Genomic DNA, 111,380 nt, shown 5'->3' with positions numbered 1-111,380 from the left:
GGACCACTACTGACCTCCGCTCCTTCCGTGTCAAGCTCAAGACCCACCTTTTCCAAATAGCTGGCCTGGCTCAACCATAACTTCGTATCGCTCCTGATGGGTTTTTTAATTTAGTAATTTTATTTAAGGGGATTTTAAATTGTGTTTTTAATTGTCTTTCACTTATAAGTCAACTCTCCTCCATGCACATATGCATATGTCTCTGTTTTTTTTTTGTATATATGTTTGTCTTATGTGTATTTTTATCTGTTTTGATTGTACGCCGCCCCGAGTCCTTCGGGAGAGGGTTGCGGCTAATCAAATAAAAATTATTATTATTATTATTATTAAAACCCACCTATTCCAGCTAGCCGGCTTGGCCTAATTCCACCTATCCCACCTCAGTCCTATTTCTAAATTTTTTAAGATTGGTTTTAAGGTCTGTTTTTTTAATTTTTATAAATTGTACAGGGGTTGTTTAATCTGATTTTTATGTATGTGTATGATTGTTTGTATGTTTCAAATTTATTCCTGTACACCGCCCCGAGTCCCTCCGGGGAGAGGGGGCGGTCTAGAAATTTAATAAATTATTATTATTATTAATTATTAAATCATTCTCATCCCCCCACACAAAGAGCTCTTGTTTTACTCATCCAGATGGCCAATGCATGCTTACAAAGTGTGTCAGCTAAGTAATATCACAGCAGAGTACTTGATGTGGAAGTATTTTGAGCAGGCAAGCACTTAATAGAAAAAGTAGGTAATCTGTAGACTGTGCCTCTGACATTCCTCTGATCAAACAAGGCCATCTTTTTATTCTAAAATAAAGAATATGGTCAAAATGTTGTCATGACATACTTGTAGGTACTGTTTCTACTTTGCTCCTTGGTGGTTTGTCTTACCGTGAATTAACTATGCAAGCCAAAGAGGATTGTTTTGGGCTCTGGAACTAGGTGCCATTGATGTCTCCATTTGAACAGGACATGCATCCTTTCCATAGTTAATGTGTCATGCTTCAAACCAATGAGTCATTCTGACCCCAATGGAGATACTGCTGACTTTTAGGCCAAGGCTCTTTTTGGATGTAATTTTGAGTTCGTTATTTAGGTGATCTGATTCTAGTGCTAGTGATTGTATGGGAAAATGTTTGCCATAATGATGTCTCTTTAGTAAGGCAGTAAAATTAATAGTAATTCAATTCAACACTAAAATATACACAATCAATACTGCTTGTAATGCCTTGTTTATTTTATCACTGGAATACATGCAGACTTCCAAAAGAAATCAATCCAATGGCAATAAGAACCAGCTTCAGGTCAACACTGGAGTCCATTTATTAAATAGAAATCAGCATATGTTATTAGAATAGGAACACTGAAGTAAGGAAGAGATAATAATGCAACCAGGAGAAATGATTCAAAGCTGCTGCGATATGCCCCCCACCCCACCCCAAACCAATTCTTGTAATTTGGGAAAACTGGCAGCTAGCAAAGCCATCCATTTCTTTCATCTCTTATCGGACCAGATATTGATAAGTAAATAATGACAGTGTAAAACCTCCAGCCAGTGTGAAATAAACTGGAGGCCTTTGCAGTGAATTTGGTGTGAGAAATACTTTTTGCAGATGAAATTTCAGGATATCTTTCTTCGCAACAGTTCATTTTGTGCTCAAAGCAATGCTAAATCTCCTTTCAATGAACAAACTGCCCTTTCTTATGAGGCAGTCATCATTTCTACAAGGGCCTCTTCAGTTGTCCTTCACCATCATTAATCATTTGCTTGCCTATCACAGTGCCTTAGTGCACCCACCACCTTCTTGCTGTCTTCCAGATGAGCTGGACTAGAGTTCTCAGTTAACCCACCAGGAGGATACCAGACTGGGGAAAGATGATTGAATATCAGAATGCTCTGGGGCACATCCTTAATAGGTCAATTCCTATACCATCTTGTAGGCGAAGTTGCAGAAATCAATATTCTTGAACAAATATTGCTAGAAACTATTTCACTTCTGATTTTAGCTCAATAGGAAAGCAATCAGATACATGCTCATCACTGAATATGAATAGATGTAAGGCCTCCTTTGACCATTTCATTCTGCAGACTTTGCAAGATGCTACATGACTAACTGCTTTCTCTGACCCAAAAGTTCGTTCTTCATATACTCACATATTTCAGGTCATCATTTTAGGTGTCCGAGAGGTGAGATAACAAAGGCAGTAATCTCTGTTGTAAAAGAACCAATTCTAGAAATCTGGCTTATTCGTTCATCATGGTGCCGATGTCCTATGATGCACAGAAATCTTATAGCAGGAAAAGGGTGTGTTATTATTTGTTCTCCTGATCACATAATTTCAACAGCACATTTCCCAAATACATCCTTAAAGAGAAGAGTTCCTGACTGCTGTATCTTTAGCCCTCAAGTGGTACTATAAATGATTAGGATAGTAGCCAGGGGATAGTGAACAGCAAAGCAGTGTGGCATTTTCAGTTCCACTCCAACAACTAGGTCAAAAAAATACTGTTTATGCAACACTATCAAACACTCCCAAGTCAATAACTTTCAATAAAACCCCAAGGAGTGCTTGCTCTATTGCTCATAAACACACATTATTGAGGTCAACTTATTAATTTCAAGGCAAACTGAAGAAAACATTACTTCCCCAAGAATAGAAATGGTAGTGTCCAATTCAGAGATTACAGACAACTCTGTCAGATGTGGCTTCACATAGCATTCAGAACATAATCCCAACAATCCCGCCAATGATCAGTTGACAACCTCTAGCCACTGTGTCATGTTCTGGCTTCCTCCTCTTGTGATGGTAGAGTTGAAAATCTGGTAAAGTCCACACAGATCCAGGATGAGGGTGCAATCATAAGGAGACAAAAGAAGCCACAATATATGCAAAATTCTGCTGCCAACCAGTTATACATGCCCAATGGAACCAATGGAACAATCTCTCAGTAACACAAACTGAATTGATTGGCTAAAATTATCCAAGCAAGAGACTCTGGTTGTAGAGGCTTTGTGAATTCATGGATCATCAACAAAACCTGATTTTCATTGTCATTATTCATGAATGGAAGCAGAAATAGCAAGTGCCTTCTACAATGAGTAACCACCAACTAGACCACTTGGTCTGAAAGTAGGAGGCAATGGCTAACAAGGGAAATTATGTCTTCTAGGAAGCCTGCATCAGTTGTTTTCATCTCAGAAGTTTCAAAATATCATCCATAAGGAAAAGCTGTTTCCTTCTTTAACCAGAGGAAATAAGAGGCTTTTTCATTTTATTAACACCCAACAGGTCATCTAGATATTTGAATTTAAAAATTCAATATCAATTTAAGCATACCCTAGAATACAATAAAAAGAGGGAGGCCCCCATCAATACTGCAGCATCAAAACTGAAGTTTCACTAAATAAATCCAAATAGTCCCCACTTTTTAAAAATGACTTGCTAGAAAATTCAGTCTCTGAGGTCAATCTTTGGATGTGAGTAAAGCAGTGTGTGTGTGTTAAGTATAGAAAATACCTAGCCAGATGCAAGCCTCTAAATGAGAAGTAGGAGTACCGCAGAAATGTGGCCTAAGGAAGATCATAGCAATGGATCCGAGACTAGCATGTTGAATGCAACCAAGCACAGTTGAAGAAGCCTTGGGAGAAATGATTTCAGGTGGGAAGAGCTTGTTCTAGAACATCCGTGGCATAAAAAAAGAAGTCCATTATTTATGAGTGGCTATTCATTAGATCATTTCCCCATCCTTCCATCTTGACTGGGGTTTTGATCAGGAATGGCTTTAATACCAGCCTGCAGTGTGTGGCAAAGTGTCCGTGGATCCCTCAAAGGAAAACCTTGAGGTACAATCAGAAACAAAAGCAAAACTTTTCCCAGCTACCTCCTTCAAGCTCCTAAGAAATACTGGAGGGATCTGCACCTTGCAGCTCTCAAGGAAGGCTGTTTTCAACAGGTGCATGCCTTTGGAAAGCTGGAGCAGTAGTTTATCTATCTAGCCATTATGCAGCAATGACCAACAGCATTTAGCGTTCAGAGTGGCAAGCAGATAATGAGCCCAAGGTCCAGCCAAGGCCTCAGGAATATGTTTTTATATATTTATATATGTGCATATATAGAGTGGTTTTTAAGTAGAATATTATATACTGGCTGAGGAGGAATGCATAGAAAAAAAGGAAGGAGTTCCAACATGGCCTCATTCCAAAGTGCCAGAGTTCATATTCACTGCGTAAAAGATGCTCTCAAGAAACTGAGGTTGCCACTCAACAGGAAAACCCTGTGCTTCTTACATGTTCAATTAATATCGCGCCATCTTGAATATGAGCAGACATTCTGTCATCGATTTTCTGGGTGTCCACAGAATAACTGAAGGTAAAAATCATTCCCGATCATCACCTTCCATTTACATCTCGCTGGGATAGAAGCCCAGTTTAGCAATGGACATTTCCTTCCGAAGCCTCATGACTTCCCAATACATCAATTCCACTGTGGGTCAAAGGAAAAGAAAGATTAAACAGAGAAGCAAATGAGAAATTGTTGTAGCAGAAGCTAACTTTTGCTTGCTCTATGCTAGCTTCCCCAATGTAGTGTTCTCCTGAGTTCAACACTCATCAGCTCAGCCAGCATGGCCAAATGATCAGGAGTCACGAGAGTCATTTAAGAAACCTATCCCTCCCATTTGGAAAAGCCCCTTCATATGAAGGTAGAGGAATTGATGTGTAGCATCTCTATTCCACAAACACAAAAACAAGATCCTTGCCCTACAGTAATGGCTATTTCTCTATGGACCAGTGGTGCGTTGCTGCGGGTACAGCCCGGTACGGCTGTACTGGTAGTGGCCGGAAGCAGTTGAGAGCATACCGGTACAGTGGCTCATTTGGCCCATCCACCCATCCGCGCTCTGTAGGCTGCTTTTATGCCAAAAGGCACACTGTGCACAGGTGCACAGTGTGCGGTGCCTGCGCACCCCCCGACAAGCAGCGGGGAGTCGCAGGGGTGGTGGATTGCGCATGCATGCACCATGCATGTGCACAGCACACATTAGGTTCGTGCACGGACAGATCGCAATCAGTGTACTGGTGGCAACGGTAAAGTCCTTTGCTTAACAGTATGATATCTTCTTTTCCCACTACCATCAGCCCGCCACTTTCTCAAATTACATTTCTGCTCTGGATTCAGATTTCTTTTATCCAAGCATCTTAGTTGGGGCTCTTCCTTCTGTTCACAAGGTTATTCCTTCTACCCAGGACAACCACATATTTAGCTTCTCACTGAATGGAAGGCATTTGGATGTTGAAACCCTACCCACTTTTAATTAATATGCTATCCTGAAAATGGTCGAAATTCTGCAAAGTTCAAATCCCAACTTGGATCTTAACATCACTTGTACCTTCTTGAACGTATTTCTGGAGTTTGGGGTTTGATTTTATGCATATGAACTTTTCAATCCATTACACATTAGATTACCTAGATTAGTTCAGGTAATGTAGCTGAATGCATTAGTTCACCTAGTTTACCGTACTTTTCTATCTGCTTTGGGTAACATTTACAAGGGGGGGTTGGAATAATTCTCTCTTGAGTGTTGCTTTATGAAATGTCCAAAATGCTTGGAATGATTTGGTAGTCCCACTGATAATCACGTAGGTGGGTTTTGCATCTTGTGAATTAGCTACAAAGGAAGAGCCCAACTTCCACATCTCAAAGAGAGAAAAAGGGGGATTCTTACCATCTTGTCTCACCAGTCCCTGCTGGATGTACCGAATGTAAGTGAAGAAGTTGCATACAGCTGTAATCTGAAAGAGAGACCAAACATTAAAGGTGAAGTTTCCCCCGCACACGTGTGCTAGTTATTTCCGGCTCTAGGGGGCGGTGCTCATCTCCATTTCTAAGCCGAAGAGCCAGCGCTGTCTGAAGACGTCTCCGTGGTCATGTGGCTAGTATGACTAAATGCTGAAGGTGCACATAACACTGTTACCTTCCTACAAAAGGTGGTCCCTATTTTTCTACTTGCATTTTTACATGTTTTTGAACTGTTAGGTTGGCAAAAGGTGGGACAAGTAATGGGAGCTCACTCCATTACGCGGTGCTAGAGATTCGAACTGCTGTACTGCCAACCTTCTGATCGACAAGCTCATCGTCTTAGCCACTGAGCCACCGTGTCCCTATAACAAGCATTACACAAACATTATACCTTTTTATAAGCACATTTGGAAAGATTTACAGGAAACATATACTGTATTTTTTGCACTATAAGATGCTCCGGACCATAAGATGCACCTAGCTTTTGGGGAGGAAAACAAGAAAAAAATCTGCCTCTGCCTCCCAGCATCATCGGTATTCGTCTGACTAGCATCCTTGCAGCAAACAGCAAACAGCCTGGTCAGCTTCTCGCAGCCTGATTTAGCACGAGCAGCTGATTGGCAGTTGGATCAGCCTCCTAGAATACCACTGATCAGCTGTTCCAGGCTGCGGGGATCACAGCCGCCCATCTTTGTTTCTTGTCAGGCAGAGGTGACAGCCTTGAAGATGCTAGTTTGCAGCGGTGATTGGCAGCAGCGTTAGCGATTGGCAGTGGTAATTGGCGATGATAGGCAGCAGCAATCCCCGCCATCTGAAACGAGGCAAAAACAAAACATGCAGAGGCCAAAAATGGGGCACGCGGAGGCTGAAAATGGCCAAAGGGTGGGGGCCAGCAGGTGGCGAGGCTTCAGCAACATTCGCTCTATAAAACGCACAGACATTTCCACCCACTTTTTTTTTGGGGGGGGGGTCGTCTTATAGTGCAAAAAATACAGTATATGAATAGCACAGACAATTGTAAACTCTTCTTTCTTTAAGATGATAATTACTCTATTGGCGTCAGATGCAAGATATCTAAAAAAAGGCATGGAGCAAGGCAAAACAAATGCAAGCAAGTTGAACACAATTTTTCTATATGTATTTACACTCTGCTATTCCAGAAAAAGATTGTATTATTTTCTGCTAGGCACGTTACTAATAAGAACTTACCCTCGCCCTGCAGGAAGGGGAAATGTAGTAATAATTCCCAGAATCTCCCAGTTTGATGCGATGCTTGCAGGCTCGAGACAGGCCACTCAGAGCGCATTTCCTATAAAAAGGGAGGTGGGAGTAGAAAGAATCAAGCAGGATATCATCTAGAGGCCTTGATTAAAGGGAACAAAACATGATGCTGGACACCACAATTCAAACCCAAGAAAAGACCTTCATTTTTGCATCTTACAGGTATTAAAGGGTTTCACAATATATTAGTTATTTTTAGTTATTCTCTATACTAAGAATTTATCCTAAAAGATATTAAGGCTATAAAGCTAAGCATAATTATTAGCATAGAAGTTCAACTCAACTCAATTCAGTACCATTTGCACTTCTTAGAATGGATGGTAAATTTGTCGACGTCACATTCGGGATTGTTATATCCTGGCAGGAGATTTCCTATTCCGTCAGCTAAAACTGTGAACGTTCTAAACCAGTGTTTTTAACTCCCAGAATTCCCCAGCCTGCTTGTCTTCGTAGCAGCCATCCTGCTTCTTGTTTTTCATCTGGGGTGGGGAGGGGGGGAGGAGCTAATAAGTGCTTTTGTTGAATCAAACTTTCTTGATTCAAACCTTGCTATTTGTAGCCTGTTTGAAAAGTGCATTTGGGGCATTCAGTCTCAAAACATATTGCTGCTATAGAGATTGCAGAAAGTTTGGAATTTTGCCTTACTAGAAATAAAAATATTAAGAAATGGAAAAATCATAAAGATGCATTTACAAATATTCAGCCTCCATTCGATCACCTCTTCCTATTCCACAGTAAATGAACTCAATTGTCAATATCAAGATTAGCATTGTAGAATATTTGAATTTGTTACATCTTGTCTTTCTTCCTTCTGTAGATGTATAAGTAATTTAATTTAAAAAGAGAAAAGAAAAGAAACTATTACTATTAAGCCACCTGTAGGCAATTCAACATTTCTTGCATTAAAATTTGACATTTGAAAAAGTCTAGCCATAGGATTTGGGAGGTAACCACCAACACAGAAAACCAAGTGAAGTTAATATTACAGGAGAAAGTTGATAGTTAGTAGACAAAAATATTCATCTGAGGTTATATATCCAGCAGTGCAGGAATAAAGATGAACCATTCCAAAGACAGTTGTAATTGAAGATTACCTATATTGTACGCAGTCAGCATCCTGAGTGCTTAAAATGTATTGGATAGCACCAATTACAAAGCTGTTAGTAACAACTTGAGTTAGTAGCTTATTAATAATGGAGTAAATACCTTTTAACTGGCTTAAAAAAAATAACTTACGTTATAATTTGGGACCGGAACCCACTGTGAGAAGAAATAAGAAGTTGAAACTAGTATTAGGCTAGAAATGGCAACATTCATTCTTCTTGGACTAATGGCAGTGTGCCTGTAGAAAGCACAGCTCAAACTGAGAGAAGATTAACATCTAAATTATTTAGGCTACAATCCTATATGAGGGGTCTTTGGAGCTCTCTGAGCTTGCTTGTTTTCTTGCAGACATCTCATTACCTTAACTAGGTGACATCATCAGTGCACATCCTATACCCTGTTTCCCTGAAAATAAGACCTCCCCTGAAAATAAGCCCTTCCCGAAAATATTGCAACACAGCAGCAGCCATGAGGTGACCACGCTCGCTGCCTCCTGCACCTTCCTGAAAACAAGGCCAAGCACTTATTTTGGGGGTCAAAAGAAATAAGACCCTGTCTTATTTTCGGGAAAACACGGTACCTACCAAGAAACCAACAAGAACAAACTCAAGAGTAGCAGAATTCTGGACTGTAGTATTCCTAAAGTTTAAATGGGGCAGAGAAAATGCCTGTCTCAAAGACAAGTTATTCCGAGCCCAGCAGACTGATCCATACCACTTGGGTCTAAAAAGTAACCAAGTGCCCCTTCTTGTGGGCCACCTTGCACTGATGTCAATGGGGGGGGGGGGGGGATTGCATAGATGAACCACCTTAGCAGCCATGCAGTCTAATGGGAGAAAGCAATTGGGCAACTTCAGGCAGTTTAAATCCTTTGTCCAGAGTTGAGTACAAATATTAGCCATAGAGATCAAATCATTCTCATTCTCTCTCTCTCTCTCTCTCTCTCTCTCTCTCTCTCTCTCTCTCTCTCTCATTCTCCCTCCCTCCCTCTCCCTCTCCCACCCCTCTCTCTCAAAAAAATGGTGCCTGAGCATAACTATCGGCAATAATTAATCATATCTCTCAGGCTCCCTTAATGTCCAATTTCCATGCCTGGAAAATAAGCATCCCTTCAGTCAAGTTCTTACTTTGCACCAGCATGCAACAATTCTCACCAGTTTGTAGTTCCTTTCTAGCTACATTAAAGTCCATTAGAACTGCTAATTGTTGCTAATAATATTTATACTTTTGTACATTCGTGTAATCCGATTCTCCCTTTCCTCCTTTCCTTTCTCTTCTGTTTCTTGTGGGCCAAGCAGTAAAAATTGAAAGGAAGGATACACAACAGTGCAACAGAACAAATTCCATGAACAACCAAATAGAAGACCATGTTTCAGAAAGGGAATTGGCAATGTAGCATGTTAGAAACTAAAGCATCTGTGGAAGAAGAGGGGGAGTAAAAAAAAAGGCAGCTGGCCACCTGTTATGATCTTACTTTGGTCCGCCGCATTCAATGGCTGCCACCTTCACTACTGGCAATGCCTGGGTAGCCACTGGTTCAATGGTAAGGGTGTTCTGCTCCACAGCTGCCTGAACTAGCTCTGAAAGCTGCAACAAAGAAAACAAACACAAAGTTTTCATGTCAACAAGGAAGGAGCACCTTCATCTCTCAGAAAACTCTGAACAACTCATCTTTAAACTGACTTCATGCTTGGTGAAGTCCAGGCAAGGGCCTACATCTTCATGGTAAATCCTCTTGAGAAAAGGACATGATTTATCCAATGTTGGAGACTCCTTCCAAGCCTGGAATTCTGCAAACAAGATGGAATCCACCTGCAGTGACAGAAAACCACGAACAGAAGTCTATTGAAGAAAACTAGGAAGAGGAAAACATACACACACAGATAACAGGCACAAAGAAGGAAGTAGATATCCCCTTACAAAAACCAGAACGTTCCTCTAGCGTAGGTGCTATTCATTAGGTAGATGATGAGGCAAGGAAGCAGAATGTGACTTATGCTCCAGCAATAGGCAGCTCTGCCTCCTGCTCCGTGCAGAAAGGGTATGACAGAGAGAGCATCATCAGGAGACAATGTATCCTCCCTCAGTAGATTACAGTAGTAGTATCCCAATAAGGTAATCAAAGGGAACATCACTTATTAGTCTGTAAATATTTGAACATACAGGGGCTCACATGCCCTATTGGAGGTGAAGATCAGTTCCCTCTTCTTCTTGGGGAAGCAACCTCGCATGGTCTGTGATCTGCATTCATACTCAAGCAGTATGTCAATGACAGAGAGGGAGGGGCCTTAGCAAAATATCCTGCTTCTCTTTATGACAAATCAGTTGCTTCCAACAGGTCCAGAAGAAGGGCAAGAATACTTTAGACAGCTCGACTGGACATTGTCCTATAACTCTATTACTATCTACAACATGAAAGTTGAGCTCTTCTAAACAAGTGATATGTATTTTAAATCCCATATATTTGTTCCACTGAATAGGGAGATAACCGTGTGCATGGCTTTCCCATGGAAAGAAGTTTAATTGCCTCCACCAAAAAGGAATTCGCTTCTGATCCCAGCAAGCAAGCATCCCTTCCCCAGTTGAAATAAATGAGTCTTTTCCAAAACAATGATGGCTACTTGGTTGTGTTGAATAAGGGGCTGATTCCAAAAACAACTCAAAGGTGAAGCATTCTATGTTCTGAAGATTCTGACTGTTACAAACTAAGGCATGCTAGGCAGGTAGGAAAGGAGGGATGCAATGAGTCCTTTCTTCTAGCCATGTATGCATACGGCAGGTGGAAGACTCACAAGATCAGAGAGTCTTTTCAATTGCTTGAAAATTGATAGATTCAATTCAAATTTATCTATCAAGTAAGTAAGCCAAGATGTAAATAAATAAATATTTAATCAAGCAAGTAAAGACGATTGGGCAACCATGGTTTTACACTAGCAGGCAGGCAGGGCCAACAGAGGAAAAACATACCTGCTTGGTTTTTAGAGCTATCCCTTAAGAATAAAAAATATTTAAAACATTCTGTGATGAATCAAGTCTCGAATGCTGATTATTCCCAGAAAGGTTTACTGGCACCTTTGGGAAACCCAAGGCAAATAGGACTTGATTGCAGAGCCCTCTTCCATTTTTGCTTTTAGCAACTGCTAAACATTTGGGATTTCTGATTCCAAAACTGAACATAGTATACAGCAATCCTGACTGGTAACCATCCAGTCTTCCATAAATTTGTGAGTTCTCCTTTCCAAAGTTATTAGCTCATATATAATTTGTGGAAAAGATCTTGGCATTTTGGTTTCTCAACCTGGCCCACGGAACTGCCACAACTATAGACAAGACCTTTGTTTTAAATCAGGGGTGGGAACTACGGCCCTTTTATGACTTGTGGACTTCAACTCCCAGAATTCTGGCTCAGGAATTCTGGGAGTGGAAGTCCACAAGTCATAAAAGTGCCGTAGTTCCCCACTACTACTTTAAATACAGGCAATTCTTCAAAGGCAAAATCTTCAAACTTTGGTACCTCCAGGTTTCTTCTTTAAATAAAGGCAATCCTCAAAACCCGGGAGTACCTCCAGGTTTTCAGAAAGCCACCAACCTCACCCAGCATGTTCTCTTTCAAATGTTGGAGAGGGTTAGAAAGTTCCACAATAGAAGCCATGACCATGATAATCAGAAATAGCTGGAGATTCTCAGTCATCCAAATCATTGTTGTCCCAAAGGTGCTTTTTCAAAAGGCAAGTAGGCTTTCTGGTTTTTCTTTGAAGACATTTTGCTTCTCATCCAAGAAGCTCAGAGCTGAAGAAGCTTCTTGGATGAGGAGTGAAAAGTCCTCAAAGAAAAAACCGGAAAGTCCAGGTGCCTCTTGAAAAAGCATCTTTGGGACAGAAATAACTGATTTCCGACATCCCTCGCTGCAAAAAAAGAAAGCAGCTTATAAAAAGTTCCAATATTGGAATATTGTGGGGAAGATTTTTTCTTACTCTCCTGTCTATACATATTTTTAAGAAGCAGAACTATGAAACGAATGTAGCAGTGAATGCAGCTCTCCAGCCGGAAGGAAAAATCTCTACTGACAACGTAGAAGTATTGAGCTACAAGGACTGCTCACCTGAGACCAGGAAACCACCTCAGAGCACCCCTATGGGGAAGGTGAAAACATTTAGAGAGAGAGAAACACACATAAATGACTTGTTAGTGTTAAAGAAAAAACTGAACAGGGGAAAGGTATTAAAAGCACACCCAAAAAGTATTTCTTGTCCCCAGAACTGATCCCCTCCTCAAGATCAGTGAAATCAGTTTCCACTGCCAGACTGATTGGGATTGCAGCTATCAAGATTTTTTTTTGACAGCCTTGATGTTGCAGTCCCACCCTTTCTGGCAACAATTGCTATGGATAGTAAATCAGGAAAAGGAGGACATGGCTCTTTACTGTCTGTACAGAAGAAGAACAGCTTCCCTCAGACTTTATCACCACCTTCACCAGCAAATCTTGTTGGCGCTGTTGTGACCAAATATCTGAGCCTACCTTCTTAGTCGCAGAGCTATTCTACTTCATCCCACCCTAAGAGAGTTTACCTGCCGCGAGAGAGGAGAGGAGAAAGGAGAGTCTGCTGCCAGGAACCGCCAGCCTGGCTCATAGGTGATGTGGATTGCCTTCGCAGGGACGATACAGAGCAGCAGGGAGAGGAGAGTGGGTACCCCAGACTTTAAGGAATGGGAGAGCAAGACAGAGAGGTGACAAGGGCAGAGAAAAGGGGGAAAGAGGAGAAAGACAAGGAGAGAAAGGAAAATGGTGTGAGAGGGACAGAAGATTGGAAAGAAGACGATCTCAGTCACAAAAGAACTTGGGCACAAATACCCCACCCCAGAAGGTACATAAAAGTGGCCATCCTATCTAATCCAGATGTACTGAGAGTGCAACTCCCAGAATTCCCAAATTATCCTTCCCCAACAATATGGGGAACTCTGGTCCAAGATGGCTAGAACCAGAAGACTTCTCGTGTTTGATTCCAGTTATATTTAAGCTCAGTCATGCCTGGTCATACATGATAATTACTGCTTATTTCCTTGACTCTGATTTAGTACATCAAAACAACCCAACCAGAATCAAGGAATTAATCAAAATAGGTCAATGAAAGTATCCTCAACACTTCCTGCAATGAAGCAGGCTGTGTAAATGTAAGGTAAAACAGACGTTTCCACTAGATCCGTGGCCTTACTGCATTTCCCCATCACACACAAAACACAGCATGGCGGATAATATTTTGCTTCCTCCCGGGACCTCAAACTAGACGCGGATCAATCACATTTACCCACCTCTTTGAATTCGATGTTGACTGACTCCTGGGGCGCACTCTGGCCAGCAGCTGTGATTGCACCAGTGCTACTGGTGCTCTTGTTGCGTCCATGTCCCTTTCTGAAGGCTGTTTTGGTGGGGCTCTGAAGTTGTGGGTGCAATTCCCGATTTGGCGAGGAAGGAGTTGACGTTATAACTAACGTCTTCAAGGCTGTCACCTCTGCCTGCAGCATGTCAATCTGACAAGAAACAAAGAGCCATCAGCAATGATCAGCAAAGGACTTGGTCCCAGAATTATGCCATGTCCAGGGGAACATTTAATGACTCATGAAGCCAATCAGTCGTGGCTCTTCTTTAAAGCAAACAGGAAGTTGAGTTCAGGAGTTACTAGCTTTATATCCTCTAAATTACATGTTTTTATTCTTATTTCCTAGCACGATCCCCAAATGTTAAGTATATAAGCTTTATAAAGATTTTCCCCTGTACATCATAGCTACCAAATGCACTAAATAGGAAAGTGTGTTTACATATATTAGTTACCTACATATCTGGTTTTCTTGGTGCATAATTTGTATTTATACAAATACTGGCAAATATAAAAATATTTATACAAATATTGGTTCATGCTATACAGGTAATCCTCAATTTACAACTGTTTGCTTAGTGACTGTTCAAAGTTGCAACAGCACTAAAAAAATGATTTATGACCATTTTTCACACTTGCAACTATTGCAGCATCCCTATGGTCATGTGATCAAAATTCAGATGCCTGTAACTGGCATGTATAGATACCGGTTGCAGCATCCTGGGATCTTGTGATCACCTTTTGTGACCTTCCAACAAGCAAAGTCAATGGGGAAAGCAGATTCACTTAACAACCATGTCACTAACTTAACAACTATAGTGGTTCACTTAATCACTGTAGCAAGAAAGGTTGTAAAATGGTGCAAACTCACAATTGTCTTACTTAGCAACAGAAATTGTGGTTGTAGGTTGAGGGCTATCTGTATTTCTCATATTATGGTTGGGTAAAGCATCTAACACAGGGGTGTCCAAACTTGGGAACTTTAAGACTTGTGGACTTCAACTCCCAGAATTCCCCAGCCAGCCAACAAGTCTTAAAGTTCCCAAGTTTGGACACCCCTGATCTAACACAAAATCTTTCAGGTGATTTGCTTCAGCTCTGCCAACAGATGGCGCTATATTCGCATTATAATGGCAGCTTTTTTTCTGTATCTCAAAAATCCTTGACTGTGCCTCTTGAATTTTTCAATATACAAGAAGTTCGAGTTTAGCAAGTTCTTCTAAGGTTATCAAAAAAGGGATTGTGGAAGCTAAAGTATCAGTGATGTATCACTAATCTCTGGTGTCTCCTGAACAAACTGGTTGAACAAGACTCTTCAAATACCTGAAGGTTTCTCATGCTGGAAGCAAAGACGTTTTCTGCTCCTTCAGAGAATGGGATGAAAGCTAATTGGCTTGAGTTATTGTGGATAATTGGGGGATGAAGATTGGGATAAAAGTGTTGACATTAAGAGAAATCTCACAATGGATCCAACAACTGGGCTTTATCCAGTTCCTTGAGGCAATGTTATTTACTACATTATGTTACTTGATCCTTCTTTTTTTCTTTTTCTTTTTGGCATGGATTGCTTTTGAATGTACGTATATCGGTAGCCCTCAACTTACGGCTATAATTCACTGCAATTTCAATCACAAGTTATGACGGTTGTTAAACAAGTCATCGCGTGGTGGCATCTAACTTTTAAGACTTTTTGTAGCAGTCATTAAGTGAATGCTATAGTAGTTAAGCAAACCCATTGTTATGGGGTGGTTCCCCCCCCCCCCTTCAAACAGGAAATAAATACCAGTTTCCGGAAAAAATGTCATAATAATAATAATAATAATAATAATAATAATAATAATAATAATAATATGGCTGTAAATGTAAGCCAGTTGCTGAGCACCCAAAATACAGTCATGTGAAGGCAGACATTTTAACTTTGAATCTAGGTCACAAAGAGCTTTTTTGAGGGTCTGTAATGGAATGATTGCTAAGCAACCTGTTGTAAGTCGAGGGCTTCCTGTAGTTGCTAAATAGGTCTCCATTTCAGCAGACAGAACATATTTGACTTATCTTTTCTTTGCCTTCTGAATACTTTCTGAACTCTTTCTGTTATCAAGCCATAAGGGTACACCTATTTATGGCCTTGCTCATGCCTATTAAGGCTACAACCCTCTGCTCCCTCTTCCTTATAAGCAAACATCAGAAAACTCAGCAGGATTTGTTTCTTAACTGGAACTGCCAGAATTGCATGGAAAACATTTCCCAAAACATGTGAAATAACACGAGTTTTCAGACAGCTAGAGCCAAGTCTCCTGCTTCAGCAAAATTCAGGTCTTTGACTTCATAGAGGATTTCTCTTTTTGATTGCAGCCCATTTATGTTTAGCTGTTTGGTTTTCAGTTTTCTGAAGTTATTACAAACCCTACTGCATGCATTAGTGACGTGCAGTCAGGTGAGGCAAGTGAGGCACAGCCTCACCGCTCTCATCATGAAAAAAAAATAATGTAAAAGGAAAAAGCTGAGCTAGTTGCTGCCTTACTGTGGATGAGTCTGCTTAACTGTTTAAAAAAAGCCTCTAAAAAGCGCCCTCTACTATGAGGCAGGAGAACTGCATGCCTCCTCTAGTCTGACTTTAGGCGCTTTATGCTCACTCGAGCAGAGTTAAGCAAGGGTTAAAAGCCTAAAAATTCCTGACGTAGTTGAGGCAGCAGTTCTCCTGCCTCATAGTAGAGGGCGCTTTTTTAGAGGCTTTTTTTAACAGTTAAGCAGAGTCATCCACGGAAGCCAGGCAAAGAGCCATGCTGTAGCACACACACTTTCCCCCAGCCTCTTTCTTTTGGAAGGCTAGGATCGGCTCCCCTCCGGCTTCTCTGCCTCTCCTCTCACCTCAACATGCCAGCAGGAGGTGAGTGGGTGGGCTTTATTGTGTTCCAGGCATTTCCCACCCAAACAGCAGGCTGCATTTGCAATGGTGGAGGTGTTTGGGGAAGGCAGCAGGGGAATGGAGGGGATGGCAGAGGAGCTGCTTTCAAGCCACTGGAAAAGATATCCAATCCAACTTTTGTGTGTGTGTGTGTTTGTTTGAGAGTGAGTGAGAGAGGGAAGGGGGTAGGAGAGATAGTCCAATCCAGTGTGTGTGTGTGTGTGTGTGTGTGTGTGTGTGTTTGAGAGAGGGGGAGGAAGGGAGAGAGAAACAAATGCTGTTGTTTTAAATCAGAACTGAGAGCATGCCTGGCTGTGGAATTCTGGGAGTTGAAGTCCACAAGTCTAAAAATATTTGAAACCCACCACTATGTCAGTGCCTCACCAGCCATAAACTTCACCGCATGTCACTGCTGCATTCTTTTTATTGCTTTATCATCACATCCCCATGAGCATTCACTGAGAGAGCAAACGTGTCCCATCAGCTTGGGCTTTGTTACAGTTATCAGCATGGAGGCAACAGGCTAACAACACATTTGAAAAATATACCTCAGAAGCATTTTTGTATGGTTCAATTCCTGCTCTTGTGCAACAGCTTGATTTGGACTACTCTGCCACGTAAAAAGGCTTTTTTAACCTGTTGCCTCTAACCAGGAAGGAGAAAGGAGCTGCAATAGATATTCTACACCCATGTGGCTCCCACTATCTTTAATCGGAAAGAAAAATCTGCTCCAGAACTTCTGTATGCATACACACACTCTCCACACAGTTGGGAACAAGTACAAGCAGGTTTGCTATCCAGATCATGAGGGGAGCCCATATCTAAAAACGTCCCTTTCAATGTCAGGCTCATCGACTTTGGCATATGCTTAGTAGATATGGTCTTGTGGTCACCATGACTGTATGGATGAAGGCAATGTATGAAATGGATTACTTCACCTTCCCTTGAGCCTCCTTCAGCTGCTTCTCTGAGGCTGCTTGCTTGGTGTTTGCCTCCCGGACCATCTTGTGGGCTTCCTAAGGCAGATAAAACAAAACAAAAGGACACTTTTGTCCAAGGCAATCAGGTTCTCAAAAATGACAAGAACATTTTTAAAAGAACATGGAATAGAGGCCCAACTGTCTTTTCCCAAACTTTCACCCATAAGAACCAGCACAGACACTTGGTGCAAAGAGGCACATTAAAATAAGGAACATTTAATCACGTACAGCAGAAGCGCCCAGTTTCTTCTTGGCCTCAATGGTGACAGGTGTGATTTGCAGAATGCAGAACTCTTGCAGACTTTATGAGGAAAGAGTAATGTGGAAAATGAGTGCAGCCAACATGGAAGGTTGGAATACTGAGATTAAATCGTGATTAAAAAAAAAAACACTCCATCCAATTTCTTCTCCACAAGCTTATTTTTGGGGTTTCCTCTTCCATCTGCATATCTGCTACTTTTATGTACTACAAATTGATGGCAGTTGTGCAGGTGGTTTGCAATAGCATAAAAAAAGCAGTGAAAAGGGCGAATATGATGATAACCATACAACATTTTCCCTCTGCTAGAAACATGTACTGTATGTTCTAAGGCAGGGGTGTCCAAACTTGGGAATTTTAAGACTTGTGGACTTCAACTCCCAGAATTCCCCAGCCAGCATGGCTGGCTGGGGAATTCTGGGAGTTGAAGTCCACAAGTCTTAAAGTTCCCAAGTTTGGACACCCCTGTTCTAAGGTGACACTTCCTCTTCTCAGTGCCTTTTCCTTCTTGACAATTAAAATGCCACCAATACAGGTAGTCCTTAACTTACAACAGTTCATATAGTGACCGTTGAAAATTACAACAGCACTGAAAAAAGTGACTTATGACCATTTTTCACACATGACCGTTACAACATCCCCATGGTCATGTGATTGACATTTGGATGCTTGACAACTGGTTCATATTTATGCAGTGTCCCGGGGTCATGTGATCACCTTTTGCAATCTTCAAACAAGCAAAGACAATGGGAAAGCCAGATTCACTTAATAACCATGTTACTAATTTGACAATTTCAGTGATTCACTTAACAAACATAGCAAGAAAAATCGTAAAATGGGGCAAAACTCACAACAAATTTCTCACTTTAACAACATCAATTTTGGGCTCAATTGTGGTTGTAAGTTGAGGACTATCTGTATTTTAAACGTGAGATTTTTATTTAAAAAATACTGCACTGAGACATATCTTTTATTTATCAGATCTAAAAGGGGCTGCCATAGAATACTTTGGAGTTTTGAGAGGATAGGGCTGTTACAAATCCTCTTAGCTGAATCCTAATTCACCAATACAAAAAAATTAGATCCTCACATGATTCAGAGTGTGCAGGCCACAAAGAGCTTTATGTTTGACTGGAAATTTTAAACTACTTTTTATAATATGTGGGATTCCTCCTGCATGTTATACTTTTATTTTCGTAATTTTTCTTGTGAATGTGTTTGAAAGAGCACAACATAATGTTCTTAAGAGCAAAGTAAAAATAAACAAAGCATTCAGTATTCAATTTATATTTAATAGTAACCTGGAGCCATACAGGTGAATATTATTAACTTAACTTATCCTGGTGTATCTTCAGTCAATATGACCTTGCAAATGGATGAGAACAAGCCTCCCTCCACCACATACTTACATAGAAGCAATAGTCAGATATTGACTGCCCTAGTTAGCATTTGTTCACATTTATGACAGTACTGAAAAATAGGTTTGTCACTGGTCCTTAAACTTACAACAGTCACAATGTGCTATGAATATGTAGTTTCCATTTGCAACCTTCACGGTCAGTTTCTGACAAGCAAGAGCAATGGGGAAGCCAGCAGTAAGTTGCAAGATGCAGTCACATGACACTGTATTTAATAACCATAGGTCAGCGATGGGGAACCTTTTTTGGCTCGCGTGCCATAAGTGGGGGGAGTGCAGGAGGGTTGTGTGCGGGCATGCCGCACCCATAATGCAATGCGCGACACCCTCCCAGTGCGCAAGCGCGCACTACAGGTGCTCTCCCCCCCCCATTTTTACATGCTTTTTTCGCACTCCCCAGGCTCCAGAGGCTTTATAGGAGCCTGGGGAGGGCGAAAACAGTCTCCCCTGCCCCCCACCCCGGACGTCCTCCGGAGGCATCAGAGAAGCCTCCGGACGGTCCCTGAAGCCTTCGGAGCGCTCAAAACGACCCTTTGAGCAAACCGGAAGTCACTTCTGGTTTGCTCGGAGGGTCGTTTTAAGCGTTCCGAAGGCTTCAGGGAAGCCTCCGGATGGTCCCTGAAGCCTTCGGAGCGCTCAAAACGACCCTTCGAGCAAACCGGAAGTCACTTCTGGTTTGCTCGGAGGGTTGTTTGGAGCGCTCCGAAGGCGTCAGGGAAGCTCATGAAGCCTCCGGAGGGCCTCCGGGGGGAGGGCGGAGGAGGCTCTTTTCACCCTGCCCAGGCTCCTATAAAGCCTCTGGAGCCTGGGGAGGGTGAAAAATGGCATCATAAAAAGGGTGAACTCAGCTGGCCAGTGCACGCATGCGCGCTGGCCAGCTGACAGGGCAGCGCCTCGCGTGCCCTGACAAATGGCTCCGTGTGCCACCTGTGGCACACGTGCCATAGGTTCGCCATCACTGCCATAGGTGATTCACTTGATGTCCACAGTGGAGCCGATGTAAGTCAGATGATAGTTCACTTAAGTGTCACCTTGCTACGGAGTTACCTGTCCCAAATGCAGTTGTTAAAGAAGACTATCTGAATTAGATGTGGATTGCAGAACCCAACCTCTCTCAAATCTGTTCAAAATTAGGACACTTAGATTATATTCCATTTCTCCTTTTTCCAGCCTGAATGAGTTAGGCCTAGTTCTGTATCAGTTTGCAATTTTGATTTTTTTAAAAACATGCAAAAAAATCTGTATACATCTCCCCCCTTTTGTTTTATTCCAAAGTGCATCGTAAAATTCAGATTTCAGCATTTCAGTTTACATAAGAATTCAGAAAGATAAATTCCCTGAAATATAGGAACTGTGTAAATTTCTCACTCATCTCTAGATAATGTTCAATGGCAAGAGAATGACTGCACACCTCTCTGACCCAAGGCCATGGATGAATAGCCTCTTCCCCCAGAGAAAGGCTATGTGTCCATACAAAATGAGAAATTTCCATTCCTCTGAGGACTACAACACATCAGGGTAATGAGACAGAAAATGCACCAGCTCAGATTCTGCTGACTTTAGGGAAAAAGAAATGGTTGCTCTGCTAACTGAGGAGAGAGTGCTCTTATGCAAACACCCAGTTCCTGTTGGTGCTGGCCTACATAATCAAAGAAACAACACAGTGTGGCTTTTGCTGGATCTAACTTCTTCCAGTGGAAATTGAGCTTTACTGCTCCTACACAGTAAAGCTTTCCTGAACATATAAAATACAGCTCTAGGAAATCCCCTGGGTCAAAATGTTAATTAAAATGTCCATAATCTGAAATAATACAATCCAAAAAACTCCAACATAGAATTCTGTTCTTTCAGCAAGTATGGCTTTCAAAGTCTGTCAGAACATACTTTATGGATGAGAAGAGATGCATGGGTCCTAGTGTCCAAAGAGACGTTTTCAAAGATGTACACCAATTACTTAAGCTCAACTTTGGACTTGGTTTCTAAAGGATCCATACCATTACCTTCAGGATTTGGATGCCAAGTTCAAGTTTAGAAAGTGCAGTACCTCAAATAAGCTTGCTGTCAGCTCTTCCAGTTCCTGCTCCAGCTGCTCTCTGACTTTGGAAAGTCTCTCACATTCTTCATCCTTCAACTTTAATTCCTGCAGAGAGAAAACACAAGAGATAATGATAGTCATTCTACTTTACACAGACAGACAGACAGACAGACAGACAGACAGACAGACAGACAGACAGACAGACAGACATACATACATACATACATATACACGTACACCTACACAGATCAATCATACACTGAAACTTGTTGACAATTGTCTACCCCTATAAAACTGAAAGTAGTTTTGCAAACCTCAACCAAAACGTTTAGTGGGCCTGCTTTGCCAAAAAAATATATATATATTAACTGAAGGAGGCAATGGCAAAAGCTGGACTTGGACAGGGAGCTTAGAAAATGTGGAATTCACTTTCCTACCACTTCAACTGCAGATTGTCAAATATAAAGAAAAGCATAAAGAAAATAAACCCACTTAAATAGCATACCATAATTTAGGCTTTCCTATGGGCAACCAAAGGCAATATGAGACTCTCAGCTGACTATGCAAAGTCCTCAGCTGTGATCTAGAGCCAGATCATATGAGCAGGAAAGAGGGGAAAGAAAACCAGCTGTCAAACAGAGTCTGGAATCTAGAGAAGCAACAGACTGGAACTCTTGTTTGCCGAGCCAGCACAATGTGGGAAGTGTGTCATCCCAAATTCCAGTTCTTATCCAGTTTGTTATGGAAAACCCTGGTCTTGTAGCCAGTCTGTTCTGCAGTCCAAACTACATAGAAGCATTAAAATGTAATGATTCCTGCTTCAAAAGGAACATATCATCATTTATGAATAGGAAGTAGTAAGGATTCTGTAAAAGCATAAGATTTGTGAAACCAAGCTAAGAAATTTGATCCAAGTTCTATTTAGAAAATCCCCAAAATCAGTAATATGAAATGGGCTTAAATAATATATGTATGAACTTAAGAGAGTATCAGGGGAATCATATGTTCTACAGTAAAAACCTAGCCGGAAAAAAATTGGAATAACATAAATCATCTGGTTTTCTGTTTTAATTTCCTAATAGTATTCTAGCGTTTTACCTGCTCAGCAACTGTCTACTTCATGAATTGATATGAAATAGCTTTGGACAGAATGGAATCAATGTAGCTCACAAACACCTAAAGACAAGCAGAGCAGCAGGACAAAATGTCAATTTCCTAATGCAGATGGACAAAAACTCAATATTTCTTGGCAAGCAATTCAGATGAAGCTTTTGGACCCACTGAGAGGCAACATCTGAGCATATGTTTTAAGCTTGACAACAGGTGGGTTTAGGGCTAGTGGCCAAATTCTCCATCCCTTCTTAACCTCATGCTTACCTTCTGAGCTCTATGGAGCTCCTCCTTCAGGAATTCAGAACCCTTCTCACGGATTTCTACCGAGGAGCTGCGTAAGCGGGAGACGTTCAGTTGTGCCAACGACAGGGTCTCCTCCCCACCAGCCAGGCTCTTGACAGAAGGCTCTGGGAGCTGTAACTCTTGCCCTCTGTTAGTTGCTGAAAGAGGCTTCCACTGACCCACCACTAGCTGCTTTTGGAGCTGTGGCCTGGGCTCCTCAATATGGGTCTGGCTGTAAGAAAGAAATCAGTATGTTCAGGATTAAAAAGAGGGATACCCTGGGTCCATATGTCCTTTATTTCCCCTCATGTATATTCCTCTCAAGGATGTCCCACATGAGTTCTATTACATAGTTACTTACACAGAGGGGGGGAGGGGAGTGAAGATGGAGAGACACAGCAAATCAAGCAGGCTGTTTCCTCTTTTAAAACAAAGAGTTTGTTCTCTGCCAGTGAGTTTTGCAAATGGAATTGGCTATCACATGATAAGAAGGCCAGGTTAGAAATATTTCTCTAGGAAGCAATCTCTTCAATGTTTTTTTCCATCACTGAGAACATAAATGGGGCTATTGACAATTAGCTTTGGTGCACTTGTGCTCATCAAGGGAATATGAACTTGGTACAGCAGCATGCAGTAAGTATTTTCTCAGAACACAAAAGAAGGCAGCGTTTACGTGATATCACCCCTAGGCATGTATTATTTATTTTGGCATCAACCAGTGCAGAAGAAGAGTTATAACCCACTTTGCTCCATATACAACATGATTTTCAAGCAGGACCTGACACATCCAAATTATAAACCAGTTTGATTATGTAAATGAAATCACATTCAGAACTAAAGATGGCATCTTGTTGGAATCAACAGGCCTTCAAACCCAATGTTATTCTGCCTTGGTGAGTTTCTCCCTGTTCCTCCTCTTCCAGATCCAAGCAGCTTCCAGACACCTGGACAGCACTCTGACAGCATCTGGGGGAGAACGAGGGCAACACCATATTCCCCACTCAGAAGGATAAACAATCAGTGGTATCAAAAGCTGTTGAGAGATGAAGCAGAGTGCACTATCTCTAACCAGGTCCCTCCAAGTGCAAGCAGGAGCTGTCTCTGTACTCAATCCAGGCCTGAAACTGGATTGCAACAGTTCCAAATAATCTGTTTCATCCAAGGCTTTTTGAATTTTTTCCACCATTTTGTCTTTCTTCAGAAAGAATTTATTTTGTATTTCTGGTTCCTTAAGAAGGGGTACATCACTTTCTCCCTCAAAGAGGAAGGCAGTTCCTCTTCTCTCAAGGATTCATTCACCACCACTGAAACCCAGCTCTTTCTCACATCAACCAGGAAGGAGAAAAGTCCACATTACAGGGGCCGCGGTTGATGTGGAAGTTGCTGTAGATGCCACTGGAAGGAAGATACATTGTCCTAATATACAGGTCAAAAACCTTGCCCTTGCATAGTAATGCCTTTGAATCTATTTCCACATTTGTGGCAATAATTTTTTTAATTATACACAAACTTTTCCATGCACAAATAGATATACATAGAATCTTTGACTTCTACAATATAGCTGAACTTTAATTTCCATCAACCTCTCAAATTGCTTGGAGATTTTCTACTCCTGCTATATAACTAAGTTTTCAGAGGAAACACTTTTTTCTTCTTCCAGTTATTGCGTGTTATTGCGTATGTGTGTGTATATATATATATATATATATATATATATATATATGTGTGTGTGTGTGTGTGTGTGTGTGTGTGTGTGTGTGTGTGTATGTATGTATGTATGTATGTATGTATAAAAACACTTTCATAACTTAGTTATAACAGTCAAAATGGATTATATAAATGACTTCATAACAGTCAAAAATTGGATTATATCTCAATGTACTCTTCAGCTGATCATTAAAAAGATACAAGAGTAAGATCACAACAAAACTATCAACCAATCAGAGAACTTTTCACAGACTTTAGACTGACTTGGTAACATTACTAGGCATAGTTTTGTGTGCATTCCATGCATACTCTTGGTTCCTGTTGAAGTTGAATATCAGAGGGCATTTGACATTTTTTAAAAACTCTTTTATTTTATTTGAAGACATTCTGAAGGTCAACATCAACAGGATACAAGAGCATTCAGACAGCCAAGCAGACATACAAATAAACCACAGTGTAGAAATCAACCAAATCATTCACACAGATAACAATAATAGTCTTGATATATCCAACTTCAAAAGTTTCAGCCAGGCTTATTAATGAAACCAAGTGATGCATTCCCATGAACCACCCATCATAAACCACAAAACAAAACATCTGATACAGCACTCAAAACAACCCAGAACTTTCAAAACAATCCCGCTCTCAATGCCGAGCTTTTGTTCTGAAGATAGAAAGAAACAAAACTCTTGAAGAATTGGATTTTTCTGTCATAATCAGGGGTGGGTTCCTGCCAGTTCTAACCTCTTCTGTAGAAGAGGTTCCACAAATCTACAGTGGCAATTGGAACCGGTTCCAGCTCCCTCCCCCCGCCCATCCGCACATGAATCAAGATGAAGAAGGAGAGGAGGAATTCTGGGAGTCGAAGTCCACAAGTCTTAAAGTTTGAACAGCCCTGGGGTTTTTTTCTCTAAAGGGTTAGGGGTGCAAGGGTCTTGTAACTTGACAACTTTAAGACTTGCGTGCTTCAAATGCCAGAATTTCTGAGCCAACATTTTGGTTGATAAATAAGAGCGTTGTTAAGTGAGTTTCACCACATTTTACAAATTGGCCACGCCTACCCAGTCACATGGCTGGCAAGCCACTCTCACCGAGTCACATGACCAGCAAGCCACTCCCACAAAGCAGGCCACACCTACAGAAGAGGTTCTGAAAAAATTTGAAACCCACCACTGGTCATAATAATAATGTTTTGCATGCCGGAGGTCTGAGATTCAGTCCCTGGTTCCTTCAGATAGGACAAAGAGACACTTCTGCCTAAAATCTTAAGAGATATTTTCAGTATTTCTTATCAATGGCCTAATAAAGTATAGCATTAAGGCAGCTGCTTATGTTTTACATCTGTTCCACACACACAATCCCCAACACACAAACAGACATATCAATACAGGCAATGGGTGTTTCCTTTAGAGTTTCCAGTGGCAATTTTTCCAATTCTGAAAAATGTGTGCTTCTTGGATGAGATGCAAAATGTTTTCAAGCAAAAAAGCTAAGGAAGCCCAAATCCCATTGTAAAAGCACCTTTGGGACAGCCAGGATCTGGCTGATTGGGACTCTCCATAAACGTTTCCACACTATCCCAAGTTTTCTCAAAGGGGGAAGGGAGGAGCAGATAGAAATAGGAAGAGTAGTAACAGCAGTAGATAGCTGTTTCATTCACAAGTTATAATGAATGCAATGGTAAAGTAAATTGTGCCGGAGCTTGGAGCCCTGGGTATTACATTGGCAGGCTATATGAATAATGAATAACACCTAACTCTGTGTTTTATTTTTATGTTTTAGATTGATCGGTTTATGTATTTTATTTGTTTTATTATAAGCCGGCTAGAGTCACATAAATGTGAGATGAACAGCTATATGAATGAATGTATGAATAAATTACTAAAAGGAGTCCTGGTGGCGCAGTGGTTAGAATCAGTGACGTGCGGTGAGGTTTATGGCTGGTGAGGCTGGTGACGTCATCAGGAAGGCGGGGAGTGGGACGTGTGCAGGAGGCTGAGGCAACCTCAGCCTCCTGCACACGTGGTCCCATTCCCCAACTTCCTGAGTTAACATGAAGGGGATTGCGGAGCGCGAGCCGCGGGATCGCGGAGTGCGAGCCGCGGTCCCCTTCATGTTGACTCAGGAAGCGGGGAATGGGACCATGTGTGCCTTTTCCCTTTTCCCTTTTTTTTTCTTTTCATGATGAGAGCGGTGAGGCTCTGCTTCCCCTGCCTCCCCTGACCGCATGTCCCTGGTTAGAATGCAGTATTGGAGGCTAACTCTGTTCACAGCCTGGAATTCTATCCTGACTGGCTCAGGGTTGACTCAGACTTCAATCCTTCCAAGGTCAGTAAAATGAGGACCCAGGTTGTTGGGGGAAATATGCTGACATTTGTAAAATGCTCAGAGAGTGCTGTAAAGCACTATGGGATGGTATATACCTCTAAGTGCTATTGGTAAAAAATCTCAGAACCACTGAAAATCCCTGTGTTTGCTTTAAAAGGATAAAGATCCTAAGCATAATCATTTTTGGATTGGATTGGATTTATTGGATTTATATGCCGCCCTTCTCCCAAAGGACTCAGGGTGGCGTACAACATTAAAAAACACATATCACAAAAGTTAAAAGGAAATTAGATAAATATCCAAAAAACAAACCCAATTAATATAACAATAACATTTTAAAAATTAGATAAAATTAACAGGCTATGTCTTTTTACCTATAATTTATTTCAAAAACAATATATGCCACACACAAGAAGAAAAACCAATGTGGAAAAGATCCAAACAGGAAACTATAGAGGTGTAGCCATTATCCAGACACTCCTGTGAGTTAATCCTGGGAAAGAAATTGCTCAAGTTTAGCCAACATTAGCCTATGGCCAAGATTTGATTACATCAAGCTTGGAAAAGAAATCAGGAGTAAATGAGGTCTATGTATCAAGCAATGGCAATTAAATCAGATTGGTTCAACTTCATGTGAAGCAAGAAACAAATAAAGGATAGCTTTGCAAAAAAATTTTGCAAAATAAGAATAAGATGTTTGATTTGGCAGTTCTTGTCTTATACTTCGATTTTGATTCCAAGTAAAATAGCACACTAGGCAGCCAACAGCCTGACTAGGAGCCCAATGGAAGCCACCCAGATCACACCGAGACACTGAAGCTCAAAGTCCCTCAAAAGGACTAAGTGAAGAGATGGATATTGGTCCTAAACATAAGTAAATGGCATTTATTTAATTGGACCTGCCTTTTGGCTATGATTAAAGAGCCAGGAGCCTGTGTTTCCTCTCCCTGCCTTGAAGGCTGCTAAAGGGCGTATTAGCATCAATCCTAACCAAAGTTAAGAGATAGCATCAGCAGCTCTGCAATGGGGTATTAGTGAGTTTCTGCACATTGTTATTCCATGAAATCAGCTTGCCTGAATTTTGCACGTGCCCAAATGTCTATTTTTATTTCACAAAGCTATTGATATCAAATTCATTCCACCATGTGTAAAGTAGCTATTGGCTCATTTTTTTAGCCCCTAAAGCTCCTGCCAAGTGAAATTTGCAGGCAATTTTCCAATTTCCAGCAGAGCTGTTTGCCAACTTACTTTCTGAAAATGCTTTAAGCCTCCACTAGGCATAGCTTAGCCTCACGCTGGCTGATGATGATATAATTCCCATGCCTCCTCCAAGCTATTGCGAAAATATATAGTTCACAAAATATTCCCCACCCCTGCATTAACTGTATATCAGCTCTCTATTGTTAGATGTGAATTACCATTCCTGGAATCAAGGAAATTCCCCCTCAGCATCAAAAACAATGTGCAGCAAAAGCTGGGAAGCTACTGACACGTCCTGTACCTGACTTTACATTGTTCTTTGCTCAGTGATCTAGAAAAAAATGTAAAACAAAGTGTTCTATGAAATTCTGTGGTTGGGATGAAAGCCCTCAAGTTCTTTAGAGATTGGACTGCATATCTATTCCAGAACAGGTGGGTGTTGTTTTTTTTTAAATAAATCATTTTGAAAAGGTTTGCAGAGACAATCACTTCTGGAGGGAGAAAATGGGTCTTGCTAACGAAGTCTGTAAAAAAAACAATTTTTAAAAGGAAAGAAGTTAGAAGAAAATATAATAAGCCAGGTATTTCTTTGGTGCTCAGAAAAAAAAGTTCCTTATCAAAGCATAACTCTTAAAACCAACCAGACAGAACTGAAATGCAGACGGGTGAAGAATATAGAAATATGAAGGGAACAGTAATACAGGTTATCCTCAAGTTACAACTGAAAGAGAGTCTGCCCATCACAGTTATAACTCATGAAGGTAGTAAAGCAGGCTGCTCATATAACCAATCCGATTTTATGATATTTTGGCAGCAGTCATTAAGCAAACACAGTGATCATTAAGTGAGCCAATGATTTGTTATGGTGCGGTTTTGGTTTTCGATAAAATTGTTGCAAAATAAGTCAAAGGACTGCAAGATGCTGCAAACAGTTGTAAATCTTTTTAAAAAAATAATTTTTATTTATTTTTGAACAAGGCTAAACAAACATAAAAATAAAAATAATCCATCTTCCATTACAAATTGTAGAAAGTATTTCCCTGCCTCTCTTCCATAGTCATCACCTGTTTTTCATATCAAATCGCATATTTTAAATTCACCTATATTCATGTATATCACAATTATTATATCTCAACCTTAATTTGACTATAATTGTTTTTACGTCCTTTTATATATAATATTCGAAATCTAGAATGGGATTATATGATAACATTCCATTAAATCATCCTAAAATCATCCAATCACAATACATCTTTATAACATATTCTAGATAAAGCTTTTAAACCTCCTCTCATAATCTCCATATATTGTTTTAAAAAATTAATATTATCAAACTGATATATCTATATGTATTGTTATCATTATTAATCATTATTTAACTATAGCTATTGTTGTTTCATTTTATACATACTACTAGTAAACTAAATTTAGCTTAATTTTTATTATACATTTTCATTGCATCAACCTGTATCCCTCCAGCAATAGTACGGTCTTATAGCTCTTGACATTTGTAGCATTAACGTTCTAGTTACTTTCTTAATAAATCTTGTATAAACCTCCCTTGGCAACATGCTGTTCCTTTCGTATCGCACAAAAGCTTGAAACCCAATATCTGCTCTTTCCATCAGTTTATCTTTGGTTATCGCTAGTGCTTCTATCAAGATTTCTCTCCTTATCTCCGTCAATTTTTCTCTCTTTTCTTCTGTGCTTTGAAGTTTGGGGTAGAGTTCCAATCCATCCATCTCCCCTTTCCATATTCCGCTCTTGCCATTACCACCCAGGCTCAATTTGTTGTCAGTATCCACAATTTTCTTATCTCTTTGCTCATTTTTTACTTCCATCTTTTGAACTCTGTCCTCCACTTTCTTCATTTGGTAAACATCCTCAGTTTCTCCATCAGATTTTTCTGTTTTGTATTCCATATTCTCCAATCTCTTTTCAATTCTCTCTGTCACAACTAATAGATTTTGAATTTCAAACATAATCATTTGCAATGTTACAGTTTATTTTTCCTGCTGGGCCATTTTTTCAATTTTGCAGATACTGCCACTATAGGGTTCAAGGCTATTTTAATAAACTTCAAACAGGTTCATTTATTATCTTTCAAGTCAAAATGTTGTCTTTCCTCCAATAGCTAGTGATAGAACTTCCAAAAGGCACCTGTATAAACAACTTGCGCTCTTCCTACTATCACTGTAGAACTTCCAAAAGGCACCTGTATAAACAACTTGTGCTCTTCCTACTATCACTGTCAGTAAACAAGCTGAAAGAACCTTGAATCTCAAGTGATCAAAGACAAAGAAGAAAAAACAATGTATCCAGCCTCTAAATGCCAGTGTAACTGTTTTTCCTTCTGTTGTTACAACCCTGTTTATAATCCTTCTTATTTTCTTCTTTATATTCCAAGCTTAAGAAAGAAAGAAAAACCCTTAAATAGAGATCAAAAACAAGTCCAATCAATCAAATCAAGCATTATAAAAAAAGGATAATTTTAATCCATAGGTATAAGCAAAAGTGAAAAAAGAAGAAAGAATTAATCTGTTCAGTTTAAAAAATAGGGAGCTCCTGCAAAAGTTCCATCCGTGAAAAAAAAAAGAAATTAGAAACTGGATAACACACTAAGTTCAATGCAGATCAATCTCACCGCCTACAGTCTTTTGTCTTCAATCTTAACTTAACTTAATTTTTCTTCTTGGGTAGTCTCTTGCTCTAATAATAAAATTTCCTCATCAATTCGACACATTTTCTCTTTCCGCTTTCTTCCCGTTCCAGAGCTGTCTCAACTTCAGCCGCTTCATTAGCTACGTTTCTGTTACCGGAAAAAAAGGCTATTCCTGGATCTTTCAGGGACTTTGCGGTGTCCCTGAGATCAGCAGGAGGTGCCCTTCTCAATCACCGTCTCTGAGGGATGGTTTAGGTCCAAATGGGACCGTCCAGCGGCAGAAATTCGACTGTGATCTTGGAGCACCAAGATCGCATATCGTGCCGTCGCAATGTCAGCTCTCGGTAATCTTTGATAGTGAGATGGGTGGCATATAATTTTAATAAATAAAAAAAATGTGGCCCAATTGCTGAGTATTTATTTATTTATTTATTTTATTTTATTTATTTTATTAAACTTATTAGTCGCCCCCTCTCCCCACAGGGACTTGGGGCGACATACACAAGCAACAGTCAACACAGTGTCATACAGAGGAGGTAAAAATAAATAAATAAATAATTACAATACTGAAAAAGGTTAAAACCTTAATAACATTAATAGTTTAAAAACTAAAATTAACAATTAAAAATGACCTAGGGGTGGATAAGTTGTCGAGTTATGCCAGGCCGGCTAGCCAAAACAGGTGGGTCTTCAGTTTACTGCGGAAGGAGCGGAGATCAGTTGTTGTCTAATGTCTGGGGGGAGGTCGTTCCAAAGGGTAGGGCCCGCCACAGAGAAGGACCTACTCCTGGGCACCGCCCTCTGACAATCTCTAGAGGACGGCACCCGGAGGAGACCCTCTCTGTGTGAGCGAATGGGCCGCAGGGATGTATGTATGGGACACGATCCCGCAGGTAACTAGGCCCTATGCCATGGAGCGCTTTGAAGATGGTAACTAACACCTTGAAGCGCACCCGGTAGGCCACAGGAAGCCAGTGCAGCTCGCGCAGGAGCGGTGTTATATGGGAGAACCTCGATCTCCCCATAATTACCCGCGCGGCTGCATTCTGGACCAACTGCAGCCTCCGGGTGCATCTCAAGGGGAGCCCCATGTAGAGAGCATTACAGTAGTCCAGGCGAGACGTCACCAGCGCGTGAGTGACTGTGTGCAAGGCCTCCCGGTCCAAAAGGGGTCGCAGTTGGCGCACCAGGCGAACCAGGTGGAACGTCCCCCTCGCCACGGCTGCCACATGATCTTCCATAGCCAGCCGGGCATCAAGGAGGACGCCCAAATTGCGTGCCCGTTCCAACGGGGAGTGCCCAAAATGCACTCGTGTGACTTCAAGAAAGGGGGAAGCCATTGGAATTTTCAATTGGTATCTTAAGTAGGTCCATTGGGACTTTAAACAACCAACAAGCAATTGGTCATAAGTTGAGGACTAGCTGTACCATCTCTTTTAAACCCAATTTGAGATATTGAGTACAAAAATGCCAAAAGATCTTTACACGATCAAGAAAGATCTTCACCCCAAATCTTACACTTAATTTCCTGTTTGAATCTGGATCCCATTTTCTGGTTTGCATACTGATTTATAACCTGGAGGAATAATCGGAGGAAGTAGAACACTGGGCAGGCACATCCAAACCAATCCTTCTTTTAAGAAAGTGCCAGCACTGCAAAACAAAAAACAAAAAAACCCTGAACAGCACAACTTTTTTCCTGTAGCTTAAGTAGATCAGGGACTATTTAAAATATAGGTAGGAAAATAATTAAGCATGGTGGGAAAATTTGTTAATAAATGAACAAGTCTCCCAGGAAGACTTAAAAACTAATACCTCCGGAAAAAGCTAAGCCCAACCCAGACAGAAGTCACAGATTTGGAAAACATTTTGGGGTTAGGCAAAAAGAAAAGAAAAGAAAATCAGTGCAGGAGCCTTAGACAATCTTATTTTATGCTGTTGTGCAGACAGTTCCCTAATCCCCCATATCCCTGCAGAAAACTGTATATTAGTGAGAAAGGACACTAGATTTGCCTGAAATCTAGTTTTCTATATGCAGAGATCTTTTTAATACGAAGAATCAAATCCCACCTGCACTGTGACACAGTAGAGCAAATCAAGCTATTCACACTATTCACACTGTCCAGCTACCTTTTCTTTATTAACAAAGTAATGCTGTGATGATTCTATAAATATCTACTACAAGTATCCTTAACTAATCATCATCTGTTGGATAACAAACAAGATAACCTGTACAATGCTGCAGACTGCCAGCATTAAACATTTTCATATGTTTTTAGTTGCCTGAGGGAATTAACAGGGATAACAATATGCATTTGCTTTAATGAAAGGAGTTATTAAAATAATTATTATATGCAATTTCTGATTAATAGAAGTGTGCTAATAGGAAGATAGAAAATGGCTAAATACTTTTAGTGGCAGTAGAAGAAGACTCAGAATAAATTAGGTGATCATGAAAAAGACCGGAAAAGACTAATGAGATATTAGCAATCCCAAATTTTTTGCTGAGTTATGAAGCAGCCCAATTAGCACAGTTAAAAGCCTGATTTAATAGTGATCAATGAAACTCTTGGTTCAAAAATCAATTAAACAAGATATTAAGAATCCATTAGAAAACCTTTTAGTATTCAGTAAAGTGGAGGAAGGGGAGAATGTTGGACAAAATTATTCCATCTAACATAGTAGAAATATGGGATTTAACTGGAGACACTTTTATTCCATACTAGATTTTGCTTTGCATTTACAACAATGATCTTTTCTGAGTACAGTATAGACTTTATTGTCGGAATTAAAGTATTCATCAACCTGTAGAACCAAGACAAACTAACACTTAAAGAGTATTTGGATATTTTAATGGAAAGATTAACCTCACTTCGATGGGATTAGCCACTCCTACCCATTCTGGCAGAAGGGGCATGCTCCAAATCCTGCCAGCCAAGGAATTTCAGCTGGTGGGGTCCAAAAGAAGAGTCTTTTCTGCCATGACTCCCAGCCACTGGAACATCATGCCCCCCAGGTGAGATCTACTCCCAAGCTTTTGACTTCCAGAAAGGCCTTGAAGACACAGCTGCGCCAACTGGCCTGGGGCTCCAATGGGGGTGTGGCAGGATGGACCTGGATAATAGAGTAAATAATACCCCACCTGATCCTTGTGCACACTTTGCTCCCTCGTTCACTGCTTAATTTTATTGTAATTGAATTTTAAATTTAAGATCCTTATTTATTGTTTTAATGTTCTATAATGTGTTTTAATTGAATGTCTGTAAGCTGTCTAGAATCTTCTCTAGCAAGATGGAAGTGTACAACTTTAATAAATAAATAAAATAATAAGTGACAAAACAAAGTTTAACATAACTGAAACTTAGTACACTGGTGAGAAAATAATACTCTTATCCCGGGAAGATTTCTAAATGTTAAGGCTGCAGAATATGTGGCATGGGCAAAAGGGAGGATGGGGACAAAGACAGGCTGGAGAATAAGAATCAGCCACAAAAAATACTTGCGTCAGATTTTCAGAAACTCTTCTCTTCAATCTCCCTAAGTTATCACTGAGGGATCACCAATTCTCAAGAGAGGTTTTGGTTGTTGTTAGGAGGAGAGGTGAAAAATTGCTTTCTATCAGTACTTCTCTGGAACCAAACCAATAATCTCTTCCCATTGCAGCAGCCACAATGTGGGAACTGAATAAATAAATAAACTTAACCCCACAGGGTGATTGTTGTGGGAAAGGGAGGGAATGTTATGTACACTACCTTGAGGTCTTGGAGGAAAAACAGGATATAAATCTACAAATAACTGAAATAACACTTTTAAAAAACCTTCTGAAGATGAAGAATGGTAGGGATTTATTTTTTTGTTTGTAGCTGGGAGCTGGGAGTTGAATTTAACTGCTATGAGCCATCTAGCACACTCTGTAGCACAAACTGAATATATATGTCTAGAGCAGTGTTTCTCAAACTTGGCGACTTTAAGTCCTATGCTGGCTGGGGGATTCTGGGAGTTGAAGTCCACAGGACTTAAAGTCGCCAAGTTTGAGAAACACTGGTCTAGAGTAAAATAGATGATCTTTAAAACGAAGAATTGCATTATTTAAAAGAAGTAACTTAATAGAACTTCTTCAGGAAAAACAAGCATTACTTCCTTTTAAATTTATGGGACGTTTACTAGATCTTATCACTAGTGGTCAACAAGCTGTCTTTTTAAATAATTGTAGAATAAGCCTTCCATAATTTTTATGTTTTAGATGGGAGATTCTGCAAAGTAATATTTGTCCAAGAAATTTCATTACGATCAGTTTAATATGCTGCATTAAAAACGAATAGAAAATTGAGCAGAAAAGTACCAAATAACTTATGCCATTTATGCAACTGGCCCTGCATTCTAGCATGATTCCAGGCGACTCTGGCAGAGTCTGGTCTGCCCCTTAGAAACGTAGAAATGAATCAGCAATTCTTGGTTCCTGTGTGGCTGACAGATATCAAACATACTGAGTCAGCATTTACAGCACATTTGAAAACATCCTTAGGTAATTATTATTCTAGGGCTAGTTGGAACAGCAGAGGCCATAGTAGAACATAGAAAAACTCTCTCATTTAGCCCATGGCACAATTGGGAATCTATATCTTGGTTTCTCAAGTTCAAGAGATCCAAAATCTTTTTTAAACTTCTGATTTTCTATTTCTATCATCACATATTCTGTAAGATGGATATATCACTTGGTTGTTGTGCTTCCATATATAACAGCTAACCTTAATGCAGTGTGATGTGATGTGCAATGAAATTTCAGTTACTTTTGACATATACAGTTTACATGCAGAAGAAGGCAACCATTCATTCACAAAGAGAAACATCTAAACTTCTGCTTGCCTAGTTTAAAAGGAGCCTAGTCAGCAAGAGTTTCTTTAAAAACAACTGTCAGTTGAGCAAAATAGTTCAGGTCCTAAATCACTTCCTAGATCAGAGGAAGAAAGGGATGAATTATATTAAAAGTCTTTCATTCCCACAAATACTTCTTTTATTGCCAATTTCCTGGAAATGCTTATGAACTGCTACTTATCTACTCTATAGAAATTGTAACTATGCTCGCATGCTTTCATGAGGAAAACAAATCTTTCAAGGCTGGGTATTCTGTTAGAAAGAGTTGTTTAGTGACAACACAGCAAAGATAAAGGAGCAGCAATCAGAAAATTTCAAGTTTACTGAGCCTTAATAAAATGTAAACGTACGAACCTTTTTTTTTATTTAAGGCAGCAAACTGAACATTTCCTGTTTTGGGTAGCTTATTTATGAAAATTCTGGGAATGCAAAAAACTAATTTTCAGAAATCCTTGGAAGACAGGAGGAAGTAGGAAAATCTTTATGTGACAAAAAGTAATAAATTTAACAAGTGCTCCTAATAGTGCTTTTTCAAAAGGCAACTGGATTTGTTTTGCTTGAAGATGTTTCACTTCCCATCCAATAAGCTTCATCAGTTCTGACAGTTCAGTATGATGCGGGTGGGGGGAATGGAAGGATTAGTTCTGGCCCCAAACCCTAAGAATTAGTCAGAGCTAATCCTTCCATTCCCCACCACTACCACCATCCAGTCAGAACTGATACAGCTTCTTGAATGAGAATTGCATTTCTATAATGCCTATTTGCTGCAGCCAACAATACAACTGGTATTCTACAGGATGTAGCAGGGATGAATGAAGATGTCTATTAAATGCTCCCATCCTTAAATGCCCTTGTGTACTGAACTTCTTCGTGGCTTTCAAAACGCATTGTCTAGATACAGTTAAGCTATTGCAATAAACCTCATTCCCCAGCTAAAGCCCACTCACAAGAGCAATCCTGGGAAATCAAAGACAAGTCCCGAACAGGTAAATAATTATTATTGTAGATCTAGCATTAGTTAGTCGTGGCAAGGATCAGCTTCTCCAAAGTCTAGAATTCTAACCATCTATATTACTCATACATGCAACACTCATGGTTTAAAACTCATCTCCTACTTTAACAATGTAAAAAATTGGCCACAGCTCTTTTCTCTGGTCTTTGCTGTCTGTTGTCCATTTCTTGCAGTAGCTTATATAATAGTCCTTCCTGTTTCCTTCCTACTTTGCAGATGTCATTTCTGACCTGCATGGAGCTAAATAGGCTTTCAGCCATATCAATATCTAATAATAGTACACTGTCCAGTAATTTATTTTTTTTTGCTCAACTGCAGCACTTTATGTTTATTTGAATTATTTGGAAATTGGAAGCAATCACACTGAAGGTAAATTTCAGACCTATTAATCAGTGCAATTGCCACTGTTAGCCTGGATGAAAATTGCAATCTGGTCTTTATTTTCAAGAACTGTTGCTATTTAGTAATCCAATGTAGCTGCTCTTTTCCAGAAAAAGTTTTTTTTTTTTGTGAAGGAACTCCCCCACCCCAAATTTAAATGAAATTAACAAGGCAATATGATATAACAAAGTATTGGGATAAATGTCAATGAGTATCATGAGTCATTTTCTTAGCAGACTTTTAATTTGAAGCTGTGGAAGAGACAGTCCTCAACCCAGGCTTCAAGGTTACAGATGTTCTTCCCTGCAACACTGAGCACAAGCAAAAGGCTGCAACCCTCCGTTCCAATTTAGTGAGGAAGGCCAATATCTGCCACATAAAGTCTCTTCACAATGGGAAGTTGTTAGCAAGATCGTTTTAAAAAATCTAATTCTGCCGATACAGGAGGAGGGAGAGGGAAATGTGCCGGATCTGCACTTTTTAGCAAAAGGCCCAATGAGTTCCCTGCAGAGCTTGTCTGACAGAGCAATTTCCTCTATGAAATGCCTTTTGATGACTTTTGGTAGAATTCTGCAAGGAATATACCCAACAGAGAAACCTGCATGACTTCGCTCTTCAATGAAAGAAATCTCATCTGACACCAGAATAAAGAGATGGAATCTATGTTCCACATTGCAGTGATTTTTTTCCTCCTACATACATATACCTGGAGAGACATTATTAACTAGGAAACTACAAGACAACTTCATTGTTTTCCCCCCCAGTGCTTTCATATAGACTAGTTAAAGCTCTCTGAATACATAAACATATAACAGAAACAACACTGGCTATTAGCACAGAAATAACACTCATAAGGCTATTATGCTCCTGGCATTCTACTTTGCTTTAATGAGAGAATCAAGCCACTTCATGAAGTTCTCTTTGATTTCCATAATATTTCTCACGTTGCAATGCCAACCTGAATGGGAAATCCACTGACATCTTAACTAAAACTAGAAAGCTTTTTGGAACAAAATCTAAAGTTCTGGGCAGTATATATAAAAATGTTTATACACAATCACTTTAGTAGGATTTCTGGCATAGGAATTCTTAAAAATAACAGTACATATTCCTGGGCAACTGAGCCTACAATCACTGGCTGTCTCAAGATCTATACACACATCATTTCTGTTCTTAGGACTTCAAAGGCACAGCAACAATTGAACCAAGGTAAACATGGGATTCTGCATGTCCACTGCACATGCAAACACCAAAACGTTGTTACAAGGAAAAAGAGTACAATTGTGTACTACGTATCTTTCTGCATCACATCTGAGCTGGTCCTTTACCCTTTCAAAGATAATAAACAGGCAAAAATAGATGCCGAAGAGCCAAAAGTGCTAGATTTAGAATCAGTCTTCCTAGTCTTTACCACAAATAGTTTTGACCTGACTTTAATTCTTCTTTCACGGTCCAGAGCATGAAGATATGAATGTTTAATGTCAAGGATGTTTGTTTCTGGAAATTAGCAATAAAGCTCTGCCTCATAAAGATGCCAATATCAAAGCCAGGCTGGTGGTGTGTTTAAGGTGCTGGCCTAGAAATTAGGAGATGGGTGAGTTCTAGTCCTACCTTTGGCATGAAGGCTAGCTTAGTAATATGGGTCCAGTCACTCTCAGCCCAAACCACCCCCTATTATGCATCCAATGTTCTCAGCCCACCTTTGATCTCCCCTGTGGCTCTTTTTTTTTCAGTTCATGGGGCTAACCTTTAGCTAACAGGCTGGAAAGACGTGCTGTATACCCTTCTGCACAATGTGCAGAGCTGGATCTTTGGGGCAGAGTAATTTTGAGACTAAAGTTATAATTATCCATTCTAATGCACAGAAGCATCAGTAAGGCCAGATTCTGAGGTGTACTTCTGGGGCTCCACAAAAGAACATATGTCAACCAGTGGCTGAAACTACAGCCAAGCACTTTAAATTGTTGCACAACAATAGACGGCCGGCCAGCAGAGCACTTACTTTCCATGTTGTTTGTTGGGTGAGTGGCTAGTTGGTACAAGGAATAGGAAGCAATAGTGGCTGTGAGGACAAGGAAGAGGAAAAGGCAGAGGGAGTATGGCAGACAATCAGGTAGTCAGATGGGTTTGGAGGCTTTCCAAATGTTTTCTCTCAGTTTTCTCCAAACTTAGAAAGGCATCAACATTTCCATTCACATGCATGCACATGCATGCACGCACACACTCTCACACACACACACACACACACACACACACACGAACCCATCTCACTGTTGTCAGTCCTTGGACAGGTATTTCATACACCTGCACGTATATCTTTGGATATGTTTGCGGGGAATTTATGGAATTTCACTTCTGCCATTTTCAAACCTAGAGCTTTTCACTGGGACTGCATGCACCAGAACCTCCAGCTAGATCAATGGTTCTCAACCTTCCCAATGGCGCGACCCTTTAATACAGTCCCAAATGTTGTGATGACTCCCAACCATAAAATTGGTGTCTCAGTTCCTAAGACCATCGAAAATATGTGTTTTCCGATGGTCTTAGGCGACCCGTGTGAAAGGGTCGTTCGACCCCCCAAAGGAGTCCCGACCCACAGGTTGAGAACCACTGAGCTAGATGGAGTTCTGGGAGTTAAAGAGTCCAAACACCTCTGGAATTCAATATTCTGCTTTACGAAGTAAAATTGGATCATTCCAACCGTACCTCACACCAGTTCAAACCTAGACCCCTCGCTGATCACGGTGGACAATTATTCCAATGTACCTCTCGGCCGCAGAACTGCCTTAGAGGGACTACTCCCCGTAATCAGACTCACATAAGTTCTTATCCGTAAAATGCAAGCTAGCCAACAACGCATCCCCCTTCCCTTCTAGTCAGCTTCTCCCAGCCGGCGCTCGGGGACTCGGCTCTGGATCCCACCCCTGCCTCCGCACCGTTCAGCCGCAGCTCCCTGAACCTAGAAGCGGAGCCTCTTCTGCGGATGAGCTGCAAAAAACAGATTACGAGGATTCAATCCTGCCCGATGGGGAGAAAAAGACCGTCAGGACAAAAGGCACGTCAAGTGCCACTGTGATCGTCCTCGCCACCCCCGTCGGGAATTGACTGCAGACTCAGACTTCCTACCCAGTCCACATGCTGGCTTCGCGGCACTTCCAAAGGCGCCACCGCGCCGCGTGCCTCACAAGCAGGACAGGGTATACATCGACCCTTCAGAGGCTGTGCAAGGACCCGGTGATCGATCCGGAGCCGGCGGCCTGTCCCTTCCCCTTTCTTTTCTTCCCAGCTGCGCTGCGGCAGTCGCTGGACGGTGGTGGTGGAAGCCCTCCCAGCCAGCTGCTTGGCTGGCTCCGCAGCTGGGGGGGGGGGTGGAGGAGGAGGAGGAGAGCCGGGAAAGACACGTGACCCCTCCGAAGCCTCTCCTCCCTCCCTTTGCCCATCGCAAAGAATGCACGTGCACATCCCGGCGCGGCGGCGAGTCACATGACCCGCCTCCCATTCACTTCCATGCAGTTCCGCGGCTGAGCTTTCGATCCGGCGATTCTTCTTTTTGCCTTTGCTTGGCCGCTACCGCTAGTTTTCCTTTAGATCTGAGGATCGGGGGTTTACCTTCCGGCGAAGCCAACCTTGCTTACACCTGGTGGAAGATTTGCCAGAAGTTGTTGGTTTTTTTGGAGCCCGGCGGCACAAAAATAAAGTAACCAACAGCTCATGAGAAAAGAGGTCGGGCCACGTTGATGGTAAATCGGCCCGGATTGATACAATATTTATTTTTATAGCCGTGTTTTTCGGTGGAGCTCGGTTAAAAATTCTGGAAAGCCGCACCGTAGTTTCCTTACTGCTTAAATAAAATGGGGACGGGGGGGGGGAGTTGTATCTGGTGTATTTGAATATTGAAATAGTAGAGGGAAAGGAAAGGAAACTAAAATTCAGTGTTCCCTTAAGCCATATTTAGAAAAACTCACGTTAAAGTTAGTTGCAAACGCCACCACAAAATGAGGGGTGGCCTTTTCCTAATTGGGGCACTTTTAATTACAGCATAAACTGCTTTAAAATGCCTCTGACTTTTCCAGAACAACCAATTAATCAGCTGCACTTTACACAAGGTTGTTAAAGTAACTCTAAATCAGCCACTTTTCCATTGCATTTTAAGTCAGCATTAATTGGTTTAAATGTATGAATTCAGAGTTCAGGCCTGTGTTCTGAAGATTATCTCTCCATCCCTTCTTGGAAGTTGGGAGCAAACTTCCTATTTTATCAGAAGCATATAGGAGTTCCAGAGTCTGTTTGCAAGTTCTGATTTTAACTCTCCTATGCTTTCTATCCTTGATTCAAACTGGTTTGGGGAGGCAAGGGAAACTCGTGCATTTATCTTGTGTCATTGGCCCACATTGCTCTGTTATTGAGCCCTGGCAGTGCAAAATAAAATGAACAGGTCCCAGAGCTGACTGTTGTCTCCATTAAGTCCTATGACCAGCACCCAAGAAAAACAAAGTGCATAATTTGATGATTATTGCCCTCATAAATTCATGCCATAAATAAAAAGTGCCACAATTGTTCTTTAGTGATTGTCCTACTGCTGAAACCAGCTACAACTAGCAGTGTGATTATATTGCAAAAACACATCATACACTTTTGAATCATTTGAATTGCCAGATTATTTTCCTGTCCTTCCCAATAGTAACCAAGATCTCTTTATTTTTATGTAAAGTGTCATAGGCTCCAATTATACTCCAATATGCATCCTTACATATTGTGTATGGTATGCTGGCTTGACAGCCACGGACATAAAGGCATTACAGAGTCTGATGAGCACAGCACAAAAAATTATGGGCTGTCCCCTGACATCACTGGAAAAAATAGCCAGGACTCGCTGCCGCAACAGAGTGAGGAAAATCCTCAGGGATGATTTGCACACTGGTCAGCACTTTTTTACTCTCCGACCATCGGGCGTGAGCTATAGAAGCATAGCCAGCTGAATGAATAGGCTGAAAAATAGCTTTTATCCGTGGGCTGTCTGACTTCTGAATGCCACAATTAGGTTTAATATGGCAGACTTGCAGGGACAGCCCAATGTGCAACATGTTCATACCAATGTAATATAATGTTACATACATATAGGTATTTTGCAGTGACGTACGGTGAGGTTTACAGCTTGTGAGGCAGCAATTTTTTTAGACTTGTGGACTTCAACTCCCAGAATTCCACAGTCAGGCATGCTCAGTTGCGACCTGCCACCCTCCGCCCTGGGTTTCGGCCACGGCACCGCCTGCCAGAGCTGCGTGGAATCCGGGGCACGCTTATCGGGCAAGAGCAGCGCAGATGGGGAGCGGACGGAGTGGAGGAAGCCTCTCCCCCCCCCGCTTCCCACACCCGAAAGAACAAAGGGAACCTCTGCCGCCGCCCAGGCAACCTGGCCGGCCTCTCTCGCGGCGGCTCTCTGGTGCCGAGCTTGGGAGTCCTGCAAGCACCGCAGGCTGGACTGGAGCCTCGAGTCTAGGGCAGCGAGTCATTCGATAGGAAACTTGCCTCTTGGAAGGAATGACTCGGCTTGGCTCCTACTTTGCCTCTCCTGCCTCTTCGCTTCTCCGTTCGGTCGTTGGGCGGCAGATCGAAAGCGGGATCCAAGCTGGGTCATTCCTCCCAAAAGGCAAGTTTCCCATCGAATGACTCGCTGCCCTGATGATGAGAGGTTAGGCTGTGCCTCACTTGCCTCACCTGACTACACGTCATTGGTATATTGCAGTGGTGAAATCTAAATCCCCCCCCCTGGTTCTGTGGGCGTGGCTTGGTGGAGTGGTCATGTGATGGTGGGTGTGACCAACTTTTTTTCACTTTATAAAGCATTTTTTTCCTGCCGGTTGGGGCAAATATTTAAAAAGTGGGGGGGGGGAGCTTCCACCAATCACATGGCTCACAGCTAACCTGCACAATCGTGAGAAGCTCTTTTTTTTTTTTTTTTTGCTTTTTAAAGCATTTTTTTCTTGTCTCTTCACCCAAACTGGCAGGGGGAAAAATGCTTTAAAAAGCTGAAAAAAAGCTTAGCCAGCTGAGCCACACAATCCTTGGAAGCTTTTTTTTTACTACTGGTTCGCAGAACCAAGGACAATCATCGTTACTGGTTTGGCCAAACCGGGCAGAACCGAGAGGATTTCACCCCTGGTATATGGGAATGTGTGTTAGTTATTACTTATTTGGATTTAGGGATTCTATTTCTTTCATTTATTGAGTTATTGAGATGTATTTTATGTTTCTGGGGGGCTGCACCAAAGGAGGCTCATTCAATTTCATTGTACACATGTTCTGCATTGACAATAAAGGTTTGATTTGATTATGCTGCATTAATAATAATTAGATTGAAGATAATGCAGGATAATCTTTCTTTTGCCCTTGAATGTTATAATATGGGATAATAAACAGTCCTAAGCAGAAGAGAGATTTGAGCGTACATGCAAAGGCTTGGAGGACACTTATCAAGATGTCCTTGAAAGTCCTTTTGCCAGATGTCATTCCATGGAACACAAGCAAATAAAAATATTGGGCTGGCTATTCATGCAAAATGATCTTGCATTTCTTTGCACATTTATCATGGAATTAACAAAACTTCCATGTCACATTTATGAATCTGTCTTTTAAGAAATTTTAAACACAAGGTTTATTACCTCCTCAGTCCTAAACTCTGCTCTTAAAAACCAGATTCAGATTGCCTTTGAACAAACATTAAAGACATGGCAGTCAATTTGCTAATTGGTAAGGATTGAAATAAGAACCAAGGGTTCATAATTATATATCTGTTCTATTATTTTGATCTGAGAATTTACAGGGAAATGTGGACTGCCCCTTCCTTAGATTCCCTCTCTTCCTCACAAGTCGTTCTTACTTAGTTTAAAATGCATTCATATGGTCCCTAGACTAGAATCTCAACAGCTTTAGGATTTCCAGATTTTCTGTTTCAAACTTGGAAACTTCCTGAGCATCTTCAGTAAGCCATACTGAACTTAGTGGTATTTATTTCTTTTTAAATGTGCATATAAAATTGAAATAGCAATAGTTTTGTTTCTGATCCCCAGTGGGATTTAGAACAAAGTCCCATTGAGTACAATGCATTTCCCCCCTCCCCCATGTAACAAAGTATAGAATGAAAGTCTGTATATGTAATTTTTGGTCACATTTTGGGTGTGGGCAACCAGCCTGCATTTGGGGCCATGCCCCACAGTCACATGACTCAATTTATTATGTTTTTTTTCCAGAAACTAGTATTTGCTTCCAGTTTCCAAGAAAAAAAATGGCTGTAATGAAAGAATAATAGGTTTGCTTAACGACTGTGGTGTTCGCTGCAAAAAGGTTGTAAAATCAGGCCTGGCCACATGATGTCCTGCTTTATGACTGGTATGATTTATGACTACTTTTCAAGCTCAATTATGATCATAAGTTGAGGACTATCTGTATATGTTTCTCTATGTTTTAAATCACGATTGTACACTTCCCATTGTACACCACCCAGAGTCATTTCTGGTGAGATGGGCGGCCATATAAATATAATAAATGAATAACTAGATTTCAGCCAGATCTTTTATATTCACAGATAAATGTATGTGATCAGTGCATGTAACTATAAAGATGCTTTCATCTTTCCTTTCCAAACTGCTCTCACTGGAAGAATCTCTAAAATAAGAGAGAAAGAAAAACTGCTTGTTTGCAAATCTACTTTGCTCCTTTCTGTTTTTTTATTCCAGCAGCAGTGAACAAATGTTTCTTCTTTTTCTTTTGACATCATTATAAATATTTTGAAAGCTGTAAACTTACATCTCCTGGGATTTCTTCCAGCAAGCAAAACATGCAAAGTTTGCGCAAGTTCTGGTAATGTGATTTGCCTTGCAGATGTTTTATTATTCTTGTAGCTCTGCCCACACTCTTTTTTGATTTGTCAACTTCCCTCTTGAATTATTCCTGAAACTGGAATGATCAAATATTGTTCTGAATGGTCTCTGACTTTTCTCACAAACCTGGCCATGAGCGTCTCATGCTCAGAACTGGAGGGCATCATTACACTAATCATCTGTCCTAGGGCATAAGGCCATTCAGAAGTTCCCCGTACAAGTTCTCTTCTATGCATAGGAAAGACAGGGGTGACCCATGTCTGTAATGAAATACATGTTTAATCTAGGCATGATTTCAAAATGTGTATGTCAGACATGTTCTAGGGTGGGAAAAAGCCAAGCCACTGGGATGGTTGGAGAAAAACAGTAGAAAGAGGGAGGGGCAGAATTGGGTGCATTAGACTTGAATCCAAGGGTGGCAGCTATTGAGAGGCAAGGGGAAAGGAAGCACAGGGAAAAGTGAAGAATGGAGAGGTGAGCTGTTGGGTATGCCTTTGTTGAATTCAAGCATGGAAGGGGAAGGGAAAGAAGGCAGTGGAGAGATTGAATGTGGGCTGGCTCTCAGTGCTAAAGAGGAAGTAAGAGAGGAATAAGAGAAACAAGCCTTTCTCTGTTCTCCCCATAAAACAGAGAGAGAGAGAGATCTTATCTTAGCCAAAGGGGACCAAGTTTCATTTGCCTTAACCATGACTCTACTCATAATGGTTCCATCAACTTTCCAACACATTTTTGTTTCATTGCTGTTCCTACCCTAGATAGGAGATTTCTGTACACAGAAGCCAGAGGCTTCTTCCCCAAAGCACCAAATGTTTTGTGATATTGCACTTTCTGGAAGCAATATCTGAGCAAATCAGAGACAGACATAATAAGAAAATGAACATGAAGTTTAAGAAGTCCATAAAAAAAGTTAATCTCTGATGAGCAGCTGGTACTTACTGTAGTTAACTTGACAGCCTGAGAAAAGGAAAAGGTGTCACCTCTGTATTGGTGGATGGTGCTTTGAGAGATAGCAGTGGAGATGGATGAACATGACTTGCTATGCACATGACATGTTTTGGATGTTCTCTTGAAAATAAGTTAACATATATGTGTAGAAAGCCCAAGCTTGGGACAGGCTGGGAAGAAAAATCACAAAAACTGGAGCAGGAAGTAGCTTCAACTCACCAGACAGCATAGATCAGGGGTGTCCAAACTTGGGAACTTTAAGACTTGTGGACTTCAACTCCCAGAATTCCCCAGCCAACTCCCAGAATTCCCCACCCCAGGCTGGCTGGGGAATTCTGGGAGTTGAAGTCCACAAGTCTTAAAGTTCCCAAGTTTGGACACCCCTGGCATAGATACAATAAGGACACATTCAACAAGAACTGACAATGAAGCAGTTTCATTTCATAAAACAAATGAGTATTTGTTTAATGAGTAGATAAGAATGTCATCCAGAAACAACATAAAAGATACTGCACTACTGGAATTCAGAAACAGATGTAATAGGCTTCCAAAAGAAAAGGCCTCTTGGCTAAAAAAGATGTTGCCGAACAGGAAATGAAGGACCAAGCAGCATCTGGCAAGGAGACAAAATAGTTACAGTAATTGGTGATTCAGTACTATGAGGAATATAAATAAATATGCGTTAACCAGGCCTATCAGTTAAATATGCTGCCGGATAGGAGGATGGATCAGGAATGCATCACAATTTCAAGATTTATTATCATTATCAAAACATTAATTAAAAGGAGGATGGGAAAGTTTATATTCCAGATGATTAATAGAGATAATATTAAGAGGATTAGCTAAGATTCAAGAAGATAAGGTTCAAAACAATCTTGATAGATTGTAGGAATAGACTGAAAAGAATGAAACTGGGACAAAGTACAAAAAAATTCACTTAGAAAGAGAAATGAAATGCACAGCTAGAGGATGGAAAACAACTAATTTGGCAATATTACTAGTAAGAAAAATCTGGAAATAGTAATTGCAAAGTAAATTACGAGTCAGCTATTTGCTATGACAGCAAAGAACAATGCACCTAAAGAAGTTGTAAATCACTGGAAGTAATAATTTCACTTTATTCTGTGTTGACTAGCCCCCCTTTTTAAAGATTGGGTACAGTTCTGGTCACAATACTTTAAAAAGTATTCAGATGAATTGGAGAAAAATTAGGAAAAAAATGAAAAGTATTGGAGACAGAAATCCAAAATCTTATGAAGAGAACTTCTAATAGTTGAGGTGAAGCAATTTCACACAAAATAATACCAAGCATTGTTTGCATAAGGCAGAACATGAAATAATGATTTAAAGATAAGGACAGTCAGATTCCAGCCGAATGTTAGGGGAGGAATATCTAAGAGTAATAGGAGTTTGACAGTGCAAGTAGAAAAGATAGTATCCCTTTCAATGTATTTATGGCAGGATGGCCAATTGTTCTTTGCTTTGATCTAACTTCTGTATTGAGCAAAGATGGCCTAAATGGTGCCCTTCAACTCTAGGATTATATGATTCATTGGCTATTATTACTATTTGAAATATTTAAAAGCTGAAAAAATAGCTATATACTTCCAATATAGGCATATTTGTTGCTACTGCAATTGTGTGTACATAGAATTGACAGTTTTGAACAGCCCTCAATAGCATCCTGTTAAAATGGAGAATGGAGAACAGCAGTCACAGAGTAGTTCCAATAGAAATGCAAAGGGGAAGACCCATTCACAACACTAAAAAAAAAAGTAGAACTCTTCTTACTGTATTGTTTGTGAACGTGTAAATGAGTGGAATGGAACAGAACGGAACGGAACAGAATACAGTAGAATTTTTTTTCTCTTTTGGAGGAATAACAGGGGCAGAATGGACTATGCCTGGCCGTCCAATAGAAGAGTAAATGACAAAAAAACACGTAAGTCAGAGATATTGTTAATTTATGATAGAAAATTGTTTTATATTTGCTTTATAGACCCAGGAAATTTTTAAGATCTGGTAGAAATGTTCCAGAGAGATTTATTTTGCCCTCATTCAACAAACTACTGCAATAACAAGTAAACACTACAATGAAATACAACAGTGCAGAGTTAGAAATTGCAGCAGGAAATCCAATTCTGTGATATAGAAAAATAGCTGACAGAAAATATGCTGATAAAAGTATTTCAGATGGGTAGCAAAAAATGACAAAACAGTATTTGTGATCTTAAAGACATGTTTTGGTGACCTAAATTGCTTATATTGCTCTCCAGATCTGTTAGCCTACCAACTCCAAAATCCCCAGACATTGTTATCTAACATAACTGAAGAATAAAAAGCTGGGCCAGGCTAGCAATCTTCTTTTATAAACTTCACTTGTTTTTTAAAAGATATTTATTAAATTATCCAGAAAGAAATCCTTAGCAAACACCAGGAAGAAAAAGCAAAGGACTCTTTTTACTGAGGAAGCTGCTTTATAAAAATCTACTCCATAGCAGTTAAAACTGTACAGCTGGAGGAGCCCACCAACTGTAATAACATATGAGTGGAATTTAAATTGGTTCCAGGCACTGTAGTTCCTTCTCTCAAATACATCACCATCTGGAATGCAACAAGCCCTCAGACTGTATTGCTTCTCCAGCTTGGCTCAGAAGGAGAGACTGGAGTCTAGAGGAAGTCAGCAGAGCAACATCCAGGGACAGGGATGGGACTCTCCAAATGAGACAAGTTAGACTGCGTGTATTTGAGACTTTCTGGAGCTTGAAAGCCCATGGACACTAGGTTAAGGGTGGGAACAGATTGACTACGTGGATTGGATGGCCAGTCAAAACTTTCCCAATGTGCAGAAGACAATGATCCCAAACTTCCAAACTCTGCACTCACATGATAACTGCTGCTTTTCTGTGGTCACATTAAATAGCAATTGCTATAACAGCAAAAGCCATCAAATTCTTCTACCACTTCTAAAACTGAATAACAGTGCTACTTCATAAAAAAAGTTTCCATGAATATAGAGATGGAATTTCACTCAAATTTGTTTATTCCTCAAATTTCCTCTTATTCCTGGAGAATTCTATATTCCCTATTTCCCCTTATTCCTTATACATTCTATAAACATTTTTGTCTTTGGCTCATGATTCATTTTAGGCCATTTTTAGATTAGGTCAGATTAGATCTACCATTTGTAATTTATCGTAATTCCTGCATCTCTCCAAAGCAATTGAAGAACTATTTGGATGCCCAGCAAAAATCAACACGGCTATTTACTATGCTTTTTATTTGCCTTGAAGAACTGACAGCCCACAAGGTATGTCAACATACCTTTTGAGAAAAAAAATGACTGGGAGAAAAATGACCTCCCCAAATCCACATTTCATAGGAGCTGAATGACAAAAAACAAATAGAATAGGCTAAGTTTATTGCCTGATTGCAGCCTGATCGCAGTTGAGGAGATGCCTTAAATTTGAAAAGTATTGAAGATGTGTGGGAGTGTTTTAGGGGGAAAGAGCTTGACCGCTAGTATTTTGTTGAGTTAATGCTGGAGAGATGAGTTGTACAGTGGGGTCACATAATCAGGACCTGAGCTAGGAAATATTTATCTGATACAATTCGCACACAAAGTTATTTGAAAATAATAAGAGTATTTATCTCCCATAACCTTTCACAACCTTTTACTTCTCCACTTTTAGGTGTATGTGTATGGTACTACAATTATTACTTTGCATAACCCTCTTTTGCTCTGCTATCTATTGTTTGGCTTAATCCTCTTCTTTGAACACTCCCCAACATTTTCCAGGTTGATTATGATTTAAGGACATTTCCCAACTTGGTATTCACTAGATACATTAGGCTGTAGCTCTCAGAATTCCTTCCTGGCCAGGTAGGGGCCCTCCTGGCTGAACATTCTTGGAATTAGCTTCCAATATACCTGGAGGATATAGAACTGGGGAAGTCTTGCTTAAAGCAACAGTTTATTCTCAGGATAAAGATCAGGACTGTCAGTTCGTGGGGCTGAATAAGGTGACTAATCAAAAGATGCATTCAGGTTCTATGGGACTCGGGATCTTGGTGTAAATATTAATGCACCTTGATGTTTCCACATGCAATAAACCCATGCACTTTAGCCACATAGCTCCTCTGACCGATCAGAGCACATGACTCCAGTCTTTGCTTCCTTCAAGGACTAGTCAAAAAGATGGGGAATGAATCACCAGATAAATGAGATTCCTGTCATTTATTAGCCTGTATAATAATTAACTCCCCATCTTAAATTATCAGTGTACAACTTCCTAGATCTTTGGAGTCTAGCAAATTAAAAATTAGCAAACTAGGCTAGAAGCAGGAGTGTAAGGACATGTATAGGCAGGCCAGCTACTAAAATAAGTGCTAGCGACCATTATTTCTATGAAAGCATCTATAAAAGTGATTGTGAAAATTAAAACAGTTCATTGGGAATTTGGTCAGGCATCTACTGAAAAGAAGTTGTACTCATCATGTTGGATTTCTCAATAAAAGATTATGATACTGCCTGGCCAAGTCTTGTTAGCATATGATAATGTCATGGACGTTGTTATTTTTTGTTAGTTTTACTATTGTTTCAGTGTAAGTTTTATGGTCTCAGCATGATAGGATTTTGCCAACACTGACTTGCCTCTGATCCTTGTCCTGCTTCTGTTCCTCCTTCTGTTCCTGCCTCTTAATGTGCAGGGAGTAAAACAAAGTAAAAGAGTGGGAAATGCCCCTGTCTGTGTTTGCAAAACCACTTTGGCTCTCAAATAGCCCAGTTTTCTGGGTTTCCTACATTCCTATATTTTTATCATAGTTGGTCGCACAGTCGGCCAGATGTTTAGACTGGATTTGGCATTTTTTATCCACCTATTAAGTCCTTCCCAAGGATCTGAGATAGGCAAATGTTGTTTGATGGTGCTAAAGTATCTTCACAGGATGTAAGCTATTTCATCACTATAATTATTATTGGTCGCACATTCAGCCAGATGTTTAAACTGAATTTGGCATTTTCATCTCATCTATTGAATTCTTTTCAAGGACCTCAGATATATTATTGTTGTTGTTGTTGTTGTTGTTGTTGTTGTTATTATTATTTAAATTTAAATTTATATGCCACCCATCTCACTATCAAGTGACTCTAGGGAACTTACACTGGATTAGCCCAATAAACCAAGCCAAAACATGGCTAGCCAATTTAGGTTTATGTGCGTGAGAATTCAACTGCTAATAAATAAGATCTGGAAAGCAGATAAAAGCTGATAATTAGTGACAATGAGGAGACAAGTTGGAAGAGATGGAGAAATTCAGAAGCATGGATGCCCATTGAAATTGTTTTACCCAAACTATCAAATGGAAATGGAAATGGAAATGGCCTAGATCACTTGGCCTTAAATGAAACATGAGTAGCTCCATGGGATATAAGACTGGGATATTCCATCAGCGTTGGAGACAATGGTATAGAGTGAGTTAACTGCATTCATTATGTGGCAAAAGACAAAGGACATGATTCAAGGACAGAGTACCAGCCCTAAGCTCCTTGATGGACAACTGTGGTAACATTAAGCCAAAGTCTTTGAGTCATAGTGAATGTTGCTAACTAGAAGCAATGCTATATGTGCTTATTTTGAAATGTGTATTTGGGGGTTATTTTATATGTTTGTTTCCTATCTTTATAAATAAGTCAAAGTGGTGAATACACCTACAATTCCTTCTTCCTCCTATTTTCCCCACAACAACAATCCTGTGAGACAGTTGGGCTAAGAGAAAGTGACTGGCCCAAAGTCACCCAATTGACTTCCATAGCTAAGGTGGGATATTTTGCTCTTTGCTGTTTGGTGGGATTATTACAAGATATTTTCCTGCCATAGCACAGAAGAAGATGGCTCCTCCAAATTGCAAGAGGTGACCAAATCAGCTCTGAATGTTTCTTCAATTGTGATAAAGAGATGACATTCTCTACCATAATATAAACAGCTAGTTAATGGAGCACAGAGTAAATCAGATGTCATTCATAATCATTATCTTACAGCAGAAATGAAGCCATGCAAATCAAGAGGACCCTTGCACCTCCTAACTCTCTCTACCATCTCACACAGCTGACTCATTGGCCTTAAAAACTGAAATCCAAATGAAGGGAAGGGGTGGTTGTTACAAGAGAGAGACAGGGGACAAGAACATGTACTGCAGGGGTGGGTTTCAAAATTTGTTACTACCGGTTCGGTGGGCGTGGTTGGGTGTGACTGAGTGGGCATGGCCAACTTGCTGTCACTCACGCATATGCCCACTCAGTCACATGCCCCCTACCTAGCCAAGCCCACCAAACCAATGAAAAATTCTGTTTTGCCAGGCTGGCAAAGAAACCTTGCTTTCCCTGCCGCTGCGGCTACTTTTACCTCAGCGCCAAACGGTCCATGCCCTATGGACTGATGCCACAGGAGTGAAAGAAGCTGGTCTTAGGAGACCTTCCCTCCACCTCCAAAGAGCCTGTGCAGGGAGAGAGGAGTAGGGCTGGTTTGAATGCGGGGCAGGGTTGTGGCTGGCACCTCCTTCGCTTGTTGGGGCAGGAGCAGCAAAATGCATGTCATAGCTCCAGGCAGCTGGTGAAATGTGAGCGAGGATCCTCAGCATTTTTTCACGCCAGTGGAAAAAGTGCCAAGAGCTCACCCCTCGCTTGGAGCTCGTTGCCACCCATCACCTGGAGTTCCAAGCAGTGGGGAGGGGGGCAGTTGCACTGCCGGCAACTTTGTGAGATGCTGACTGGTGGGGGGGGGCTAGGCTAGCGCGAATGCTAATCTGTCTGTAGGCAAGAGGAGGCCGTTCTGTGGATCCATATGGCAAAGGCGAGGCAGGGCAAGCGTCCGAGCAGGCTGGTTCAGGGGTGTGGCCAGTTAGTCGTCATTACTGGTTCAGCGACCCATGCCAAATTACCATTACCGGTTCACCCGAACCGGTCTAAACTGGGAGCAACCCACCTCTGATGCACTGTACTTCATCTTTCCCCTGCAGGGAGAGTGCTACAATTGGTGATACTTTGAGTTTTAAGCTGCATAAATACATGGATTCAGAGAAGGGAGGTGGGGGAAACAGTTGGGAGGCTCACACATGTAGAAAAAAACAGTAGAGATGGAAATGGACAACACCCTTCACCAGTCTTTTCATGAGTTCTGCCCTCAAAATGCCCCCCTCCTACCTTCACCAAAGCAGAAACAGAGAAGAGGTCCAGGAACTGCCTCATAATATAGACTTCTGCTCTGGTTTTGTTCATACAGGCCAGGCAAAATAACAACTGATATAATCCAAAGCCTGCACCCTTTCTTAAACGTTTGTTTTTACTTCTCAGATTTACACATTCTACACATCACAAATCTGAAACCTTTGTTTATAAAATGCACATCAATTTTTCTAACATGGCCCGAGATGTACAGTTCCCCATATTTTGTTAGGGAAAAGGCAAGACACCCAAGTTCCTTCTTTTAATTGCAGCAGCATCAAAATCTATCAGCAGATTTGAGCCAGAACTTGACAACAGCAGTTGGGCTAAGGTCAGCAAGAATTTGGACTTTTCAAGCTCCTGCCCATTGCCCTCCTAAAGTGAAGCTATGGGAAACTCAGAATTCAGGAACATAGAATCTGAACTTCAAAGGTCGAGGATCCATGATTCTTTGATGAAAATATGAATAACAAGGGTATAGTTGTCAAGAGAAATGGAGGGAGGGATGGAGGGATAAAGTGAGAATAAAATAAAAACAAAGCCCTTGGAAATAGAAGCTCTTACTACCTCCACTTCTCCTGATCCAGTTCTGAACGTTTACCCAACTGGTTGGAAAGGTTTCATGAAGAATTCTCCCGAGATCCTTGAAACTAAGATCTCTTTTCAAAGAGAGGGTATGCAAGAAGAATCACAGCGTTATTTCCCAATCAGCATTAATTACAATACTCTCTTGACAAACTAAGATGCTGCAATAGAAAAAGGAGAGATGCTTAGATTTGAATTCTCAAATTGAATTCAGAATTCTCACTTCACCCATAAAGTGCATGAAAAGAACACAACCCACTCAATCATAGGCATCACAGTGCGATTAAAAGTTAACTGACAGATCATGAGGGATGGATCTGCACACTGTGGTTCCTGACTTTATATTGTTTGCAGTGCTCCCTGCTAGCCATATAAAAGTGATCACTTCCAGGAATCCAATTACAATGAGATCCCATGGAGTTAGCTTTGCAGAGAAATCTAGCTTTACTTTTTCTAGGTACTTTTATTCTTAAAATACTGAATATAAATGAAAGCAGACAAGAAACATCCAAGAGTTTCCATAGTCTTAACTTGGCCTATTTTTAATATTAGAGTCAGGGGGCATTTTTGAGATGAGAATAATCAGATAGTTCTTGGAGACATGCTCAGCAAAAGTTTCTAAACATGACCCTCCCAAATCTCTGTGTCTTGCATATGCAAAGGAAGAGGCAAGAATGCAAATCATAGTTCTTTCTCTCCCATTTTATCTTCATAACAACTCTTTGAAGCAAGCTGGCAAAGCATGGCTGACCAAGGTCCCCAAAATTAATGGGAATCATTTAAACATCAACCTTGTTCAAATCTTCTAATGCAGGGATGTCAAACTCAAGGCCCATGGGCCATGGCTGGCCTGCCAGCAGGGTGATTAAATCTGACCCATGGGGCCAGCCTGGAAATAGCAAAAGAATGGCCCGCAATGCCTCTGGCAGCCAAAATGGTGCGGGGAGAATTGTGCAGCCCCTCCTGCCCCGTTTTCAGCCTTGATGGCCTCCTGCAGCACTCTGCCAGACAAAATGGGACACAAGGGGCATGTGAGGCCCAGAGGTGGGTTGCTACTGGTTTGCACCGGTTTAGGAGAACCAGTAATGGAAATTGTGACTGGGTCGCTGAACCGGTAGGGATGGCAGGCTGGCCATGCCCCCAAACTGGTCCCCCAGTCACCCATTCTGTTGCCATCATGTTTTTTAGTCCTTGTTCAATGTTCTGCCCATGCATAGTGCCTGTAGTGTGCATCTAGTGAGAGAGAGCACGCAGCAAACCAGCAGTAACACCAGCAGCAACCCACCCCCTGATGCGGCCCCCTGCACCGCATTTTCAGCCTGGATGGCCTTCTGCAGCATTTTGCTGGCTAAAACAGAGCATGGGAGATAGGATGGACAACTCCTTCAGCAACCTGCTGGCCAAAATGAGGTGCAGAGGGGCTGCACGTGGGCCCCCTGCACCCCATTTTGGCTGACAAAGTGCTGCAGGAGGTCATCTGGGTCAAAAATGGGGCATGGGGGGCCACGGGGGGCCCCTCTGCACCTTTTTGCTGCAGGAGTTATTTGTCCCATCTTCTCCCCCCCCCCACCCGGATGACCCATGGAGAACTACAATGCTGATCTGTCTCTCGAAGAAATCCAGTTTGATACCCCTGTTCTAATGCACTTCATTGCACTGGTTTAGACAACCAAAGAAGGAAAGGAAGAGTAAGGAAAAGTTGCATGGAAGCTACCAGTGGGGTGAGATTAGTTTCATGTTTGAACAAGAACTGATTATATGAAATCTCATCAGCCCAGTTCTTGCCTTCTAGTCCTGGCTGCATCCTTATGGAGGCAGAAGTTGGACTTCCTCTCAAGAAATCCATGAAACTTAATAATACTGCAAAACCCTGCTTTGTTCTACATGTGAGTTGAATGATAATTCCCAAGTCTCACACCAAGTCTTTCTAATACCACTCCAGATGTCAGGTGAGGAATCCCATGCTGACATAGACACAAGTGGAAACCTAACATGTATGAGAAAATAATTATCCCATAACAATACAAAAAGTAATGGCTTTTCTTCCAATGAGAAAAGTGGTTTGTATTTGTTAAGAATTGGTTGAGAATCATATCCTGCCTTTTATCCAGAACTTCAAAACAACTTAGACTAGGGATCTCCCTCAACAATAACCCAATGAGACTGGTGGGGCTGAGACAGTTGCTGGCCCAAAGTGACCCAATGCATTTCCATTGCTGAGAGTGGACTTGAACTTGACTTTGTCCCTAGTCTTTGTCCAATATATTGACCACAATACCACACTGTCACTCAGCTGGTTTGTACTAAAGTACATACAGCTGTTTGTGAGGTATTTAAAATAAATCAAAAGTTTTTCTTGAGCCAACTTTGTCCAAAGATTGGCTGAGAATTAGACTACTATTGGAAATTGAAAAATTATCCTGGAAGAAAACAAGGCAAGCCACTTCTCTGTTATTGCCAAGAAAACAACAGTGGGGATTGAGTTTGACATGAGCCCAACTCTTTTTATTTAAAATTGTACATTGAATCCACTATTTGGCATGCTTTCTTGGCACTACCCAATTGCCTGTACCAAGAAAGATTTCACCAATGGGGCCAAACATAGCAGACAGTTTTAAATATCCCCAAAAATGGGTATAGTCCACAAGTGAAAGAAAGATTATCAGGTATTCTCGACTGATAATGGGATCCTAGTTACTTATTTCTTATTTGGAAAGGCGTCCTCTGAAGAGTAAGTCTTTTCAGAGGTAAAAGTTCACCAAGCAGGAAGAAAATGCAAGGAGAATAGCTATCTTCTCTACATCTCTGCATCTGCCAAAGACCAAAAACCTGCAGCTATAATAGAATGTCTCCTCTTTCATCTTGGCACTCATTAATTAGGCTGAAACCTATGCTGGTCTCTGGGTGCAGGAGGCACCTAAGAAGGATTCTGCTGAATCAGCTGAAAGGCTTGCCTGCTTCTTCCAGCAAATGGAGGGCAACAGCACTTTCCCACCCTCGTTCCTCTACCGTGTTTCCCCGAAAATAAGACAGGGTCTTATTTTCTTTTGACCCCCGAAATAAGCACTTGGCCTTATTTTTGGGGAGGTCTTATTATTTTGAGGTGCAAGAGGAGGCGAGCGTGGTCACCTCATGGCTGCTGCTGTGTTGAAATATTTTCGGGGAGGGCTTATTATCCGGGGAGGGCTTATTTTAGGGGAAACGGGGTACTAATCTACATAGTTTATCTGAAAACTTCTTAAAGCTACCTAAGTTGGTGATAATCACAATAGCACTTTTTCTGAAGACACGGCAAATCACAGGCTAGTCTCAGCCTCTGCTAAATCTAGGCTGAATTAAACTAGTATGCAAGTACCTTTTGCTCTCCCCCAATAATCCTATTCTTTTTTGAAGCTGTCTATGAACAGTCTTTGGAGCCCCCTTGTGGTAAAGCTTCCCCTTTTCCCTTCCAAAACATGGAATAGACAGGAAAGTTTGGTGAGTTTGTATTCTCAGCAATAATCTTTTGCTTAGTGGAGCATGAACAGGCAACCAAAATCTGAGAGCTATTTTCAGTCATCTTTGAGCAGACGATTCCCCAGTCTTCACTATCACCACTATCATTTATGTCAGTGTTTTTCAAGCTTGGTAACTTTAAGATGTGAGGGATTCTGGGAGTTGAAGTCCACACATTTTAAAGATACCAAGTTTGAAAAACACTGATTCAGATAGCTCAGTCCCTAGCTACTAAATTTAAAAAGGAAGCAGATTTTGAGCCAAGAGATAGACAAATATATGTGTTTCAGTTACAGAGGATTTTTTTAAAATCCAAACCATTTCAGGTGTATTGTGAGAGTCAGCATGTTTCTGTGAATCTATTCTATTTATTAGGAATCTCTCTCAACACTTGCAAGACAATCTCACGCCATCACGCTTGCAACCCTTATATTAGTATGAGATATACACTCATTCCTGGAGGCCACATTTGTCTGAGGTGTATTTTGAAAATACACCTCTGGAAAATTGTTTGAACAAAGGCAACAATAGAACAGGAAGGTACAAAGGAAAATTTGTACTAATATAGCAAGAATAATAGGTCTGTCACTTTAAGGACTCTGGAAACCTTGAAGGTTTTATCAGCTGACAATTTTCCAGCAAGGTCTGATTCCTTCAGGTTCCCTTGATATATTCACTCCCACAGGAGATCTGTTGCTTTTTTTAAAATAGTTGGTCACTGGTTGTACGTTAATTACTGATTTCAGTAGCAATTTGGTGAATACTTTTTTATTCACTGTACTCTATTTATTTGCTGTAATATAAATTACAGCAAATAAATATTTTGCTATACTTTATGGCACTGTGCATCCCATTTCCTGTTGTATTATGAGTACAATGATCATATTTTCTTGGTGACAAAATAAAGAAGGAAGCTGAAAAAGGGACAAATCTGAAAGAGTTTCACATAGATAAAAATAATAATTATGTTTATAACTTTGCTTCAGAAAGAAAAATTCAAGAGCAAAACTAAGAAAATAAATAAGGAATTTAAATAAATCTAAAGGATAGGTTCTGAAAGAAAGGACTGCCTTTTATAATTAAGAATGTATGGCTGCTGGAACTGAGTGATTCAAAATACGTATAGTAAAGAATAACAAAAAGTATTATTCCTGTGTATAATGGCTCTCATGTAGGTTACATTTTATCTACAGTCACATTTACTCTCCTGTTTTTTAAAACTCTTTTCAAATTGACAGCCAGTTAATATGTAAATCATTTTCTATACATATATTTCTAAATAATGATATTGTATTATTGATTTACTCAGCATTGTATATACTGCTTCTCAGACCGTTGTCCACACAAAGTGGCATGCTAATAGTAAATGGGAAGGGTACAAACATATAAGAAAAGATTTTAAAACAACCCAGTTTGAACAGAAAAAAATTCAGCTAAGATTAAGGTTACCAAAATGGACAAATAGGTTCTTCAAACTATTTCTTCCTGATTCAGTAGTTGTCTTCAAATGTCCTCCATCACTGCCAAATTGCTCTACTTGATGTGGGGGTGGGGAATGCCCATTACATTTGTGTGTATTTTTAATTGCTAAATTTCCATGAATCCTCTTTGAAACAAAAAATGCCTATTCTAATATTTCTTTTTCTTTCCAATTGCTTGAAAGATACTTCCAAAATCTCAAAAGTCAGAATGGAAATCAACTTTCCTAATCTAAGGAAAAGTATATCAACATTATTAAATAGGATCGGTGCAGCTGCAGCCTTTCTTTTTACATAGAACAGAGAACTGCTGAGTGTAGTTTGTCTTCACATTGTTTACAAAAGCAGCTCCATAAACCCCACAGGTTGTGTACCCAGAATGTACCTCACTCACTCTTTCAAATCTGAATAAGGAGCAATCACAATTTCTTTTTCTCTGGCTGCTCTTCAGTATATCCTTGGGTTGCTTCCAGAAATGTGACTGCTAGCATTAATAGGTGTTGATTCTTCAGTGAAATCTGCAATACTGTATATTATAGACTATAATGGAAAAGCCCAAATTGCCCCATAAATTTATAGTGTGTGTTCTGATCACACATTTATCCACAAAGTTGGTTAAAAATCCCCAGATAATTTGTGTCTGGTTCTAATGAAAAGCACAAAGATAACTCATTATGAAAGGATAGTTACCGTATTTTTCGCCTTAGAAGACGCACTTTTTTACTCCAAAAAAGAGGGTAAAAATCTGAGTGTGTCTTGTAAGCCGAATGTAGCCACTGGGTCATCTGAAAATGGGGCAGGCAAAGAGGGGGCTGCAGAGATCGTGATGGCTGGAAAGGAGAGAGGTTTCGCTTTCAGAGCTCCCGCTCGGCTGGGTTCCCGAGAGGGCTTAGGCGGTGGTGGCGGTGGCAGCGGCTCCTCACGTTGCTGGGGCGCTGCTTTAAGCTGCCCTCCTCCTGCAAACGAAAGGTGCCTCAAGGCTTTGGCTCCTGAGATCGGTGCGCTGCCATCCAAAATGCTGGTACCACGATCGCTGCAGCGCCCGCTTTACCTGCCGTTTCTCGGGCGGTTCCAGGCGGCAGAGATCGTAGTAATAGCATTTTGGATGGCAGCGCACCGATCTCAGGAGCCAAAGCCTTTGAATCAAGTTTGATTGTGTCCCATCTAGCGTTCTCCACCCCCAACCCCAAATCTCTCCGGATCTGCTTATTGCTATTGCTGCTATTGCGCCCAGCTACTGTATCTCTTTGCTGCATCCGGGTATTGCTCTATCAGTGAACTATCAGCAGTCCAATTGGGCAGATCTTTTATCTTTTGCTGAGGTCGTGTACAATAATACTGTTCACAGGACTCATGCCGTTCAAAATAGTGAGCAGTATGGACTTCGTCCCAATGCCTGAGTATCCAAGGGATTCCCCCCCTCCTCAGTCAGCTTGACTGATTGGATGTTGATGCTAAAAGCAACATGGGAAAATGTCAAAAAGGCACTGGCTAAAGCAGCACAAACCTATAAGAATCAAGCAGATAAACACCGGGCTCTGCAACGATGATTCCGGATGGGAGAGAAGGTTTACCTCTTCACAAAATATTTGAGATTCAAACTGCCTAGCAAGAAACTGGGGCCAAAGTTTATGGGACCATTCCCCATAGTAAAGATCATCAACCCAGTCACAGTGCAATTGAAACTACCTCGATTATTGGGGAAGATACACCCAGTGTTTCATAGTAGCCTCTTGAAAACCTGTGATTGGATCCACTCTGAGACCACTACCCCAGGAGCCTCTTTTATAATAATAAGATTTCCTCACCAGATGGACACACTTTCTCTTTCCATTTTCCGCCCATTCCGGAGCTGTCCCAACTTCAGCAGCTTCAATGGCTGTGCTTCTGTCGCCGGCAAAAAAAGATTCTCCTGGATCAATCAGGGACCTCCTCAGAAGAAGCTTTGCAATTTCTAATGAATTTCTCAATTTAATCTGATCTGAAAATCTAGTCCAGTAAATTTTATAATGACTTAGTTTCAAAATAGATAGAAAGTCACATGTTTCTTTATGCAAGTGCTATGTCCACAGTTAAACTAATAATATGCATCTTTGAAACTCATTGTATGGTGCAGCACCCAGAAGTCATGATGATTCTTTAGCAAATATAAAGAATGCAGTTTTTAAGGAGAAAGAGCATTAAGAAGATTGGACTACATGTCATATATTCTCTTAGTTTGATACTATAATCACAAAGACAGATGTGTGTGATGTGATCCTTCCATTTGCAAAGTAGATTTCACAGAACCAATTCCTCAAACAGAACTCCTATCACATCTTCTCAAACACAAGATGAAGATTTACCCTCTATTGGGTAGAAATGGCTGGAAATTGTACAGATATAAAGATAAGCTTTCAAAATGTATGGTAAGGTGTTTGATAGTTGAACAAGCTGCCAAGGTATACTCTTCTCTGCAGGAGGTAGTGAACATCTGTATGAACAACTGCAGAGTGAAGTCAACACAGTAGAATCTGCTTTGAACAGCAGATTTTGACTAGTTGACTTCTCAGGTCCTCTCCAATGCTACAATTCTATGATTGGGTAGAATACTCCTTGCATATAAAACATTTAACATCAAGTGATGTGATAGCACGTCAAGATAAGCATGCACCTGGGTTCAAGATTTTGGAGACCAGAATGTCCTAGCTCACAGCAAGACATAGTCTGTGTCTGTTTGAGTTGGGCTCCATCCAATATGACAAATGCCCTATAAACATTGTAGAAAATTCCAGCCCCACTTAATCCCTGGGGTTTCTTAAAAATGACATTTCAGAAAGATCTAAACAGGAAAGAATTAGTGTGATAAATGCCTTTCTTCTTGTGGAGGCCACGGCTAAGACAGGAGCCAGCCAACAGGAGCAGCCCCAGCTGAAGGGCCACCCCCTGTTTCCCCTCTCCAAGGCTGCTGCCTCTCTAAACACATAAGGCTTACTCAGAAGATTAGAAAAGAGCACAGCAAAAGACCACAGAGTGCCTTTTGTAATGGGAGTGGGATTAAGGCACCAGGTGACCAGCTGTGGCTCCCAAGTGGGTTTCAAGCTTCTTAGTGCACCAGGTCACTGTCAGGTTCAATTAGCCACACACCACAAAGGTGGGAAGAGGTGGAGTGTTAAGTGTGTTGCAAAATAACTTTGCTGGAATCCACACCAGGCCCATCTTCTCAGCTTTGAAGGACAGGGACAGAAGCTATTGTTGTAAGTAGTTCCTCTGTTGTTGTTCTATGTGGAGAACTTGTTTGATGCTTCTGTGTTTTTTACTTGGGCAAATGTATTTGCGGCAGAGGAGAGAAGTACAAACTCTGTTTTAATCAACTCATTATTATGAGATGCATGACTTGAAAAATGAATAATTTGATATGAAGAGAGGAGGAAAGGGGCAGAACAGATCCTGCATTTTTTCAGGATGCATAAAAGAGATGGGAGCTTCAGCAAGGCAAGCCTGTCCTGCTCACACTAGTAAAAGTACCCCTGTCATGCTCATATTCATCCTGCAACCTTCTATAAAGTGGGTTATTTTGGGGAACCTGGTCACCTTACTGAGAATCTAGAATTGTGTTGTTTAATTTTGTTTGATGAATCATTGGCTTTTTCAATTTTTATTAATATTCTCCAAAATATAAATATACTTATTAAACATTTATATTGAATTAATTAAATTAAGAATTCTTTTGAACTTTTTGGAGCTGCTTCCTTCTGCACTTAAATAATCATGTTTAAGTTACAATTGGCTTGATTCGATAAGATCTATAAAACATTTTGAATCTAACAGCTTCTGTTTGAGATCATGGTTCTTTGCTCCAGACTGCCAAAACTGGGTGATCTCAGTAACCATTCCATGTGGAGAATCCACACATGAAATCAGTTGAAAAATCTGTTTTAACCACATTGGCTGTATTTAGGCATGTGAATGTAGACTGCCCTTATAAGAAAAAATGGAAGTTTTAAAAGAAGATCGATTTGTGTTGTATAATTTTTGAAGTGAACCCTTCTTTTTTGAAGATTATCTGCCTTGGTAAGATAATTTATAAGATTGTTGGTCAGAGAATTGGTCACTCCTAATATTTATTAGAATTTGTCAGGCGAGAATCTTGCAAAAGAAATCACTACAGCAATATGATCTAACATTGATCTGTCTACCAATCAGCTGAGCAGCCTAATTTTTTACCTTTAGATAATATCATGATCATTCCCTCATCAGCTGTCTCTTTGTCTCTCCCAATGTCTATGTGTTGGGAGGAGGAGATTTTGGGCTTTAGCATTGGTCCACAGAAAAGGTATGCACTGGTGATCAAAGATGCTGCCCGTGATGGATTTTTACTGTCAAAAAGTGGGAATGAAGCCTTTCCTTCCATTACAGGTATTTTTGTTCCAAAGGAAAAGGAAGTAGTGGGAGAAACAGCAGGGTTATCAACGGAAAATAAGGCTTGCCGCTCTGCTTATAAAATTCTATGAATGGAATAGGGCAACTTTGTCCCGAAGTATCTTTTGTCTCTTCTTCTCAGTTCTGCAAGATGCAGTTAAAAGATATCCAATTTGCTAGGAGACTATCCTTCCTTCTTAGCAGCCTGAGTTCCAATAAGATGAAGGATGTACTGTAGCTCTGCTGCACTACATACAGGAGGCAGTATAGCTTTTGAATCTGTGCTCCCTACTCTGTTCCTAGAACTATCATCTGGCAAAAATTCATGGGCGTTATTCTCACAGACATGATTTGAAGTTTTCCATGTTTGGTAAAAATAAGAATTCTGCGTGTGAGTTTCATGGCAGCAAATTTGCCTGCATGCATTGGGAAAACAAAAGAAATAATAAAATAACTACACAAATCAGTAATATTTGTAAATGATTCTCAAGTCTGCATGACAAGCATTTTTTTAATCATTACTCTATTATTTATACCCCTACTTTAAGATTCTTCTAATAAGATTCAATGCATGCAGTAATTCTGACTGAAATAACACTGATATATTTATCTTAAAATACAGAAAGGCAGTAAAAATGTAAAGTACTGTACTCAAGAGTTTCCCATCAAATAATGCTGCCAAGACAAAGAGTGCGTGTACAAAGTGTCCAATGGCACACAATTTGTATGATGCCAAGTTACCTGTTATATGATAAGGAGACAACCCTCCAACATTTAACAACTGAGTAATCTGCGTATCTGACAGATTCTAACAATGCATTTCTATTTGTAATACAGATGCCCTAAACATTATTCTCTTTCTGGGTAAGCGATGATAAACAAAGTGTAAACAAAAATAAAAGAAGTAGTAAGAAATACTAAACTGAAGAGATTAAAGTATGAGATAAGAAACAGAAGAAAATACAACTTTGGTTTGCATCAAATCATGGATTATACTTCTTGGAAACCTCTTCTGGATTTTTGCTGAAAGTGAAAAAAAAATGAATTGGTAATTTATGGATTTGCTGATTAAAAAGGGTTGAATATGGGATAAAGAGGAGCATGTTGTAACTTTAAAAAAGGAGGAGAAATAATGAAGTATTTTGTAACTGTTGTAAAGAAAATTGGAAGCTGCTTCTTTATGCCCTATATATTTTTCCTTTTTTCTACCTGCAATGTCTTTTCTACTTCTTCTTTTCTCTCTTCTTCTTTGTTAATTTCATTCTATGTCATTTCCTATTTATCTTTTACTTATGTGAAAATATTTAATATTTTTTTAAAAAACTTTCCTTATCCTTATTATTTTATCTCCATGGACATTCTTCCTTAACCATGCTCATATACTGATTCATACATTGCCGCTTCTTTTTTTCTTTCTTCTTCACCCTTTCATTCTATATTTGTTTTGAAATTTGATCCTTGTACATTCTCATTATAGGCACAAACAACTCTCTTTTCTATTCAGCACCCATTCATTCTTGACACCGTTCCTTCTTGTTTTATCATATACACATAACCCATTCCTACTGCATTCAATTAACAAATATTTCTCCTGATATACCAGTTTTTGCTTCCATATAACAATGGACAGTTTGGACAGTTTCAAAAGCATTTTCATACCCAACCCTTTTCACTTCTTTTGACAAACATGTATTCTTTAAAACAGCAGATCACATATTACCCCCTAGCTTTATACTAACATTTGCACGTCTTAAAATGTTCTATCCAAGAGCCATTTCAATTTCAAGCAATATATAAATGTTATATATGAGGACAGGTGGGTAGGTAGGTAGGTAGGTAAGTAGGTAGATAAGTAGATAGATAGATAGATAGATAGATAGATAGATAGATAGATAGATAGATAGATAGATAGATAGATAGATAGTCTCATCTTCAGTAAATATTTTACCAAGGCATACAAATTCATTTACTTGCTCCAGTTTTCCCCCAATTATATATAATATATCATTCAATATTTCTGGGTGGTGGTCATCATATCTCCCCAGCAAACTTTAGGATGAAACACAGCATAAACATTAAAACTTTATGAAAAGCATGTAATCCATCATGTTGAGCAACTCCAGGCATGATGCAACTGAGCCAGGAGAGCTGTCTCAAAGGAAAATTATGACTTACATAATCAAGGGAAAAAATGATGTCAAATATTGCATTCCATTGTATTCTGTCTTAATCATTTGTCCTGTGTGTGTCTCTTTGAGGACATTATCTCCCATCTCATACTTCATTTTTTTCACTCTACCACACAGGGTGGACAAAATCATCCACTCCAGCCATTGTTAGCCAAAAACAGAACTTCAGAGCAGTGTTGCTGATTGCTTGGGGCAATGTAGAAAAGGCCCTTTGAGGGATCAACATGCTTTAATCTTCCTTTTAAATCTGTAAACTTTTTCCTGGGCAGCAGTTCCAACCAGAGTCATGGTACTGCCTAATAAATAACTTTTTCTGTATTGTCTTCTTTTAAAAAAATTCTGTTCTTCAATTATGTCCCAATTTGGAGAAGTTTCTCTATAGTGTTACCTCTTTTTTTTACCTCTTTATTATAAAATTACTACTCCCTCAGAATTATTCTTAAATTCTTTCCTTGTCTGCAAATAAAGGCTCTGGCACTTTTCATGTTTGCCTTTCTCTCTGTGAAATTCTGAACACCGTTTTTGGTCTCTGAAATTGCCTAAGAACACCATGGGCTGGTGCATGGGCTAATTGGTTTGCAATTACTTTAAAATACTGTTTATATGCCTTTATCATCAGATACTTTTTTCATTTTCTGGCAAGTACTTTATAATATAAGGAGATATAGAGCTAGTCTTTCTCTCCTCCCTCACTTTTCTTTCTTCCCTCATTTTGTTCAGAGGTTTGCTGGTTTACTCTGACTACAACTCTTGTCTGATCACTTGCAGATGACTTTTGGAAACAAATTGGAAGTTTATGCAGTTAGACTAGGATTATGGCTGGCCACACTGGATATAAGATTTCTACGATGCATGGTATATCAGGAAGAACTGAACTTGACTTAGCCCGAAGTTTGCATTGACCATTATTTGAGAGAGTGTACTTGAAGATATATTTATGTATGATGGACTCTGCTTGTTTCATTCTTGAATTTATCATGAATTTTTTGGGATGGTAGTAGTCTTTTTATGGATCTTTCTTCTTGTTTAATTCTTGCCGTGCTGCTTTTGTTTCTAGCAGGCTCTGTGATGACAGTGACCTACACATACCGTGTAGCTGAGGCCCGCCTGGGCACCTTCTCACAGCTTCTGCTACAATGGAAAGGCAGCATTTACAAGCTTCTCTATTGTGAGTTATTAATCTTCGTATCACTTTACTTTGGCATCAGCCTCATCTACAGGTGAGCATTTCCAGTTCTCTAAATCTAAATTGGGTGGGGGGGAGTTGTGTAATGGGGAGATTAGTAGCTCTGTCCCTCTTAGTCTGGTTGTTAGTCCTGTATCTTCTAAAGACGTATAATGAGCCAACGCCTCTCAAAAATTGTTTTCCGCTCTCCTTTCTGTTCTCCATGCACTTCTTAGAAGATAAACTGTGTGGACTAATCTTAAACAACAGTACTTGCTTCTAGGAGCACATTTCATGAAAAAGATTTTCCTTTGGAGGGCAATTCATACGATGTAGTTTCCCATTCCTTATTTCTGATTTTCCACTACTTCTTTAGTCTTTTTTCCCCATAAAAATGTTTAAGATATGCTGTAATGGAGTTTAAAGATTTGAAACAATACAATTGCAAAATAATAATGGTAAATTCATGTTTCTAGATTGAACATTCGTTCTCCCTGGACCCCCAGCAGCATGTAAAAATAAATAAATACCACCACCCCTTTCTCTGACCATCTGAGACTAAAAGCAGCAGGCACTTGTTTAAAAATATACAATATTTCTCTGTAATGGCCTTCCTGAGCTGGGCACCCTTTAGATATGTCAACCTCAGCCCGCAGAATTCCCATCATGTGTGGCCATTGGGGGCATTCTGGGAACCAAGACTCCCCAGATTAAAGAAGGCTGCTTTCTATAGCCTACTGTGGCCGTTGCAATTCATTGTTACCATTCAGGCATACATTCTCACATGTGTAACCCCTTTTAACAGAATCAAAATAGCTAGTTGATGATTGATAAAACAAGGTATCTGATCTGATGCAAAAAAATCTAATCAATAGTGGACTGTAATTGCTAACACTCCTATAATAAACCACAAAGAAATTGCTACCTGCAGTAAAAATTGCATATCCCCTAGTTTAAAGAATAGTTTTTTGATTGGTTAAAAAAGTGGTACTTTCCTATAGCAAAAGTGCTGCATTAGCACATGTTACCTGTGTGGAACAAATAAAAAAGATTGTACTTTTGCAAAACCGCAATAACAATACTTAATCCCCAGTATGTACAGGAATGGACCTGAGTAATGAGTCATAAAGCAATTAATATTTTGTTTGTTTTCACCAATAAGAAATGTTTTTGCAGTTTGAGACATATTACAGTGATGTGCTTGATTACAGGTTAATTCTGAATGACAGTCAAAGGCTGATGTTTGAAAAATTAGCCCTTTACTGCAATAGCTATGCTGAATTGATTCCTGTGTCTTTTGTCTTAGGTAAGATTGCAAAAATGTGAGACAAATGTTATGTGTGAAGTCTCCTTATATATATTAGTTAATCGATTTATCTACAACAAGAACTAGCTCTAACTTTAGTGCTCAGGCCAGAATATCCAAATGGTGTTTCTGATTTCCTATGTGACCTTTTAAAAATGAGGTATAAAATAGTATTTGCTGAAACCCACTTAAACCAAAGTCCAGTTGAACTGCTGTCTCTAAGATAATTTATACACCATTACCTCCAGTGGGTTCCAACTCACTTCATTTTCAACAGAGGCAAAATAGAGATTAAAATATGAAGTCATTTGTCTTTATTTTTATATTGGTAACATTATGGAAGCTGGTTATTGTTTCCATTTTTTTTTTTTTGCTTCCCCAAAAAAGTGTAAGGTTTTATTGCTCTTTTAGAAAAAGATAAGAACTGCAGAAGGTGGGGGAAAGATGAATTATACTATTATTATTTTTAATTTAGCGCAAATGTGATGATTTATAAACCTTTCCCTATTGCGGAATGTTACTGCAAGATACTTTGCAATGCCTCTTCATTTATGGACAGTATTTTTTATCTCCAGGTGATCAAAAGGTTAAAAAATGAATGACAGTTCTCAACAAGAGTTTAATCGAAGCATTACTGATACCATTCTGTCATTCAGGCAGTTATTTCTCCCAAGACAAAATCTTTAAGATAATAATTTTGATTTTTATTATTATATATTCTGAAAACAAATTTGGGATTTCACCAAAGCCTCGGTTTTGTTCGAAGAGCATGTATTTTCTGGACAATCAAATGCAAAAAAAATGGATTCTGTCCACAGAAAACTGGCTGATTTTGAGCTGTGCTCACTGTCCTTGTTCTTTTCTAGGCTTTTATGTAACTTTAGTGGTATCTCGCTGGTGGGGACAGTACGAGAGTATCCCATGGCCTGACCGCATTATGAATCTGGTTTCAAGTGGTGTGGATGGGAAGGACGAGTATGGGCGTCTTCTTCGGCGCACACTCATGCGCTACATTAATCTACTGAGTGTGCTGATCTTGCGCTCAGTCAGCACTGCAGTCTTCAAGCGGTTTCCCAGCATGGAACATGTAGTGACAGCAGGTAGGCATTGCCAAGACAAATCAACAGAGTCTAACTGGCTAGGATAAAATGCCATGGAAGTTGGTGCACCTCCTAATGATACTTCTGAGAGCTCTGAAGTTGACTGAACTATTTCCAATAGTAAGTCCTTCAGATACTGTATAATAGACTGTAACTCATGCCAGACCTTCTTGGAGGAGATGATGGAAGTTATATTCCAATACATCTGGATATACAAGATTAGGGGGAAATGACTTACCAAGATGCAGATATGAAGAATAAATAAATGTTTATTCATTACAGATCCATCCTACTTGCCTTTTCTCCAAAGAATTCACAGCATCATATTAGAAATGCGTGCCAAATAAGGCCACTTAATGAGTTACAGGACTGACAATCTAAAATGACCTTTGCCTGATATCTCCTCCCTAACACTGCATCTTAATATCATATTCAATCTATGGAGGGTTCAATCACTTTGAACAATTGCAACTGTTGTTTACAATGAATCTCAGATCATAAGAAACTGGGTTTGATTATCTTTGAGAGAATATTACTGAGTCCTTATGAGGTTTATAACAGCCAGCTCCCCTTGAATACTATCATTTAAAAATCCAAGTGCTTAACATTCCTTTGTCAAGATCAAGATTCTAGCTAGCCACATACCCACATAGATAATCCTATGGATATCCGTTAACCTTATTCCAGTACTGGGTAATATACTCAATCAAATGAGGAGGGCTATGCAGACTTGAATGATCACCAATTGTGTAAAGGCATTCTTTTAAAAAGGATTATTCCAAGTAGTTTCAGCAGTTTTCCCAGATCATTAAGACAATCAAAGTAATTAGAGTAAGATCCATTCGGTTCTGAAATCAGATCCTAGATTTAGCAAAGAATATTTCTCAATGAAGATTCTCAATCCTCCAGGCAGACATATCTAACAATTGTTTGAAGTTGTCTGAAGGTTGAATCATAGCAACTGGACTAATGTTTAGTTTCAGAGATGTTTCACTGCCCATCCAGGCAGCGTCCTCAGTCAGCGCAAACAGTTAGACAGAGAGTCGTTGGAATGTACCAACTCCTGCCACACCAACCTGAGGTGATTCCAACATCTCTGAATCTAAAAATTAGTTCAGCTGCAATGATTCAACCTTTAGATAATTTCAGACAACCTTTAGACCTGCCTGGATGATTGAGAATCTTCATCAAAATTTTGCAACACATTTTGGGGAAGAATCCCCTGAGGTTGGTGTGACAGGAGTTGGTACATTCCAATGACTGCCTAACTCTCTGCCTTGTGCAGACTGAGGAAGCTGCCTGGTTGGGCAGTGAAATGTCTTTGAAACTAAAAATTAGTCCAGCTGCAATTATTCAGGCAACCTTCAAACAAGGAATCTTGTAATCCAGTAACATGCAACCAGGTGGCTGTACTGCTTCATCCCTTGATCTACAGGCAAGTGTGAAAGTTGGAGGCTGTTTTGAGAGGTTGTTTAAGCAGCAAAGCTATGCATTGACCAAAGGATTAGCCCTATCAGCTCAAAGGCTGATGGATCTCATGGAGGCAACTCTGGGGTATCTAAAGGCTTTTTCCAACCAAGCACAAATTTTATGTCAGGAATTTCTGCAATCAACCACTATGGGGAGGAAAACCAGCAGCAGTTTTCTATGATAACCAAACCACACCCTTACTGACAGTCTCTACTTGGCTAATAAGGCCAAGTAGAAATAATACCAGCAAACTATCCTATGCCTTCCAACAATCAGCTTGGGTGGGTACAAAATTGGATTTTTAATTTCACTTGCAATGTTTTGTTTCTGTTGGCTTTGTCTGTTGTCCTAATGTTTACATTTTTCCTCATTCCGGTGTACTGTGTATTTTTATTGTTCTGACTGTAAAAGTTTACATTGATGAGCTTTACGAAAATGTTATTAATAAATCAATCCAAAAAATGCTACCACCGCAGTCCACTATTTCTGTTCTGGGGACTAAATAAAATTAAGTTCTCTATAGCTAACTCTGAATAAGAACAGTTCATTGGACTTGATGGCCTCAATGCCCCCTTCCAACTATACAATTTTTGTGTAAATGGGTGTTGAGGTATATAGCCTAAAACTACTCAAATTCAGCTCTGCACTGTCCGGAGGAGGGGACATCTCTAGGAGTCATATTTAATTCATATATTGGAAAATATTCTCCTCCCCCATATCACCAGAAGTGATACAGGTGGAAGATATGGGAAATCATACCCTATGAATTCAGTTCAAGGATTGTTCTTTGAATTGTCCCTGACATGTCCAAGAGGGCTCTCCAATGCAACTTCCATTCCAATTAATACTGTAGATTGCTCCATTTTCAGCATGGTTCCATAAAGCTGGTGCCTTTCCATGGGCCTTCTTGCTTTCATTTCTCAGCTGAAAGCTTATTGCCTGCCTCCTTGGGAAAAAGTAGCAGGCTCTCAGAACTCTCTAGAACTGGCCTTAGTCTGAGAAGACCTAATGATTTCGAGAGGGAGTTTCTTCAGTTGTCCTTTCAGTTTCTGTTAGGCAGGCCCTGGTGGTTTGAGTCCCTCCTGCTTACTCTGCAGAAAGGTCCCCAAATCTTTGCTTGAGGGCACTTCTATCTTTGTCTGTCTCCATTTTTACCATTTTTTAAATTCCTCCCTGCAGGCCAATAACTTTTCTTACTACATAAATTCTAAGTTGTCTTTAAAATATCGAATAACCTTAGATGTTGCGTCCCCTGCAAACTTATACTTAACTATAGACTGACTTCTCAGCTAAACTTAAGAGTTGCACCCAACATGCATCTCCTAATAAATAATGTTGCTATATAATTTTAATAATAAGCAGATCCACCACAGAATGGTTTTGTAGTCCCCCTAGGCATGAAACCTATGTATGGTAAGTCCTTCAGATGAGCTACAGCTCAGAAAGTGAATTGTTCTGCCTCAAGAGGTATAACCTGTTTCAGCTGGGTCTTTAGCTTCATAAACACTTTAGAAGCGAGGAAACAAATCTACATCTCTGCTTCATTGTCAGAATGGGAATTTAATTTGACTTCCTGGTCTCATGAATTCCAATGAAGTGAAACATCTGTTGAAAGATCAGCACAGCCCCAATAAAGATGGATATATGAGCACCAGATTAACAAGCAAAAGAGAAATTTCTTCGGTGTGTGGGTGTGTGGGTGTCTTTCTCCAATACAATTTGTAGTAATGGGGCACTACCTAGTGGCCATTCTTCACTCTACTTCTGCCTTTTATTTTCCCTTGCTCTTTGGCTTAGAAATGTTTATTTTTTAAAAAACCAATAATTTTCCAACACTGCATAAGGGTGTGACATATGAAAGAGCAACTGACTCTTTTTTTGAAGATCTGAAAGTTGAAATCTGAAAGTATCATTTGTTACTAAGGGAACAGACACTTGTGTGTGTGTGTGTGTGTGTGTGTGTGTGTGTGTGTGTCTACAGTATATGTATATGCTGGTCTTGTATTCAGGTCTTTTCCTGTGTAAGATTGAGATGGTCTTGGCAACGTTTCGACAAGGTCTCACTCGCCATCTTCAGGCTGGAGTTTTCGGCTTAAAGTCCCTTCGAGTCCCTTCGGGGAGAGGGGGCGGTCTATAAATTTAATAAAATAAAATAAAAATTAAAGCATGGTTGGAGCTGCCGTCTTTCTATAAATCTTGGTGTGGGTGTGTGGAGTGCTGGCATTGTTTCAGTAAGTGGATTGATTGGCTGTGTGGCTGTATCATGATTGGTAGATTGGTGCTGGCTGTGTGTCCGTTGTTGTTTTGTGTTGTAACAGCCTGGGTGATGGGTGGGGCTTATTTGTTTACCAGGGCTAGTTTCCAGATGTCAGGCAGGTGGGAGGCATCATCACATTTATTCATGTTGTGGGGGTGTTTCTCTATTTCGATAGCTTCCATAATTATTCTCTTGTTGAAGTGTTCAGTTTTGGAGATAAATGTGGTTCCTTCAAAATTAATTTCATGTCCCGTAGCTTTAAGGTGCTGGAAAAGGGAGGAAGTTTTTTTCTTTTTTTCTTATTGCGTTCTTGTGTTCTGCGATGCGTGCATTTATTCCCCTGTTCATTTGTCCTATGTATGTTGCAGGGCAGATTTTGCATGGTATTTCGTAGACTCCTTGGTTTTCTAGCTGGGTTTTGTCTTTGGGGTTTCTTAAGATGTTGGCTATTTTTTGGTCAGTGTTGAAGGCTGTCTTGATATTGTGTTTGTGGAGAATTTTGCTGATTTTATCTGTAGTGCCTTTGATATAAGGGAGGAGGGTGATGCCGTTGTCCTATTCTGTGTCTCGATTTTTGGGGGGAGTGTCCCTTTGGATTAGGTTGGTAATTGTTTTTCTTTGGAATCTGTTGGAGATTAATACGTTTGTGAGAGTGTGTAATTCAGTTTTCAGGTGGTCTTTGTCAGCTAGGCGTTTGGTTCTGGAGATGAGGGTCTTGGCTGCAGAGTTGATCTGTGCAGGGTGGTGATGGGATTGTGCAGTTTAAGTAGCGGTTGGTATGTGTGTGTTTTTTCCAGTAGATGGTGTGTCCTAGGGAGCCATTGGGTTTTTTGTAGATTAGGACATCCAGAAAGGGAAGTTGGTTGTTTGCTTCTATTTCCATAGTGAATTGTATTTTGGGATGTAGGCTGTTGAGATGTGTGAGGAAGTTGTCCAGTTTTTCTTTCCTATGTGGCCAAATCATGAAAGTGTCATCAACATATCTAAGCCAGAGTTTGGTTTGTGTTCAGATTTATCTAAGTCGTTAGTTTCAAAATGTTCCATGTATAAGTTTGTGATGATGTGTGAGAGGGGTGATCACATGGGTGCTCCTTCTATCTGTTTGTACCTTTTCCATTATGGATGAAGTATGTGTTGGTTAGGCAGTGGTTGGTCAAGTCCAGGATGTGTTTAGGGGGGTTGTGTTTACTCTGGATAGCTGTCAAGGCTTCTTTTATAGGCACTTGGTAGACTCGTGTCTCTTGGTAAGCCAAAATAAGCAGCTCCTATTGTAGTATAATAGAATGAATCAAACTAATAGGACAATCTGTGCAATTAGACTACAAACCTAATCTGGTGAACATTTATTTTGATTTTAGATTGGGAAAAAACATTTAATTATTTTGTTGAAGGAAAGGAAAAATTCAATGAAATTATCATAGAGTGAAGATTTTGTGCCTAAAAGATACATAAGGGATGTGTACGAATATTTTGCTTTTCACTGATTATCACCTAACTAGTAGATGGATGGCTTTAGTTGTATCCCAAAGGAAGTTATCATCAGAAAACTCCTCTCATGAGACTTTCTACAATCAGGAAATATGATTAATTGTAGCTGATGGAGAGATGAGTGAAGAGAAAACAAATTACCCAGTATCATTACCCTACAACAATAAAATCAACATATAAATATACTATTAGAAGTTTGAAAGATACCTAAAACACCTTGAGAATGATGTAGAAAGAAGTCAAAAGCCTTTTTTAAAATTGAAGATCAGAGTTTGACTAAGCATTGAATAGTTGGTGTTCTATGTTTCATACACATTTATTTATTCAATTTCTATAGCTGCCCATCTCAAACAAGTTGTCCGGGTGAACAATTATAAACGCAATTAAAAGCCAAGTTCAAGTACAATACAAAAAAATTAAGGCTCAAACTTTATTCTGTGAATAAAGCACAGAATTAGTAGAAGGTAGAGAATTCTGTACCCTGCATTCATTGTCAAAAATAAAGTTCTGCCTCTGTCTAGATTGTAGTATTAATTTTTGCTGTATCTTGTGGCAAATTTGAACTTGATCTGAGCAAGGTTCTAGTGAAGCAGTTCTTTTTAACTTTAATAGCAGGTACCCAAGGACGCAGCATACCCAACTTACCAGCTGAGCCAAGTAATAGACTACACAGATGCAAATAGAACAAGATGCACAACAGACTGTGAGTTTACAGCTGGACAACTGATCCTCAACGGAAATGGTCCAATCAGTTAGCCAAGCTGAATGTGGTCCGTTGATGCTTTGTCATCCATAAAAGTGGAATACACATCAGCAACACTAGTGTGATAAGAAACTGTGTGGCTACATAAATTGTTAAGGGGCTATGGAGTAGATATACCAAAGCCAAGAGTATTGTCTGAACACAATAAGGAATGTATTCACGCTGAACACAAATAAATCCAGGACAACACACAAGGGTACATATGAGCAACACACAAGAAAGGGGACATGGACCTGAAATACTGCCCATTGGCAGAGGTGATGGCAGATGACTTCACTAAGCTTTTGTTCAGAGATTGACTCAGATCACTTTGAGTGATGATGGGAGTGGTAGATTATTGCATGAGTGTATAAGAGACATTGCAAGTGTGACTTTAGTTGTACTAACTTTCAGTACCTCAAAATCTATTGCCCACTTAGATGCATTGGGGTATAAATAAATAGTTTAGAATTTCCTCTGCGTTCCTTCTTTAGCTCTTACTGTACTTTTCTCATGAGTTTCAAACTTCTTCCTGCCTGTTTCTCAAGCATAGTTGCTTGCTTGATTCTCACTTGAAAGGATATAGTTAGTTGGAGTTAGCCTGTCCTCCATGTATTTCCTACAGTAAATTTCTACCATCTCTTTCCATCAATGTAGGCCTGATGACTCCAGAAGAACACAAGAAGTTTGAAAGTTTAAATTCAGTTCATAACAAGTTTTGGATCCCATGTGTCTGGTTCTCAAATTTGGCAGTGAAGGCACGTAATGAGGGGCGAATCCGTGACAGTGTACTTCTTCAAGGCATCTTGAATGTGAGTCAGATATACATTGCATGTGTCATGCTTTGAATTCATTACCTCACATTTTTAGTCTCTCAGCAGAGGAGAAGCTCCAGCAAAACAACTGTTATAGTTCAGCTTTCTCCATGCTAGAGACCTACTATTGTCAGATAGGACTGCACACCAATTTAGATTTTTAAAGGGAAAAGATAATTTGGTTTATTTGTGGCCACTGACAGAGCAATTGCCAGTGGTTCCTTAAAGACCTCTTTTTCTGGGTTTGCATTGCTGCCCTTCAGAACTTCAATTCACTCCTGGGAAAAGATAAATTGGATTTAAAGAAAAGTTCTGAATTTCCATTAAATCTCTCCCTCTAGCTTTCTCTAATATTGCAACATTCATCATTTCAACTATTGGACCTGCTAAGCTATAGACTGTGAAGGAACTAATAGCTCGATAACACCGTGATGGGAAAGGTTGCCATACATAAATCAGTGTTTTTCAACTTCAGACAAGACCTCAACAACTTTTAGATGTGTGAACTTCAACTCCCAGAATTCTTCAGGCAGTATAACTGATGCTGGCTAGGAAATTCTGGGAGTTAAGACCACATACCTTAAAGCACCTGAGGTTGAGAAATTCTGTTGTACATAATCCAGAATGGGTAGCCTGACAGGAAACCTAGAATCAGAGAGGCCTTTGGTGCAAAGGAAAATGGAAGATTAATATAGAGAAGTTATCAAGTTCTTTCAATTCTACTACTTGTATGACAAGACTTTTTGTGCTGTGCTCACTGTTATACTCTCCTAGCGGCTAAATGCACTGGTCTAAATAAAAACACTTTAGTAACACACTTTTCAGAGATTGCTGCAGTGACATGGATAACAAAATACACATTAAAATCATGAACTGAAAATCCTATGGTGAAATTTTATTTCCTCTAATGGTACTTTTCCTTCCTTCCAACAGGAAATGAACACATTGCGCAGCCAGTGTGGGCGTCTCTATGGATATGATTGGATTAGTATTCCCTTGGTCTATACACAGGTGAGAATTGTACTTCCACTGTATTTTTGTCTGACTGCAGCCAAAATTACATCCCATTTATAAGAAAATAGATCTCATATGTGCTTCATATTAAGCCTTTCTTACAGCTTAGTTGAACTGTTATCTAACTTTCCTATAGGGTTGGTGTGTTCCAGATATTTTTTAATTAAACAATGTCATCTATTCAGACCTTAGACATATGCCTTCTTTGTAGTAGCACTGTCTTCTGGGATATGGTTCCCTCCCCCCCAAGATCCAGATGGTCTCCTTTCTACTGTTGTTTGGAAGGGCCTTTAATATTTATCTTTCAACCCAAGCATTTGACAAGGAGAATGAGACCACTTCCTTCATTGTGTTTGCCAATTTTTAATTGATTGTTATTTCTTTTGTTGTGAGCCACTCTGAATTGTTGAAAGTCGAGCAGCATACAAGTTTCATATGAAATGTTCTGTTCCCATTACAGATCCAATGGTTTGTTGTTCCCATTGTTTTTGGGGGGGGGGGGTTTGCTTCTGTTTCTGATCACTGCCACTCAGCTGATTATCTTGCAAGGGAAAGGATATAAAGCCTCACATTTTGAAATATGCTTGGATGGTGGTGGAATAAGGAGAACTACTTTAACACTGACAATATCTTTAAGCCAGCTTCAGTTATGGGTTGGGGATGAGATAAAGCCAATATCAGAAAGTTTGAGCAGAAAAATAAACTAAATAAACATGTATTGCTAAAACATGTTTGTGCCACAGTTAAGAACAAATGGGGAATGACCACTATGTATTTAAGTCAACATGTGTGCTATACACCAGCTGCCACAAAGCAAGCATACTTTTTTTCCTGTATCTATGTCCTCCTTAGGAAAAACAGGAAGCTTTGTGTGACTTTCCAAGAGGTCATATTTTTTCTGGAGTCTTAAGAGCAGTTTCTCAGCTATTGGCAAACATTCTATGGCCTTTAATGATAGTGGCCTGCAGGCAGAGCACATTTTTATCTTCTTCGAGCACTAGGCAGATGAGTTGTTTAGCTCCACCCAAATCCCAGCTTACTGTTCAGATAATGTATTTAGACTCTATGGGGTGGAAGTAGAATCCATTCCTTGTGGACCAATAAGTATAATGGGAAATTCATGCTCAGCACAGCTAGGTCCCCTACAAATCAAATCCAAAGTACCGGTAGATGAAACCAAGACCTGATGCCCATGGAAATTTGCTTGGTCAGAGAAAGTCACAGCATTTATGGAAACTAGCCAAACCACTTTTGGAGAGTCTTTGTTGCTAGAAACAGAATTGGGTAGAATAGATGAAAGGCAGCTTGTGTCTTGCATGACACCTTTACATTCATGTTCCTTTGACTGTAATGCAGCACTTGCTTCTTCTGCCCATTTCATCTCTATCCCTTTGTTTATGCCTTTTTCTCACTGGCTGGGTTGTGCCCCTGGAGTGCTGTTTGCTTTTTCAGACAGAGTAAAAAGTAAAACAGCAGAAACTGCTGCTTTAAGCTATCTGCTTAAAGAAACAGGTAATTAGGCACCTAGGCAGCCTTAGTAAGCAAGTCTGTTAGTTCAATATAGAACAATAATGTTGCCACCTTTAACTAGCACACACACCAAATCAGTGACGTGCGGTGAGGGTTATGGCTGGGGAGGCTGGTGATGTCATCAGGAAGGCGGGGAATGGGACCACGTGTGCAGACCACGTGTGCAGACCACGTGGTCTCGTTCTCCGCCTTCCTGAGTGAACATTAAGGGGACCGCAGCGTAGCATTACTTCCTCCACCGGCACCAGTCCCTTTCACCCCGCTCAAGCCTTGCCGCCTGCAGCCACCGCCCGCCCTCGCTGCTCCTTTCGTTGCTTGCCCGCCCGCCTCTAAGGCACGCCAAAGCCTCCTTCGTCCCCCCCAGCGCGCGCCTTTTATTTCCCGCGACACCCCCCCCCCATTTCGGGAAAGCTTTCCCCATTGCCTGGGGGGTGAGGGGGGCGGCTCCTCTCCCCCCACTCCCTCCGTCCCTGCCTCTCTCCTCAGCCCCAAACTCCGTCCGCGCGACTCACTTCCAAGGCGATGGCTGCTCCATCCCGCTCCGGCTCTGGAAGCGACCGAAGATCAGGCTGCGTCGCTCGCTCGCTCGCCGGACTGCTTCGGCGCCATTCTGGCTACCTTTGTCCATCCGCGCCCGGGAGATGCGGAAGCAGTCCGGTGGACGAGTGACCGAAGATCTCGCTGCCTCGCTCGCTGCCTCGCTCGCTCGCTCGCCGGACTGCTTCGGCGCCATTCTGGCTACCTTCGTCCATCCGCGCCCGGGAGACGCGGAGGGAGAAATGTTGTCGGCGCCTCCAGATGACGAACCAGTCGCTTGCTTTCGTCATCGGGAGGCCGATAACATTTCTGCCTCCACGTCTCCCGGGCGCGGATGGACGAAGGTAGCCAGAATGGCGCCGAAGCAGTCCGGCGAGCGAGCGAGCGAGGCAGCGAGATCTTCGGTCACTCGTCCACCGGACTGCTTCCGCATCTCCCGGGCGCGGATGGACGAAGGTAGCCAGAATGGCGCCGAAGCAGTCCGGCGAGCGAGCGAGCGAGGCAGCGAGATCTTCGGCCACTCGTCCACCGGACTGCTTCCGCATCTCCCGGGCGCGGATGGACGAAGGTAGCCAGAATGGCACCGAAGCAGTCCGGCGAGCGAGCGAGCGAGGCAGCGAGATCTTCGGTCACTCGTCCACCGGACTGCTTCCGCATCTCCCGGGCGCGGATGGACGAAGGTAGCCAGAATGGCGCCGAAGCAGTCCGGCGAGCGAGCGAGCGAGGCAGCGAGATCTTCGGTCACTCATCCACCGGACTGCTTCCGCATCTCCCGGGCGCGGATGGACGAAGGTAGCCAGAATGGCGCCAAGGCAGTCCGGTGGACGAGTGACCGAAGATCTCGCTGCCTCGCTCGCTCACTCGCCGGACTGCTTCGGCGCCATTCTGGCTACCTTCGTCCATCCGCGCCCGGGAGATGCGGAAGCAGTCCGGTGGACGAGTGACCGAAGATCTCGCTGCCTCGCTCGCTCGCCGGACTGCTTTGGCGCCATTCTGGCTACCTTCGTCCATCCGCGCCCGGGAGACGCGGAGGCAGAAATGTTGTCGGCCTCCCGATGACGAAAGCAAGCGACTGGTTCATCATCCGGAGGCGCCGACAACATTTCTCCCTCCGCGTCTCCCGGGCGCGGCCGGACGGATGTATATAATATTATATATAGTATATAATATTATATACTATTATTCCATGAAGAGAGGTGAGGCCCTGCCTCCCTTGCCTCTACTGACCGCACGTCACTGCACCAAATAATGGTTTTGTTTCTAGTAGTCTACAAATCTCTTATTGCAGGACGGCATTTTGAGTTTAAGTTGCTAACAAAAAAGTATTAAAAGAAATTAGCACATAGTCCTGCAGATGTAGCTTTGAGCCAAGGCTCGAATTGTGGAGTTCTTCTGGACTGCAACAGAAAAGGTAATAAAATGTCTGCAAGCAAACAACCAAGCTCAGCGAGCACCAAGGACTCCACAGTTCCACCCATATATTATCTTCTAGAAGTTCAAATGTATCTTTTTGTTAGCAAAATGTAAGCAATGGCAGGAACAAAATCTGGATTCCAGATTTTATTTTATTTATTTATATCCTGCCCTATTTTATTTTTACAAATAACCCAAGGCATCAAACATATACAACGTACCTTCCTCCTCCTATTTTCTCCACAAAAACAACCCTGTGAGGTGGGTTCGTCTGAGAGAAAGACTGGCTGGATCCAAGTCACCAACTGGCTTTCATGGCTAAGGTGGACTCTTGGCTAAGGTGGGATTTGAGCTAATGTTCTTTAGCCAAATGCTTTCATCACTAGACCAAACTGGCTTTGAAAACCAAAACAGGTTGTTGATGATGTAGAATTTATATAGAATATTAGCAGTGGTAGCCCTAGGAATGTGCCATCTGGGATGTGAAACTATAGAACAGCGTACTGACTGTATTGTATTTTAAAATCTGAATTAAGCAGAAAACCTCCCCACAAAAATAGGATGTAGCTCTTCAAAATCTTTATAGCTTTCCAAGAAATATTTCCCCCCTCCAGACAGCAATTCCATTTCATTTTATTATTTTAGTAGTCCTAGCTGTACCATAAAAGATCTTTATTTCCCCATCAAGAAAGGGAGTAGACCAGGAAAATACAGGAGGTTATAAATTTAAGGTTGTAAATGGAATGAAATATGCAGAAAGTAGGCAAAGGTTATATTGGGAAAGGTTTCATGAACTGAGTTTAAATGAACATGGTTTAAATAAGCAAAAGTGAGGCCTATGTTATGTGGCCTGCAGCAGAGATTTAGACATCTTTGGCTCAGAGATGACAGGACTTTTGCAAAAGCACACACAACAAACGAGATGTGAGAAGCTGTGTTTGTTGAGGATATTGAATTGTTGAACTAGTGACTGGAGTGTAAATCAGTGGGCAACTATAGCCTCTTTACAACCAGAATTCCAGAGCCACACAGGGACCTTAATTGCCCACCCCTGATATAGATAATAGTATTTCTGCTCCAATAGAAGCGTATTTTGGAATGACTTCTAGTTCTATATTGCCCCTCAATAGAAACCTTTCCTAGTAAATCAGGGTTATTAAAGAGATCCTAACAATGTTTCTTTCTCCAAGGTTGTGACGGTAGCTGTTTACAGCTTCTTCCTTGCATGTTTAATTGGTCGGCAGTTCCTGGATCCAGCCAAGGGGTATCCTGGCCATGAAATGGATCTCTATGTGCCCATTTTCACATTCTTGCAGTTTTTCTTCTATGCTGGCTGGCTAAAGGTCAGTTTAATAAGGAATTGTCCTCTGGAGAATTTCTGTTTGTTGGGGTAATATTCTGGAGTTTGTTCTTGAATTTCAAGTGCCAAAACTCTGTTCTGCATTAGGTAGGACCAGCTCAAAATTCTAATGAGAATCAAATAACATGTAATAGAGATACAGGTTGGGGGTGGGTTCCAGCAGGCACTACTGTCGGTTCGTTTGTGGGTGTGCTTTGTGTGCATGTGTGCTTTGTGTGCATGTGTGCTTTGCGCACACACATGTGCTTCATGTGCACTGCACACACATGTGCAGTGCAATAAAAATTGTTCTGCGCATGCACAGAAGTGAAAAACAAGATGGTGGCACCTATGACGCTGCCCAGGGTACCGGTTTGGGGGTGTGGCAGGCCTGGGTCGCTGCTGGTTCCAGCGACCCAGGCCGCCAAACCACTACCGGTTCGCCCAAACTGGCCCGAACCAGTAGGAACCCACCACTGGTACAAGTGTGCTTTTTTATATGTTATGAATTAAATGGTGAAAGGAAGGTGATGTAGCCCCCTCATTCAGTGGTGGGAATCAAATAATTTAACAACCAGTTCTCTGCCCTTATGATTTCTTCCAACAACCAGTTACCAAACTGCTCAGAAAGTTAACAACCGGTTCTCCTGAAGTGGTGCAAACTGGCTGAATCCCACCACCTGCCTCATCTACTCCTCTTTTACCACAGCAATCCTTAACTCCAGCAGTGTTTTTTCCAGGCAGTTTCTAAACTCAGAAATGAGACTGATAAAAAAATGAAGAAGATCGGAAATCTGCAAGCTCTTTAATAAATACAAATATATTGTTGCTTCCTTTTCTAAGAGTCTTATATTACCCTACTTTACTAAACGTACTCCTTTTTCCACTAACAGGTAATGTCACTTTAAATATAAGAGTGCAATATATTTTGCTGGACCACCACTGACTTTTTAAAAAATCTTGTCCTTATTCCCATTTCACAGGTAGCAGAACAGCTCATCAATCCATTTGGGGAGGATGATGATGACTTTGAAACTAATTGGCTTATTGATAGGAATCTGCAGGTGAATTGAAGAGCTTGGGATATATCCTCTCTGAGATGTCTCAAAAGTTTTCTGTAATTCATGACATGTAACTTTAAATGAAGAAATAACAGCACAAATTATGACTTAATATATCTTCTTTCTCCTCAATGCAATAGATGCCTAATATTCAAAGGAAATATGTCTGTGAAAAGTTTTATGTTAAGTTCCTCTTCTTTGAGCATAATACTTGTCAGATGGGATGTTACTCCATCATAAAAACCTGGCCTAAGATCAGCTTCTAAAAACCTGTGTTTTCATCTTTTACACATAGTAGTTTTCAACATATATTCTTTTACTTGCTTTCTGTGGGTGGATAATTTCTGAAAACTTGAAATGTAAACTCTCCCATAGAGAGTTCTGACCAAGCACTAACAGAATAATAGAATGGCAAAGTTGGTAGTAACCTTGAAAGTTTTCTGTTCCAACTCCCTGCTCAAGCAGGAATCTCTATACCCGTGATGGCGAACCTATGGCACGCGTGCCACAAGTGGCACGCGGAGCCATTTGTCAGGGCACGCGAGGCGCTGCCTTGTCAGCTGAGTTCACCTTTTTAAAAGCTATTTTTCGCCTTCCCCAGGCTCCAGAGGCTTTATAGGAGCCTGGGGAGGGCGAAAAGAGGCTCCCCCCCCCGGAGGCTTCAGGGACCGTCCCTGAAGCCTTTGGAACGCTTAAAATCACCCTCCGAGCAACCCGGAAGTCACTTCCGGTTTGCTCGGACGGTGGTTTTAAGCACTGCGAAGGCTTCAAGGAAGCCTCCAGACAGTCCCTGAAGCCTCCGGAGGGCCTCCGGGGGAGCGGGGGAGGCTCTTTTTGCCCTACCCAGGCTCCTATAAAGCCCCTGAAGCCTTAGGAGGCAAAAAAAACATGTAAAAATGGGGGGGTTGCACGTTGTGCTCGACCCCCCTGCGCTCACCCCACTTGTGGCACGCGAGCCAAAAAAGGTTTGCCATCACTGCTCTATACCGTTTCATACCATTTTAGACAAATGGTTGTCCAATCTTCATCCATGCTTTCTTGCCTGTTACTCATTCTTATCAATCATGAAGTCATAATTTTTTTTCTAAATGCAAAAGAACCAACAGCCAAACTGCTTAGAAAGAGCTGCACAGTCTATGAAACATCTAGCCCTGAAGTGAACCTTCGGGGTTTAACAGGCCTCCTAGTTTTGCTGCTAGTTTGGGGCTTGAGGCCTTATCAAGCCATAATTCATTCTTATCTTCATGCAGAACCCATTATCATAAGCTATCCAGTTACTAAATGGCAGCGTCCATAATTGTTTCTTAGATTGCAGCTGTCTCCAAATTATTAGAAATGGGTGCTTTCTTAGAAATGGAGAAATAAAGAACAAACACCTTCAACTACTGCTGCTGAGATAGTGTGCCATATCTTGGCAGGTCTCCCTTATGGCTGTGGATGAAATGCACCAGGACTTACCAGCATTGCAGAAGGATCCATATTGGAATGAATCAGACCCCCAGCCACCTTATACTGCAGCAACAGCAGAATATAAGAGGACATCGTTCCTTGGATCAACTTTTGACATCAGGCAAGTGAAGCTACAGAAAATAGCCACAGGGATCCCTTTCTTGTCATAGAATATACATCTGCAGGAGACTCTTCCCTGTGGAACATCATGACTTTCTAGTGTTGTAAGAAGACTTATACACAGCTCTGCAGTGTGGATTGGACCTGTTCAGAGTTTCAGCCAGCCATGCCAAGCTTGGATATTACTGCTTCTTCTCCCTCCCTAACGTCAACAGTCAGAAATAATTCCATGCACATTAAACATGCTCATTTGTCATTTGACTATCCCAAATGTGATTTTCCCCCCTCAAAAGGCAACTGACTTCCTTAGGTTTTTTTTCTTTGAAAATGTTTTGCTTTCTCATCCAAGGAGCTTCAGAACATCATTCTTTGTCACTAATTTCTTGTTTCTCTTTGGTTGGTGGGTGCCACCATTTTATCTACAGTAGGTTTCACTCTGAGTAAATATATATCAGATTGACACACACCTGTGTTTTATACCTGATTAGCAACCCAAGTTGTTTCATTTGGCTAGTTTAAGACTTGAAGCTTTTTGATACGATACCCATTACAACAATTTCATTTATCCCAACACAATTTTGTGAAGCTGATTTTGTCAATTTACCAGAGCAAACTGCTTCCTTTAGCCCTGTGCAGTTTTCTCCCTGAGCTCTTCATAAAACAAATATTGTAACCAAAGATATCAGGTTATTGATATGAGGGAAATTGGTGATTAAGAAATAAGAAATCTCAATAAGCAAACAAATAAAATATTTATCACAATGTAAGATTATCTCGAAAAGGATTACACGATTATTTTCAGGGATATTATCAGGACATATCACCACATTCAGTTTTTCTTGGTGTGATATTTAATAGTTCATGGAGTTATTTTTTAAGCATCTACAATATTGCTCATAGTTAAACTATCCAAACTAGAATTACCCCTATATAAGTAGGCAGAATCAGGCAGTCACCTCACATAGGTAATTTTGTATAACATGAAAGGGAAGCAAATGCTTCCATTATAGGAATAACAGAAATGATGTTCCTGCTTGGAGTTGGGGAGGGGGGGGCAGTTGGGAAGTTGTGAGCTTTTCTACCTAAGTGCTAAAATAACATGGCCAACCATAGATGCTGTACATTTTGAACGGATTTTATAAAATGTACAGTATTGTGGTATGCATTTGATGGGGTTAGTTTATATATATTGCATGAATTTTACAACTGGAAAGCCCTTCACTTACGTAGTTAAAAAAGTAGGGAGATACATAAATACACAGTGATACACATATACACACTCATTAGTTTGGGAGTACTTTGTTGTTCTGCCAAAATGCCTTAGGCAATCAAGAATTATGAATGTTGGCATATTAATCATAACAAGCACAGACAGCATTGGCCTTAGGAGTTGGCGTGGATAGGCACGCTTGTGAGCTTCTTGGGCCTCTTTCATCTCCTTCCTCCCCACTTTTCCTCCTATCTTCTCCTCTATCATTCTCCTCTCTAAGAGGAAGGTATAAAGGGAGTATTGATAACAGAGAGGAGAAGCAGGAGGAGGAAGAAGAGGAGGAGAAAGAGGAGGAGGAGAAAGAGGAGTTGCATTCAGTTGGTTTTCCTCATTGGATCTCAGCATGATAAGCAACAAAGCAATAATAAGGAGGGATAAGTAAAAGCAACTGCCTTGAGAAAGAGGTGAACTCTTAGAGCTACATGTCCAATGCTGAAGGACAGAGAGACCACTGAACCTGGAGATGGTGCTGCTGAGAGTCATCATAGCCTTTGAAGGAGTTTAAGAAGGTGGGAACAGAATGTTCATATAACATTCCCTTCCCTGTATAAATTTTGTTATCAACAAAATGTTCATACCTTCATTGTAGTTGATCATTGGAGTCAATGTTCAGTAAACAGGAGTATATGGAGAAATCTGAAGTATTGGAATGATTCTTGGGGTTTATATTTGCACTTGTCACTTCTCCTACCTTGAATGAAAAGTGTTGATATGCCCGTCATATCACATGCAGAATCCCAGCTGCATCCTCCCCAGCCCCCAAAGTTTCCCCTGCAGACTTTTGATTTCAATTCTCTTTTTCAATACATCATTGTATTGTACTATCTGTTTCCTTTCTACAGCATGCAGAAAGAAGAAATGGAATTCCAACCCCTGGAAAAGATCAAAGAGAATGAGGAAGCAAATCACTCAACACCATTGCTGGGGCACATAAGCCGCTTTCTGAATGTACAATCACCCAGTTTTACCAGATCACCAAGAATGAGCCTGATACGTCGGAGGAATGAAAATGTCTCTCCTTCTTGTTATGCATGTATGGATGGGGTTAAGCCTGGGAAACTCCAAAGTATTAACCAGCTAAGGGGAGACAGCTCCCCATTAGGCATCGGTTCTCAAGATCAATGGGACACTGCTGCCAGTAAACTGAGAGAATTTGACGCCTTCACGTCAAGCCCTTTCTATGAAAGACCTGGATTCTACAGTGCTCCTCAGACACCCATCAGCTCAATCCCAATGATCTTGCCATCCCAGCGTCAAAACCGAAAAAAACCACCTGCTCTCTCCAATATTGCTGCCTGTTCCACTTTTCTGAAGGACCATACTACTAGCCAGTCTCCTTGCAAAGCCAGTGATTTGGATAGGAGTGAGAACTTGGTTGGCTCAAAATCAAAGGAGTGTTTTCCATGGTCAGCTGAAAAAAGCCATGTTTCAGATTCATTAGTCATGTCAGTTAAAGAAGATACCAAAAACATAAGTTGGTCAAAAGAAACAACTCCTCTCGGAAGTCCAGAAGGACCTCTGTCCTCAGGAGACTCTGTAAGTACCAAGTTCCCCTTTGTGGAGTGCACGAGCCCTGAGTTACAACCCAATTTTAAAAACTTGAATAACCTGAAAAGCCACCAGCAACTTCCAGATAACATATCTCCAGACCATTCCAGCTTCCTTTACACTCATAACATCAAGACTCCTAATAACAATGGCCCCGCTACTTTCTTTCCCTTCACTTCTTTGACTCCCCCAGGGCTTGAGCCATCTCATCGGAGCAAAGGATATGCTGTTGTTGTCCCTAGCTCAGAAGCTTCTCCTGGAGTTACAAAGCAAGATAGTTCAGCTGCTTCTGAAGCTGCAAATGATCCAGGAAGTATTTATTACACCGAGGAGCAGAGAAAGACCACCAGTTCTTCACCTAATGACTCTGGCATCTCCCTAGCAGAAAGAGACTTCGTGGGATTAATGGAAGTGATCATGGAAATAAGTGAGAATACAAGCGATGAAGGGAAGGGAGAGAAGGGACAGTTCAGTTAAGTGTGCTCAGAGCCTTTTCATAAACAGTAGATGTGATGGGAAGGCTTGCCTTATTATATTTAATAATATTATTCAACTTTTTAAGGGTAACAAAAGCCCACACTACAGACTACAAAACAAGTGGAAATCAACATTTAGGCTGGGCAGCTCATTCCATAAATGTATATGTGCTGTCACTAACAAGCAAGTTAAAGGCCACTCATGGAATTTCAGCACCACACAACTAAGGAAGTAACTCTAATTTCAGCAGAGTTACTTTGATTCCATGTTTAATCTTTTGTTTGCTATTTTATCTGAAAGTATCAAAGAACGGGACCTTGCAAGCTGCCAGTGTTGTGAATGCACATCCCACTTCAGGGAGAGACAATTTAACTGGGATAAATCATATACCCAGTTGTATGGCCATTGCCCAAGGACACAATAACTTCTTTTCCCCATCCTCCAATTACTTACAAAGGGGATTTTTTTTCTCCTTGTGAATATTACCAGTTCACTTAGCCAAACTATATTTATTAGATCCTAGAGGGATTCTGTTACACAAGATCATACTTCATGTGGATATTATCAGACAATAATTACAGATGAAGATTGGATAGTGGCATGATGGTACACTCCATTCAAATTGGGCAACACCAATATAACTCAACTCATCCAGTCAGTTTACAGCACCAAACTTTCCAACCCAAATCCTATTTTTTTATAGAAGTTAATATGGCCTTGGTATTAAGGACTTGATGGCATGGCCTGTGCTCCAGATGCCAGGAGAGGATGCAAATCTTGAAGGCCTTTCTGTTGCCTTACAGTACAATTCTACCTTGACTGTTTGAATAAAAAAGAAGTTGACATGTCAGAGGGCAATATTATTTGGTCACTTTAGCAAATAAGATGCCTATTGAAGGTCAGTTGGAAACTATGTAGGAGATGTACTGCTAGTTTCAATACGTTAAAAATGGGCCAATGTTTCAACAGTTTGAGAAATGTTGTTTTACTTGTATAAGATAACTTGAAAATAAATGGAGAAGTAGAAAATTGGAAGCTTCTTCTCTGGTAAAGTTTGAAGGGTTTACGTTGGGCTGTCTAAATCAGAGGTAGAATGCAAAATGGTGTGGTTGTCTGGCACAGCTTGTTCATTTTAGATACTAACTACTTTTGATGCTACATTGTATTCTTTTTGTGAGCAAAGGGTTAGCAAGAAAAAGTCATTTGTAAATGTTTGTTTATAATCTATTGGTAAAAAGCAGGTGAAAATAACATCTGAAACCAACTGAAGAAAAGGTTTCAGTTCCTCCTAACATAACCTGCACAGATAGAAAGCAGACAGTAGTATCAAACCGATTGTGCCATTAATAAATGCAATCAAACTTTTGCTAGGAGAGTGGGATAGGTACCAGAATAACTGCAGCCAAGGAAATATGAAAAATCACAATCTGGGATTGGCAGACTGAAGAAAGTTCCTGTTAAATGCGAACGAAAGGCGAGCCGAGTCGTGAGGAGAATTCAACCAACTTTTATTAACAGAGCAGTTCACAGTCAAATACAGGAGAGAATCAATGCAGGGTTCATCTGACAGCTATTTATACGAAGCTGTCAGACGAACCAGCCAATCCCCAAGCCAGAGTTTCCCCGCTCTCAGCCAGGTCGCGTCTTAGCCAATCAGACGCGACCTGGCTGTTGCTAGCGCAGATGCCGGCAGACGGAGGGAACTCCCTGACGTCATCTGCCCGGACACAACACTCCTTCCCCCCCAGTGACTGCGCATGTGCAAGCGACGCACAAACGTAGTCACGTAAATATTCTGGGCGGCGCCGGACCCGCCCAGAACGCCTCAGTTCGGCAGGAGGCGTCGGAGAGGAAGGAGGTGTCCGTGGAAGCTCCTCCCGCAAGGGAGTGGAGCTCCGGGCGCCATCTTGGAGGCCCACCCCTGACGGAGGAAAACCAGGCCCAGGTAGGCAGGGCCGAGGGGGCGCGGCCGAAGGCGGGCTTGAGCTGGGCACTTGTTGGTAGGCCTGGCCTGACTCGGGGAAGGCCATTTGGAACCCGGGAGGCTGACGCCTAACGGGCGACACCCCCACAATAGTGGACGGCCGGGAGGCGGCGTCCAAGGAAGGGGAAGCCCCGGGCAGCTGGACCGGCTGGACGATATCTGGTGGAAGGGCACCAGGGAACAGAACGTTGGAGGGCTCAGGCGCAGCGACGTTGATGGTCGACCTTGCGGGTGTGTTGTCGCTGGTGCTGGGCAGGCGGCGCCTCAGTTGATCCAGGTGCCGCCGCCATTCGGTCCCATCATGTAGCTGGACCCTGTAAGAACAGGGGCCGGTTATGGCGGTGACGGTGGCAGGCACCCACCTAACTGCCCCTGAGAATGCCTGAGCCCAAACAGCATCACCCAGGAGGAACGTGCGGGAAGGGGGCCCCAGGTTGCCAGGCTGTTCGCTTGAATAGAGTGGGTGCAACCTATCCAAGGTGGTCCGCAGGCGCCGGCCCATCAGCAGCTCAGCTGGAGACTTCCCGGTCAGGGGGCAAGGAGTGGCATGCTGTACCAAGAGGTAAGCAGCCACCCTTGAAGGCCAGTCAGCCCCATCCATCCTGCCCAACGCCTCCTTGGCCGAGCGGACCGCCCTTTCCGCCCGGCCATTGCTAGCCGGATGGTATGGGGCGACTGGGGCATGGCGGATGCCCTGAGAGGCCAGGAACAGCTGGAACGCGGTGGATGCAAATTGAGGCCCGTTATCAGAGACAACGACGTCCGGCACGCCATGGGTGGCGAAAAGCCTAGTCAGTTCTCTGATCGTGGCCTCGGCTGTGGTGGACCTCATGAGGATGAGCTCCACCCAGCGCGAATATGCATCCACCACCACCATGAAGACCTGGCCTCTGAAGGGGCCCGCGAAATCCACGTGAAGACGGGACCAAGGACCACGAGGCAATTCCCATTCCCTAGGACAGGCAGCCGGTGGCGCCGGTCGGGAATGTTGGCAGGAGGAGCAGCCGGCCACCCAGGCGGCTATCTCGTCATCAATGCGAGGCCACCAGACATAGCTGCGCGCCAGGCATTTCATGCGCACTATGCCCGGGTGGCCCTCATGAAGGCGAGATAGCACCTGATGGCGCAGGCTGGGTGGGATGACCACCCTGTCACCCCACAGGAGGCACCCACTGTGAAGTGACAGCTCCAACTGCCTGGCCCTGAAGGGACGAAGGTGCTCTGGCACCGGACCCTCAGGCCAGCCTCTTTGGACCCAAAGGATGACCTGGGACAGGTCAGGGTCAGCCCTAGACTTTGAGGCCACCTCTCCGGAAGAGAGTGGCAGATTCAAATCTGCTATGGCCAAGACCGACAGGCAAGGCACTGTCGGGGGGTCAGCAACGGGCAAGGGGCAGCGGCTGAGGGCATCAGCGTGCCCTAAATGCTTGCCCGGGCGGTAGAGCAGAGTATAGCTGTATGCAGCTAGGAACTCTGTCCACCTGGTCATGCGCGGTGACAGGATGGGAGGGGTCGGCTTGTTACCTGCCAAAAGCCCAAGGAGTGGCTTATGGTCGGTGAACAAAGTAAAGTGCCGACCATAGAGGTAGTCGTGGAACCTTTTAATCCCTGACACTGCAGCCAGAGCCTCCTTGTCGATCTGGCTGTAATTGCGTTCCGCAGAAGTCAGTGTCCGGGAATAGAAGGCTATGGGGGCCTCCGAGCCATTGGGCAGCACATGGCTCAAGACCGCCCCCAAACCCACGGGCGAGGCGTCACAAGCAAGAGTCAAAGGCAGCTTGTCCGAATACTGAACGAGGACTGCCTCTGACGTCAGCAAGTCTTTGACAGCCGCGAACGCATGCGCTTCGCGGCTGCCCCAGCGCCAGGCTGCCGATCGGTCGAGCAACCGATGCAGCGGCTCGGCTAGTGACGCCTTATGCGGTAAGAAAGGCGCGTAGAAGTTAAGCAAGCCAAGGAACGCCTGCAGCTCCGTCTTGGAGGCAGGCATGGGGGCGTTCCTAATGGCTGCAACCTTAGAAGGGGTGGGGTGAATTCCTTGGGCGTCAATCGTGAAGCCCAGGAAATCAACCCGGGGCACAGCAAATGAACATTTGCTGCGCTTTAATTTTAAACCCGAGCCCCTGAAACGCTCGAGGACCTTCACCAGTACTTCGATGAGGCCCGATCGGCTGCTAGCGGCGATCAGGACGTCATCGAAATACGGAACCACGCCAGGGAGTCCATGGAGCAGCCGCTCCATGAGGCTCTGGAAGATCCCCGGGGCTACGGAAACGCCGAATTGCAAGCGGCGGCAACGGAAAGCTCCACGGTGGGTGACGATGGTCTGCGCAGCCGCCGCCTCGTCATCCACCGGGAGCTGCTGGTAGGCCTGCGCCATATCCAGCTTCGCAAAGATGCAGCCTTGCCCCAAAGAGTGGAGCAAGTGCTGCACTACCGGAACTGGATAGGGGTTCGCTTGGAGGGCAAGGTTGATGGTGGATTTGAAGTCGGCGCAGAGGCGAATGGACCCATCCGCCTTAACTGGGATGACCAAAGGGGTCTCCCACTTGGAGTAATCCACCGGCTCCAAGACTCCCTGCGCGACGAGCTTGTCGAGCTCCGCATCAACCTTTGCCCTCAAAGCGAAAGGCACCCTACGGGCCTTCAGCCTAATGGGGGCAACCTGGGGGTCTAGGTTCAAGGAGATGGGCGTGCCCTTATACGCCCCCAGCTGCCCATCGAACACATCCGAAAATCTGGCAAGGACGTCGGCCACGTCGGGAGGCGTGGCCACCACTTGTCTAATCCCGTGCACTGATAGGCCAAGTGCCGGGAACCAGTCAAGGCCCAGGAGGGCCGGTAAAGGCTTTTCTACAACTAGTAGAGGAAGGCACCCCGAATAGTCCCCGTATTCCACCCGCACCAGGTGACAACCCAGGGTAGGAATTTGAGTCCCCTGGTAGTCCCGTAGGGTTGCGTCTGGAGGGGCCAACTGGGTCTTGGAGATGCCTGGACAGAGGCGGGAGAACTCTGTCCACGACAAAAGGGATCGAGACGACCCCGAGTCCACCTCCATGGTGCAGGGGGAGCCCTCTATGAGGAGCGACGCCTTGATGCGCTCCGCACCTGCACCCGTGTGGAAGGCCAACTCTGCGGGGTTGGCGTGCAAGTCTGCGTCCACGGCGTAGCAGCCTCCGCGCGAAGGCTGCTGCTGCTGCTGCTGCTGTCGTCCAGCACGGCCTCCGGGTCGCTGTTTAACGGCGGCTGTGGTCGGGACGTCATCTGCTCGCTGTGGCAAGGGGAACTGCGCTCGGCAGACCTGAGCCAAATGTCCCTTCTTCAGGCAGCGGCGGCAAACTGCGTTTTTAAAGGGGCAACCCGAGCGGTCGTGGTTGCCTCCACAGCCAAGGCAAGCGGGCACAGCTTCCCGGGCTCGCTGAGGAGCGCGTCTTCTGGCGGACTGGCCAATGCGCGCCACCGCTCCCTCCTCCGGATAGTCGCTTGGCAAGGGAACTAGTTCGTCCACCAAGCAAGTGCGGCCTGGCGGGGGCGGCAGATTGAACATCTCCGCCATTGACTCGTCGGAGAGTTCAGCCGCCCTTGCTTGCTCGATGGCCCCAGTCAGCGTGATGTCCGCCTGTGACAAGAGCCGCCGGCGAAGGCGCAGGTCTTTTACGCCGCTGACGAACTGTTCCGTCAGGTTGCGATCGAGGTCGGCAAACTCGCACCTCATCGCCGCGGTGCGAAGCGACTGGAGGAATTGGCTCACCGACTCCTCCGGCTTCTGAACACAGCGCCGGAAAGCGTAGTGCCTCGCCACCCAGGACGGAGTGGGGGCGTAGTGGCGCTGCAGGCGTTCGGTTAGTGTCGCCCAGTCCAGAGAATGAACGGGCTGTGGGGCGGCTATTGAGCGAGCGGCACTAAACATTGGAGTGCCGCAACAGCTCAAGAAGAAACTGCACTTCTCGTCGTCTGGAGCGTCGCGACGACCGTTGGCTATGAGATAACATTCGAAGCGCTCCATGAACGCTTCCCACGTCTCGCCGTCGCAGCCAAAAGGCACAAAGGTTGGCATTGCCGACATGATTCCTTCAGGAACGGAGAAAAGCCGGCCAGGAAGCAGGTCACCGGTGCGATGGTGACAAGAAGACACGCTCGGTGGCTTTCGGTGGGTTAGTGGCTGGATCCCACCTTCGTCGCCAGTGTTAAATGCGAACGAAAGGCGAGCCGAGTCGTGAGGAGAATTCAACCAACTTTTATTAACAGAGCAGTTCACAGTCAAATACAGGAGAGAATCAATGCAGGGTTCATCTGACAGCTATTTATACGAAGCTGTCAGACGAACCAGCCAATCCCCAAGCCAGAGTTTCCCCGCTCTCAGCCAGGTCGCGTCTTAGCCAATCAGACGCGACCTGGCTGTTGCTAGCGCAGATGCCGGCAGACGGAGGGAACTCCCTGACGTCATCTGCCCGGACACAACAGTTCCCATTCTCTCTCTCTCTCCATTTCCCTCCCTTTCTCCCTCCCTCTCACCTTCAAGTCAGTCTGGATTCCTGGCATTGCCGAGACAGGACCCTATAGCCGTGATGGCGAACCTATGGCACACGTGCCACAGGTGGCACATGGAGCCATTTGTTAGGGCATGTGAGGCGTTGCCCTGTCAGCTCCAGTGTGCATGCATGTGCTGGTCAGCTGACTCTGGCCTTCTTTTAAGGCTGTTTTTTGCCCTCTGGAGCCTTCAGGGAAACCTCCTGAAGGCTCCGGAGGGTGAAAAACACCCCTAAGAGCAAACCAAAATCCGTTCCCAAACTTCCAGTTTGCCCATAGGGCTGGTTTTTCACCCTCCAAAAACTTCTGGGAAGTTCCTTAAGTCTCCAGGGGCAGGTGAGGATGTTTTCACTCTCCCCAGGTTTCTATATAAAGCCTCTGGAGCCTGTGGAGGGTGGAAAAAGTATGGCAAAAGCAGGGAAGAGTACTGGTTGTGCACACATGCATGCAGGGGGGGCTCGCACACATGCACACTGGAGTCACGCACATAGCATTATGGGTGTGGGCACGCCCATGCATGACTCCCCCTGCTCTCCCCTTGCTTTTGGCACACGATCCAAAAAATGTTAGCCATCATTGCCCTATACTATTCCTGGCAACATTTTCATATTTTTCTTGCCTGCCCGTTTTGTGCCCAAGGCCTAGAACTCATGTCTCCTGGTTTCTAGTGGGCTGCCTTAACCTTTACACCAGTGGCTATGTTTTTCATGTTAGAAACCTTGAAAGAGGCTTCATAATTCTCTAGAGACTCAGTGGAAATTTCCCCAACATTCAAATCTTTGCTTATCCTTCCTTTTGATCTCTCCTTTACCTTGGTGCTTTTCAGATGTAATATACTTCATTTCCTCTGCCTATGATGTCTAGAGACGCTAAGAACTATGGTCGAACATTCCAGAAATCATAATGGAAAGCTGGCCTAGAGGTTATGAAATAAAACAAATGCATCTCAGACTTGAGAACTTTCATTGTCCTTGTTTAATGAAGTCCAAAGGAGAATCTCTTTTCTATAGAGCAAGTCTGTTCTGTAAACAATTTCTTTGCTCTTTAGATTTCTATCTCACCTTTCTCCAAGGTCTCAGGGGAGCTTACAGAATGGGGCTGTCCCTTTATTTCATCTTCATAATACAATCCTGCAGGATAGATAAATGACCTAAAATTAGCTACTAAAATATGGTGAAGGCTGAGCCTGGTCTTCAGTGTTTTTTAATCCAACATCTTGACATTGTTTCTCCTTTAAGATAGCTACCAAGCAAGATAAATAGCACAATCAAAAACATGCCAATTGCGTGGCATTTCATCATGTGATAGACCAGATTCCAAAGAATGCATTCACTGAGAATAAAAAGCCTTTAGATGGTCTTCAGGTAGGGACATCACTGATTATATCAAAAAAGAAATGCTGTCAATAGAACGTGAAGAACATTGAATTTCATTTCTGGGGGAAGTAGGAGAAACCTCAGATGGAGGCTATGAGTAGGTTAATATTTGCATTAGATATTCTAATATTCAGACTACTGTGGTAACAGAACAGTCTATATTGAAGAGATCTTATCCTGTCTTGCAATGTCTTAAGTCTTATGTCCGAAAATATTCTGTAAACATACTTGACATATGACAGAGTAAAACAGGACAATCTCAAGTGAATCATTTGATTTTTTTTTTAAATTGCTGGAGAAAAAGAACTAAATATGGCAGATATTTAGTTTCTACTGCTATTATAAAATCAAGCCAAACTGTTTTAGGAACAAATGACACTGTCAGAATGTGGGTTGGCCAAGATTGTAGTTTTCCATTGTTGCTTTAGCTTTTGATCTAGATAGATAAGCAATGTCACATGTCGTGTCTAGCTCTCTATTCGCGACCCAAAGGCCTCTTTAACAGAAAACTTGATAGTATGGTATTGGTTTATTGTGTGATGCAAGAGTATGAGACTTTCATTTGCAAAGCCGGTTTGGTTACAAAACAAAAACAAAATCTTCAGGCACAGGAAAACCCTGTGCCTAATGTTGCCTGACTCACTTTGCATCACTGCCCCACCTTTGCAGATTTCTCAAGAACGGTTCCCTGAAACTTCAGAAACGATGCCGTGTCTCTTAACAGCATTTTTCCCACTGAGCTTTGTATTCCTTATTATGGCTGAGCAACAGAGTACAGCCCACAGTAATCCAGTGAAGAATGTGTGTGACATGTAGACAGTATTAGATGACTTCCAATGTGGGGCCACCATAAAAGGCATTGACATGCAGCATCACTTAGAAACCTAATTCCCCTTCACTATCCCAAATTGTGCCCCATTTAATACATAATACATTCAATAAGTTATTAAATCTTGCTGGGCATTCAGGCAACAGGTTTTACACTTTTCTGCATATAAAATCCAGGGAACATCCCATAATTTGTTTTTAAAGAAAGCATCTTTATTTTAACTTAAACTTGCTCCAACAGCTAGTTTTAACTAAGTTTTCCAGTGATGCAAAGCACTGAAAAATTCGTTGTCCTGAAATGTAGACCAAGTGTGAGAACATATGCCACATGGTATAGCTTAATTTCTATTGAAGGTGGTTTTGTGCTCTTTATATGGAAGCAACTTCTTACTCAGGATTATACAAATCCTACAGGTCCAACAGAGAGCTGTCTGGACATGACATTAACACTTTCTTATTCACATTTATTGAAATGCCATCAATTTCAATGTTTATTCCTAAGTAAATATAAGAGCCCAAGCTGTGCTGCATATTTCCTGGTATAAAAATAGGGACTTTTATAGGTTGCAGCCCATACAACTGAAACTGTTGACTGAACAAGCTTAATATTAATCAGATGCTCTGAAGTTGGGCAACATTGTAACCGGGAATCCAAACATGGGCAGAGAGTGCAAGTTAATAGAAATGAGCTACCCTTTCGATCCACATTCCAAAGAGGTGTTTTGCTATTTGGCACGTTGTTAATGCCTCCTTAAAGAAACCATATCCACAACCACTCTGAAGCACATTTTCACCTTTGGATTGAGACCAGAGCCATTACTTCATTTATAGGGAAACTCTTCTTGCATTGTGTATTTTGTTTTTTTTTAATTCAAAACATACTGCAGCACAACTGGAAATAAGTAGACCTAGTCATTTTATTGGGCGTGAGATATAACACATAAGAAGAAAAGTATTTTTTTTTTACAATTATGGAAATATTAGAGATAAACCAAAGAAGCATGCACAAATGTTGAGGATAAGAGTCTCTTTGCAACATTCATGGGTGGTTTTTAGTTCTCATTGTCACTTTCTCCCAGAGTGTGCTTGTCAAAAAGATATTCTGCCATTCCAGATTTTGGTGCTCCCATCTTGCGTAAGTTGGTCACGTGGTCACCCAACTCTTTGATGGATTTAACTTGTTCATCCAAGTAGTGAGTTTCAATGAAGTCACATAACTAGAAGACAAAAGCAATATTACAAGCCTATTCTCTCTTCCTAGAGGAGTATGGTTTTTTTGCAAATAAGAGAAACACAAAATTTAAAAAAAAAACATGAATTACTAATCTCAACCAATGCTATTTTAAAGTCCCACCTCTGCAAGCCATAGAAAACATATATCTGGATGCACAGGCAGCAAAATAGTAGAATGTGATCCTTCAAAGTATGAAAGCAAAAATTTAATCTATTATTTATATGACCTAAGCACACAGTGAAGATTCATTAATTCCATATTCTAATTCTTTAGTGAAATTTGAATCAATAATTTGCATCTTGCTCTGTATTTAAAGAAATACAAGTAGTTCTTGACTTACATCCATTTGTTTAGTGATGTTCAAACTTACCACAGCACTGAAAAAAGTGACTTATGATCATTTTTCATACTTACAACCACTGCAGCATCCCCTTGGTCACATGATCAAAATTCAGACATTTGGCAACTGGCATGTATGACAATTACAGTGTCCCAGGGTTATGTGATCACCTTTTGCAACTTTCTTACAAGCAAGGACAATGGGGAAACCAAATTCACTTAAATTGTGTTACTAAATGAACAACTGCAGTGATTCACTTAACTATGGCAAGAAAGGTCATAAAATGAGGTAAAGCTCACTTAACTATCTTACTTAGCAATGGACATTTTGGGCTCTTAAGTAGTCAAGGACTACCTATAGTTAGAAGAAAGTAAACACCAGCCAAAGGCATTACATAGAGCAAGTATGACTTACGTGAGGGTCATTTTTGTCAGTTGCTAACTTGTGTAGATCCAGAAGTGATTGATTTACATTCTTTTCCAAGTGCAAAGCACACTCCATGGCTGTCAGTCCATTTTCCCAGTCATCACGATCTGGTTTCTAAAAAAAAAATATTTTTTTAAGCTGAACCATTGGACTCAGAATGATTACAACACCAGAATGATATTTCAGAACAACTGGTTGATATAGTGAAAGATGGGCTACTCAAGCCAGCACCTTTTATCTTTAGCACTTGTTTTCCAAGTTTCAAGATCAAATGTTTTAGTAGTACCATTTTTCCAGTCTGAACCTGGAATGAAACAGGGTCATTGATTGAAATAACTAATTGGAATAACTAAAAAGCAAGCGTCCAAACTTGCTACCAACTGCTGCAATCTTTCTACCCCTCCTCCAACTCAGAACCTAACAACTTGAGTAAAATAATGCCCGAAAGAGTTGATGATGCAAGTTTGATGTTTGAGTCTAAATGTTGCTCCGTTACAATTTCTAGCAATCTTTGTTGACCTACCAACTGAACTACAATTCAATCACAAGATTATCTTCCTATTGTTTGAAGATATTCTCACTTAGGTTTCTTTTAATAAAATAGCTCTTTCAGCTTTACCCATCGCCCACAAACATAAGGTGGGGAGGGTTTTTCCTTTTAAGACAGGCAATCTTAACTTCAAACATTTTGTAGGTTTATTAAATAGGTTGTCTTGTGCAAGCAGTATAGAATCAGCTAAAACAAAAGCATTTAAACACATTCTTGTACATTTTGGCCTTGTTATCAGTATTTAGAGACAACACATGTATCCATGCTTTTCCCAGTGGTTTTCAAGTTTACTATCTAGAAAGAACTCTGTACACATCAGCATAATACTCAAAAGCATTCCAGGTAAAGCAATAGTTCTTGCCATTTTTTCTACATCTGTTTTGATCACAAAATGAAACACTTTGCTTATACATCCTCCTGAACTAATTTAAGTCATATCTGTTAATTATGTGGCGTTTCTTGTAGTCAAACCTAGATTCATGATACATCATTCTCAATTTCTCTATAGAACCCTAAGCAGAAAGCAGCAATATTTCACGTATCATATTCCTGCCATCTCACCCTCCCCTGGTAAAACCTACCTTGATATCCTGTAAGAAGATGCGGCCACCTCTCTTGTTCTGCAGCTTCATGAGTTTTTCTGCATGTTCACGCTCCTCGTGAGACTGGTGCAAGAAGTACTTGGCAAAGTTCTTCAGGGCCACATCATCACGGTCAAAATAATAAGACTGAAAACCAAAATCAAATCCTTGTATTAGGACAGTCATCCATTCATGCTTAATTCACCAGTTTGCATTTTTCCAACCAACTGCTAGCAGAATCCATGGGACATATGACATAAATTCCACCGCTTCAGGGCATGCAATGTCACACACAGGTGAGAAAAAAGGCAGAGCTCGCATTATTTCTGATGCAATCTAACTCCCTTGCCTCCCTGCAGATGCTGTTTATTACTAGACAATTAGACTGCCCAAGGGGTTATACAATATGAAGTGCTCATACTTCTGTGGAACTGGCATTTAAGATCAAATCATCAAATTTTCTATAAATCCTACAGCAACAACAGGACCTGAAAACTATCTCCAAATCAAGGTAGATAGTTCTTTGCAACAAAGAACGTACTCTTTGCCAAATTAGACTGCTTAACCAATCCAGACTCCTAATTAAGGACAGGAAACAATTATTTGGATAAATACTGGCAATTATAGTTTGTCAAAAAATCATACAAGATTTTTAAATTAGATAAATTGCCATCCAGAATTTTTTTAAAAAATAATTCTGATCCAATTCCTCTATGACTGGATTATAATCTGAGTCATATAGCAAGCTTCAAGGAAGGCTATAGAAACCCTTTCAATTTTAAAAGGCAGCAGCCGCTGCCAGAGTTAACATGCATGCTTATTGACAAAAGTCTTTCCCAACTTGTTGCCCTCTTGCATGCGTTGGACTTCAACGATCCATACCAAACAATGTTATCAAATGCCTTTTACTAGCAACAAACACTAGTTTCCCAGCACAGGGCAGGAGTCCACATTTATCGAATTCGTAGAAAAAAGGATAGTGTCGGTTAAAGCGCACTCACATTTTTTTATCCCAGATACTACAGCAGGCACAACGGCTCATAAACAAGTTGCGTCACTTCTCCAGCAACCCAGAGGCATAAAAAAATCAGCGCCAAGAGGGATTCCTCAGCTCCTCTCCCTTAGGCTCTCTTAGCCTATAATCCTTTAAGTCAGAGGTCCCCAAACTTGGCAACTGGGAGTTGAAGTCCATAAATCTTAAAGTTGCCAAGTTTGGGGACCTCTGCTTTAAGTCAAACAACATGGCTGTTACAACACCACACACAAAAAGCCTTGGCTTCCATTTCTAGGCAAGGAACTGCGATGCTCGGCCTAGCATTACAAATTTTGAAAGGAAGAAAAAAAAGCAAGGTAGCCTAGGCCTAACGGGAAACGTCTTCTGACTAGCACCGAATGATGCTACCTAGTTTGAGTAATGAAACGCCTGCAAGAAAAGAAGCAAACTCGGAGAACACCAAGGACCGCACCCCGAGCTACGAATATTCTCCTTCATTAGAAACCTCTTCTGAATCTTCGTATAAAGCAGGAGCCATGCCGGTTGATCGAAGATCGGTGTGTGTGTGTGTGTGTGTTGTGTGTGTGTTTCGGAGCGGTCCCGCTTTCTTCCACGGAAAGCCACGCACGAGGAGCAACCCACGCGTGCCCGTGGAAAAGCAGTCCCGAAACCAGCGACAGGGCAAGTCCGAGAGGTGAGAGAGCCTGTCTTGGAAGCGGATCGTTCACAACGCTCTCCACCCCACCCCACTAAAGCGGCGTGAAAGCATTTCCTTACGAGGGATAATAAAACCCGCAGGAGGACTATATCCCGCTCGCTCAAGGACACTCGAGGGGAAAAGCGGCATAAACACAGAAGCTGCGGCGCGGAGGATTATTTCCTCCAGCCCGTAAGGAGCGACGTCTTCCAGAATTGAGGGGGGGGGGTAGTTGTTCCAGCGCTCTCCCTCCCTTCTCCCGCCCCTCCAAGAGACTCGGTTACTGACCATGCTGAGGTACACGTAAGAAGCGTACAGCTCCAGGTTGATCTGTCGGTTGATGGCTGCTTCGCAATCCTGATGGTAGTTCTGGCGCACCTGAGAAGGGGAGGAAGCCATGGCAGCGCGGCGGAGGCGGCAACGGGGCTACTGTGTTGAATATGTAAAGAAGTCGATAAGGCCCAAGCACGGTGGGTCGGTGGGTGGGTCGGTTCCGTCCAATCACTGTTGAAGCAGGAACCACCTTGCGCCGCCGGCTCTCGCAAACGTTCTAAGCTCGGCCGCCTGACGTAGCATCTATATATATACAGAGGGAGAGAGAGAGAGAGAGACGTGCCGAAGTCACGTCACAATTGGACACAAAGAAGCCCCGCCCTCCGCAAGCTGAGAAGGTTGGGAGAGTGTTTTCTCAGAACTCTCCCTCCGTTTTTTTGGATGCACGCGCGTCTGGAGTAAGCGTGACTCAGCCGTTTCTTGAGCCTGGCTGCTCGTTTGGCTCGGAAGGCTTTGTTTGGACCGGAAAGCGTCCGGAGTGGGAGGGATGATTCCAAGAAACTGCTGAGTATCCGCCGGGCTTACATGTCAAAAGAACACAGTTAAAAGAGGGGAAGTGGGGGAACCCTGGAGAGGAACCCGATCCTTTCCAAACTGAGGCAATTCTGACCGTGCTGAGGCAGGCGCGCGCAACCCGGTGTCTCGGAGGAAAGCCAGTTGTGCAAGATGCATAGCTCATGTATTTTTCCATACTGATCAGATCTCCGTTTTTATAAACGCGAAAACAAGAATCCGATGTTCATCTGGTTTTAAAAGATAGCGCGTTGTTTGGATTTTCAAGGGAAAGATTGCCTAACAGACTGCTTTTCAGCATTCGACAGAATCTAGCTAAACTACAAATTGATTCCAAAAATCTAAAGCTAAGTCACATTTACTAGCTCTTAGTGAAGAGAAATCCCAGGGCTACCGTTGGGAAAAATATTCCAGAAAAGTCATTGGAATAACTGCTGTCAAAAAAAGCTACATGGACAATCAGGAACTTAACTTGATCAAAGGAAGTATTTACTCTCAGGGGCAAAGATGCTGAGCTTGTCGATCAGCAGTTTGGCGGTTCGAATTCCTAACACCACATAAAGGAGTGAGCTCCTCTTACTTGTCCCAGCTTCTGCCAACCTAGCAGTTGGAAAGTATGTAAAAATGCAAGTAGAAAAATAGGAACCACCTTTGGTGGGAAGGTAACAGCTTCTGTGTGCCACATGACCACGGAGACATCTTTGGGCAGCGCTGGCTCTTCAGCTTTGAAATGGAGATGAGCACTGCCCTTTAGAGTCGGGAATGACTAGCACATATGTGTGAGGGGAACCTTTACCTTGACTATTACTACAATTAATGGAAATGTTTTTCTAAATATATAAATAAACTGTTCTGCTAAAGCAGATCAAACTACAAGTTACATGAGGAATAAAACTCCTACGCAAAGGCTATAAAAATAGAGGAACCGATAAAACAGAATAACAGTTGACATTTAGCATTCTACAGCGAATCTATTGAGTCCTACTGGGTAGGGATCTTGTTGGCCTAAAAGTCAGAGCACCAACTCACTGTTTCCACTATGTGAACAATATATAACTATATATTTTGTCAGTCCCTGGTTTGCTGCTCAGCTTTGAGATGTATGTTTGCAGAACTGCAACAACCACCCATTTATAAGTTCTTTTTATTTAGCAATATTTTTTCATCCTGTTTCTGGAGATTTATGATCCCTTCCAGAAATTCAAAGAAATTCTATTAAAATTTATTCATTTTGCATCAAGTAATTATTATTAGAAATGCTTTTTTTTAAAAGGGGACTGATGTTATTCCAAATAAATTGCAGGGGCCTATGAAAAAAATAAGTTGAAAGCTTTTTTTAAAAGGATTTTTTACACTGCAGTAGAAAATTACAAACACTGGCCTCATTGTATGTGGTAAACAGCAGGCCAAAATAAATGAAGTCTGAATTCTGGAAAAAGCTCCACCAAGTTTTTTTTCTTCTAAAATATACATTCACATATTTCCTTTAAGGGATAGAAACATTTTTATTCTGGAGTGTTTCAAGCTCTATTTTTTTTAAAAAAGCATTGCACATCATCCTCAATATCCTACAATTTGAGCATTTTGAAATGCAGAACATTTGAAGTTGTGAAATTAGTTCCATGTCAGCTGAGTTGATTCGGTCAGTTGAAAAGATGCATAAGGTATGAATTTAGAATACCAACAGAGACAATAGAAGAGATTTAGGCACTGAAAATATAATTATTACTCCTTAGAGATGTTGAATTCCATCCAAACTTCTACACTGCTGAGACACTTATTTCAGTATATCCAAACCTCAAAAAATATAATGTATTTATTTTCAGCAAAGAATGAAACCATTATGGAAGAAGAAAATCTTAAAACAATGTCACTTGAATTCTAAAGCCTCCTATAAATGTACTTCAGAACACAGTACTCTACAGTCTGAAATATAAATCTGTATACCGGTATTTCCAAATATTTAGGTAATTGGTCTACCAACATTTGAACTTCTGTCTGGAATAATCTCAGCCATGATTTCAGAATTCTTACATGGACCTTATAGAGAAATATCCCAAATTTGTACTTCAAGGTATTTCTCAAAAGAGAAGTACACTAATCCTTTTGAAGTTGGAAGCTTTCACATACATATTCTGGGCTGTAAAGCCATTTGTAATTAAGCTTTGAACATCCAAATTGATTGAGAATGTTAGATAAATTTGCTGACATTTACAGGACCACAGTGGATTAAACTGAATGAAGAGTGTGGAGGGTCAGAGTTGTAGGAACCAGACAATAAAAGTAGGTTAAGAAATAAGAAAAATCTCCTGGAAAGAATAGAAAGGATGGGAGATCAGTGAAATGCCTTAGTGAGACTCACTCTGTGTATACAACACATATGTCAGTAATATATAGCAGTGATGGTGAACCTTTTTGGTACCGAGTGCCAAAAAGGGAGTGCACGCTCATCTGGGCCGCAACCTGGAAGAGGAGTTGCCCAGGGCACATATGCACACCTGAAAATGAACTTCCAGTTTCCATCACACATGCGCACCAGCCAGCTAGTCTTCTAGATTTTGGTGCGCATGCGCGTGTGACAATCAGCTGGGTGACGCGCATGCTTATGCAGAAGAATAGAAGAGCAGCTCTTCCAGTTTCTGGCACTGCCATACACACAAAGGCCAGCTGATTGTCGCACACGCATGCGTGCCAGAAACCCGGAAGAGAAAGCCGACACGTGTACCAGGTGGCATAGCTCCACGTGCCAGTTTGGGCATACGTGCCATAGGTTCGCCATCATGGATATATAGGATCCTATGTGCTGAATGCAGACTAGTCTAATTGGTTTTGATCTTAGTGTTTTGAATGGGAATATAATTAAGCAGAATGCCAGGTAGTATCTTAAACTCCCTGAATGTTTAAGATATTTACTCTGTGATATTCAGCTTCCACCTTTACATTATAACCCTGTTCAGCCTTGCACCATCATGCTTTCTACCAGCCAAGAAAAGGTTCTCTATGCCTCAATTGTTATTAGCATATCAGCAATGAGGTGGTGGGGAAACATCTTAATTATATTTTATGTGAAGAATCTTGACAATGTATATGAATAAACACCAAAGTCCCTATCAGCCTTCATACTAGGGTTCGGCAGTATGTCGTGGTTCTTGAGTGATGTCTAATCCATTACTCAGGATTCAACTAGTTCTGGCAGCCTCAAATTGTATGTGGAACAGAATGAAGCCACTGACAGGCAATTCATCTTCACAGCAGAACAAGAAATTCAGGGTCAAATATATTTATGCTTCAGTGCTTAACACCTTGTTTTTTTCCTCCCACATTTCTGAGTCAATGACCTGGTCTCTCGATGGGCCTGAGAAGTAATTGGGAGACAGGGCTCTCTTCCCTTATTGCTCGCCACCACCGTCACTGCTGAACTGAGTGTTGGAGGCCGGGTGGGGGGCCCACACACCCACCCACGCACCGCTTTCCCAGTCAGCTGACCAGCCAGGGCCCAGGCTGCAGCCGTCAGGGAGGGAGTGCAACACGCGGGAGTCTTCCCGCAGTTCCTCAGCTCATCTGGGCTGAAACTGGCCTGCTGCCCTCTCCTGCCAACACCCTCTCCAGCATGCAAAGTTTGCCTGGCTGCAACAGCAGTGGCTTCAGGAGGGGGGGCTAGGCTAGCATGAATGCTGCTTACCTGTGTGTAGGCAGGAGGAGGCAGTTGTGTGGATACATGTGACGAAGGCAAGGCAGGGCGAGCGTCTGAACAAGCCGGTTCGGGGGCATGGCCAGTCAGCTGTCACTACCGGTTCAGCGACCCACGACCATTTACCACTACCGGTTCTCCTGAACCGGGAACAACTCACCTCTACTCCTCTCCCATAATGTAAAAGAAGAGCCAATGGGCTGATAGGGATAATTCAAAATTTGAAATGTAGGTGTTGTGGGTAAGATAGATAAGAAATACATTTTGAGTAACACTTTAGGATATAATTATTTAAATTACTTAGGCAAATTAGGGTGTGAATTTTTAGGATAAATACAGATTTTTAACTATATATATTGTTTTGAGCATGGCAATGTGTTACTCAGGGTGTAGACGTAGAAATTCTATTGAGCAAATACCAGGCTGTTGCTTTTAAATGTAATTGCAACAGGGAGTGATTGTAGATACTAAAACTATGTGTTAAGCTATGGAGGGACTTTTTCAACAATGTAGAAAAACAACACAAATTCATCATAAGATGAGATGACTAAGGGTTTAAGATAGCATAATCTATACTTAAAACAGGTGTTCAGGTAAGTTAAACCACAATAATATGCAGCATCTTGTCATAGCCAATTATAGTAAAACAAACGAAGTTACGCAGAGCAGGAAACAAACTGGAGAAACACACACTATTTGTAGAGAAAGCCAATGGCGCTGAGATATTTATTTGGTCAATTATTCATCTTGCATGACAAACACGGATTTTCGTAACTATATATGGGTTATTTTACAAATCCCTTGACGTAGGCCAAGGCTAAGAAAATTAAGTCCTGCTACAATCATGGCAGGAAATAGGAAGCTGTTTCAGCAAACTACTTTGATGCCAGTTCATGTTGTGACATTTCAGAAATTGCTACAATTGCGTACTTGCATCCTGGTGGTGTCTGACCCAAGCACTGAGATCATAGCATTTATGTAATGAAAGCTCATACATGCTGTTGTTTAGCCTTGTTATTTATGGTACTTCATAAGTCCCTGTATATGAATTACAGTACTATATATGTCAGGTCACCATAGAGGACAATTTACCACAGATGAAAAACATGTAAAGGCGCCAGATTGGTCTAGTCTAGTGGGGTAGAAAACAGGAGACTGTGAGTTCAAGTCCTATCTTAGGCATGAAAGCCAGCTGAGGGACTTTGGGCCAGTCACTCTTTCTCAAACCAATTCACCTCATAGTGTTGTTACATAGAAAATAGGAGGAAGATGTGTGGATAATAGAAGTATAGTACAAATAAATAATAAAATAAAAATGTATCAAGACTGTAATTTTCAAAATCCTTATTTTATGACATACTAAGCCAATGCATTTATGCCTTAAGGCATAAATCTTATGAAGTGGAGTTAATTCAGCTTTGTCATTTATATATTCTCTATCAAATCAAGATTTATGGAATTTTAGTTTAGTATTTTGACTAAGGATATACAGTAGCACTTGCCTGTTAAAGATTCTTGAATGGAGATAATACATTTTTTATATTTATTTAGGAATTTATGCTTAGAATCCAAACTGTTTAAATTCTGAGGCTACTGGTGAACTAAAAAATTGGGAAGTGACCACATTAGATATACCGGTATTTAACATTTTTATTTGGATATTGCCATCATCTGGCTCCAAAATGCAACTATAAAATCCCTGGTCACCAATTTGAGTTCTGAAAACTTCCAAACATATGACCCATCTCAAGAAATAGGAAAGCTGGTTATAGAGATTTGGTTTTTGTCCAGTAAATGCTAATGCAAAGTGATGGACTCCCTGTTGATCGCCACCTTTTTATCCATATGTCCAAAGATGGTACTATTCTTCTACAGTCTCAGTATTTAAGAAGGGTAATACATTGAAGTCAGCTAATTAACATCCAACCAGTTTCTTAAATGTTATTAGTAAATGATAAAAGCCCTCTCTTGGCCATTAACCAATTTCTAACTGGATTAAATTGCCTTCTTGAACATTTTCTTGCATTTTGAAATTTTTGTAATTTTATAATCTTAAAATTTTTAATTTTAACTTTAACGTTTTCATTTTCACTATTGTTTTATATTTTTATACTGTACTGTACACTGCCCAGAGTCCCTCTTTGCAGGAAATAGTGGTCTATAAATGTGTATAAATAAATCAACTAACTAAATTAAACACCTTCATGAAAAAATCATTGATCGGCTAGAAGAACAAGAAGTTTGGGCTGATGATTAGCAGACTTTAGAATAGGATGATCAACTAAAAGTCAATTATTATTCTAAATTAATCTATCAGAAAAATAAACCTTGAGATAGAATTGGGGGTGACTTTTGATTCAATCTCTAATCAGAGACTGTGGAGGAAACTAATAAATGTATTTAGGGACTGCTTTGTTATGAAGTTCCATGAGAATTTGTCCAAGTTACATATGTACAAGGCATATGACAAGCAGAAGATACTCAGACCCAATTTCAATAATAAGATAATTTAAAGAAGGCTGTATTCTGCCCTTCTTAAATTTAAGACTTAATTTAAATTCAAACTCTAAGAAAAAGTCAGTTTCATTCCCTCTCACTAACAAAGAGTACTACCATATTTGCTTTACCCATATATGCAGTCATCCTCTTTCCTGAATATAAGTTGGTCTTCAATCAGTAAAACCTAGATGCTTACTGTAAGGCAGAAAAATGAAAATTGATTATAGTAAAACAAAGGGGCTGTACTCCATAAATGAAAAATTAACAGCAATCAAACTAAGCAAATAAAAACCCTTAAATACTTATGAACAGTTTTTCAATCTTCCTGGGCTTGGAAAGAGCAAAACACATAAATTCATAATAACATAAAATATTTCACGTTATACTTAGAATATTTCTAATGATTTGCAAATCAGCATTATTATGGTCTCTCAGTGGTCATGCTATTCCAGATCAAAGAACTGTAAGCCTATTACTTTATGATATACACATGTGTACCATATCTATAAAGATGTAAAAAAAAATGGAGATAATTAAATCCAAATTTTTAAGAACAATAATTTGTGTCCCTTGATGCATTTCAATTGCGAGTTTGAAACTAGAGTTTGTCTGAATAATTAGACCTGCATGAGGATTTGCCTCTTGAAATGCTAGTTAATGTTAATTAGGGAGGGACTGATCCTTAAACTCAGTTACTCTTTGTGGATAAATTACCATTACCTCGGATTTCGCCTACTGTGGATGCTTGGCTCAGTCCTTAATAACCCTAGGATCTGTGAGAGCTTTGTGAGAGGTTAAGCAATATCAGGAGTACAATGAAATTCAAAATTTCGTTGTACTCCTGATATTGCTTAACCTCTCACAAAGCTTCGGGGAGAGGGGGCGGTCTATAAATTTAATAAAATTAAATTAAATTAAAATCAAACTGTTTAATTTCAAATTGATATTTAAAAATTACTGCAAAAGGAGAAGAAACTGGTTCAAATGGTGCTGCAGTATTTCTCTTTAGATAGATTATTTATTTATTAATATTCCACCTTATTGTTTTTACAAATAACTCAAGGTAGAGAACATATCCAATAATTTAAATTATTCATTATTTAGATTATGAAGTTTATCTTGAGCAATACTATTTTATTTGAATTTTACAAGTTGCAGTTAAACTTATTTATTTAGCAGCAATTTTCTCCATTATTAGATGCCATTTCCCCCTAAATGTCTGTGTTAACCTGTATTGTATTCCACTTTGTGTTTGATTTTTAAACTGAGATATCTGAAATAGCACAAGTGCAAAACAGAATTTGTGCAAATATACTATCTGTTAGATTGGGTAATGGATAGGCACACACAGGCTTAATGGTAATAATAGCTCTTTATTAAGTACAAGTGAGAACAATCCAGCGAAGGTTTGAGTCTGACAGCAGCCCTTTTATAGGGAGCTGTCAGACCCTTCGACCAATAGGATTAAACTTCTGTTCCTGCCGGAACAGAGGACCTTGGTGGAAACCACTGTAGTTAGAGCAAGTATCTAGCACCCCTCCCCTCTTGGATGGAACAATCCTACAAGTTACGTAGTCACGCAGGTAGGCGGGCTTTTGGGTAGCTCTGCCTGAACTGCGCAGTTCAGTAGGAGGGATTTCCTTGGACAGGTCAGATGGACCTGTTTGCTCCACAGCTCCGTTTGGTGGAAGCTCCTGGAACCTTTCACAGGCCGCGGCTGGAGCTTCTAGAGCCGGTTCACTTGGAGATCGCTGCGGGCCTGCAACAAAACCAGATATGTTTCCTGGTACCCTCGGGCTTGAGCTGGCTGTGGAAGGAATGAGTGTTTGCTCCATTTGGGTAGGGCTTTGGCTAACTCATGCAGGAGTTACCTCTGGTTGTCTAAGAGTGGAGTTGGAGAGGCGGCCACAGAGTTGGTCAATATGCCTTCTCCAATTCCTACCGTTCTCAAGCTCTAGGAGGTAAGAGCGAGGGCTGGTGATGCCTACCACTGTGGCAGGAATCCATAGAATTCCCCTGGCGTAGTTGTGGGCGTATACCGAATCCCATACGCTAAATGTCCAAATCTTGCTTGTGGAGTCTGGGAGCGATGAGGCAGAATAATTGGGGTGTAGCCGGTCTAGGTGGGACCTTAGCCAGCGCCCCATGAGAAGCTCAGAGGGGCTTCTCCCTGTAGTGGCACTGGGTGTGATGTGCTGAATTAGCAAATAGTGGTCAACCCGTGTTTGCCAATCTCCCGGCCTCCCTTTTTTGCAGATGTCACCATTCTCTCCGCCTGACCATTGGAGGCCAGATGGAATGGTGCGACCAGGGCATGCCTGATTCCCTGAGCTGCTAGGAAGGTCTCAAATTGCATGGCCATAAATTGGGGCCCGTCATCCAAGACCAAGACGTTGGCCAGGCCATGCCTGGAGAAAAGTCTCTGTAGCATCTTGATGACCACTTCTGCCATAGTGGAAGTCATCAGGACTACCTCTAACCATTTTGAGTAGGTGTCCACAACTATGAGAAATGTCTGGCCGTGAACTGGGCCAGCAAAGTCAATGTGCACCCTAGACCATGGTGCTTGAGGTCGCTCCCACTCCTTAGTGGGAGCCTCTGGGGGAGCTGGTCTGGACTCCTGGCACGGTGTGCAGGCAGCCACCCATTCTTCAATCTCCCTGTCCATGTTAGGCCACCACACGTAACTCCTAGCCAAAGACTTCATCCTGACAATTCCAGGATGCCCTACGTGTAAAGCCTCTTATACTGCAATGCGCAGTTTGGGTGGAACAATAACCTGATCCCCCCACAGTAAACAGCCATTTACAACCAATAACTCATCGCATTTGGAAAAATACATTTTGAAATCAGACCCAACAGGCCCCTTGGCCCACCCCCTCCACACCCAGTTCAAAATTTGCTTGATGGTAGAGTCCTTTGCAGAGTGATGGGCAACGTCCCTGGAGGTGACAGGCCCAGTCTCAAGGCAGTCAATGAGGAGAACTGGCATCTCGGGGGTAGGGTCAGCGAGAAGTTCGGGCAGCAGCTGAGAGCGTCAGTGTGCCCCAAAATGGAGCCTGGTCGGTAGATGAGACGGTAGGAGTAGGCAGCTAGGAAGATAGTCCATCTGGTCATGCAGGGTGATAATGACACTGGGGTAGGTCGGTCCCCCACTAGTAAGCCCAACAACGGCTTGTGGTCTATAATCAGTTCGAAGTCCCAGCCATATAGGTACTCATGGAACCTCTTTACTGGCCACTGTAGCCAAAGCGTCATGATCCAGCTGGCTGTAGTTCTGCTCTGCGGCAGACAAGGTCCTGGAGAAAATGCAATAGAGGCTTTGGTTCCGTTGGACATGCAGTGGCTAAGGACCGCGCCGACGCAAAACAGGGAAGGGTCGCAGGTCAGCACCAACGGCAGGGTCTGGCTGTACTGTACCAGGAAGGAATCCGCCGACAGGAGTCATTTTACCATGGCAAATGCGCCTGCCTCGGCTTTGCCCCAGGACCACTTCGCGTTCTTAGCCAGGAGACAGTATAAGGGCTCAGCAACGGTGGCTTTCTGTTTAAGAAAGACACTGTAGAAATTATGGAGCCCGAGGAACGCCTGCAGCTCGGTTTGATTGCGAGGTATGGGGGTGTCCTGAATTGCTTTGATTTTTTGTGTGGTCGGGTGAATCCCAGAGCCGTCTATTAGGTACCCTAAGAATTCAACCCTTGGCACGTTAATTTGTTATTTCTCTTTTTTGAGACGGAGGCCTTTTTCTCTAATTCGAGCCAAAACTGTTCGTACACGTTTTAAAAGTTGTGCCTCATTTGCAG

The 111,380-nt window shown here is 41.6% G+C and overlaps 3 protein-coding genes across 8 annotated transcripts; 1 reads left to right on the top strand and 2 right to left on the bottom strand.

The window, feature by feature from the left end:
- Positions 1 to 1,203: 1,203 nt before the first annotated feature.
- Positions 1,204 to 40,194, bottom strand: RAB3IL1 (RAB3A interacting protein like 1). Of its 3 annotated transcripts, XM_081956883.1 has the most exons (12): positions 39,832 to 40,050; positions 22,523 to 22,772; positions 21,155 to 21,250; positions 17,393 to 17,470; positions 13,485 to 13,703; positions 12,744 to 12,872; positions 9,858 to 9,986; positions 9,649 to 9,761; positions 8,307 to 8,330; positions 6,999 to 7,098; positions 5,716 to 5,782; positions 1,204 to 4,475 (listed from the first exon to the last, which is right to left on the bottom strand). In XM_081956883.1, exons 1-12 carry the CDS (start codon positions 39,840 to 39,842, stop codon positions 4,393 to 4,395), a joined length of 1,299 nt encoding a protein of 432 aa, XP_081813009.1. In that variant the 5' UTR covers positions 39,843 to 40,050; the 3' UTR covers positions 1,204 to 4,392. The 3 variants fall into 3 exon arrangements, with proteins under 3 accessions (XP_081813009.1, XP_081813007.1, XP_081813008.1); XM_081956881.1 differs by lacking the exon at positions 12,744 to 12,872 and having other exon boundaries at positions 39,937 to 40,189; XM_081956882.1 differs by lacking the exons at positions 8,307 to 8,330; positions 12,744 to 12,872 and having other exon boundaries at positions 39,937 to 40,194.
- Positions 40,195 to 44,450: 4,256 nt separating this feature from the next.
- LOC309385078 (bestrophin-1-like) lies at positions 44,451 to 88,014 on the top strand. 4 transcript variants are annotated; one of them, XM_081939160.1, is made up of 11 exons: positions 44,451 to 44,565; positions 47,408 to 47,472; positions 65,961 to 66,120; positions 67,277 to 67,371; positions 68,238 to 68,471; positions 75,086 to 75,240; positions 76,177 to 76,254; positions 80,928 to 81,080; positions 82,060 to 82,140; positions 83,556 to 83,707; positions 85,819 to 88,014. In XM_081939160.1, exons 1-11 carry the CDS (start codon positions 44,543 to 44,545, stop codon positions 86,999 to 87,001), a joined length of 2,379 nt encoding a protein of 792 aa, XP_081795286.1. In that variant the 5' UTR covers positions 44,451 to 44,542; the 3' UTR covers positions 87,002 to 88,014. The 4 variants fall into 4 exon arrangements, with proteins under 4 accessions (XP_081795286.1, XP_081795285.1, XP_081795288.1 ...); XM_081939159.1 differs by having other exon boundaries at positions 65,958 to 66,120; XM_081939162.1 differs by lacking the exon at positions 68,238 to 68,471 and having other exon boundaries at positions 65,958 to 66,120.
- Positions 88,015 to 96,618: 8,604 nt separating this feature from the next.
- Positions 96,619 to 101,114, bottom strand: FTH1 (ferritin heavy chain 1). Its single transcript, XM_081936927.1, has 4 exons — positions 100,830 to 101,114; positions 98,851 to 98,997; positions 97,708 to 97,833; positions 96,619 to 96,936 (listed from the first exon to the last, which is right to left on the bottom strand). Exons 1-4 carry the CDS (start codon positions 100,938 to 100,940, stop codon positions 96,772 to 96,774), a joined length of 549 nt encoding a protein of 182 aa, XP_081793053.1. The 5' UTR covers positions 100,941 to 101,114; the 3' UTR covers positions 96,619 to 96,771.
- Between the last annotated feature and the right edge of the window lie 10,266 nt (positions 101,115 to 111,380).

The sequence above is a fragment of the Natrix helvetica genome (genome assembly GCF_964273705.1).
Source record: "Natrix helvetica genome assembly, chromosome: 1".
Lineage (NCBI taxonomy): Eukaryota > Metazoa > Chordata > Lepidosauria > Squamata > Natricidae > Natrix > Natrix helvetica.
The sequence above is the reverse complement of the archived record's forward strand: the minus strand, read 5'-3'. Positions and strand labels throughout refer to the sequence as shown.

What these genes read in the sequence shown, in the direction of transcription:
- LOC309385078 (XM_081939159.1), top strand. Translation starts at nt 44,543, where the DNA reads ATGCAAAGTTTGCGCAAGTTCTG. An exon ending in CAAAGTTTGCGCAAGTTCTG is followed by an intron (nt 44,566 to 47,407) that starts GTAATGTGATTT and finishes TCTCTTTTGGAG; the next exon opens with GAATAACAGGGGCAGAATGG. An exon ending in AGTAAATGACAAAAAAACAC is followed by an intron (nt 47,473 to 65,957) that starts GTAAGTCAGAGA and finishes TTTTGTTTCTAG; the next exon opens with CAGGCTCTGTGATGACAGTG.
- FTH1 (XM_081936927.1), bottom strand. Translation starts at nt 100,940, where the DNA reads ATGGCTTCCTCCCCTTCTCAGGTGCGCCAGAACTACCATCAGGATTGC. An exon ending in CTTACGTGTACCTCAGCATG is followed by an intron (nt 98,998 to 100,829) that starts GTCAGTAACCGA and finishes TTTGGTTTTCAG; the next exon opens with TCTTATTATTTTGACCGTGA. An exon ending in TCTTCTTACAGGATATCAAG is followed by an intron (nt 97,834 to 98,850) that starts GTAGGTTTTACC and finishes TTTTTTTTTTAG; the next exon opens with AAACCAGATCGTGATGACTG.
- RAB3IL1 (XM_081956881.1), bottom strand. Translation starts at nt 40,145, where the DNA reads ATGGGCAAAGGGAGGGAGGAGAGGCTTCGGAGGGGTCACGTGTCTTTC. An exon ending in AGCTCCATAGAGCTCAGAAG is followed by an intron (nt 21,251 to 22,522) that starts GTAAGCATGAGG and finishes TTCTCTCTGCAG; the next exon opens with GAATTAAAGTTGAAGGATGA. An exon ending in TGACAGCAAGCTTATTTGAG is followed by an intron (nt 17,471 to 21,154) that starts GTACTGCACTTT and finishes TATCTGCCTTAG; the next exon opens with GAAGCCCACAAGATGGTCCG.